The sequence below is a fragment of the Aythya fuligula genome, chromosome 21 (assembly GCF_009819795.1).
Source record: "Aythya fuligula isolate bAytFul2 chromosome 21, bAytFul2.pri, whole genome shotgun sequence".
In the NCBI taxonomy this organism is placed as follows: Eukaryota; Metazoa; Chordata; class Aves; order Anseriformes; family Anatidae; genus Aythya; species Aythya fuligula.
The window spans coordinates 7995381-8123700 of NC_045579.1; the positions used below are offsets into that span (position 1 = coordinate 7995381).

The 128320-nt window shown below is 46.4% G+C and overlaps 1 protein-coding gene across 2 annotated transcripts; it reads right to left on the reverse strand.

Annotated features, from left to right (window-relative positions):
* Positions 1-3817: 3817 nt before the first annotated feature.
* On the reverse strand, positions 3818-105898 carry SKI (SKI proto-oncogene). Of its 2 annotated transcripts, XM_032201380.1 has the most exons (8): positions 105643-105898; positions 104601-105522; positions 14663-14788; positions 14057-14172; positions 12064-12326; positions 10776-11077; positions 8133-8363; positions 3818-4442 (listed from the first exon to the last, which is right to left on the reverse strand). In XM_032201380.1, exons 2-8 carry the CDS (start codon positions 105510-105512, stop codon positions 4254-4256), a joined length of 2139 nt encoding a protein of 712 aa, XP_032057271.1. In that variant the 5' UTR covers positions 105513-105522; positions 105643-105898; the 3' UTR covers positions 3818-4253. The 2 variants fall into 2 exon arrangements, with proteins under 2 accessions (XP_032057271.1, XP_032057272.1); XM_032201381.1 differs by lacking the exon at positions 105643-105898 and having other exon boundaries at positions 104601-105636.
* Positions 105899-128320: the final 22422 nt, after the last annotated feature.

Below are 128320 nucleotides of genomic sequence, written 5' to 3' on the forward strand. Positions count from 1 at the left end.
GATGAGAGGGCAGAATGGAAAGAAAAATCAGCCTTTTGGTAATAAAATACTTTACAGTGAAAATATGGACAAATAAAATGCAAATGATGGAGAAAGGTTAACCCACATTTAAAACTTGCAAAAAGATTTTTTTGTTTTGTTTTTCCTAACAGACAGCAAAGATTCGTCTTAGTTAAAAACACAACTCATAAAACAAGACAACTACCAGGTAAGAAAGAGTTTTGAAAAAGTAAACACCATATACACTTATAATACAACAGTGTAAAATGAAAAAAAGTATTTACATGTTGAATTTACTGTTAACTTTTTTTTTTTTTTACATTGGCTAGTTCTGTTTGAAAAGCAGAATATTATGTTATACTAGTTAGCTGCTCCATAGATATGAATGTTATTGCTGTTGTTTTTTTTTTTTTCCCTTCGTTAAGTCTTCTTTCAGTAATAGAAACAATGAGTAATTAAACTGAATATACAAGTAATATATTTTTTAAGTACAGGGAGAGTCAACAGCCTGTATGAAACACCTCTTCTCCCTTTTAACTTCTTAAAGGAAACTAAAGAGCAAATGAAATGAGAAGATATGACTTTACAATTCCTACACTCACAGGTTGGAGTGCAACTGGAATGCAGCAGGGACTCAACAGTAAGTCGAAAGAAGAGCAATTCCATCTGAAAGGGCTAACAAGTGTTTTACTGAAGTGTAGCAGACACAGAAATTACACACAGAACTCCCTCACCTCAAGCACCTTCACAGAATTTTTCCTCTAAAGATTCCCACCTTTTCGACAGATATTTTCTAGAATTAGTGTCTCTATGGCTTTATGCTGGGAAAATTATTTTAAAATAAATTACGTGCACAGAAATTCTGAATTAAAAATAAATTATATATTCTGCAGAAATAATAAAGATTTTGTTGTTAACATATACTTAGGAAAGTCACAAAATCATTTAAGATGGATTCCTATCCTGTGAAACTCTCCTGTCAATTCACTGCTGGTGTAGAAGGTTTTAACCAGTTTTCTTGCACCTTTTTTAATCACATTGATTATTAAGCCTTAATTTACAGAGACATGTTTTACTAGGATGTTTCCACTCATCTGTTGTACTTAGTAGAATTATCACAATGCATGGCAAAAGAAGAAAAAACATTTTTATAACAACGGTAAGTAACTTCATTTTGGAAAAATCTTTCCTTAAATGTCTCACCCCATTTAAGTGTGACACAGAGGTGGTGGTTGTTTGACAGTTAAAGAACAGTAAATAGTCTTAGCAGTTCTATTTTCTTATTGAAAAAAAAATGCAGAATTCATTTTGGAGGATAAAAGCATCATATGCACAGAAGAAACTGAGACGTTGAGTAAGTACGCTCCCTCAGCCACATGAAAGAACAACTACGTTGTGCCACAGGTAAGGGGGCTGCATCTGTTAAAAATCAACAACAAATGGAGCTGGACGTGCTGCCATTGTTTGTTGAGTTGTAAGGGGAGAGACGGAATCAAAGGTCAGGGGAAAAATGAACACTATTAAAAAAGACAGGTTTCAAGGAAGCTGACAGTGCGTGTGGGAATAGATTTGTTCTGTGTGTAATTTCTTAACATGGCAGTAAAACGTAGCAAATAGGAGACTTGAAATGCACAATGATCAACTAAAGCTAAAATTGTTTAGTTTCCCTTGAAGAAATAAGTGAATAATACAAATCTGGAAATCATAAGGCTGAGAACATTTTTTATGCATACTGCATAACAAAATAAACCCTTTACATAAGACAGTAATAATGCCCATTAATGAATATACGTATGGCAGAGATTTTAATTCCATGCATATGATTTAATAATCGCAGAAAAAAAAAAAAACATACAAAGAACCAAAAAAGAAAAAAAATCCCACATTTAAAAAAAACAACACTGCCTAAGCATAATCAAAAATCCTTTTGCATTGCACTTTAGAGGAGGAGATCTGCATCTAGCCTCAGTCTCCAGCATCGCAAACACACAGGGCAAGCCCTGTATAAACGGACAGGTTCACGTAATTTACTTGGTGTAACTGTTTCTTGCTCCCGACAGTTCTACATTGTCCCAGTAATCCTACGCCTTTCGTATTTTGTCTTTTTGTACCTAAAACATATATATGAACTTCTTTGTTAATGCTCACAGTTATTATAATGGTTATTATAATGGTTTCAAGCAAACAGCTCTTGTTTAAAAAAAAAAAAAAAAAACACCTCTAATGTACTGTAAGTAAATACTGTAATTTTAGGATTGGAAGCCGCTTTCTGTCTACTGGGAAATAATTTTTAAGCTTACATAGTTTGTATTAATGTCCAAAAGCAAATAAAGATTACTGGAAATACATTTATTTGTTTAGAATAACTTCTGGGTATGATGATGCATAGGGTTTTATATTTTTTTTGTTTTTCTTTTTATTCCTTAAGGTTAAAAAAAAAAAAAAGTGTCAGCATTGCCTATATAAGATGCTGAGAGGAAAAATGAACTGGAAGGCACATCTGCAGCCCCAGATCAAATTTTCACTTTATGCTGATAAGCTCGAGTATGTAAGAGGTGAGTGTTTATGGGTGAAAATAACTTGTCTCTTGTTCGGTAAAGCACCAGCTTTATTTGATAAGCACTTCTGGGAGCATCTCTGCTGCTTCCCAACTCCTGTAACACGGCCATGCAAAACAGGTTTAAAATGCAACCAGTAGTGCACTGGTCTGGTGGTTTTGTATTTGGTGGCATTCCGGACCTGCTGAGCACGTGCTTTGCATAAATGTAAATGATGATGCGAGGTGTCACGTGCTGGAAAATCGTGTGGATGATGTTAACATCTGCAGGGTAGAATCTAGAATGCTTAACTTGTAAACTTTCAAAATATGGAATAAAATGCAGAGTAAGATTCTGACAAAGTGCAGTTTAAAAAAAATATTAACAACAACGACAATAATAACAATAATAATAAGACAAAGTGATGGCATGCTGCATTTTTATTCCGGGGCTGCGGCTTGGATCCCAAAATTAAAGTAATTTCTTTTTTTAAAAACAAAAGTTTTTCTTTTAAAAAAGATGTAGGCTTATTCACAGCAGCAAAAATGTTGTTTCTCTTTTCTGTAGTATCCAATAATGCAATGTTGCACTCTCCTTGGGCACAGAAATCCTGACAAACAGTTCAGAATAAAAGCAGGTAAATACTGAATTTTATGGTAAGATGGTGCAACAAAGATGAGTTTTCCAGAAAACTGAAAGCTGAAGTAAAGATTTCAGAATGACTTCAAAACACGTGTCTTCTGCTTTATTTCTTAACCGACTAAACAGATCATCCATTTCCTTCCTTTATTTCCTTCTTTCTTTTCCTAAAGCTGAAGTGGCTCTTGGATGAAGTGAGTCTTTGAACACATCAATTAATGAAGATGTCTTTAGAAAATATGGCATGATTTGCAAACACTGAAGTCTGTAAGGCTGGGTTTGTAATTCTAAAGCATACATCTTCTCTTCCCACCCTCCCCCCCCCACCCTTACAATCCTGCATCTTCCTTTCTTCTTGTGTTCAGGACAGGAAATGAAGGTAATTGTTTCTAAGGAAAAATATCAACTCGGAAAAGCACTCTGAAGTTCTCATACAAGCACAGGACAGGATTAAAACTGTGATGGCTTCCTAGATGGCTGGAAAACTGCTAATGAAATGGCATCATCACCAGAGGGCTTCTACATGAAGAATCCCAAAGCCTTTAACAAGTCATTAAAAATTGTGCATCGAAGGTTTTTTGTTTTGCTTTCAAAGGTTCATTATAAAAAATCTTGTTAATTTTTTAATACCAAGTCTGTGTAATGAATTATTTTAAATAGCTTATAACAAAAGTTTGTTTTTAAATTCCAAAATGTTCCAACAGGCAGAAGGGCAACATAAAAACACTGCCATGCTTGCCTTTCACTCTGATTTTAGTTGGACGATGCTGCTTGCTTGGAGTTTGCCAGTAGAAAATTTGCTGTGGACTTAAAAGTATTTTGTTTATAAACACTTTGTGTTTTATAGGCACAGTAAGATGTTGTGCTATATGGATTGGAAAAAAAAAAAAAGAGGTGTAATTCAGTGCTTCTGTTATAAAGAGTAACGTTTGCCTTCCAACTAATAAGAATCCATATTCATAGCTCCGTGTGCTAAGACACAACTACTCACACATGCACTTACACACGTACCCACACATCCTCCCTTACTGTGCATATATGTCATTCTGTAGAGGAAATAGACGATGCTCTGTCTAGTTAGTTCTCAATGTTGCTCGTTGTGTTTTCACTGGTGGGTTGACTGCTTGATTTAGGCCACAGCTGTTCCTGAAGTTCCTTGACTACTTTTTCCAAGTGTTCTCGAGCCTCCCTCTCATGCATCAGGTCAGCTCGGAGCTGCTCCCTGTCCGCCTCTGCATGCTGAAGCTTAACCTGTAGGTCCTCAATCTAGGGAAAAGCATATGAAGAAACATAATGAATGACTCCAGCATTTCAGTTCAATTGTGATTTTGTAGACTTAAACAGAGACTAGTAGCTTAAACAAGGCCAAAAGAATAATAAAGCCCTGTAGTGCCTGCCAGACAGAAGACTATCAGCACTGAAGTGAGAAGGGGATTCTCTTTTCCCCATGTTATTTCCATGCAGGACTGTACCATTAGCCATGTGCATTACATGAACCATTTACCTTAGAAACGCTGAAATATTTCTGGTGGCTAACTCCAGAAAGGAAGGAGAGGGGTTTAAGATGCAAACATATTTAAGAGTACCTTAGTTTCCTAGAAGTCTAATCGATACATGTCTTCAACCATTACTCTTATTTCTTTATCAGACACCAATTCAGCAAAGTAAAGTAGAAGCTAAATTTGCCCAGGCAGTGACTTACTTTCAGTTATTTTATAATGCTTAATACAAGTGACCAAAACATTCTTGGCTGCCTATGTAAAAGACCCTTGCATCAGCCCTGTAATGTCCAACAAAAACAAGTGTTATGTCCTCCCGCGACCAGGACCCCTCCCGTCTCCCACAGTAAATGTGAGGGACTGCAACGAGGCAAGATGGCCCCATGCATAGCACCTTACTAATTTTGACTAAAATTTGCACTGTTTCAGTTCAGCCATACAAAGCTGGACTTTTAGGGTAGGCATGGGGTAGAACGCGTCCTAACGTGCAGTAACTTCACACAGACAAGGCCTCGAAGAACTCCCTGTTCCCAAGACCCTTAGACGGGGTCGTTGGTGAGCTCTTACAGCCCTGTTCCAGCTCACAACAGGACATGCAGACACCCTCAGCCTCCCCACAGGCCTCAGAAGGAAAGCTTCTCGGTTGTTGCTTATTGATAACAAAAGCAGAGAAAAGCCCCAGTACTGAGGGATGAATAAACACAAAGAAAAAAAGGCACCTTTTTGAAATACACAATTTTAGGCCGCCAACAGGTAAGATGGGCAGTTACCAGGAGCTGCCATTTAACAAAAGAAAGGAAAACTCTTGTGTTTTGGGCTAAAATGAAGGCTTCCCTACCCCCTCCATCCCTATTTGGATCTTAGTGTCAAGACAAAATGAGCACGAGGCCTAACCCACAGCGCTGCTCAATTACAGGTCACCAGCTAACAGGTTCAGCTTGCACAAAGTCTGAATTTAATGCCTTATTTCCTCGCCTGCCTGATGCTGTGTGTCCCAGACTAAGCCTGTGTGAAGAATTGTGGTTTCCTCAAAAGTACCAACAAGTGACAAGCACAATACAACTAAGTGACAAACTTCCTGTATGCATTTGCCAAAGTAGAGTTAAGAGAAACTGATGTACAAAGTCTTATTTTAAAATTTCTAACACAACTTTGGAAGTCATACTGACTTCTGGTAAAATTCAGTTGTTGCAGTTGGTTACTTTTCTATGAAGAGCCATGCAGAACTCTCTGAGGAAGCTGCTCAGTAATGTGTTTATTCCAGACCCTGAACCATTAGGTGCCCTCTAATATTTTGCTCAAGCACAGCACTGCTTTATCTTGCCTGCCTGCACTGTACTCTGGTGCTAGGACAGGCAGTGACAGACATCCAACAGGACCCTGCAGGCAATATTGCAAATATGCCTGGTCCTTAGGAAAGACAAAACTGCTGCACAGTCAGCTCCTTGAATTCTGGTTTTAGCCTTTTACTTTACTTTTAGCATTTACTCCCACCCAAGGAAGGTAATGTAGTAGGGGATTGAACAGCCCCACTGTCACAGCTTCCATGCCTATTTCATGCCTCTTTCATTCAGCAAGGGGGGACACACCTGCAGGGTTGTGACGCTCTATTCAGAGTGTATGGAGTTGGAGTTCACTTTTATCTGCACTTGTTGTTGCCTTTTTTTTTTTTTTTTTTTTTTTTTTTTTTTTTTTTTTTTAAGCTAAAGTGGAAGTCAACTGCAGGTAACGCCCAGTACAGCAGCTCTCACTTTGGTTATGTTTAGTCTGGACACCTCTTATCAGTGAGACATCCTGTGATGCTAGAGAGGAAGCCCACATCATTTCCTGCTTCTGGTCTCCTGGTTAGCCATGTCTCATAGTGGTAACAAGCAGACCACTCCCCTTCCCGTTATTGAGAGCCTGGGGTTAGAAGGATTTCTGATTTCTATTGCTTTTCCTTTTTCCTCCTTCCTTAAAGTAACCACATCAAGTGTTTGCAGCTTATGCTCTAGGTGTAGCAGCTCCTAACACATGTGTACGTAGCAGCACACGTGGCAGAGCAGCTGCTGTAGTGAGTGCAGGCTACAAGAATTCCCTTTAACATTAATTCAGGTGGTTACACCAGGCAGGTTAGTTCCCTTGCAAATGCACGATACCTCTGTGGCATTTGCATCTCTGCCTGCAGGAGTTTAAATTTAAGCAAGCAAGCCCCATTTTTCAGAGACCTGTTGCTAACTCTGGCCCATGCCTTATATTACGCATTTCTCAGCCAAGCTTTCAGTTCGGGAACCACTGATGGGGAACCAGTGGTCTGACAGAGGGCTATTTAGGTGGGAACAGGTCAGAGCAAGACTACTGGGGAGGCTGATACAGCAAGGAAAGGAGGCTTAGGAGGAGGAAAGCTTAGGAGGCTTAGGAAAGGAGGAAAGCAAGGAAGGCTGCTTAGGAGCCCCCCTCCACAGAGGAGGTCTGGTTTCAGGGGTTAACAATGGGTATGGGACTGTGCCCTTTTATAGGAAATGCATTACTGGGCAGCTGGGACTGTTTTATCGGAGGAAGGGGAAGGCAGGGCATGCGATGGATTGCTCCTCAGGGCTGTTTCTCATGGAAAGCCAGGAGGCTGCCATCCTGCTTTCAGCTCAGCCTGTTACGCTGGGTCATTTCAGAGGCTTGCAGCAGTGGATGCCTTGCACCCACGTGCCCTGCAACACCAGGGCAAAGCAAGGCAGCTTAAGGACACGCAGCCTGAGCCCTGGGGTCACTCGGCTTTGGTTAGTTTAAATAAGCTTAAAAATCTTACATGAGAACCTGATGCAGAGAGGGTGGGGACGGATTTTTTAGTTTGAAAGCCTAAAGTACCCATGTCGCATGTGATGACATGTTCCTGCATTCCTAGAACTTTGTCACTGGGCTCACACTGGAGGGTTTCCTAGACCTGACACTTGGTCTTCTTGGGCTGTACGGCCCTAACAGCACTCTGGCCTGGCTGCAGCTTGCTTACTGATGGGCCCTGCCACCTCCTCCTGTCTTGAATAGATCCTGCAGGTCTGGCTTGACCTTTACGAAAAACACTGTCAGGTAAAGTGACTCTGCCTATTATTTATAGTATTGAAATGGATCCCCATACACTGGCATGGCCAACAGAGTATTAGTGGAACAGAAATCACGTCTGGCACTTGTCTTAGTTCCCTGTAAATGGTGACTTTCAACTGACAGACGTGTGAAGTTCTGGGCAGAGCTGGGGGACTGCCACAGCTGCCGAAGTGCAGGCATGTTAGTAAACCCTTCAATTAGGACTAGGGCTGTAAACCGACACAATGGAGGCACAGAAATTCTATGGAGAGGAGTTGGACTTCATCAAATTAGACAAAATGAGACCACTGGCAACCAAGGCAAAACAGACACTGGAAGTACCCCTGAGAACTGCCGCAGCAGTAAGCTGACATGCCAATAGCTTTCCGCGTTCAGGTCTTACCTGGGCAGAGTACTTGGCCCGAAGCCTGCCTGCTTCACAGCCCTTGTCACAAACTCGGATCTGCCTGGCTTGTTCCAGTTCCCTCTTTAGCCGTATCCGAGACTCGTTGGCTTCCTTCATTTTCTTCTCGTTCTCAGCTCTCAGACGTTCAATCTCTTTCCTTAAGTTGCGCTTCGCCTCTGTTGCTTCTCTCAGTTTCTCCTTCTTAGCCACTCGTAGGAACTCCAGCTCCTAGAAGACACAAGCAGTAAACATGTGAGAACGGAGGCGCAGGGACCACATCGGTGCAAGGGCACAGAACCGCAAAAGGAAGCAATTCCAACTGAAGCCCTCCCTTCTGGTTAACACCATGGCTCACGTCTAAACCTCGTTCTAAACTTTCTGCAAGCTTTTCTCCTGTAAATCAACAGGAGATCCTACGCCCAAGATACATACCCTGAATTCTTGGATAATAAAAAGCTGTGCTGCATTCACATTTTGCTTTGTCAAGCAAAATAGCTGTGACCATCTGTGACTGAATAAAGATGAACTGGAGTTGGAGACAGCTACCAGCAACATGCTGCTGCACACTAGTTCGAGGTTTCAAACAACCCAACTGCAATGCCTGCGCTTCTGGAACTGGAGATGTACCATGTGAAGACAGATGCCATTGGTGGATGCCCTTTGTGCACAGCAAAGCTGAACAGGACAGGTTATTAGTTGCTGAAGAAATCAATAAGCAACTCCATCTTACGAAGCTCCCCAAAAGAACACTTAAGGCAAGTATGAGAAATCACCACCTGTATATGTTCTTTCTAAGGAAACTTGTTCTGCTGTAGGTAAGTGGTGCATAGTCCTAGGTCTCCTGGCAGCCAGCCAGCCAGCACGCTGCTCTGTGACATTTGGGAAACTGCAGGCTAAAACCTTAAGCTAAATCGAAACCATGCTTTGCTCTGGAAAGTGCCGCCTCTCACTGTCCAGGTTCTTAATAGGAACTGCTGCCGTGAAATCCCATCCCCGGGGGAGCCATTAGTGGGAGTGATAATGACAGGGAGACTAACGGGACAAAGGAAGAAACCCCTAAGTTGTTAAAAAGTTGATGTGAAAAGACAGGTTCAACACTATACTTTGAAAAATGTGGCTGACTAAAGGCCTGTCTCCTAAATGGTTAAACTAGAAACTAAAGTTCTTTCTCTTTCTTTTTTTTTTTTTTCTTTTTTTTTTTTTTCCAGAAGCAGCATTTCCTCTCTGTCAGACACAAACCCTCATGGCAGCATGTTTCTGTTAAGTAACACTGCAGTCGGGTCATGGGAAATTCACTCTTTTGACAATCTCACTTCCTAGCCAGGCCATTGTTAGCTCAGCCCTGCCTCTGGAAGCCTGCACACATGTACTTTCTCTGGCCGTGCAACTGGAAACCCACAGCTGCCCAACTGGAAACTGACAGCAATACCACATTCCCTCTCTTTGTGCCATGTTGCTGGATTTAATGCCCCAGTGCTCAGTTCTGCTGCTTCACCACCTACCTCCTATCATTCCTATTTTACTTTGAGTATGTGCTGTTGACTTAGTTAACAAGTTTGACAATTAGCTTTACGTATATACACTACATCTAAATGTTTAGCTGTACTTTTAAATACACGAAATTAAACAAATTTACTGAAATATGAGAGAGAAGCAATTTCCTCGAGATGACAAAAAGCGCAGCTCAGTTGAAGACAGCTCTCAGCTGCCATTCTCTGGGACTGGGGGCACACAAATCCCATCCCTGAGCCCCTGCCCTTTACTCTGTTCCCCAGGACCAGGCAGTCTGCACACCCCTGCCTCTGCCCAGCTGCACAAGTAGCAGTGTTCTGTCTCCAGGCTCGATGAAGCCGGGCCCTTCTTGTCCTGTGGGCACCCCAGGTCCATCTCAAGGCCCACACTTCTCCCTTGGTTACAGCTCCACGTACAGTGTTCAAAGGCAAATCTCCTGAACTGGCGCTGTCTGCCATTGCTGTGCAGTAATTTTGCCCTGTGTCAAGTGAAGCAGAAGTTCCCCTGCCATTCTGTTCAGCCACCATGACTTGCTAACAGCCAGCAGCAGCACGTATTTGCAGCTTTTTTGTCCAACTTCTCTTTCTTTGATGTGACATATCAAGGATTTAGAGAAATAAGGAGCTTCTCTACTCAATGGAACAGGAAACATTCAGTGAGGCAAGGTCACTGGAAAGCTTAGCAGGACTTGTAGACTCTTCACCAGAGCTTCTGCAAGCGTCTCTGTCCCAAGGATACCTTCCCTCCAGCAGCTGGGCAATACCAGGATTTTTAAAAATCTTTTAAACTACAAATAAAGCCTCCATAATGACAGGAATGTTTCTTGTTCAGTGAAATTAAAATAAAATAAACTGTACTGGAATAGAAGATTTTTTCTCAGTAATAGATGTTGATTTTGGTAACCATGGACTTAGACCCTAAAGTAAAAACAGGTGACAAGCTTAAAAAAAATGTAAGAATGATTCCTGCATACTTCAGTTTCCCAGATGAATTTACCAACAGTTCTCCAGTAAAGGCTGTTGCTATTTGGGAAAAATAAGGCATTTTTTTAACCGTGAGACTACCTAATGGTTTCTATCTGGAAGCGTATCTACAGACAGTGATAACAAAGCTATTCTGCGACTTTACCTGATGTAGGCTGCGTTTGGCTTGCAAGGCAGCATTTAGCTTCTCTTCCTGCTTCACTCTCATTTTAACAACTTCATGAAGGAATTTTTCTTTGGCTTCTTTTGTATCTAGGCCACTGTCCAGGGCCTGCCTTAGGTGCTCCAGCTCAGCTTCCAACCCACTGTTGTGAGAGTCAGAATGTGTTGCAACCTCATATGAACTGTTGACTGTGACTGGGGCTTGCATCCCAGGTGAGCTCATGTCCTTTGCAGAGCTGGATGAAGTAAAGGATGGGGAGGAGAGCGAGGATAAGGAGGAGGTGACTGAAAAATAGAAATATCTAAAATTAATCAAAAAATGTATAAAACAAATATAACTTAAAATATGCTGAGGCCCTTTTCTAAAGAAGAGACATTCAATAATTAATGAAAAAATGGAAGAAAGAAAACTCTAATTTTATATTTTGACACCTGGAATGTGATGACAATGCAAACCCGATTAACTTATGGGACCAACTTACAATTTGCCTGAGTTGTGCACTTTGGGATTTTTGTCACAAACAGTGTTTTCTCTGTGTGTATAAAGAAACCGGTTCCTTCATGGAAACCTGCGTGAGCCTGATGTTTTCAGTGGGTAAAATTTCTTCTTTTGCATAAACGGCACGTAGCAAGTGAGGAAGCCAGCAGCAGCAGTTTCTAAGTGACTTAATAATGAGGTGACGGCAATATCTTCATCTTTCGCTGAGGAGCCCAAGGTGTGAATGCTTTCTAAGAACAAACTGACTCTTGATCTCTGCTTTGTGTATACAGCTCCATGGATGCAGTACTGAAACCGAGCACGTCCTCTGCCTGACGGAAAACTGTGTGTGAGTATGTGCATTCTGGAATTGTTACGGGCTTCTCGTGCATATCCCACAAAGGCCTTTATAGAGAGCTCTTGATCAGATAGCAAAGCATCACTATTTTTCTATGAACAACAACCCATTATGTCCGCCTCTGCACAACACTTACCTGCTCTAACGAAAGGCTATCTGCTTTAGTGAAAGCCTCCAGGTTTGTAGACACTTGTGGTTCAGGTACTTCTTTTTGTTGAGGCACCTCTGTTCCTCTCCCAAGAAAACACCCCCTCAACATATGTCCCAATCTTATTTTTCATTATTACTACAGACCGTTTGTACATGCTGTGGAGGCACTAGGCTTCCTGCATTCTGTTTAAACACAACCTAAATTTAGTATATAACTCCGGTGGATTACTAAGGAAAATCCAGCACAAATAAAACAAAATAAAAGGAGGTGTAACTGTCACTTACATTCTTCCCTGGTTTCTACTTCAATTTCTGCTTCTGATTCCTTATCCTCTTCAGGGGCAGTAACAGTGGCCACTGGTTCTGGGATAGTCTGGTTCTCTGCAGCAAGTTTTCTTTTCCGCGGCTGGACGGTGCTGCTCAATGGCTCACTGCTCCGCGACACTACTGTGGCACAGGGGGGGTTGCTCACGATTTTCTGTTGGGCTGGAGGTGCAAGTGCCACATTGGGGGCCACAGCATTCTCAAAGCTTTTGTAGGAGTAAAAACTGTTGGAGAGGGGGAGGCAAAAGGAAGGAGAATAGAGTCATATTCTTGGCTTTAAAACACCTCCCAGTCCATGTGCTACACTGAAACTGCAAGACACAAGACACTTACAGGTGACAGTGAGGTTCCATCCATTTGCACCAGCTAAGAATCTGGCTATGTATTTCTTAAGTGTTATGCACTCACTTAACTGTAGAAATGATTTATACTGCTAATTTCCATCCAATTCAGGAGGGATCGTATTTGAAGTACCACGTATTCTAAGGGCACCAAACAGATTAGATCCCGAGTCTAAAAGTTATTATGCATTATTCAAGCATTATTGATTTTCCTAGTCAGACTTCTTTAGTTCTGTCTGTCCACAAATATTTTGTAAACTTGGAAACAGTACTTCCTTAAGAAAGGCCACAGGAGTGCAAAAAGCATGTTCTTGAGTATCTGTAATTTCTTGACACAGAATGCATCTGAGTGCACGTACGTAAAGTCGCACTTAAAAACAACTATGTTAAAGAAAAGCAATTTGTATTCTCAAATACACAGAATTTTACAAAGTACAGATCAAAGACTGCCTTTGCAACTTTAATTCAGCATCCACAGTATGATGTATCCTCAGTCATACATTAAAACTTCTCCGGATCTGTTGAAGGTGTTTTTATCCCAAGACTTAGGTTGGCCAAAGGCACACTCTTACACCAGTTTAACCCTTCTCACCCTTCTCTCCTGACCTACTTTAAAAAATCTGTTTAAAAGCAAGGATATGATAGGAAGCTTTTTTAAAAAAACAAAACTAAACTAAACAAAAAACAAACAAACAAACAAACAACAACAACAACAACTAAGAAAAGTCAGTCCCCGTAACTTCTAAGAAACTTGTTCATCGGGGCAGCAGAACATGTTCTCCCTAACACCCACTAAAACACCTGGCCACTTCAGTCAAACTTTCCAAAGAAACCACTACCCTCAGGCAGAAACCTGGCAGGAAGATTTTTCAGGCCGAACAGATTGCCCTGACACTTTCCGCTCTGTGACACCAGCAGCCCCACCTATGGGGGCAGTGACTCATTCCTGTACCGGTTTAATCATGTTGCTACTGAAGAGCAGAATCTGGCTAACAGCATCAGCTCTTTGATGGGTTCTGCAGCCCGAGGACTTTTCCACTGCTGTGCCGTGACCCCCAGGACCACTTCCCACCAGGAGGGCAGGGGTAGCCCGCTGTCCCTTCAGTCCCCTGCCCTCCTCTGCTATTGCAGACACAGTTGAGGGCCCAGCCGTGGCTCTGCTGGCGGCGTGCTGCCAGGCCCGTGCTGCAGAGCTGCTGCAGCTACCAGGCAGCAGTTGCCTGGAAATGGCTGCCTGGTCCCTGGCCACCTGCCCCAAGAGAATAACTCAATCTTCCTGTAAATAGCGAGGCCCGAGAAATTCTGATGACAACCCCATTATCAAAATTATCAAAAGTTCATAGAAGCAACCTTTGTTTCAGACCTTCATGGCACATTTCACCACAGAAAACGTATTTAATAAATGCACAGAATACCAATTCCTATTTTTGTTTCCTTCCCTTCTGCTAATTAGAACACTGCAGCTGCAAATGCTTTTTATTCTGATACCAGTGGACTGACTGAATTACGAAGCCAGTGGTAACAGTGCGAGGCACCAAACACAAAGCAACTTGCTCTCAAATAAACCTCCACAGTTGCTAGCCCCATCTCTCCTTCAGTTCACCTCTCCTTACCTGTCTCGGATCAATGCAGGAAGATGGCTCGAAAGCTCTTTCTCATTTGCTGATACAGCAGGGGACCAGGGCCGGAAAGCTGAGAGACGCTGACGGGGGTGGACACAGCCAATGCTCTGAGAGAAGGAGGGGAAAGAAAAATGAGTAAATACAAATATTCTTTTAAAAGTATTAATCACAAAGGGGCATTAGTTGTTATTATTAAGGCCACATTTCATTACCCCTAAAACTGCTCCCCCACTGGCTAGGACCTACTTGCTTAGCAGGCTCCACTGAAGAGGTGACTGTACCAATGTCAAACCCCACTTTTTTTTCTTTGCTTTCCAGAGACCACACAAGGCTCCTGAGTCTTTCAGGATTCTTGTACCTTACGGGCATGGAGGAATTGCTTACTTTGTCAACACAATCAAGGGCAGTGAACGCTGGAAGATGGCAAGGAAATTGGGAGGACCGCCTAACTCTATGCTTACCAGGAAAAGGACAGAAATGTTATTAATTTATAAAAGCTGGGCGAGGTCTTTCTCACATTTTCTCTTCTGGTTTTAGTAGAGGGATGTTATATGGGAATTTGATCTCTCTTTTGATTACAAAATACTCAGCAATCACCTTATTAGATGAACTGGATAAGGACCGTAACCAACTGGACTGTTTCTCCTTCTCAGTAGAAGCTGGAGTTTGGGAAGCAGAGTCATCTATTTTGTTTTTTTTGGAAGCAGGAGGATCTGAAGGGACCTGAAACAAAAAGAGTCAAATGTAATTACTCATTTTGCAATCAGCTTAGAACCAGGTTATAAAGCAAAAGCAAAATTTATATTTAAAAGTAAAAATCACTGCACTTTTTTCCGCATTTTTAAACCTAAGGAACAACAAAAGAGTGAAGACATGGGAGAGGCACAAACTACGACACAACGTGGTTTCATTCCTTCGTTTAGAACACCCAGATAAAGTGTAGGTGGTGCAGGAGTGACAGGGAGAAACATAAGTGAGACATTCACACCATGTTGCAGGGAAGTATCTGACTTTTATTATTTTTGTATGCAGAAAGGTAAGTTTTAATGTGGTTGCTGAACTGGAAAGATTATTTTAAACGAGAACAGAACAGACTTTGTTATTCTGTTTGCAGTGGTTGTTATGCCGATGACTTCACTACCCCACAGCTGCAGTGGATTCTGGGGGTGCTGCCAAGAGCTGCTTTGCCTTTTCCACAAGTGGCTCAGCTTGGCCCATAAATCATCCCCAAGCATAAGAAAGCCCTTTGGCAAGCAAAACGCCTTTCCTTCAACACTGTGAAGGAATAAAATTCCTATAGTCCCAGCGTGGCTTACAAAAAAATTGGTAACTACTGGTTTAACTGGTGTGCTGGGGATACCAGCTTGAAGCCCTGCCAGTACAAACACGTCTGTCGGCAGGGAGGGAGAAGGTTCTGGACCTTACTCTGCCAACAAGAGCAACATACCACCTCCGTTCCTCTTCCTTCTCCTGCCTTTTTTGCAGTTCTGAGCTCGCTCTGTTTCCATCAGCCTGGTTCTAAGGAAGGTGGCAGAACCACGCTGCGAGTACCAGGAACAGCTTGACTCCGCGCTCGATTGTACAACCCCACAGCTCACTGTGGTTTGGTGGTCAAGTATTTATGCCTGTTTTGCAGACACACCTGAATGGCAACATTTTGAGAGCTGAAATGCTTCAAAAAGAGGTGTAATCTGTCAGTGAAAGAAAGGATCTTACTCGCCTGTAGCTTGTGTTCTGAAAATCAGCCCCCTTTAGGGCATCTGAACTGGGAACTCAGAGACTGTTTCTGCGAATGGTTTTTCACTTCTGAAAGTCGTGATCCCAGTGACTTTACCTGAAGCATATGCGAGGGACTGAAAGCAGCATTGCTAAATTGCGCTTGTCCAGACTCCCAGCTGACTTCCAGGCAAAGCCAACATCTAGGTAACTAGAGCAACACCATCCCTTCTGCACACCTTAATTAGCAGGAAATGATGACCTGTCCAAGAACAGCCTGCTGCTCACATGGAGGCAGGGTACGAGTACAAATACCCAGCCAACGCGAGCTCCTCTGGCAGCACGCGGTGCTTTTAGGGCTCCTCCAGCCCCATGTGCATAGTAACAGAATCAAACCAAGGCTGGAGGCTTTAGTAAAACATTCCCTGGCACTCTGGAGCTTGGGACAGCTTTCCATATGTAGCAGATGAAATAGTATGACATGGGTGTGTGTATGTGTAACTGCAAGTACAAAATTAGCCCGTAGCAGTGCCAAATGCCAGCCTCGGTGGATTTGCAGAGGATTCCTCCGGCACAGCCTCGGGCTTTCTTGGGGTTGACGGTGGTACTGGCTATGGCGTGGTACCTCCCGTCTGACCCAGCTAAGACGAGGCATTCCAAAACACTTTTTGTAGAAATCGCAGGACAATGCATTGGAAAAGGTTTGGTTTTGCTTTCAGAGATGCTGTCTGTGCAGAATTAGTGACAGCATGAGAGAAGTATTTGGCAAGTGACTCCTGATCCCAGCCCTATCCACTGGGGATGGTGAGCAGTGTGGGGAGGGGAGCCTGGGCGGAGGGTGGGGAGGAAGGGGCTTGGAATGAAAAAGGCAGCAGGTGGCAAGGCTCAGTGCGGAGACCCCTTCCTGCCCCGAGCACCACTGCCCACGGAGCAGCCGCCCCGACACTGCCCCTCCAGCGCCATGCGCCCAGCGTGAGCTGGACCCACACCCCGGGGCAAGTGCAAATCCGAGCAGCCCTGGGAGAGGAGAGCAAAGTGCCCGGTTCTGAAAGGGCTGGGGGAGAGGTTTAACGAGAAAGATCTCATTTGCACTTTAAAGAAATCAAGTCTCCTCTCCAGCTTCCTCCACTGTCCCCCTTCTTTTCCCTGAAGTCGAGGCCGACATCCCAGGCGCAGGAGGGCTCTGAGCACAAAACCCATCAGCAGACAAGGGAAAGATGCTCGACCTTTCGTTGCCAGGAGCCAGGATTGACCTGAAAACATGAAATGCTGCAAGAAAACACGCAGTAAACAAGGTGTGTGCATGGGGGGAAAATGGTTTTTCCTTCCCCACAAAGAGATGGGAAGAAGGTGAAAAAAAGGGGAGAGGGAACAGGTGCTGACTGCGGATGCAGGTTTTGTACCTTCAAGTCATCTCCCACCACAGCACTCCAGCATTCCTAATGGGTCGGTGCTGTCTACAGGGGTAAGGCACTTCAGCTGGACTTAAAGGACTTCTACCAGCATAATTCATGAACTGCTGGGATGACCTTGGCCAGCTTTCTTTCCATCCCTCTCCCATTTTGTTTATACAGATCTCTGCTGCTTACAGCACGGATTGCCTCTTCCTACGTGCTCAGCAACACCCCTACATAAGAAACAACTTTTGGGTCCCGTTTTAACAATGCAGACATGCAGCACTTCCACCAGTTTTCCCACCTGGTGGAAAACATTCAGAGAATACATGTCATTATATGTCAAAAAGGGGAGGATATCCCAGAAACTCCTGAATTGGAAGGGGTCTGGCTACAGCCCGTAGTCATCTGGCGAGTCATCACTCTGGTGTGTTCCTGTCCGCTTGGATATCCCCCTCCCGCTGAAAACGCTTCTGTCCCTCTCCCCCAAAATGTTGTGGCTGTGTCATGAACTCATCAAAAACTCCACCTACGAACACCAAAAGCAGGTCAGAGCTGTACTGTACTGCACTCCTGGAAAAGACAGAATTAAGTTGGCTGTAGGAGATACTGAGGGGAGGCACAAGACCACGTCTCTTGCGACTCACCAATTATATCCCATCCGGGTTAGATCCCAGGCAGCAACAAACAGCAAACCCTGCTCTGACACTTCCATCCCAGCCCCAGCCCCAGGAAACCTCGGTACTGGCTCCAGTGTGGATGATTTTCTTTCATTTTCTCTCTTTGACAAATATTGGAATATATGAAGTCACAAAAGAAATACAGAAAATCTGATGCAACATTTTTTGCCATCTCTTCATGCATGACTTACCAAAAACTTCAACCCAAACCCTACAAGACTGGAATAAATATTTCCTCATTTCTTCCTCAGTTTTTCTTCCACTGCAGCAACTTAATGACTTGTTATCAAATAGGCTTTGCACTTGGCAAAGCGGTTTGTTAATACACATTTTCTCAAATCCACAGATGTAAGAAACTTCATGACACAAAGTGGGCCCAGAAATATTATGCAAAGCATTTACTTAAGCTTTTGGACCGTTGTTTTCTAAAGCAATTGATATTTGAGGGAAAAAACATACATAGAAAGATTTACAACGTTCCTTGAAAAGGAATCTCAAAGTACGTTCCAAAGGGAAATTTTGGCACGTGAACTTTCATGTCAGCCCTTTTAAGACAAACTGAGACTAAGCAGCCTAATTTGGCCTCTAGCCAAGCAGGGCCACATTTGACATGTCAGATCAAATTTCCCGGCTCAGTTCAGCAGTGGAGTAACAGAGCACGAGACCAGTGGAAAGGATTTTTGGCCCTCTACTTCTCACACAGCCCGGCCCCACAGCACCAGGCCAGCATGGGGAAGGGGGGTGAGAGTTGCTTCTCATGGCAGAGGACAGAAGATGAGCCCAGAAGAAATCCTTTAATTTTGTGATTTGGGACTGATCATGGAGAATATCCTTGAAGCCTGAGGATCTACCAAACTATGCTTCCTGAAACAATTTGCCTCTTTTCCCTACCTTATTTCCACTGCTACGCTGGGCTGATGAGGTGGCTTGAGCCCTTCGCTCCTTCCTCTCCGCTCCGCTGCACCCACCCAGCGCCTGCCGCACCTCTGGGGCACTCTGTGATGTGAGCAGGTATCCACCAGGGGATAAGCTAAGACCACTACAAGCAGGACAGTGCTCCTCTGGGAAGGAGGCCAAGCACAGGCCCAGTCCTGCAAAATGGTGAAGCCAATGGGACCGCTCACAGAACACCATGGGCACTGCGGTGGGGAAGCTTCTGCCTTGTTAAAGGGGGGAAAATAGGAGGTGAAGACTTGCCTAGGGAACTTAGCTTAGAAATGTAACTTCAGACAAGAAGTCTGTGCTCCACCTTCTGATCTGTCCTCTGGGGATAAAACCTCACCAGAGCTGGGAATAAATTTGGCATCAAATTCCAGAACCTAATTGAAAACACAGAGCTGTGAGGACAGGGAGGAACGGCGCATGTTTATCTGTGTGTGTAACCTTTCCCAGGCTAGGTGTGAACGCATTTCTGCTGCGTGTGGTGATGGGAACGAGTTGGGAGAAGAAGGAGGCCAGGCTTCTGCTCTCTGAATTCAGCGCTGCTGTGCCCTGGGGACCAGGAGCAGGTGCTGAGCCCTGCACAGCGCCGCCGCAATTCCTCCCTGCAGACACCGAGTGTGCTCCGTGACAGTGCGGGGTGAAGGCTGGGACCTGTGCCCTGGCCCAGTCCCCTCTGTTTACAGAGGGGCTGGAAAGGTGGTTCCCACACCAGCACAAGTCACAGCGTCCTAAGTGGCATCCTTAGAAAGTTTTGTTTCTCCTCCCAATTGGTTTAATGTCCTCCAAGCTACCCCGATACCTATTTCTGTCTCCACAAACACATTTTGGAAGTAGTGGGAAGCTGAAGAACTCAATTTCATCCTCTGGTGTAAATCAGATGTGTCTCCATTGAAAACTGCAGCTAAAAAAGCATGTAAAACCAGAACAGGCAAAATAAAAAATGGGCTCTGAATCTACAGACAGCATAGCAGCGTTTTGCTCAAGCTATCTTTTTGCTGCTAGCTCATGCAAACAGCTGAGTTCAGTTATACCATGAGAAAGGGTGGGGCTTCCTGTCTCAGCTAATACTCCGTCTGGGTGTGAAAATTAAGCAGCTTTCTCATTAGGGGCACAAACCACAAGACCAGACGCCCGTCTGATACGAGCATGGAGAAACCCCAGAGATAGACTGCTCGGGTTCAAAACGTGTCAGACATCCCAAGATAAAAATACACGAGAAATGAAAGAGAGGAGCTGGTGGTGAGCACATTTCACCACCAGCATCTAATGCCCACGCTGGCACTCGGTGCTGAAGCAGCAACCCAGCTGGTGCTGCAGTGGCTCAGCACCCCACTGACCTGATCTGCATTTGAGGTTCATTTCAGGTTCGCTGGGTGGGCCAGGTCTCCCCACTGATTTTGTGAGCCTTTGGTTAAGAATTATTTAATGTGTTTTTCCTGTTACAAACTAGCCCTGGACCACCTCAGCTCACATTTTTCCCCACAGGAGCTTGGTGTTTGGCAAATGCCTGGCACAGCACCTGTCCTACAGCCGGTGGTAAGGCAGATGCAAGACCGTGGCTTTCCTCACCCAGCAACGGAAGTGAACCCAAGCGCTTATCCCGATCTCTCCAGTTCATGCTTCTGGTAATGCCTGCAGAGCCCTAGCAAAGTCTCCGGATAACACTTGCTTAGATCACTGCTGAGAAATCAGAGTATCTGAGCTCTGTTCCTGCTCCATGAAGAGTGCACTGGGTAACAAAAGGGGAACTGAAAGGCAGGACTTTCAGGTGCTATTCTAAGTGGCTTTACTTGGTCACTGATGTGACCATGGACCAGTTGCTTACACTCAGCTGACCCCCAGGAATAACACGGGTGCTGTTACTCAGCCATCTTACAGGGGGCCTGGAGGTTTTTCTTCTGCTCTGACTTGGAAGAAAAGGCTGCAAAGTCTGCTCGTAAGCACAGGGCGATGATTGTAAGTTGCACAGCCTTGTGACATGCCATTTCAGAAGAAACCTTTACCAGTGATGAGTATTCAAAGGTGCTTCTACAGGCTGCTGAGATGACAAATCCTGAGCTTGGGAACTGCCGCTGGAATTCTCCACGTGCAGCTTCTGTGAACTGCAGGCCTGGGTCTACCTAGGAAGAGGCTGAATCACGCAGAGCTACAAGAGCTCTGTGCTTATCTCGTTTGTCCTGAGACTTCTTTCAGATTTCTAGTCAAAATCAAACTAAAAAACAAAACCAGAGGTATCTGAAATATGGAGAAGAGCCCTTGATCTGCATCCTTTAAGCCTCCATGGGCACACCACCATGTGGTGAGAACACCTGCCTCCCAAAGCCTCTTTGTGACTTGGCCCAGAAATGATTCCTAACGTATCAGACGCCTTTAGCAGGACTGCATTTTCACATGGATTAAAGGAAAATCAGCTACAGACTGATAGCTGTCTCAATAATACAAGCTAAAAATAATGCTGTTCTGTGGAGCCGTAAGATTTACTGCTTGTCTACTGCATGTTTTTAAGACAGAAAAAGCCTACCCTGCTGCAGTGTCAGTCCTAGAAGTGTATGTAGCGTTTGTTTTATTCTCCTTTTTTTTTCCCCAGCTGTGGTTTTGCTGGGCAGCAGCCCAGGCAGCAAGACCAGGGAGCTTTCCATCTTCCCATGTTTAACTGCTCTGGTGGAAGCACAAGCACCCATTTTACCCCATCATCGGCGAGCGCACACCCACGGGAAGCATTTGCTTTTGTTCCTGCCTTCGGAGCAGACGCTGCCTTCAGACCAGCTCTGTGCGGGGGACCCTGCTGGGAACCCCCCGGCTGCAACCAACCTGCTCCCACTCCCATCACCGAGCCCTTGGGGCCTCGCCGTGTCTCTCCTGGAGGGAGATGTCCTGCTCGTGCAAAGTGCAGCTTTTACTGCACGACAGCCAGGTGAAGGCGACTGCTGCGCCATCTGATACAAAGAGTGCTATGGCAGGAGGTGGCCTTATAGACATATGGTGGTATAGGAGGTTAGTGTTCTCTACAATGCTTCTACATAGCTCCTGGCTTAAGTCACCAGCCATTTTCAGGGCTTCTTGTCTTCTCTTTTATTTCAAGATTTCTCCCCTTGTATTTATCTTACTATAAAAGTTGGTTCAGGTGCCATTCGATGACTGCACTTACCCTAAGAAGGAGCAAACATTAATGCATTTCTATAATTCATGGTATTAAAAAAACCAACAGAAACAATGCCCCAAGAAAACACCAAATCCAGAAACTCAAACTTGAAATGGAGGGAGAGAATGCAAATAACGTCACCACTTCTCTACCTCAGAAGGATCAGTGAGCCTTCTGGGATTCTTTCAGGCCACTGTGCACTTTTCTGCACCTCGCCAACTTTTCCCTGTCTGCAGTGTCAGGGAGGCAGGAAGGGGAGCGGGAGGACACAGCTAGTGCTACTGGAAACTTGTGCTGAGAAAATGCTGAGCCACTTTGATTAGCTGCTTAATTCCCGATTGCAACAATTACTCTCTGATTTCACTGCTCCCCCTGTAAATCTATCAGATAAAATTATTCTTAGATACAGATCCACCTAACCTAAACCTGGCTGCCAACCCCAGCCTCCCAGCACCCCAAACCCCACAGCCGCAGCGCCGCAGCTCACGGTGCACTCGGAGCCAGCTCTGCACCACCCCCTCGTCCCAGCAACGCAGCCACGATGACAACACCGCTGCGCACAGTCCACAAACAATATGCTCCATTGGAGGCTCCAACAATGAGCTCTGTTGTGTTCTAGGCTCTGTGGCCTGCATCATTTGTGTCCCTGTAAATTAAGCTGAGTACCCTTGGACTGTTACTCAGAAGCCACAGGACAGGCACCCCACGAAATTGGCAGTTTCTCTTCATTTTCTGCTTTTTACGGTTTGATGGGAAAACATCAAGTATCTCAGGCCTGACAGTCAAACAAAGTAGGAGGCAAATTCTGTGTAACTGACCGACAGGTGGAAAGGGAGTTTTGGGTGGTAGGAAGGCAGAGAAGAAAAAAACAGAGGACATCCTCTGTGCCACAGAACCATGGTCAGAAAGCACAGCTCCCTGCACCATGGCTGTAAGGACCGCATGGGTTGTTCAACCTTAGAAGTTGCCAACTCTCCAAATACCACGTTTTTAACACCTATTCCTTTAGTCTCAAAACTCTAGGAACTTTCGGGAGTTGCTCAACAACAGCAGGATCTCCCACCCCAAGTGATCCTGCATCTCCGGCTGCTCTCGCTGGGACCCCTCCGCAAGGGGCGAGGACGGGGAGCCGACGCGTGACACGGGGCCATCAGCAACATCAACGCCAGGTGTGGCTGCAGCTGCCTCCTATCTGCACGGCAGCAGTTAGCCCCTGAATAAAGCTCTCCTCTGATTTTCCTTCCTTCTTTCTTTCTTTCTTTTTTTTTTTTTTTTAAGAGACATCTGAAAAGATAGCTGCTTATTTTCTAAGCGATGTACTTGGGATTTGGCTCCTCGTGAAGCAACTGGGAGCCTCTTTTCCACTGGCTACAAGTTTGTTTTGCCCTTCCTGTGGAAACTAAAAGTTATGGCTTGAAACGAATTCCCTGCCCTGTGGTTTCAAACAAAACAAAACAAAACAAAACAAAACAAAAAAAACAGCTCCCGCTTCCCGCTGGTTGAGTCGAGCCAGTGGTGGAGCCCAGCGCAAAGCAGGTCAGGGGACGGCGAAGGAAAAGGGCCCCTCTTCCCCTGGCCGTTTGTGTTGGCAGCGGCTGGCTGGGAACTCTGCGATGCTGTGGCAGGCCGAAGGAAGGGGGGTGCGACTGACTGAGAAAAACAAATTAAGCAGGCATGTGTGCCTGCGCACACACAGGCACGGGGGCGCGAGGCAAACAAGGCAGGTTTGGCAGCTGGAGGGAACCGAGGGCTCGGCCCCCGCTGCAAGGGAAGCGGAGGGAAGTTCTGCCATCAGATTCATCAAGGAAAATCAAAATTTCCTCTGCGAACAGATCTGCTTTGCCTGATCCTCGCTGAATTGTTTGTGGGGTCATGGTTCTGGACGTTAAAAAGCCCTCTGTGGATATTTTCTCCTCACATTTTCTGTGAAACGAACCCAGGAGCTCTTGCCGTAACTGCACGTAAGTTCCAGCTGCACACTCTCTCCAAGGCTTCGGTTCCTGTACTGTGGAGACATGTCCACTCTGCCAGCCAAGAATCTCATTTTAATTTCAAACGTTACATAAAAGGGCAAATATTCCCCTTGCGGTTTCCACTAGTATCGGCTCTACCAGGCGCGGTGTTCTTCCTCCAACACCAACTGATGCACCAAGGCTCTCAGCGATGGGGTGGTTTGGGAACCCCACAGAGGGGTGGGAGGGCTCTGCATGGGGCCGAGCTCTCCCCAGGTACGAGACCAGCAGCTGCAGCTCCAGGGTGCCCTGGTTTGGGTTCCTCCCCAGCTCCCGTGGGGCCTGCAGAGCTCCCTGCGGCACACAACTGGCCTCTGACTCAACGTGGTGACACCCCCACAAAGCTCCCAGCACCCCACAGTTCGCATTCCTCCTTTTAGTTAATTACAAGGACGGTATTTGTCTGCAGAGACCTCCTTGCTCTTCAGCACTCCTTCCTCTTGGGTTCATCTGCCCTTCACTCACCTCTCCCCCTTCACCACCCTTCCTGAGCACAGGCCGTGCTCACGGGGTGCACGGCCAGGCCCATGGCACAGCGTTTCACTGCTCTGTTATGCTCCAGCTGGGTCCCCCATAGCCTTCTGTGCCAGAACTTCACCAGGCGCTTGGGCGTGAGCTGAAACCCCCTCGTATAGCACTGAGCATCAGGCAGAAATAAGGCAGGATTGTAAGGATCAACTTTATGGAGAGCTGCCAGAACTACAGCTCCTTAATCATTTTGTATTTTTAACTGCCTGTGTGCGTTCTGAGGCAAAGCTCTAAGGTCTGTGTTTAGTCTTAAATCAGAATAATTACGGGAGGGAAAGAAAAATAATCATAATGGCAGAGTCAGTAGGAAGCGCGTATTTTACAGCACGCTCTCACAATCCAGGGGCAGGATCAGGCCCTCGCATCCCACCACCTCAGCAGGGACTCGCGGCAGGCTGCTCCTCCTCCTGGCCCGTGGCAAAGCCTGGCACATGTGCGCCGGCACGTGACGCCCAGGGGAGAGGGCAGCGGAGCCGGGCCATTCGCCAGCCTGCGCCAGGGCCGGCAGTCTGACACGTCACGATGAATTACTTCAAAGGCAGAAGAGCCAGCAGAGCGTGGCAAATACAACCCCACTTGTCTGCACAGCGACCCACGCTTCCTCGGGGTTATTTATAGGGCCCCTCCGACAACCTGCTCCGCATCCCCACCCTTCTGCGACCTCAGGAAGACACCGTTTGTCAGCAGATGTACTCGGGTTCTGGGGCCATCTTGGTAACCAGCACAGCAAGGCCAAGGGTAACAAGTGCAAGGGGATCAAACGCTCCCAGATCAGGGACTGATGTTTCCAGATCTGATGCAGGTTAAGGCAAAGTGCAATGGAAGCCCCTGGTGCTGATGAACAAGTGGTGCGAGGCCCCCTTAGCTCGCTGGTTCCCGTAGGGACTGCTACCTGCAGTCTTCACCAGAAGAAGATGTACAGACTTGGCTGAAGGAGCTCAGCAGTGACCATACAACTAGAGATGTTTTGGGTGCAGATGGGTTTAGGTGTGTTAGACACTGAGTGCATTCAGTATCATCAACGAGAGGTTCTTCTCCTCGTATCTTTGCTGTCAAGACAGGCCATTGCTATAAAAACGCCGTTTCTGAGGAGTATCCTCTTACCAGCCATATATAGAAGATAGGAAAAAACGTAATTCTTTACTTACAAAATGTTTTGAAAGCTCCAGACAGGCAGATGCTTCCTTAAGTCCCCGACAATAACATGTTCTACAATTCTAGGAAAGCCACAAGAAGCTCATCCACTTTAAGTAACTGTTATTACTTCTGAAACCTCCCCAGAGCGCCGCGGATGAAGGCAGAGAACCAATTACAGCGTTAGGCTTCCAAAGCTGCTTTGGCTGCCTCGAGAAATGAGCATCACGCGCTCTTTGCTCCAGATGCAGAGTCGGGGGGCAAGTTAGGAGGGGAGAGACAGGACAGGAGGGCTGGGGCGACGAGACCTGTCCTCGTTCGGCAAATCCCTGCCGCATGTGGCTCCTCCCCGGCCAGGAGGGCTTGGTTCAGGAGAACCTGCCCTGTTCCAGTGGATGCCAGACCTCAACAGGCCTTGTTTCAGCTGGGATGTTCACCATGCATATGCGTTGGAAAAGACTTCTGTCCTTTACCAGGGCTGGTACCAACCACCACCAAGTGGAGTAACTGAGCAAAATGCTCCGGACACCTGACACGCTCACCGGTGAGGCAGGGGAAGCCGTGAGCAAATTGTCTCCTTCAGGACGCAACAGAGAGACAAAAAACCCACCCATTTTCGGTCTATCCCAAGATAAACTCACCTTTTGACTTCAGATAAAAGATCTAACAGGAAACACCCCCAGCCCATATGCAAATATATAGAGCTGGATACACCTCATCTCAAAACACTAATTTTGTATAACCAAATGAGGCAGTAGAAGATAATTAGACGGGAAAAATGGAAGGGGAACGGGATGGACAGGAGGGGAGAATCTGGGGCAGCACAAGAAGGCTTTCAGCTCTTGTGTAACGTGACAGATTTTAAGCCTTTAGGGGGAGAACTGGCTAAGCAATATTGCAGTGCAGCGTGACTGCGCAGCCACATGGGTTGTGTCTGCTGCAACTCTATTAATAGGACGGGAGATTAGAGAGGTCTGACTCCGGATGGGCTGCATCCACCAGGGCGATTCCTGCTTTCTGTCCCTGCTGTCTCACCGCAGAGGCTCGCAGGGGCGTTCCAACAGGACGTGCACCCCGACGGGGCCGCTGGCCACGCTGCCGCTGGCTTGGGCTTCCCGTAGCGGAGCGAAGGGGTTGCCGGCCTGACTCATCCCCCAGATCCCACAACACATCCAGGCTTCTGTTTATATCTACTTCAGTTTAACGGACTGTAAACACAAATTTAATTTTAAGTGTTTAAGTGAATTGTAGAATTTAGGGCTCAGTTGGTACGCCTATAATGAGCTGGGCTTGTTGCACCGAAATACTAAACGTGAACACCCACCGGGCACAACAAGCACGTTTTTTCCCTCTTACTTCTCACTTCGGTGTTACAATGTGAGTTCTATTCCACATCCCTCTTCTGCGTGCGTAATGGGCCCGACCCCTATAAAGACGGTCAAATAAATATCTGGTGACCTCACGAGTATGAAAATAAGCTTATTTGAAACAAAAAGTATATCTTCAGGGGCTTTGGCACTAACTTTCAATTATTTTTAATTGCCTGGAAAATTAAAGTAAGAAAATAGTGTGGTATAAATGTTAGGGAACATTATTAAGCAGTTTTCATAATATCTTAGCCGTAGCTTAATGGACAAAAAGGGTTTTTAAACCTCGGTCATCTGTTCAATATGAATGGACTGTCTGTTCCCATACTTCCTCAAGGGGCAACTGAACCAAAATATTCCGTGATAGAAACCAGACTCAGTTTGACCTGGTAGGCATCGAGGACTCCACAGAACCTCCAAAATTTGGGTTTAATTACAAACCACCACAGAGCCTGGACTGCAGCCTGAGACCAGAAACACAAAAAAAGGAGTTGAGAGAAGGTTTGGAGCTACAAACACCAACCTCCCTTCCCCCATTTTCCTTTTCTTAGCCATGGGATGGAGTTTTCTCTCCTATCACCAACAGAACTGACTTACAAACTGCGAAGTAAGCAAGATTTCCAAGGTAACTGTCTAAGTCTGCCCTTCTTGGGGAATAATGCTATCACAAGTCTCTGACATGTCATCAAACACATCATGGGAATCAACACAGAATTGAAATTCAGCCCTGGTACCGTGACAGCTTCAAAGTCTCAGGCTTTATTTTTTTCTTTTGTCTGAAACTTGGAAGCCTCAATCCAGCCTTGCAGCCTAGCCAAAGAGAAGCAAAACCTTACGTAAGCTCCCATTTGTGGCCTGCTACATTCTGGGCTGAGTAGAAGCGTGCTACATTTGTGTCAAAGTCATGGTATAAATTAGCAATAAATACCTGACCCAGAAGTCTTGGGTCGTGGGGAAGACTGAATCTGGCCCTCGCTCTGTGAAAGCAGGCAGAGTACCGCCAGTAGGAGCACAAGGATGATCAGACTCCCGTGTGCTGGGAGTGAAACTGCTCAGTTACACACTTGCTGCAGTCAAACACCAAAAGAAAAAAAGCACAACCTGAACATGAAAGACAATGACGATGAAGCTAGATTGGCCACCCTTTCACTTGGGCAGCCCAGCATAAAAAAAGGAGTTCGAGTAGACCAAGTCATAGAGTAGACCAAGTAGACCAGTAGACAAAGTTCAGATGCAAGCAAAGGCTTTGTATCGATTTTATTCCCTAGTTAACCAAGAAACTACACCACTAGTTCCAATGCCAAATCTTTACCCTGTATTAAGGACCCCTCTGCTCCCCATTCACAAGAAGGAACCTAACACCAGAGCAGGTTCCCCTGGAGGTTCACGAGGATGCCCCTGTGTTAGAGCCTACAGCCCGCCCTGGAGCAGAGCAATGCACCCTTACACCACTCGCTTGCATGGGGCAAGGTGTGTGGCTGGCTGGCTGAGATTTGTCACCTGGTGCTAGGCACCAACATGGCAGGATCAGGCCTGAGGAGGTAAAATGCCACCCAGAGACTGAGCACAAGCAGACGAGATGGCTCTGGGGGAGGGCTGGCTGCAGACAGGGCAGGTTTTTGTCTCCACAAGGAACAAAGTAACAGCCTGCTGGGATAAATGCACAGTGCTGCCCACGGTGTAAATTCAGCTTAGAGAGTGTGAATCAGAGGGAAGTTGACATTTCACCTACAGAAACGCTACCGATGCTGAGAAATATAGAAGTTCATCTCCAGGAGAACCTTCCTGGCCAACAATGGGAACAAAAATTATCGCCTGCAAGTAGACATAAAACTAAACTTACCACTGCAACAGCCAAAAGCTTCAAAGGCCTCAATCACATCAGGGCAACAATAATTCCTAGACATCTAAACTCTCCCGTGCATGGGGCTTGGGGGTTGCTTTCCAAGGAATTTTGCTCAGGTTCTCCCAACCACCATGGTGAGACTTCTGCTTAAGGGGGAACAGAACTGAACGAGGCTGCGAATTCACCACCTCCGCAAAGCTCTCTGCAGCGACCTGCTAACCCTGTTCTCTGCAAGGCCAAGTTCAGCTAACTTCCCCAGGCTGAGCCGTTACTGTACAGAAGCAAAATCCTGCAAATGGAACAAAACCTGAGCATAACAGAGAGAAAGCAGCAAATTTCAGGAAGTGGGAAGGAAAATTATTTAAAATACAGAACAGAACCCACAACTTTTATCAAGGAATACGGATTAATTTTGTGGGAGAGAAGTTTATCATTTCCACTGCTGCTGCTGAAGTGGGAGGAAGGAACTGCGGGAAGCCAGGCAAATAATGTCTGGCTCAGCTGTTCAGGGTAGCAGCTGTCCTGAAATCCTCATTGGAGGGAACAAGCCAGGAGGTCAGGGAAGTCATGATTATTTGGAATGAAGAAGGAAAACAATAGGTTGGGGCCCTCTGTCTGCTTGCCTTTCTCATGTCTTTTGTTAGCTGTTGTCTTCCCAGAATAACTGGCAAGCTGCGTTCTAGGCAGGTCTGGACTTTGGCTTTGTCCGTGCCTTTTCTCCCTGCAACTTCATAACTAAAAAAGTGAGACCCCCTTGAAATTTGGCTTTCTCAGCCCCCGGCTTTGTTGAGTTTCTCTCCTACGCACGAGCAAATGCTGAGCTGCAGGTGACAGTCAGCGAAGCCATCCAAATCACTGCTGTGGCACCAGTTACCTCAGAGAAACTTCAGAGGGGAGGGAAAGGCAAGTGCAGCCGGTCACCTGGCTGTACACCGCGAAATTCCGCTGGACAGATCCTGGGGGCTGATGGCGTTCCTCGTTCATAGCAGTCAGTGAACAAAAATGGCCCAAACCCAGTTCGTTTGGGGTGCTGTGGCAAAACGTGGTCCTCATCCTGTCTCTCACAGGAGAGACTCAAAAGATCGTGTGAAACATAATAATAATAATAATAATAATAATAATAATAATAATAATAATAATAATAATAATAAACCACTTTAATTTAGGATTAGCAGTCAGTGGTAGAAGCTCTTTGCCTATGGATGTAAGGATGAACACCAACCCTGCTGAATGTTACACTGCAAGCAGTACTAGGGTAAAACTATGATCAGAGAAAAAAGATTTCTGGTTTTGAAGTGCTTCCCCTCCCCCCCCCCCCTTTTTCCTCCTCCTCCATACAGCTTTAATGTTGAACCACAGATTAAGGGTTTTTGTTGGGTGCCATCAGAATTGTTTAATGGGATGCTTCTTGTGTTCAAATGTTGGTAAAGAGACTCACGCATGGATTTGAATAACATCTTGGAAGAAGATTGAGAGTTTAATAAGAGGGCAGATGGATTGAAAGATTAAAAATTCATTTGATCCCCAACTCCCAGGCAAGTAACTCCTCCCCTACACGTACCTGATTCCTGACACGATATTAAGAGGCAGAAGGCACGAGAATAAAAGCCCAACAAAACCCAGAAGTTTTCATTTTATCCTTGGGACAGGCTTGATCTGGTTGCGCAGGAGATGAAACCACATTACAGTTAGGTGATTTCCATCCTGGATATTCACCATCAATAAACTTGAAATATCCTGTTGCAGAGCAGTGCTATGTGATTTACAACATCACCATACTATTTGTGAGAGCTAAACCTTTTTTCTTTTTTTTTCTAATGGTATTTGGCTTGGCTTGTTTTTTTTTGAACTGCTGCTGTTCAACAGAAGACATGTTTCTCTAAGCTGATTTCTCCATGGCTGAGGATTTAATCAGGTCAAAGTAGCGATTAAAGCCTGGACTATAACCACAACCCTTAAAGGGATCGCTGTAACATTAAGCTTTCCCCCACTCCCCTTTAAAATCCAAAGTGATGTAGTATCTATCTGTCAGAAATGTAAAAAATATCTCCGATTTGCTACCTTCTGTGTTGCCCTGGATAAGCTGTAAAACTATGGGTAAGTACCAAGAGACTAAAATATGCAAATGAATTAAGGGCTGTACTTAATGTGAATGCATTAGCACCATCAAGACGTCCCTGAAGGTGGGTTTTCTGACACTCACTTTACTCCAACACATCCACTGTGAGCTCCCAGCACAGCTACCTCAGCCCGTCAGGGCTCCTGACATTCTTTCCTACGGTTTTCCACTTGCTACATTGTAGGTCTGTGGTTCTTTCCATCCATCCAAAGACAGCACGACAGCATGTTCAGAGTGGTGAGAAACAGAATAAAACATGTAAATGGAGCAGCGTTTCCACAGCCCTGCACAGAGCAAACATTAAGGCCAAAAATGTTTTTTTTTTAGTGGCAACTAATGTCACAAATTACACCTGACTTGACAGCAGCTTCAGGCATGACCTGCACGGAGAGCCAACAAGCTTTGCCACCTTGCACACCAGCCCTGCTCCCAGCCTCACTCTGCACAACAAAAGCAGGCCAAGTGACTCACTCCGGTGAACGCCAGAGCTCGGGATGAAGGCTGCTGCATTCTGGCTCCTGAGGCTGTGCTCCAACCACCAGAAATGACTGCAGGCTCGATGGGTGTATTATAAAAGAGGCAGAGCACCACCAGCTTCTCCTGGGCTTGGTGGAAGACCCGCATCGGGCGTACAAGGGACGTTTCCAAAAGCATCGATGGGGAGCGCGCGCCCCGCTGGCAGTCAGTGTTTGTCTGGTGAGCCTGCTTGGCGGCTCAGTCCTCTCCTCACTTCCATCACTGTGACACCTTTGAGATACCAACTCCTGCTTGGTATGTGGGATAACATCTTCTTCCAAGCTATTCCTGACACTCTACTCCCACTCCCCTTCTATGTGGTTAACCATTTTAGAGCTGATTTGGGTCATGACTAATAGGATCCGATACTAAAATCATGTGCTGTTGGCAGTATCCTAAGAGCTATCGGTACCCAGGTAGGATGCAAGTGGGGGCAGCCTTAAGATGGGTGGGAAGGCATTCGCATGGGTGTTTTCTTTCTTCCCCTTTTAAATTATATTTAGCATTAAAGCTGGAAAAAAAAATAGAAACCTCACCTTTACTCTTTTTATAGTCTACTTCTTTACTTTTTACATCAGTCTAAGCCCAAACTTCCTAACAAGGGCTGACAGAGTGGTCTCCAAGCATGGCTAGGATGGAGTAGGGACACTGAATATGGAAGTGCACACTGCTTAATTTAAAGATTCAATGAATTAAAGCAGTCATGCTTGTTGTTTAAATCTGGGATCACACACCTGGGTTTTGTACAAAATTCTCTGGTTCTAACTATTTCCATCTCATCCCAGTTAATGCAAACAACACGTACCCTTCCCGTGGAGAGCTCCAATTACCATTTCTTGTTTTCACAGAGAAACTCATGAATTTGAAGGAAGAGACACCCCTTCCCACTTCTGATGTTGGGAGGACGGCAAGAAGAGCACCCTAATGGTTACAAAGGGCAGAACTGCTGGCTGAACCTCTGCAGAACGGCTGCGAACTGGGGATGCTCAGCCTGGAGAAGAGAAGGCTCCGGGAGACCTCGTTGTGGCCTTGCAGTACTTGAAAGAGGCTTTTAAAAAAAGATAGAAAGTGACTTTTTGTATGGGCAGATAGTGATAGGACAAGGGAGGAATAGTATTAAACTGGAGAGCAGAGATTTGATAACATCTTACTGAGGCAACACCTCACATCTGGTATATTTTTTGCAGTACTTTCTGTTCCATATGAAACACTGAAGCTACAAGAAGGACTTGAATGACTGGCTCTCTTCTTGCCATTTCTTTTTTAACTCTGACACAACTAACCTTCTGGCTCAGAACAGCAAAGAAAACGATGCACACTTTTCCCCAGATACAGGAAGCCCTTGGGGCAGCAACCACACGGTGAGTGGCAACCCCTTCCTGGGGCAGAAAGGTGTTACCTGTGAATGCCTGGAACTGCCCCCAACATGCAGACCACAACTAGAGCAAGTTATCCACATGCAGATGCGGTTTAGCAGTCACAGGCAAGGTACCCGGCTCTGAAGGCTTTTACCACTCCAGCTACACGCCTGCCTCATTTTCCCTGCTCGAGCTGTGCTTTTGGCCAGCCTGCAGCATGTTTACACAGGAGGCTGCAGCTCAGCAGCCCGCCTCACGTCACCTCTGCACAGACAACCCCAGCAGGGCTGTCTGGCACGAGGACACCGCGCAGCCGTACACACACACACACTGCCTTGTTCCCCGTCTCCCCAGAAAGGATTCTGCAGATCACTCTCCGGGAGAGAAAGGAGCACCACCGTGCTCTGTAGAGTCAGAGCACTTCCAGTGCAGTGCTGAGGCTGCAGTTTTGCTCTGTCCTCTATTTCCACTTTCCCTTATGTCAGATCACATTAAAGTAACAATCAATTTCTCTGTCTGTCTCTCTCTCGCGCCGTGCAAGCACCACCTCTCTTCCCCCCAGGTCTTTCAGAGGCAAGGGAAACTTGGCTTGCAGCCCAACATTCATCAATAAGCCAGCGACATGGCTGGTGGAATAACCTGGCAGCAGTGTGTCTTCCTTCTTCTTTTTATTGGCTTATATTCAAGCCTCACACCTGCTAAGTATGATTACTACAAAGATTAAAATTTGCAGAGGTGCAAAATAAAAATAGCAGACACGCAGCCTGGGCAAGGACATGGCTGTCCGACCAGGCAAGGTTTAACCCGAGAGACTAAACAAAATTAACCCCTTCTTACCGCTCCAGCATCATACTTGGCTTTAAATAAAGATGTTTCAAATGCTCAGGCAGGCACTATGCAGGGCTGTCAGCTGAGTATTGACAACACCAGCAGTATCCTAATGACTTCTAATGTTCACTAGAAGCTGGGGGCAAAATCCGGTTTTCTCATCTCCAGGCACGCAGGGATGGATCTGTGCAAGGAACGCACGGGAGCGATGGCTTCATCCCGCAGGAATGATGCTTTCATTGCACGTTTTCCTTCACCACAGCTATGCCATGTTCACAGGCAGAAATATTTGATCAGTATTTAAGGGTCCACCGCTCTGAGCCCTGCGTGAACCACAAGTTCCAATTCCACCCTGAACTGACCCGAGGGTCCAGCAGGGACGTGCCGTGCTGCCCACACCACAGCAAAGCCAGGCTGAGATTGAGCTCCCACGTCCTGGGCTCGCCCAGCACCCTGCTCGCCTGGACTGGGCACCATGGCTGGCAGAAGAGCCAGTTCAACCTGAGAAGGCTGCATGAAGGAAGACTAGCTCTCCACAATCTGCTACCTGTGCTGTGAACTCTCGATGGACATGGATAAAAAGCAGGACGCAAAGCCTCTGGGTGTGCACACCTTCCTGTTGTGTCCATGTTAAACTAGGGAGGGAAGGTGAGCAGACCCAGGTAGAGCAGAGAGGCACAGACACTCCTGACTTGCATCAAGCAGTGCAGCAGGACAGGTTAAATGGCTGCACACAGAGCACAGAACAACCCCCAGCACCTCCCCGGGGCAGGGCATCCCGCCCTGCACACCTCTGTTTCCCCTGCAGATGGCAAACAAGCTGCCCTGCACCGTTCGTGCAGTTTGTGCACATCAATACAAACTCGCAGAAACACACACTCTTTCAAAATATGTTGAAAATCTGTAATTTTAAACAGCAGTTATTCCGTTTCTTGATTGGCTGGGAATTTTTGTAAAGAAAAATGAAATATAGCAAATTGCATTTTTCACTGTTATTGACAAAAATCCATCTGTTACTTAAGGAGAAGAAGCGATCTCATTTTCAGCTCGGGCTCTTCACTCTGGGTAACGATCGCATTTCCCCTGGCCACACGCTGTCCCCCCCCTTGCTCGCGGCTCTGCTCTGCCCGAATCCCTGCAGCTGTGCCGACAGCCTTGAGCCTCCGTGCAGCTCACAGCCAATTCGGAAAGGATTGCTGGGCCCAACAGCATTACTTCTCGCTACCAAACGGGGATGAGATCAGAGCAGGGGTTCCTGGCTCCCTGCTCCACGACCTGGAAGCCACTCTGCCCCTAAAGCAAATGCTCCTGCAGCAGCACCAGTGCCACCAAGGCAGCCGCCGGGGCTCTGCTCCAGGAGCAAAGACATCAGCTCCCAGGCTCATCGGGTCCTGCTCTCCCCTAAGCCCTCCGTATAAACCCAGCAGAAAGGGGAAGCCGGCGTCTCCGAGCCTTGCTGATAGACCAAAGCTGATTATTTTAGCTCCTGCCAGAGGCTCGCAGGATTTTAGGGGGAAAATAAAAAAAAAACATGCAGCAGTGCAGGTGTCTGTGAAAATAAAGAGAAACCACCAAGTCTCCTGGGAGGAGGGACTGCGAGGAGGAGGGGAATTATTGTGGTTTAGAAAAGGGAAGGGGCTGGTAGAGAGAAATGCTATAAAAGCACCATGACGACAGCGAAGGGTGATGGAAAGGTCAGTCCCTTTCAATAATGCTCCTTTTTTCTTTCCAAATGAAACACTTGGCCACGTCCATCGGCAGAGTTCAGCTGGAGGTAAATGACCAGACACGGGGCCATAAACCGTCTCGGGATGCAGCACTGCTCTGCCATGGGTGGGGCTCGCCCTTCAGCCCTTTTCCCCTTTCTCCTACAAAGCCAATTTCTACAGCAAAAGACCCCAAAATTGCACCAAACAAAAGGTGCTCTTCTGCGCGTCACAGGCAGAGCGGGGCTGTAACTCCTATTTACCTCTAGCAAACACCTCTGGATGCCTAGCGCCCGTCAGGAAGGATTGCAGGAGTGAAAAATAAGGTATTTTCAATAATGAACTAGTGATTAATCCTGATAGGCATGCAGCCCTTAGAATTACTTTTCAGCTGCTAGTGGTAGGTGGTCAAATTATACCTTTCCATCACATTTCCCGCCATTGCACATCTCCTTGGTACATTCTCTCATGAAACGCTGTAAGGATTCAGAACAATTAAACCTAACCACTGAGTAATTCCCACTCCTTTTTTTCCCCCTGATATGAAATCACTCTTTCTAGTGTGGTACTGAAGTGCTTTAGGAGAATAAATGTGAGCTCGGAGTTGCAGCTCAGTATTAATGCACAGAAATGGAGCGCTGTAACAAGAGGTGCAATGCAAAGGTTGATTGTTCCATGCACGAGGCGCTGTGGCCAGCTGAACGGTTATTTAGGGTTTTCTTCTGTGTGTGACATGGGGAAAAGCTTTCAGGAGGGAAAAAATGATTACTGGGTAGCTAATGTTTTTAATATTACACAAATGAGGCATTTCATACCTACCCTAATATTCCTTAAGACCACGGACCACGAGTTTTTGTTGTTTATGCACTGACAATGGAGCCTTCTAATTTATTTGTTAGGAGCAGCGGGGTGCTGGCACATACGCAAGGATGGCAGGGAGCAACAGATCCAATATTCCTGTAAAGCCACAGGAAACTTTGAGTAGCTCTCCCTTCAGGGCTGCAGCTTTCCCTTCACCACCGGAGCGAAGCCTTTTACATGTATGGCAAGTTCAAACGCCCTTCATCTGCTTTAATGTATTTGTGCCTGCTGCTCCTCGGTAGATCTGGCAACTGTCCAGGTCTGCTGCCAGCTTCTACACACCGCTCGCTCTTCCTCGCAAGATCCTTCCACCTGAACAGGGTGGGTTTGGTGCTTTTAAACAAGGGGAGGGGGTGGAACAGTGTGGTCATTTCTCGCTTCTACCGAGCAAGTTGGTTTGTATTTTATTTATCGTTTGTTGATTAATGCTGTCCCCTTCTCACACTGCTTTGGAATAATAAAACGGAGTAGTTCCTTCCTTCCCAACTAAAATTGGAAATATGAAAAGAATACACAGAAAACAAAAAGCCCATTTTTTTTCCCTCAGATCCTAAACCTTCAGCTTCTCTTCGGCAAATTCTCTATCACTCTTTTCCCCTGTGATATCAGTTCTCTTCCCATGGTCACTACCAAGCATCTGGCATTTCAGCTAGATGGCTGGGCTGGGCCTGGGGGGGAAGAAGGGGATGCCGGGTTCTCTGCTGCCATCAGGGATCAATAATACAAGAAGACTTCTCTTTTCCATCAACAATTAGAGGAAACACTGAACGTAGAAATACAACATGGGCTGTGGTGTTATTCTGCTTGGGAAGTTTATTCATTAGGATCCTGAGTACGTGAAAAAGGAATGATTTGTAGGAATATTAAGGTAGCATGGCTATGCCTACAGTCTCTTTGTTTACAACCTGTTCTTGGGCTCTTTTGAGTTTTGCTGTTAAAAAGGCTTTACAATGTGGCTGACAGCTTTTCCTCCCTTTATTTTTCATATGCTAACAGTGAGTGCATTTTCATGCATATTTTTCAGCAACACAAATCTTAGGATTTCACAGCGCACGACCTCTGCAGGAGGAGCAGGCTCTGAAAGTCCTTAAAGAATGGGGTTGGGGTGGGGGGTGTTGGATGTGCCACCCCCCAAAAAAAGGGAAAATCAAAAAGTAGGGAATGAGCAGAGCTCTGTGGGCAGTAATTACAACAACACCTCACTGCCTTTCTGAGCACTCCAGTGTGACTCAGCCCCTAACAATGCCTCGGAGATAGGAAGTGTCGCTGCCGCTGTGTAATAAGTGGGGAAACCAAGGTAGAGAAATGGGGATGTATTTGTCCAAGGCCGCACACTGAGGTCGTACTGCAACAACAGAATGGCATCTGCCAACCCCCAGCCATGTACTTTCTTCTGAATTGAAGTTCCCTTTAGCCGGCAAATTGCTCATGCAAACCGAACAGGTTGCTGATATCCTTTCGGTAGCATCCACGCTGGTATGCCTTTGTGAAGAGCTCACCAGAATGGAAAAGAATTTGAGCTGTTAAATTACATAAGTGTGTAGTCACCACCTAGCAATGGAGAAAAAAGGGCTGGATATTTTCAGTTACAACTAGATTTTCTAACCAGATGGCCAGGAGAACTGACGTCACTCACATTCCAAATTACAGAGCTGCTTGAAAGCTGCTCCAGCGCTAAGGATGCAACCAGGCCTGCATTCTAAGTTGTTTTCCAACCCCACTCTGCAAAGATACCGGCACTGCTTCTGCTGTGATTTTTGTTACCGCTGGTGAAAATCTGCTTCTTCTGGGACACACCTGCCCCAGGCTCCCTCAGCCTCAGGGATGTTCACATCTCCTTCCACCAGAATGAGGAAAAATTCAGTTAAAAATAAAGCACGGGCTTAGTATTCAACACAAGCTTTGGAATATGGCTTGACAGGGTCATCAGAAATCCTTAGCCTGGGAAGTTTTCTAACTTTCACTGAAAACTTCACAGAAGAGACTGTCCACTGATGTCTGCCCAAACTGAAATCACCTGAGCGGTTCGTGCTGCGCTGCAGAGGAAAAGCTCAGGGAACATACAAGGATCCAGGCAGTGCCACAAGACAGTGGGACAAACAAAAAAGGGCATTTGGAAAGCCACCTGAAGTTTTAAATGTCAATTTCAACCCGGAATCAACCGAAATATTTCACGTCTGCTGTGCTTTTTGCTGCTTTTTGTTGGTTCTGTTTGTTTGTTTTGATTTTAAATTTAAGAGTGAAAAGTCAGTAAGAAGCCAGCAGGAGCTTTGCAGCACAGGGAATGCTGGATCCGATCCAAATGCAAGACTCCCCCATCCCAGCGAAGTCAAATGTCTGAACAAGTTCCAAACCCGCATCACTCACTGCCTGGACATTTTCCCACCTTCAGTGAAAGGCAATACAAAAGGGGCCTGCAAAGCACTTTTAAACCAACCCATTTCAGAGTTACAGGGGAGCGGGGGAGAAAAGCAGAAAGATCTGAAACCACAACGCATTGCACTCTTATCCTACAGCGCCTGATGAAGCAGGAAAGCAACATTACGAATTTTAAGATGCTGTTCCTCCTGAGATTCGCTGTTGTTATAGCTCAGGACAGCTGCCCACACTCGCACAGAGCGCTAAGGCTGACAGGCAGTGGAGAGCCTCCAGATGTAGCACATCCAGCTGCGGCAGGGCTAACAGCCCCGGCTCACAAAGCTATTCAGCAGGGGAAGAGGACAGCTTCTGAGCAGTATATCACAGACGACGCTGAAGCATGAAGAGGGCTTAAAAGTGAGAGGAGAGTCAGGCACAGGATGGCGTTACCCATTAATCGCTATTTTTCAGCTCGTTGCAGTAACATTTTAAGGCCACCCACCAGGAGTCCGTAATTAACACGTATCTGCAAAGTGTTCTGGGCTCCTCCGGCAGAACTGCGGAGCACTATCGCTATTTGCACCAACATAAAAAAGAGCAACAGGAATGATCTCTTTCCACTGGCTACTGTCCTTAAAGACATACAAGAATGTGAGTAAAAGTGATCTAACTCTTGCAAAATACCCAACTATAAAGGTGGTAACAGAAAGAGCCAGAAGGAGTACTGAGAAGAGAAGTTCTAGCATTTCTAGCAAGAGTTGTAATTCTTTAAATCATCCCTCTGTGCAAAATAAGCCCAGTATTAGTTGTGTCTGGAAGCTGGCACGTGAAAGCCTGCCAAGTTTCCATGCAAAATAAAACCTTTTATTTGTTCAAATTTCTCCAACTCTATCTCTCTTTCCACACAAAAAAATTGTGGTTGAATTATACATTACAGTTCAATCAATGCGCAAAGGAGGGATCAAAATCCGAGGGGGGAAGGAAGGAAGGAAAGAAGGAAGGAAGAGGACGCTGGGCAAAGTAAAAAGAAAAAAAGAGAGGAACTCGAGCAGCTTTTGGAAAGCTGAGAAAGGGTAGGACGTGCTGCTGCTCACAGTTTTAGAACAAAAGCCAAACAAAACAGAATAGGGAATGAAGGAATTTGGAGATGTACAATACTAGCCTGAAGTTACACACTGAAACGCCCCCTGAGCGCTGCTCACCCTGCAGGTTACCCAGCATTTGGCAGGGAGAAATCCCACCTGGCTCACTCGGGAGCAGCGCCTGTTTTGGAGCTGTATGTCCTGGGGAAGGAGCTGCGGTAACGCCGTGACCAAACTGCTAGCTGCAAACCTAAGTTATCTGCGATGGGAGAAGAAAATCCCAGTTACAGCACTGAACTCTTTCCTTCTCCATAATCACTATTTGCTGTACAAGGCAGTTGGAATAAAAGGCGTGTGTCTCGGCTCTAGGGGCCTCGTGCACGAGGAGAGCGAGAGGTACAGCGCAGCCCCTGGCACGCTTATGGCTCTCCCTCCCACTCACCTCCCCTCTGAAGCTTCCCCTCACCTTTTCACTGTTTGGCAGCCCAATTTTAACCATTTTATTTGCCAGAACCACAAGCCTCAGGCAACAGTGAGCACAAGGAAGGCAGTGACTCAGGGTGTAGGATACCCTAGCACAGTGTTGCCTCGTCTCCTTCGCCCTCGGAGCGGAGCAAGGCAGAAAGCAGTGATCTCATTTTTACAGGCCTCCTTCAAAACAGCTTCTTAGTGCTTTTGTTCAAATGGGATTTTACCTCAGAAACAGGTCTATTCACAGAAGTTGATGTAGTGAGAAGAGCTAATAGCAGCTGTCATTTCACAAGACCTACAACTGACAATTACAGGGAGAGGGTGTGCCACCAAGCACTGGAAAAGCGCCGCCTGTGCTCGCACTACAGGCTGCTGCTCTCACACAGGAACACAGACATGCTTTGGTTTCTCACTGCCCACATTCCTGTGCTGCAGGACACCAAGTTTGGGTGCTAGCAGTGCCTCACGGCTGCCCTGTTCCTGAGAGGGCCGAGTCTCGCTGCTGGTCTCTCGTACTCCTGCCGCGGGGCCTACCCGCGGCCTGCAGGCCTGCCTGGCAGTGCCATGAGCTCACCAAGAACAGCTCCTCATAGTAGTGGTCTGAAGGCACACACAAACCCATGTGACACATTTACACTGGAAATAGGTAGGGAAATGTCTGCATGTGACCAGCTTGGTGATGGAAGGTGCGGGGAGCAGCACACAGGCCATCCTGCGACCTGCCAGCCGCTCCCTGAGTCCCACAGATCACAGTGGAAAAATTCCCTGTGTGACAACCACCCTGCCACCCCAAATACTTCAAATCTAACTTCACAAACGGCCCACAGCACGAGCTTTGCAGTCTCTGATCATTTTTCTTGTTAATAAGGAAAACTAACACTTGCTGAATAAAGTCATAGTGTCTAGAGGAGAATTTTAAGACTGCACCCCTAAAAAAAGAAAGTACATTTTGCTCACTTCTGTCCCAACCCCACGAGTGCAGCTGTACGTACACCACAGACACTAATAACTCCATGGCAAAAACCACTGCCCTTATTTATAAACTCCAGATGCCACACACACCCTAACTAAACTTACTTGTCTTCAAAAGTAAGTCTTGAGATGCTTTAAAAATACTTTTAATCAGTGAAAAACAGCTGTTAATTACAAACCTAATATATTGGGGACTGAGAGGGTTCTGTAAACTCAGGAACTCTCCAAGGAACACACTGGGCTCAAACAGAGGTCCTACAGCCATTAAAGGTTCTTTGCTTCTCCACTTGTTGAGCTTCCCTGTGCTGACTGGGGTGCTATTATGCATCGATTGTCCTGTAAAATCTATTTTTTACCATGATCAAGGAAGGTGAAAAAGGCTTGTTTGACTAGAGCCATTAAAGATCCATTGGATTTATTATAAAGTCAATAATTACTCCATTGCTTCTTGAGTTTCTCTTCAATTTTCCTTCCTCGATGAGAAGAGAAGCCCATTTTTATCCGGAATAACAGGCGCAAGACAGGATCACCTGCAGCTGACTTCACTGACTGCAGCGTGCCAGGCTGAATTTCCATGAACACTGCCCCCCTTTTTCAAACCAACAAACAAACCAAAACAAAACCCCAACAAAACCTACCTCTTATTACCAGACAATACAAATTCAACTAAGAAACAGCAGCTAATGCACTTGAACGGAGCTCCCCGAAATGCAACAGGCACGAAGTCAAGGTTAAAATGGGAACAGGGGCTGCTTGTACTGGACAGCCTGGTATATAACATCTGCAAGTGCTGTTCCAAAGAGACATACAGATTCTAGACTCTACAATGATTTCCCACTTGTAAAGAGATTCAGGAACAACACAGAAGTCAAATACATTAAGGACAGCAACTTCCTGGTATTTGCATTGTATACAGGATGTATTTATTAGCATGGAAACTAATTAATGTGAAAAATAAATGCAATACGGGTAGACAAAATGTTCTAAGAATTGTGCTCTTAGAGAGTTAACGTACTATAAACTCATCAGGCAATGGGAAAACCATCCCATGACAGCCCTTAAGGAAGGACTTCAGAGCGTTCCTATGCAAGAGTGTTCCTATGCAAGATCTGCCACCAAATAAACTTCGAACTCTGCGACTCGTGGTTTAAGTGCTGGGCTGGGCCAATAAAATGCCTGAATTCCTCCATTATTTATTCAATGACAAAGATGATCATAGCTTGGCAAAGCATGCTCAGTTCTTTTTTTTTGGCCAAATTTGGGCTTTAAGAAAACCAGACCCAGAAGACAGTCATGTAGGAACTGACTACACTCGTCTTAGTCTCCAGAAAAAGGAAATTATTCTCTATGAGCAGAATAATAGCACTTTATTATCCATAGATCTCAAGCCATTATCCTAACAGGTAATTATTATCATCACTAGCACTTTACACAGGCAGCATGTAGATGAGTGAAGCAACCTGCCACGTGGCACAGTCAGGAATAGAAGAATGCTGCTTGAAACCAAGCTTGGTAACATCATCCTCAAGGTTTTAACAAACACACAACCCATTCCTCCCTCAGTCATGTGCGGTCTGTGGAGACGAGTCAAGTCCTTGAAAGAGTGAATATTCCAGACATACAGACAAAATAAACAGCCTTACAACCCAAACATCCAGCACAATTAGACTAAATTGTTGATCATTCCAACAGCCTGAAAAGAATAGATGATGAAGAAACATCTGTGTAAATTAAAAGGATACTTACAGCCAGAGGAGCCTTATTTGAGATCTCAGGATGCACTATAAACACTCAAAGCAGTATTCCTGGAGCCTGTGCTAACTGTGAGACAGCTGTTACACGTTTATACTCTGTCAATATAGTTTACCATTGCTGTTCAGACTTACAGTAAGGTAGCAAATGCTTTTATTATAAACAATCTTTTGGAGAAACAAATGTTTTTTCCCCAGTTCAATGCGAACAGCTGGAATGATCGAATGCACAGATTACATGGGAAGCGAAAGAGAGCAAAGTAGGTGTTATTATTTTTACTACATAACTGATGTGCTTTGGAATTCATCTTTAAAACAAACAGCAGCAGCAGCAAAAAAAATCCAACCCAAACTCCAAATACTTTGACTTTCCCATCACTGCTGTTCTTCCCTAGACACAAATTTATTCCATGAACTCTTATAGAAAAAGTTTGGGGCATCATCTCCCAACCTGTGGAAGAACCTTTGCGGAAGACGACAGGATCGGTATGTGCATACTGATGTATGGACATGCCATCTCTGCATACAAGAAAAGCTTTCATTAGATGGAATTTTCCTGCTCGAGTTTACTCATGAAAGCTCTATATAGAATGCGCTTCTGCTCTCACACCTACATGACTGTACAGGGTGCAGGGAGTTGGTATGGTTTACATTTATATACTTACATTTAGTACAGTGAGAAACAATCAGCTATCTTGACTACTGCTACACCTACTTCGCTTCATTTTCTGTTAAATTAAATTTCAGGAACATTTTGCCTCAATGCATTTAAAGAGCACTAAGCACAGAAGGCTATGATTGTGCCTTCCAGCCTCTCCTACATCCCAATAAGAACGAAGTTGGTCTTGGTATTGCTGTGAAATGCAACCTATAATTGCAACAGAAGATCAGAAAGGGACATACTACTATTAGCACAGAAAGAAACAAATGTCAACAAACGAATGCCAAGATGATGTCAATGGAGACGTTCCAGATTTGCAGACCTATCATAGAGAATAACATCTGAAACTTGGGGAAGAAAATCAGACCGTTCACTTGCACAGATTATCCTCCTGATCCACAAATACCCAGAAGTGGGAAAGGATTCAAATTAAGTTCAATTCTTTCAACTGTCTCACCACCGTCCTAGTTTGACATAAACCTGGAGTAATTCCAAACTCTTGTTGGGAAGAAAAAAAAAATAATTAAAATGACTAGCTGAAACTTAAAAGTGACAAATTAAGTAATGCAATTGGATGAATGCTGGTCCACACTTCTCTCAGGTCTTTGCAGAATGAGGCTTAATCTGTATGAGAAACAAATTCAGGATCATTTTTTTTCCCTTTTGAGGTCAAAACTGTCTGTTTAACAAGGTCTCTTTGTTAATTATATACGCATATGCAGTTTACAAACTGAGTCAAGGGAGACATTTTGTGCCGTTTTTGATAACAGTTCAGCAAAGACTTAAACACCTATTTAGCACTCAATCTATGAGTCAACACTTCAGCACACTGACTCTCCGAGCTGCTGTTTTTCTCCTATGGCAACCACCATAATCATTTAAATGAAAACATTCTTAAAAAAAAAAAAAAAAAAAAAAGAAAAGGGGGGAATGGGATTAAATCTTTGCCAGCTCAGTTTCTTCTACGATCAAATTAAAAATAACAAATCCTGGTAACTAGATGGGGCACAGTTGTCTGCACATTCTTCTGCAGGTCATACAGAAACGCCTGGGAGAGCAAGAAGAGACACAAGTCTGGGAAAGGACAAAATCGAGCTCAATTTACGTTCTCTATAATCTCTTCGTTCTTCATAGCAGCTGTGGCTCAGAATGCTGATGCATGTGCCTTTTGAAAGTTAACATTTAACAGAGATTTCAGGTCTACCGAATTCCAAGAAATAAAAATAAACTCTTGTCCTGCTTTAGCTGCCAGCTGAGGCCAATGTTTACCGAGGGGAGCGCAAGGAAGCGAGGAGATTTTAGGGTGGCCAAGTCTCAGCAGGCTGCCTGGTGCCCCCCCACGTACCCAAGCAAGGAGCTTGGACCCCGCACCTCTTTTCTCTCCATCAGACTTTTCCAGCCACCCGTTATTAGTGGAATAGTTACAAATAATCATGTTTACTGCGCTAATATCCGAGGATAAGCCTCCTGGCTGTGCCAGGCACTACTCAGATGGCAGAGCTCAGCCCTGAGCACCCCATCGCTGCCGCTCACCCACCAGCGTGTAACGGCACAAGGTCACTACGCCTTCCTCGGCCAGGGCTGGGCTGTTGAAATGAGGAGGATTACAACAGAAATGTCTCACCCTCCAGACCATGTTGTAATTAAGATATTTGAAACTGCCCTTGGTGCAGCCAGTGTCTGAACTGTCAAAATGCAAGGGCAAATGTGGTTCCGTTTACTAGTGAGTATTCTAGGCTTTGTTCTGAAACCAACTACTGCTGGGAGAAAATCCTCGTTTCCTAGGTTCTTTTTCATGCTGAGCTGTAGTCTGGCTAAAAAACTATTCAGATTGACGGTGTTCAGAAATGTCATGCCCCATCAGGGCATCCTACAGCTCTTAGGGCAGGAGCAGATTCTAAATAAGCTATCTGTGGGCAATTAAAACCAACACCAACAAAATCCCCTGTGAGCCAGTCCATCTTTTTCCTACCCCAAAATTACCTTCCACTGCTGGTGAGCCAGATGCTGATCTGCTGGGTCCATGCACTGTCCCGTACTTTCACCTCGCCTATCCCCGGGTAAGGCTACCAGCACACAACACACGGACGTAGCATTGTTTGTGAAGAAAAACCCAACTATTTGGTTAAAAAGGAAAATATCCACTGGACTGCCTGAAGCAAGCACACTTATGTCTTGAGATTGTCTTTGACATCTTTCTGGTAGGCTTTTCTTTTTTGTTAAGCAACTCTTTCTCTGCAAAAACAATATATAAAATGGAGCATGTTTTGTGACTATTTCTGAGAATACATTATGCAAATATGTATGCTTACAGCATAAAAAATTTGTTCCTTGAATTCTCTTGATTTCTGACACAAAATGTGGAAGCAATAAGAGCCCAAAACATGATAAATCAGCACAGGGAAGTTTGTACCCAGAAGCACCCATTTCTTTTAAAGGCAAAGCTTCCAAACTTTTGTGACTCAGCATTTCTGAGAGACGTATACCTTTAGGTCTTCAAAGGAGGGAAATTCCTTATAGTGAGGAACACCAGTACTCTGCTGCAAGGAATTCTGAAGTTCTGGGTTTTCACTTCAGCTATGTATGCTCGTATACGCCCTCTGACTATTTCTGAAGGCAACAAAACCAAAACTTGGTAAAAAACAAAAAACAAAACAAAACAAACAAACAAAAAAAAACCCAAACAAACAAAAAAAACAAACAAACAATACAGTACAAAATAAAACATAAATTCTGTCTGGTTTCTACACAAAACCATAAATTGCTCCCAGGCTTCCCTGAAACCTAGCTCCAGGTCTGCTCAGAAAACAAGTTCCCAAACCACAGTGACCTCGGCCCAAGTTCAGATTTTATCGTGGCACCCGAGGCCCCCCCAGGCTGCTTCTGCTCTGGGGCTGGGGCATGGAGAGGGGGAACAGCAGCTCTTAGCTGGGACTGCTCCAGGTTCTGTCACCGGTGTCTGTCTGTCTGTCCATCTCACCTCTAGCCACAGAGTAGCCCAAAGCTAAATCGTGAAGGATGCCCCTGAATTAAGAAGACAAGGGTTTGCAGGACAGGTATCGATGGATGGCTGCGGTTGTTCTGCCTTAGGAAGACCAGAAATGCAGTTTCAGAAACCATCCCAACACACAGCCGCGAAATCATGTATTTAAAAGGTGACAACTCTCCAGGGGACAGAGGCCAGAGCATTACTCTGAGGGCAGAGAATTTCTTCTTGATTCGTTTTGCTTCCTCCTGCATCCTGAGCAGAGCACGTAATGCTCCAGCACATTACAGGAAGCTACAACAACTCCTCAGAGCCGGGGTCTCAAGAGACATCTTCTGAACCAGGCAGATGGGGAGCAGTGCTCTAAAGACCATTCGCTGCCATTAGCAGAGAACTTGCAGGGGCTTTTATCTGATGCCAGAGGATGCTACTGAAACACTTGAAACGTATCTGCTGAGATGGAACTGGGGACGCTGATGGGAACAAGTGTAGGTGAGGGAGGGGGACAGTAGCCCGAAACTGCTCCTGCAGGAGGGGAACACAGGGCTGGCTGAGATGGACTCAGAGCCTAAGAAAAGTAAGGGATGGTTCGGAAGCCACGTGGGTGGAACACGAGCTCCACTAACCTCTAATTGGGCAGCCCATCCGCAGCTTTGGCAGGAGCAGGCACCGAGCTTCCCTGTGATCTGTAGGGCCGGGCCCTGCTCCTTCCCACATCGCTGCGTGCACCAGCAGGGTTCGGCTGGCCCTGCAGTGGCTGCGGGGTCAGAAATGAGCTGTGCCGAGCACACCTCCGGTACAGACATGCCTTTTGGTTCGACTTCGCCAGCCTGAGAAGACAAAAGCCAGCAGGTACAATCCCCTGCCGGGAGGAGAGGGAAGGATCAAGCCTTCACCTTCCCGGCACGCCAGGATCACATTTCTTCTCCACCCCGTCCTCCCCCCACTCTCTCCTTCTCCTTTTTTAATACTCGCTCAGGTCTGGCAACCCGTGTGTTTTTTTTCCTCCATAGAAACCGCCATAACAGCGAGCCCAAGCCAGCCTCCAGCTCCACAAACACAGCCTGGCCTGAGGCAGACTCAAGAGAAACACGAAGACATGGAAAGAAATGTCCAGGAGAGCCAGGGGCTGCCAAGCACATGGGCTCCGTCAAGGTATTGTTCTGGGCTGCTCGGGACGAAGGCAGCAGGCCTGCGAGCAGCAGCATGCGGTGCCCTCCATGCCACGCCATTTTTCAGCCCAAATGGTCTAACTTGTTGCTTTTTACTTGCCTTTTTGGTTTTCTCCAGCAGAATGAGCTCTTCCAAAAGGAGAGGGGGATCAGGGATCCACACGTGGCCTGCAGCAGGCTTGGAGGGTCTTCCAAACAAGCAGACCACAGCATCATAAACCCCCCCCATGAAAAGCAAACAGCCCATTCACTTTCCTTTGCAAATAGGATTTGCACAAAAAATGGACGTAAATACATTCTGTTCCCTATTAAAAAGGCATCTGTGGCATGGGATAAATACAAAAACAACTCTCAAAAAGGCTATGCTGGTTTCCAAAGAGAACAAAAAGTAGAGGCCATGGTAGACGGGCACAGATTTCCAGCATGAAGTTGGCCCAGAAGAAGCCCCGCTCCTCCCTTCCCCCACGGGACAGCCTCTGGGAGCACACAGTGTGTGGGTGCTGCCTGCCCACTGGTAAGGGAAACAAACCCCACAGCCTGGGGTACCTGCACAGGGGCATCCACGAGCCCAGACTTAAGTCCTGTAGGCTTCTGGCAGCGCTGCCCCAATGGGATCGCTCTGGGACACCCTGGTAATGTCCGTAGGTAGGACAAGGTGACTCCCTCTGCCCTGTAGGGAAACTTAGGGTTCATCTAGTTGTGTTCATGTAACGCTCTTGATGTGCTTGTTCTTGTACATGGGACATTTCTTCGGGGTTTTTTGTACTCATAAGCAATGGAAGATGCTTGCTGGCCCTGCCCATGCCCTGGAAGGTGCTCACACATTTCTGCATGTTCTTTCTGGACTCCAGCACCACCACGAGCCACCCCAGACACAGTAAATGTTTGTCCCAACAGTCAGTGGTCTCTGTTCCTTTCCCTTCCCACTTTCCCTTACGGTACCGAGGTAGAGGTGAGTGGAGTGAGAGGTCAAAGGTTTTTATGTGCATTGTGCTCCACCACTATGTGCAGACTACCTGATTCTGCAGCTTTTTCTACCTCAAGCCATCCTTAGACTGAGATCACTTTTGCACACAGAAGAAAAATTCCTCCAGCACCTCTTCACATGATTCCTGCACTCCTGCTTCTAGAGCCACATGTGCCAATAAAAATAAAAGCTCGCTCCAAAACACAGACAATGTGGAAGAAAACTGAAGGCGCAGTAAACCGAAGGCTTCTTGGAGTCTCCATTTTAGCTCTTCAGCGCTCACTGGCCCACGGTGAACCTCACAGCATCTCCCACCGACGCCGGCACTCGGTTGCCTTTGAAGCATTTCTGCAGCTCTGCTGGCAGCTCCGCGCCCCGTGTGCCACACGCTGTCCTGCTGCAACAAATCTCTTTACACTAAGTATCCAAAAGGACACTGTAAATCACCAACTGACCTTAAATTGCTGTTTTATTTGGGTCACAGCCTTCTAATACAGCTTAGAGTGAGTCACTGGCTGCAGCTAGCAAATAATGGAAGGGGGGGATGGGACATGGGAGGCTTCCCCCTTCAAACAGTGCCTTATGGGCAGAACCCAGGGGTGCCCAGGGCAGCAGGTGGCACATCCTGCTGCCTCCAACCCCACAAAACTGGGAACCAGACCTCTGAGCTTGTTTCCACCCTGCTGTTGGACAGTCCTGAACCTGCCTAGCATGTTTTTTTTCCATATATAAAATGAGCGTAGTAATATCATGAAACTACCTAGCATAGGTAATTAAAAACAAATCCAAACACGACAGAAAAAATGAAGTGCACAGAAGTGCACCGCTGTACAGCACCGCAGTCAATGATCTGCATCCAACAGGGTGAGGCAAGAGGGGAGGACAAAGAAGCAGTAAGTGGAGAAGTGTTCTGTCGCAGTTTAAGGCTCCTGTAGTATTTTTGGTTTGCCTTTCAACACAAGAAGCCTCAAAGCTTTGAAGTGGAAGATTTCGGAGAGGTCACAGTGAGCGAGCTCCCAGCCTCGCAGCGTTACAGCGATTCCTTTGCAACGACAGGTAAGAAAACCAAGAGGGCCAGGCAGTATGGAAACGCCAAGCGCAATCCATTCCTGCACTCAGAGGCAGGCTCACAGCTCCCTCCGTGCTGCTTCCCCCCCAGGCCACAGGAAGCAGAACAGGGAGGACAGAAGAGGCCACAGGAGGCTCGCAGGCACAAAGCTCGAGGAATCCAGCTCTTGGGAGAGCACAGAAAGGGGCTGGGACTGCTCACAGCCAACCACGGTATCCTGCAGGCTGTGAAAACAGCGTGTTTCAGACAAGTTTGGTGGCTGCTGCTTTTGTGGGCTCCTCCAGGGCAGATGGGAAGGAGGGAGCTCCAGCCCCATCCTTGCTGCAAGGGGAGGCTGCAGAGCCCCGCCGGGGAAGCTGGCGTCCCACTGGACCCCATCTGCTCGTCCATGCTGCTTGAGAAATACACAGGTAAGAGGTAAATGCAGCAAGTGCAGATCTGGGGGATTTCAAAGCCCTGGGACTACCAGCTGAACCCTGCGAGCTGCTGCGCACCGTGCCCGGCAGTTGGGCAACCCAGCTGCAGCTGCATGCAGCAGGAACACGAAGCGGGCTCCTGGTGGCATGAGCACCAAATCAAGGACACCGTTGTGACAATGTGGTGACGCCGGTGACCAATTCAGCACCGCACAGGATCAAGCCAAGGGAACTCCCTGAAGAGTGAAACAGCCCAGAGTGGGCTCTGACCGCATCCTGGTACAAGTCCCAGATTTGGTTATTTTGTTTTCTGCTGCTGATTTTCCCGTGTTGGTGGCCATCTGCGACTTTATGCCACGATGCGCTGGGCGAAGCAGAGGTGCAGACTCACTTGAATCAAAGACTCCCCGTGCCCCCCGTGCCTCTCAAGACACCGCCACCTCTGCGCTCCTTTAACCCAGCAGCTGCGAGGAGCAGAAGCACCAAACAACTCCGGTGTCTCGCTCGGGTCACAGCGGAGATTCCCATCAGCGCTCTGCCATGTGACTTCCAGCAAGCTGCCTTTATTTACCCTAGCTCGAGAGAGCTCAGGATCAATCCAGCCGAGTGAAGAGTGGCCCTCCCTCGGTAACACCACTGATATTTCACCCCAACACCAAGAGAGGTCCCCTCCTGTGCCATCTCCATTCTGCTCCCATTTTCCCTCTTGCCCGCTGCTGCCATGACCCTTGCACAGTCACACATTTGGTTGGAGTCCAGCATGCAATCGCACCAGCAATAAACAACTCGTCTCAGGATTTTATTCCACACCCCCCCCTTCCCTGTCCTGTGTATTTTGTCTGAGACTGCGGTTCCAACACCCAGACAGAGTTATTGCAACCCGTCTTTTTTACACACTGCGCAGACTGTCTCCTCAGCATGATGCATTTTTAATAGGTTTTCTAAACGCAGACAACCAGGCTGCTAATGACAAGCTTTTTTTTTTTTTTTTCCCCTTTCCTCCTCCTTTTTAAATCTTTTTTTTTCTTTTTTTTTTTTTTTTCACAAGGTAAAGCTGCTGCAGAGCTTTGATGCCTTGCTGCACCTTACCCAAAGGAGCACAGTTCAGGTGGCAAACAACTGCAAAATTTACAGCACTCGAGCGGTGAAGGCTGTAATGTTCACTCCACAAAGATTGTACTCCTCGCTTGCCACTTCGATGAGGTCCACCACACGTTTCCCTCTCGCAAGCCTGTTCTGTTGGAACATCAAGCAAACAAAAGCTCTCAGGATGCTGGGCACTGAACCAACACCAGCTAAAGTCCAAATTTAGCATCCTACAGGCAAAGCCCATCTCCTCCTGAAACACTTGGCCAATTTGGGGAGAGCTCCTCCTCCTCCTGGGGCTGAGACGGAGACGAGAAATGAGGCAGTCTGCTCAGGACACCTTTCATCTCCTTTCCTATCTCCATCTCTCCCACTTCTCTGCTTCTCCACTAATCCCCCTGCGCTCTCGGCACCTCGTAAATCGTGAGGCTGTCCTTGCACCCATCAGTCCCCAGACCTCCTTGGCACAGGGCTGATCCCACGTTACAAGGTGTTGCTTCAGCGTGCACCAGGTGCCACGGGCAGGTCGTTAAATAACAGCAGCAGGGGAAGGAGGCTGTGGCAGGGCGTGGAGGTGGCTGCAGATAAGCAGAGGCCGGTGTGGCTGGCAGGCACTCCTTGCTATAAACCACCCTCCTTAGCCTCCCCAGCCCGACTTCAATCCCAACTTTTAGAAGTCGAGCTCCAATCTAGCCCAGCAAAGAAATCTGCATGTAAATAAAACCTAGGAGTACTGATGTCACTAACTTCTTTTCCCCCTGCTTTTCCAAAAACGGAACTTTCAAAATGGGCCAAAATTCAGGAGAAAAGGCTCTACTGTCTCCAGAGCGAAAATGTACCAGTTTGACTTGGCAGCTGCACAACTTTCCACTGATTTGATGCTTTCCCCCTCCTCGAATTCTCCCATCCAAATGCAGCTGGAAATGTCATTAGAGAAAAGAAGAGGCATTTCCTGTGCGGTTCCCCCTCCCCCTGCCACATTCTTGGCACAAAAGGGAAGGGAAAAGCTAAAGAGACAGTGTGCATACGCGGGAGAAAGAGAGGCAGTGTGGAGGGATTTCTGGCTGCTCCCCAAGAAATGTACAACAGCAATCGCACGAATCAAAAGAGCCAATTTACCCCCTTTCTCCGCGGCTCTGAACGCCAGTCGATGAGGCACTGGTTCGGTATGGGGTGGTGGTGAGGGACACGAGTGGCACCGCACCCTGGAAAGGAGGCTTAACAGATACTGCAGTCCCTAGAGGAGAGATCAAGGATACGGCCCGTGACCAGCCACATGCAGCTCAGTGACCTACACCTGAAATCCAGCTGCATTAAAACCCTTCAGCGGTCCAAATGGATAACAAATAATGCAGGAAAAAAAAAAAAAAAAAAGAGGGAGAAAAAGGCATGTTTTAATGCTACAGAGACCATATCTGAGTGCCTTTTTTTATATCATCGCTACAGCATTTGAGAAACCAACCAAAGAGCAAACATTTTCAAAAGGCAACAACTGAGGTTTTTCATATGACAAGTTTCATGCGTCCCATTTTTCAGAATGTGTGCGTTCAGCACTTTACGAAAATCAAATCCCTCTAAGTTATCCACATCCGAGCACTCGGAGGGGCTGGCACTTCTCGAAACGGCCTGAGGAGCCCCACATGTGCTGGGACACTGGCTGCTGCCCAGTCATTTTGCACTTTTGTGCGCTGCAAAAAGCAGCCATTGTCCCGGCTCCAGAATTCACGATGCCACTCCCAAGCTGCCTCTAACACTCAGTGTGCTTTGTGAAACCGATCCTACAGCAAGGGCCCTAAGCTGGGGCATTGCGAGCTGACTTCCCCTGGTTTCACTTAGTCACTCTTCTCCAGAATGGATCAAAGCCTTCACAAAGGTTGAGTCAATTTAAACATTCAGTTTGCTTCTTGAGCTGTGAATTAAATGCATTCTTTGGTGGCTGGGTAGGGATGGGTGACTCAGGCTGTATAAACATTAACTGCCTCTAAAGCTAATGGGAAAAAGAAATATGGGAAGGAGAAAAACAGAATCGTACATGACTTCTGGTTTCACATGGCAGGAAAAGCAGACTGGGTTGGTGCACACTGTCCATGTGCTTGGTACCTCTGTTATTTCTAGAGGACACCCCTACCTTTGAGATTCTTTAAGTTTCGGCCTGAAATCCACAGCCACGCAGGGCAAGGGAACGTATAAAGGGTGTGGCCTAATTACTTCCTTCTTTGTTCAGCAATCATCGCTTAGCAGTCCGAGGATATCTATACCCTTTCTTCCTCCTTGGCAGAGAGGAAGAATTCTCGGTTCACTGACAAGACCTTGCTCTCTCAAAAAACTTTGAATTTATCCTCTTCTTCCTGTAGTAACACTGCAAAAGTTTCCACGTATCTTAAACAAGGGCACAGTGTTACAAATACACGCATACACAAGCAACTTCTGTCCCAAAGAGTTTACAATCCAAAGAAGAAAAGACAGACCCCTCTCTACAGATCTGGATTACGCTCAGAGGGGATTTATGTGGCAGAGGAGCAAAATGGATATATCCTGAGTCCCAGCTTCTGCTGGAGTGCCTGTGACTCTCCTCTGTGCTCCAGTACCACGCGCAGATGGCATCTGGATACAGCAAGAGCCAGGAGATACCAGCACCACGTGCAGGCCACCTGTGGATGCTGCCGGCCTCTGCTCAGCGCAAGAAGTGCCCTACCTGGAGCCGGGCTGGAAAAGAGGCAAAGAAATAGCTCCTGTAACGACTCACTAAATTGGTACCAACAGCTTTGTAACCAGCAAGGGCACTAACCTCTCCTTATCTGTGGAGACACAATGCAGTACGGGCTTGGCAGGCGGCGCCGGGAGCTGTTTAACACTGTTGGACTTGGAGATGACTCCGAGGGTCAGCCCCTACCTGTCTGCTCTGCTGGGGCATTTCACCATCTTCTCTGCCTTCCATTAGGGAGGGAGGGAGGTGGTCCTCAGGAAGTCAGCCACACTTGAACAGCTGTTAATTCCCTCATTTGTGTGCTTGGGAGCTGGTGACGGACTGCGCAGTGCATTCTGAATTGCATTAAAATTGCATTAAACCTCTTTACAGTAGCATAAAGGAGCCTCAAAGTAAACATGAAGGGCCCCATAAGAATAGATCTTAAACAAATGGTTTCTATAATGGGGCGAGCTCTGCTTCAGTCCCGCCACAGGTATAGCAGTGCACTGTGCTGGTGGCTTGCACACTCCCAGGGTATGCCTATGCTGAGAGACGAGGCTGCTCAGGCTGCTCTCAAGTTCTGGCTGACCAAGAAAAACAGCTCACATTGGCAAGACTGCTGGTGGATGTCCACTTCTCTATGTATGCAGGCATCTGAAGCCCCACATCCATCATTTTCTGAATGCTTATAATGCTTAAAGATCAATTCAGGGGAGGTTGAGAGGCCAAAGCTACAAGCTAGATCATTGAGGGAGAGCAACTGACAAGGGGCATCTTGGCCTCTTCTTCCTCCACTACATCCAACAGCATCCCACACACTGGGACCTGTACCTGAAGGACAGTGTGCATATTCCCTAATATAAATAGCACAGGCTATATGAAAGCTCAGTAAAGCCAGCTTTCTATGTATTTTTCTGACATCTTCTGTAGGCATGCATTAAGGACAATTCAAAGCCTCCTCGCATATAAAAGGAAACCCACCATGAATAAAAGGCAATTTCATAGGGTCCTCCATATATCAAGGCAACCACTAGAGCTTTATGCATAGGAAAAGAACATTTTGGAATGAAAGCAAAAGTAATTCACTCCCATTAAACAGAGGTGGTTTACTTCTCTCCCCCTCGCACCGACTCTCCCCGTGCTGCAGCACAGCCCTGGCTCTAAAAGCACGCATGCGGGGCATACCGGCAGCAAGAACAGCATTTATCTACGCTTTGCTGTTTTTCTAGAAAAGGAAGTGAAAATGCAGGAACATGGAAAGAAGCTTAAATTAATGCTGCAGATCAACAAGAGCTGCACCACACTGGCTGGCTGGCTCTCTTGGCTCCAGCTCACTGTATTTTCAAGCAAACTCTTTGCAGACAGTCGCAGTCACGCCAAGAACATGTAAGTAACTTTCTTCCTGTGGATGTCCTTCTCCTCCCCTTCCCTGCATGTTTAGAGGGAGAAGGTGTCCAGCCACAAAGCACCAACCAGGTGGAAATGCAGAGCTCCCTTACGCAGCAAAAGACAACTAACCCCAAAGTCAGAGGCTGCTCCTGAGGCGTACAGGTGAAATTTTGGCATTCAGGAACCCAGAACAGTTCAGACCTGTGCATTTTCAGGGACAGAAATGGATGGAGGACACCACAAAGCTGCTACGGACAGTGAGAAACTGGAGGCCTCACTCGAAACTGGGACACTTGCTCACTACAGCACAAGGCTGATGCTGCCTTGCCTTCACTAAGAATTAATTTGAGCCGCTCCACCTAGGAGTTGAAGCATCCTGAGTCTTCAACTCCAGTTCCTTATAACTGGTCACGTACACACCAGGGCCAGCATCCATGGGCAGAAGAGAGGGAGAAGTGGTGTGAGGACAAAGCTGCTGGAGGTTCCCCACCACATCAATTCATTAAGGGCCTCGGGCTGCTCCCCTCTGCCTCAGTTTTCCCAGAGCAAAAATAGGGTAACAGAGACCTGCCACTGCAAAACTGACATGCAACAGGCAAGGCTTAAAAATCATTAACTGACTTTTTGAACTCGCTTCAGAGCCTGACATTCTGATACCTCTAAACTCACTTTGGAGCAACGAAGCCGAAGGCACTGCTCACGACCGACCCCGAGGTCACGCGGCAAGTTTCGAACTAAGCAGGTCCCCGCAGGTTCATTACGCTGCTGCAGCTTTTCCTTCCAAAGTTGCTAGTCTTTACCACGATTACCAGTGTGGTTAGATTAAGTTAAGAAACTGTGGTTAAAAATTTGTGGTCATAGCAAGTAAGTGGAACAAAAGTGGTTAAACTCGGGAGAGGTGAGGTGAGAGGAGAAGAGGAGGAATAGTCTGGTACCTTCTCAAACCTTCCTTATATGCAGCCACGCTCACTTTGTTCTGTGAAAAACGAGGCAAAATACCCTCCTTTTTACTGGCAAATCTCAGTGGTGATAACCAGATGTGTTGGAATTTACCAAGCAGCAACATTCACATGGAAATAAACACTTCAGCTTTGTCAGGATGTTTATCCCTGGTGCGTGAACATCACTGCCAACTGCACTTGGATACTCCCAGCTGTTATCACCGTTATTTTGCACTACGAAACTGGAAGGATGGAAACTTCCGAGCTGCCAGGCTGTTATCAAACAGCAAGGGATCTTTCTTCGGATATGAACTGCCAGGCAACGTTACACCAGTCACCATGATTGCCACGTGCAGGTAGCAGAGCAGCCCCGCCGTGCCCTCACCCCGAGGGACACCCGGTGCCACTTAGGCCAGTCAGCACCCCTGGGTGACTGACCCGCCTGACACGGAGCAGCCTGGCTCCTGGCCGCTCTCTCGGAGCCCTTGTTGCCTCCCTGGGACACTTTGCATTCCCGCTGTCTGCCGCCGCTTCCTCCCGAGGCCAGCGAGGCGTGGGCCCAGGGCCAGCTTGGCGCAGAGCAGGTGGCAGCCAGGTGGAACCAGGGGAAGGAGAGATGAGATTTCCTCTCGTCTTGAGGAGCTGCGCTCCCTGCACCGAGATCATGCTCAGAAAACAGGTGCTGGCATGCCATATGTCTCAGGGAAAGTCACGCTAAGCAAATTCTGCCCTGTGACACAAGAATCCCTTTTTCTTTAGGTATCAAACCCCTGAGACGCTGGGTTTCTTAGGGAAAAGGTGCCAGGAATGTAACATGTATTGACAAACCTTATAGCTGAGTGTACGTGTGGCGATATTTAGTCCATTACTCTCTTTCTGTATACAAGATAAAAACCTAGAGCCTGCCGTAGCACGGTACCAACGCAGCTTCCTTTTCACTGCTTCCCTTTCAGACCCTTTAAGCCAATGAGTAGAAAAGTGATCCAAAAAAACTCTCAGACATAATTATGTTAAACTTTATTAGGAAGCCATTAAAGAATCCTTGGGGTTGTCAGAAAGGCCTAGCAGAAACCCTTAAGTTATCTGCCTCCTGTCCTCTCTTTCACCCCTCTTCTTGGCCCTTCCTTTGCAGATGAGTATCTTGCACAAACAGAATTACCTTTGATTGCAACAGCTGAACTTTTGAGAGCAGTGTAAAGAAGCTTGCTGACTACAGGGAGTGGGTTGCCACAGACATAAACACAGGAGAGCGGACAAGAAAAACAAGTTTTAATTAAAGCCACTTCTACATAATCAATTTTCCTTTTTGTATCATGAAGTCCTAATATGCATCCGAAGAGCCTGATACAACTGACACACTGCACAAGCTGCTTCAGTGACTGAGAGCAAGGTGGCAAAGTGTGAAAAGCCTGATCCTGCAAAGTGCTGAACACCTTCAAAGCAGAGAGGCTGCTCAGTGCAGCTGGGGGAGGAATTCAGCCAGTGACACCAGTGACAGGACTCCAGGAGCATTTCAGCCTTGCCTTCAAAGCCCGAGATGGAAATGCAAGAGCGGTGACCCCACTGCAGCAGCACTTCAGGGGCCCACCAGCAGCTCAGGGACCACCTGTGCTTACCCTGGTTGCTCTGTGCAAGGCTCATTCTCCCAAAAATCTTGTAATTTGATGTAATCTTGTGGATAGAAGGTGGAGGAGTTGAGGCAGCTCAGTTCAACACCCCACAGGTGGCCAGCTACAAAACTACGCATGGCTCCAGTGTCCCTAAGCCAGCGCCCGCTACAGCCTGGATCCCAAGGAGCCATAATTAATTCTTACACAGAATTGAAGGGTCCACATTTTTACATCAAATGTTCTAAGTTTAATTGATGTAATCCGAGAGAAGAATTTGGGGTTATTTTTAACCAATGGCTGCTGCTGTTTTTTATGTATATCTACACTGAGTAGCCAGCTACTGCCAGGATCATTTTACACTGTGCCCGTGCATAACTGGATATATGGCCTTATATAAATACACACGGATAGACACATACGCACGCTCCCTCCCTATTTTATCTATGCATTTTAACATATATGCTGGAGAATAATCACACGTGCAAGGAGCCCAAGCATATGGTATATCATCCTCCCCGTCGTTTAAACGATTCCCCTTAAACCAATCAGCTCTCGCAATCCTTAGAGACTTGTAAGTTGTCGTGACATCAGAAGAGAGAAATTAGTCTACAGCGTTATAAAAAAAAAAAAAAAAAGAGCAAGCACAAAGAAATGAAATTTGCAATTCACGGGCTGGGTGGTTTTTGGTGTGGGGGCGGAGGACGAGGGAAGCCGCTGAGCCTTTAAACCCAGAGGACGGGCTTGCCCCCGGCCCAGCTCCCCACCGCCGCCCCCAGCCCTTTTTCCAAGTGCACAGCGCCTGTAAAAATTCCTGCGCGCTATTTGCAGGCAAGGTCACTGCGAAAGGGCATGGCTGGGAGCCAGGGTGTTTTTCAGCCGAGCTGCAGGGAGGGGAGGGGAGGGGAGGCTCAGGAACTCAATTAGAAGTTTCTCCAGTCTAGCCAGGAGGCTGGGAGCCCAGACTGCGGCTGTTCCGTCCTGCGAGCGGCCGCCCCGTCTGCCCGGCTCGCCGCCGCGCCAGGCCTGACGCATTTCGCAGGCATCCTCCCAGCCACAGGAGGGAGGCCTGGGAACGAGAGGCAGCTCGGCCTTGGTGGCCTGGTAAATCCCTGGGTGGTTTTACGGCAGGACACACCGGTACGCACGGCGCACGTCACAGGGCCTTCACCGGGCGTTCGCGGGCATCGGCATCGCTCTGAGTGCGGGTACCTGGTTAAGGAACAGCAATCTTTGGGGGCAAGCCTGCCTCGAGATCTGCTGAGCTGCTCGTGCAGTGCTGCCCTGCCACAGCCTGCAGACCTGAGCCTTTGTCATTCAGCAACAAGCCATCCCCAGAGCACATCGATTCTCCAAAGCCTCATCTGTCTCAGGGCAGAGGAGGAACGCAGGCGGGTGCAGGAACGCGCTCCGTGCCTGTGAAATACAGTAAAATGTCACCCAAGGGGAACCTTTGCCCTAAAATTGTCGCACGATTTCCCTGGCTGGGACGAGGTCCAAGGCAAACCCATTCAGCAGCCCCGCATGACTTCCTCCTGTGCCTTCAGGACAGGCAACCCCCTGCCAGCCGCTTAAAGGCGCATTTACATGGAAGAGGCTTTCTGCATTTCTCTGCATGCAAGCACACAGCTGCTCCACCCCAAACTTTACCTTGAGCTTCTTTTCGGTTTCTGACCTGAATTCCCAGCCTACAGCCCAGCAGCAGAGGCTGCTACGCTGGTAGCACGGTTCTAGCCCTGAAAACTGCCAGCCTCGTGCCTGGGAACGGAATGCATCAAAAGAGCTTTTGGATTCTGTAAATGTAGGGCCTGCTGCTTAAAAACAAACAAACATGGGCATATCCACTTCACACGGAAGGTTACTCACCTTCAATAGTTTTGAAACCAAGCTACTTTTCTAGTTACACTTTCAAATTGGAATCAATTTGGCACATCATCTGGGAAACGAAATGGCATGTTTAATCACCCACAGAGCGTTTCAGAGAGACATCTTGAATACGCATCCACATACATCCATCCACATCCTCCTAAGCATTCATTCTGCTTGCTGAAATACCATGAATTTAAACCTCAAAACAATAGGTTAAATGAAACCCTAGGGTTTTTCTCCCATGCCTGAAAAGAGCAAGTCCAGAATTATGCACACCGAATCCTCCGCTAGCAGATGCACACAACAGTCCAGAAAATCCAGAAGCCCAAATTTGCTCTACACTGTAAGTTTTTTTTTGCAGGCAGATTCTATCTCAGTGAGGCTTGTATTGCTCCCCCGGAGCCAGTGCATGCCAGTGTATCTGAAATTAGAATCCATTTTCTGAAGTTTTTAAGGTCATGTCACCTTAGATTTTTTGATAAAGAAGGCTGAGTAGTGCTTGCCTGAGAATAAATTCAGCCCGTCCTCAGAGGCGTTGTTGCATGCCAACTGGAGGAAGTGATTAAAAATTAATGCAAGCTAGGAGATACAGAAACCTGAAAGGGTGTGCCCGTAAAACACACTTTCAATCTGTCTCATCAGCAAAAGAAAAAAAAAAGCAATCAGATTCTTATAATACCAGCCTCTTGGGAAGCGGTTGGGGCATGAACTCGGTGTTCTCCTGCAGATTCACCTCGAAGAGTTAATCACAAGAAACGCCACGTTACCACTCGGAGGCTTGTCTCACTCTGCGGGTGGGGTGCTGCTGTGGGTGGCCCCTGCCCTGCTGGCTGGTGTCACCGAGTCCCTGCCAGGAGGGGGGAGCTGTCCTTGCACTATTCCCTTCTGGCTGGTTTAGTTTGTTGTTGCTGCTGCTTAAAATACATCACACAACCTCGAAAGAATACAGAATCTGTTTCTCAAGGCTTCTCATGTTGGGCTGCTAGGGCACAGAAACTGTAATACGTGCAGAGCAGGAACCGGGCCCACCAACTACTGCTTTTTGGGAAGTTAGGTTGGGGGCAGATATGTTGTCTTACCTACACACAGGGACCTATATTTAGGGCTCTCAATTTGGCTGGTAACCACACCTGATGTACCAGCAGAAAAGCAGAACCTCGCACTGCCCGGTAAAGCAATGCTCATCCTCAAACCAAGAGGTAACTTTCCCCAGAGCAAGCAGCCCTGGGTGGAAGTTCTGTGGCTATTTGGATTTCAGTAATTTAATTAGCAGATATGGTTTCTTGTTTGGTTTCCTGGAAACAGCAGGATTCAATCTTAGTCTCCTAAACAGACTGAACAGTTTATCCAGAAAAAACGTTAGGTTTTGGCTTGGTCAAAAAAAAACAAAAAGGCAGAAAGAGGTCTCCGGTTGATTGGATTAGCAGGAATATTCACAACTAAGCTTCATGAGCCTTCCCTGGAAGCTTGGGCTGCTCTCCTTCCCCAGCCTCCTCACTTTCTCTCCCCACCACTACGAATCCCAGTCATTTCATTAACAAGTCCAGACTGCTTCTGTTCTCTCCACTACAGGGCCTTAACCTGTGACCTTTGCCATTTTCAAGCCCTCTCAACTCCCTCCCGCACTATCACCTGCCCCTGGGACTTCCATTTTTTACCGCTCCCTCTGCGCGGCTGGCAGCACAACAAGAGCTGGGGACACGGCCCGGGAAGCGGCGATGCCACACGCGTGGCCTTGGCATCAGGGCAGAGGTTCTGCTACGGCACAAACACCTCACTGCCGAGACCCGCACGGCCGGCAATGCCTTGGAAGAAGGCGAGCATTGGGCCCTTGGGTCAAGCCCTTATTGCCTCGCAGAGCTGCATCCCCACACCAAAGGTATTAAAAAAGAAAGAAATTGATTCTGCAGCAGGGTCGGCAGGACCACTCAGGGCCAACACGACACGGGCTCCAACAAACCTCCCGGTGACCACGGAGGGAGCGCCACCAGCACACACAACAAACCCCGAACAGCAGAGGTATCACTTAGAGGAGGGAAAGGAGAAAAATTAGCGAAACGTCCCCTTATCGACAGAGAAACGGTCCCCCTCACCACTTCTCTCTAGCATAGAGCACACTCCACTTTTCTTAATTATTCCTGATGTTCATTGTAGGTTGCATCATTTTGGAACACCGACGGTATCATTTTTAAAACTCTGGTTGCCATGGCAGCACAGAATGTGGCTCTTAAATGTACTCCGCTTGCACATTCCTCTGACAAGAGGCTGCTTTAAAAAAAAAAAAAAAAAAAGGCAACTCCTCTGAGAAACATGATATAATGACAAAAAATCCTTGAGAACAAGCATAGGAAGAAAATGGTGGCTTCAGAAAAAAATGGAGGGGGTGGGCAGAAGAACCAGGGCTGAGAACCCAGCTGAGGGGACGCTCTTCTTTCGAAGGCAGGCTCTAAGCGGCACGGTTGGCATGGTCTCAGGAAGGCTGTAAACTCAGGCAGGCCCGGCCACTTCCTTAGTGGCAGCGTTTATGGCACTGCATTCAGCCTTTGTTTCCTTTTGTCACGTCTTACGCCAGACTGGTTGCTCAAACCCAGAACTTTAAACCTTTAGCAACTTGCCAAGCTGCGGTGGCAGGCGATAAGGGCAGGTCTGTACGGCAGCCAGCGGGCACTCCCTCTGGAGCTGCCACCTCTCCTGACCCCAGCTCCTCCCTTCTTCACACATCCCCCAGCACTACGGGCATCGCTTCCAGTGGGGCAGTGATTTGGACCTGCTTTGGGACTCCCGAGAGCTCACTCCCGATGGAAACGCCCTCCATCAATCTGCTGTTGGACACCAACGACCTCTGCCATCACCACCGGGAAGGTGCTGCAGAGCTCAGGGTCCTGAGTATATTTTTCTGGTCCTGCCTTCGCTCCCAACCCCTTTCATTAGGAATCTCCTAAACAAGAGCTTTAGCTCAGATTAGCAGGGTGCTGAGCAGCCCCTGGCTGAAAAGGAACAGGGTATTTTTAGCACCTCATAGGACTGTCCTTAAATATCAGTGCTGGGGCCTAAAGCTTCGTTTAAATAAGAATGCAGTCTTGTTGGTGATTCTCCAGCCTTATTCATTAAAAACAAGGGTTGCACCTCTTTCATGAGAGCTGCTACTGCTTTCCACGAGCCCTACAAGAAAAAAAAAAACGCGAGCGAGACTTGCTTTTTGAAGTACTGCTTCCCTTCTGGCTTTCACTAGCAACAAGAGTGAAAATTTAAATTAAAATCAATTTCTCCAAATGTTCAGTGCAGTCTAGTTTTGGCACAAGCACTCAAGTCATTTTATCCTTCTCTAACAAGCAGCCTATCAAAAAAGATAACCCTCTAAGTGCTTCGTATAAGTCTATAAGCAGCATTATCTCCATTTTTGCAGATAGGTTAACAGAGGCAAGGATTCTGAGTCCATCACTCAGCAACAGACAGAAATAGAAACCAATTGTTCTGACCTTCATGCCTGTGCCCAGTTCTTAAGATCATCATATACTCTGACCATAAGAAAATAAGTGATGTCCTAGGTCAGAAAATCAGCTGGAATGATGTAAAAAAGGCAGATAGCAAGTGAACGGGAATTGCAGTGACATAGCTGCCTCCCGATGTTCATAAGGTCGTTGAGATGTTGCTCCAAGTAGACTGACCACGTAACAGTCAGGGCTGCTGGTAGGGCTGGTTCAAAACGTTAAGAACAAAGGATGATTTCAACGTGCCTTCATTTCTGGGGGGCAACGGTGAAGTTAACCTAAAATCAACTCCTAGAAGTCAAGGCTGAGAAATCTGATTTCCAACAGTTGCCCGGTCCTTACTTTCTTGAAAATCAATGTTCTCAGGCTTCATGTAGTCAGCCCAAATTCAAAAGGCATTTTCAGAAAATAATGAAAGCTCCTGGATTGAAAGTTACTGTAATTTCATTTTTTTTTCTTGCAGATTTTCATATAGCAATTCCACATTTCAAATGCCCTGGGGTTCACTCAGTGACCACTATTTTCACGATATAATTACAATCCAAGACGACGTCTCATCCTACTGCTGTATTATAATCAAGAATCATCTTTTCTACGTTCTGAAGTCTCCTTGAAGAGGTATTTCTCACATAAAAGACCTAAAACCAGCAGTCTTGTTCATATGTTCAAAGGATCCAAGTTTTGTGTTCAAGAAAATTGCACAAGACTTACACAACCCTGCCCCTTCCCCTGTTTTTCTACACAGACAACTTCTTGGGAAGAACACTCAGAAAGAGCTAACAACAACAACCATGAAAAGGAAAGCAAGTCAAGACACAAACGCAGGAACAGGCCTCTGCTGATACAATATCAGACCCGCAGTCACGACTGAGTCAGAATTTTCCATGTTGACATTAAAATATTTCCGACTGAACCAGGCTTTCATTCAATGCCGCTCTTCCCCTTCTTTGTGGCTTGCACCGAAGCAGGCAGGTCCTCATCAGCTGCTGCCACAGCTGCCAGAGAGTCCCCAGGCCTGACCCCAATGGCACCAAAAGATGCGATTCTGCAGCAGGAAAGTGGAGCTCACCTTCCATCCAGCAGCCGTGGCACGAGTCTCTTTGGCTGCCTTTGAGAAAATGAATTCCCTCGTGACATTCGGCACAAGCATCAAGTTAAAAAAAATGTTTTTGATTCCCTTCATACAATTTTTAACACAACTCCTGATCCAACAGCAGTACCTAAATAAAGAGCAATGGGGGGAGGAGTCAGGTGTCAGAGAAGGGGTCTAATGAAAAAGTTACACCAACAAATCTTCCCTGCCAAAGATCCAAGTTTTGTATGCCTGAACTGACTACACAGCCTTCATACGAGCACTTCCTCAATTTATTTTTATTTTTTAACACTGCTGCTCTACGTGCCTCACAGCACAGGACTAACCCGCTGCCCCTTCTTGGCCCTCCTCTCAGGTGCAGCGGCCTCCTTGCTTTGTCTGAGCAGCTCTACCAGGAGGAGCAGTGCCCTGGCTCCGTCAGACAGCTGATGCTGCTTTTATTGGTGGAGATTAAGGTATAAACTGGATTGTGCCCCGGGTTCAGAGTTCAGCCTTATCTATGGAATCCTTCCCCTCTTTACACATTCCAAGGGTTCTTACGGCCTCAGCTCCCTCCAGCCTGTACCATTAACCCCTAAACACACGCTCCCAGAACTGTTTGTCGGAAGAGTGGCTTTGGAAAAAAAATTGATGACGTTTAAAAATGCTCCAGCTTGTAGAAACAAACCAATTCTCACTTCCTTCAAAACAATGTGCCCTCCTTTTTGTGTGTCTGTGCTATCTAATGCAAATCTCTCCGCTTTCATGTCGTGTACAGACCCAGACCAGGCACTTGTCACTGGGTGCACCACAATAAAGCAAGCAAATAATCTGGTAACTAGTTAGGCAGCCAACAGGGACATCTCCCTGTGACCCTTCATTTTTCAAATTTCCTCTGCAAGTGCAGCTGGGGATGAGATCTGTTCCGTATTCAAGCAGTGACAGGCAGATCTGATGTGATCTGAATGCTGCGCTGTTATTATTCTGCTGGACACAATGGCAGCATGCTCCCAACGCTCTGGTAAAGCTGCTCTAGTCTGGCAGTCCAGCCAAAGGAACCTGGAGAGCATTCGGGTTGTTTTTACAACACACACACCACTACACGTTGGGGAATTGCTTTTTCTTCCTCCACCCATCCCACACATCCATCAGCTCGCTCTGGTCACATACACTGAACTTCTCCAGAGAGGCAATGTCTACCCTTCACGCTAACACCATGGCCAGGGGACTTCCAGTTTCTACAGTAATAACCTGTGAATAAAACCATGTGCAATGCTCAAATAACGTTTTGTGGAAATACCTAAATACACAAAGTGCTCACTGCTTCCCAGAAATGGAACCCTTCTGAGGTGGTTTTGGTTTGGACAGCCACAGACAGATATAGTCTGTGAGCCTTCTGAAAAGCCGCTTCCAAAGACCTTCGGCTTGCTCGGAAGGAAAGACATCTGTGGGGCTTCACTGAGGAGGTCGGCCTGGTCCCAGCACAGCCTGAGCAATTCCACATTTGGTGACACAAAGGGGACAATTCAATAGCAGCCAAGATGCTCAACACTGACCGCTGAGCTTGGAGCCCTGCGGCCACCACCTGCAGGAGGACAGGAGGTGGCAAGAGGCAAGGCTGGGTCCGACGAGCTTGGAGCTGGCCCCGCTCTCGCTGGGCAGAAATAACCAGTATGTTCTAAGGCCTTCCAAAGAAGTCTCTCTACAAATACGAAATTCATGCATGCAGAAAACAAAGCTCCATCTGGCAGTGGTAAACCCCAGAAAAGCCCATATTACAAGCCCTGTGGCCTAAAGTCGACCGTCTCAAAGCCGTGTTCCTCAAGAAGATGGGTTACTACGAAAACCCAAAATACCACAACAGGAGCGCTACAGGGACTAACTCGGCACGTCTTTCTCCTCTCCAGGACACCGCTGCTCTGACAGCACCTCAGCAAAGCCTTTTCTTGCACTGCCACCTGCAAAGCACAATGTTACTGAACAAGAAAGGCAACATATCTCATAAACAAGACAGAGGTTTTCCTGGAAGTATCAGAAGACAAAGCAAAAACCCAAACTGCACCAGCAGCGGACACCCGCTGCTTTCCCTCAGGAGATCTATGCTGTAATTAAACCCACCTTCATCCTCTGCCTGTTCACAGCTGTAATACTTTCCCACTCTGATAAGCGACTGTTTCTCTTTGGGTCTTGTGGTTTTTAGCTTTTGAGGTAAAAATGCTCTTACTCAACATTAACCTGTTTCTGAAGTAGCAGGTGAAACACTAAGGCCTGTGCCAACATTTAGGATATTTTTCGTTATGTACTTACTTAGTCTGGCTACCTCGGCGAAAGACCAGATTCTCTTTCTGCTGCCTTTTCAGGGTGTTTCTTGGAAGGTGACTGATGGATTTGAAAAGATCCTAGTGAATTACAAAAGCTAGTAAGCAATTCAGTAGCAGGCACTTCTCAAACACCTGGGTAGAGTTATCAGTGCCCTTAGCTATTTCTCCAGTGAAACAAATTCTGTCTATAGAGCCCAGCAGCTTTGCTGTACCTCTGCAGAAAAACAACCCGTTACTGCCTCTTATCAACACAAGAGTCCATTTGGAAAATATTTTCCTATACTATTTACAAGAAAATTAAAATAATTTGATTACAATGCATAGGAATGGCAAGACGGATGTCTTTAACAAGCGGGAATATGTAGCCCTGGTGTTCAAGTGCTTCAGTGGTTATTTGTTTCCTTTCTGTTTAAATACACTGGGGAAAAAAAAAAAAAACAAAAACCGAACCTTTTTCTGGTACAAAATAAGGGTCTGAAACCCACAAGGAGTGCCCCATGCAACAACCCACCACTGATACTTAAACAGAGCAGACCGGCTCCTCCTTTGAAAGGTCACAGTAAGGACAAAACGTGTTTTCTTTCTCAGTAAACATCTTGCTTTCTGGCTAGGAGCTTTCAAAGCCAACATCACAACGTAAAGGTGACACAAAACACGCTTTACTTACATATTGTATGATCCAGTAGAGGCAGAGCAACAAAAGGAGGCAAGACCAAACAGTGTTATAGTGCACCACCAAGAAATCACAGCTTCAGCATTCAACAAAATGAAGGGGCAAGTTCAGCCCCCTGTCCTTCCAGCAGTAATTTCACTTAAATGGGTAACACCACTCCCACAAGAAAGGTTTGCAAGGTTTTGCCTTAAATTACATGCTTGAAAATGCACTGCACGAATGGCAACGCATTGCAATTTCAGAATGTACTTTCCTAAACTGCGACGTGATCCCATTTTCACCATTGGTACTGAAATCAACAGGAATCTGCTGGTTTCTCAGCTTATATATATATGTATATATATAGATGTATAATTTATTTATTTTTTTGGAATCAGGTCACCGATTTAACTTTCTATGTTATTTTTTTCACACAGTTCTTGCTCCTTCCCCCCAAGACTGTTCACTTCTCACCAGAATTTAGGTGTATTTTCTTTGTGTTCCATTCTCAGAATTAACTTTCCAATTTCCAAGAAGAAAAAAAAAAACAAACTCCTGAGAGCTCTTCAAATGCTTTATGAATTTACTGGACATCTGTAAGCAGAACCTTTCACTGGGAGGACGAAGGATTCCTATTGTTAGGAAAGGCAAAAATGATGCATAGCTGTTTCTCCCCTGTTTTCAGCCCCGCTATTTCCCCTACACTTAGGCTGTTATTCTAGGCAGCTGTGAAGTCTCTCAATTGCTTTGGGTTTTAAAGTTTTTTGTCTTGTTTTAAAGTTAAGGTAAATACTCGGCTTTCCTTAAAGAATAAAAATGTTTAAGAAGTCGATAGCCAGGGTTATTTATAGAACTTTCAAATGAGCTTGTAAGAAAGAGAAAGAATGACTACCACTCCTAAAAAAAAACATCCAAGAGTCATAAAGAAAGAGATAACACCCCTGACCTGTCTGATGCCCTGGCCAGGACTGATGGTGGTCATGAAATGGGACTCCTGAGAACTGAACCGAAGGCAATAAACGCGTGCACACAAAGGAGCTGTGACCTTTTGAGCTCGGGGGCTACACAAAGGTACCAGACACCACAGCTCTGCTGGGAGAGGCTACCTGCGAGCTCGCTGCCCTCGCTCCTGCTGCTTGTGAGTCCTGGAGGAGATGGTGGGTTTGAAACCTGGGAGCAAGGCAGGCAGGAAGGCTGTCCTGATGCCAAGACAGCCAGGGGTGCAGACGCACAGCATAACCAACAGCCCACAAATGGGTCCATTAACAGGGACCATTCACAGTGGAGTGGATTATCCATAAATAACCTCATGGGTTATTCTAGCTACGTGATGCCAAGTGTCACCTGCGTCCCTCTCCTGCCCTGTGCCATCCTCCCCTCAGTTACAAGGACGCCGGCAGAGCTCGTGAGCAAGCAGATGGTACCTGATGGTCCCCGCAGCAATCGAGGAGGCACGGCTCCTTCCTGACCACTTTCACACTCCCTCCCCAGCGACAGGCACAAAATCCTGACATAAATCACTCACGCCTGCTTCATCTACCCACCTGCATAGCAGCTCCTAGCTGCAAAATGGGGATGTGTCAGCCTATTTCCCACAGAGCCATCATTCCAGGCTCGTCTTTTACAAGAAATCATACGTCCCGTACTTTTTAACGTGCTTTAATAAACATTCCGACCAGCCTTTCATGCTCAGCAGTTGATTGATAGCAATTAGTTGGCACTGACAAGGATATTGCTTGATGTGACAGACCAAGAAAACACACCAATTTATGCCAGGAAAATGTGTTCAAAAAAAAAGTGGTGTATCTGAAGCTCTACCAGTGCTCCAGAAGCAACAAAAAAAATTTAAATATAATGAGCAGGTTCAGTGCAGAAGAAGAGAAAGTAGCACCTCGCTGCATTGATGTAATTGGATTTAGTAAGCTATACAAACTAGGCTTACAAGAGAGGGGTAATTTTTTTTCTTTAAATAATCACTGTAGGAGGAGTATCAGGGCAAAATGCAGTTTTACGCTAACAAGGCAACTTCAGAGAGCTGTATTTTCATCTCTGCACTTAACATCACTTTCAGCTAGGCCAAGTCATTCAAATTAAGTGATTTTGTATGCCAATAGTGTTGTTAAATAGCCAGCAGAAAAAGACAGTTCAATTGTCATGCATGTCAGGAGGCTGGCATCCACTCAGCTGGAGATATAAACTTCCTTTTTAAAGGAGAGCAATTAAATCATGCATGAGGAGAGGACACTGACGTCACTACTGCACTGAAGAGCTGCACTACTTTCAAACTAAACTGGTGTCAGCTCCAGTGGACTCAGTTTGTGTTGCTTATATTTGATTTTAAGATGTTCCTAACAGACAAACCTAAACAAAAAGGCCATTCTTATCAGGCCTGGTTGCGCACATACCAAGTACAGCTGCGCTGACTTAGCAGTAGGAGATTAAATTCACCCACTAGGTTCAAAATTACGCCAATTTTCCATATGGACACAGCACGCTGTGGATCCCAGATGTGTAGGATCTTAGGGCCTGACTCCACACGCTGCTGAACGCTTTATGGATATCCGGAGCCCACTCTGAGCTTCGGTGTCAGCTGGGATGCTAACCAATGCTGTTTGCTCCTCTTAGCTAAAAAATAAAAATAAAAAAAATCTGAAACTTTATTTAAGGCAGGCTTCACAGGAGTTCTTGTTATCCCAAGCTGTTGTGCTTAATGGCACACAATACGCTCTCTTTCTTTTCTTTGCTCTCACTTCTTATACCCCATACAAGCATTAAAATTAGTAAGATGAAATATTTCATCTGCCACTCTGAAACACAGGCTGCAGCACAGCTTTTACAAGCACAGTAAGCACCAGCTTCTAAAGGCTACTTCTTACAGAAAATACAGTAAAAATGAGGGGGGTGGCTTGTTTTTTGTTTTGTTTTAAGGCAAAGGTACCAGAAATTCCCTTACTGCTAAGTTCTCTGACATCTGGGAAAAAGGGGAAGGAACAAAGGGAGGTGTTTTTCAGACACCACATACAGCTGGGGAACTCACTGCCACGAGGTACAGCGGATGCCGAAAGCTTCTAAAAGCTACAAAAGTAATCAGAGAAATTTGTGGAAGAAAAAATCCACTGAGATGTAATAAAAAGGGTCAGGACTTTCTGGATCTGCAGGCAGTACCTCGGAAGGATATGCGAGGAAGGTTCTGGATGTTTGCCTTTGTGTTATTCTATAGCTGGTGCTCCTTCCTCAGTGCTCTTAGAAACAGACTACACCAAATCAACCTGGGAGCTAGTCCAGCAAACTAGTTTTGGGTACCCACTGTTGAAACAAGAAGAACACAGCCATTTTCCACTGGCTTTGGTGTCAAAGCACGTGTTTCACATGCAGAGCGGGACTGTGACCTACCAGGCTGCCACTAAGAGGCAGGGGGGTATTTCCCCTATGGCACAACTGAGTAACAGTGGGACAAGTTCATTTCTCTGCATACGTGTGTGCGGTACTCACGTGCTGCCCTCCAGATCGAACTGATTCCCGGCATCAGGCAGCCCATTATGTACTAAAGCTGCAGGAAATACTCCCGCAAGGAAAGCCATGAAGGACGGTCACTGGGAACTGAAAAAAACATTGGGTTTCTTCTGGCTAGGACAGACAGGAACTGCGTCAGTTTTCCTTCATCTGCATGCAAATGTGTCTCTGCTGTGAAACAAAGGAAAAGGTCCTGGAGATGAACTACCTGCATGTAGCCTCTCTGCCTCTCCGAGTCCCTGCTTCTCTGTGCGACAGCATTTTAAAACAAACTAAAAGGAGGCAGTTTGTGCCAGAGCAGGATATAAACCCGTGCACATTCCGCAATAGCTCCTGATTTCCCCCATTAACACTGGGTAAGTAGGGAGAGCACTTTGCATGAGGACATGCAGAACTGCCGGACAGGAAAAAACCACTTGGCCAACAAAGTATGTTGTGACTGTACGTCTGCATAGATTAAGGAAGGTTTCTGCGGTTTTCCGGCAGACAGTTGTGACTGACACAACGCTAAGAAATCAGCCCTCCTTCTTCCCCTTCCTGTCTTATGACCTTTAGTGCCACTTCTTAGGGTTTACTGTACCTAAGCAGCTAGGAAGCATGCTTTAATTGGAAGCTCAACACACTTACTTCAAGCACTGCTTCTTGAAAAATGCTGCAGAAGTTTTCCTAATCCACCAAAACAACTCATTTAATTCTTGCAAGAGGTTAATAGAAGTACAGTTTCGCTAGCAGTTACTTCTAACTTTCTGCTAGACATCTCCCCAGTACGTCTACATGAAGAGGCATCTTCATGTAGAGAAGTTGCACTTTTATTTTTTAATCCATGTTTCGCTGAGCCAGATTTCTGTCTATATCAGACCCAAGTTCCCACTTTTAGACCCAAATGGGGGAAAGCATCGCTCGCCAGGCCAGACCAGTGTTCTAGCATGAAGCACCTTTAAAGCATGTTGTAAATCTCACTGCCTTTAAGGCTCTGAGAGAGTTATCCTGGGCAACTTCTACAGCCATGTCCTGCAAATTGGGATTTCCAAGTCTGCATTTCCAATCTTCCACATATCGTTAAGAAACCATTCAACCCTCAAAAGTGACCCCTGCCATGCTCCCCTTGACTATCTATTGGTTTAAGTCCCCACCACTGATTTCAGAGCCCAGCTCCACCCTGACTACTAGCTTAGTCTGGGTAGGGATATTTTAAGTTCCATGTTGCTCAGATCTGCTGCAGCATTCAGGCCAACTGGTGGTTATGGTTCCAGCTCCCAGCCCCCTGGCAAAAGCTCTCAAGATGGCAGCAACGAGTGGCTATCCCAACAAGAAGAGGGTGGACAAAAGCCCAGACAGCCCCAACCCATCCCCTAGCACACTGCTCACGCTCAGCCCGTGGAGCTTTAACAATGGGAGGGAAGCTGTGCGTAGATTTTATGGTATTTTGAGCTCCTCAGCAGGACACTAGATTGAGCATAAACTGGCCGTTTTAATAAAAATTGCTTGGCAACGGGGGTTTTGTATAATACAAACATTTCTACATAAAACCCAAGGTAGCTTTCTCCATGTGATCACAGGCGGGCCTGCAGTAACGCAGACCAGATGTGCGCTCTGCATTCCAGAGCGTGTGTTAACCGGGAGGTTCTGCGGCAAGAGGGGGCAGAAAGCTTATGGGATGATTCACATTAACCGGGTCCGACTGCTTCAGAATGGCCCTCATTGCTCGGAAAAAGAAACTAAAGGGGTTCTCCTCCATCACCGAGGAACCTTCCCCATCCCCGGCTGAAGCTCAGCTCACGGCAACCTCCCTTGTGTCCTGTACTTGCTCCTGGTTCAGCCGTTTCTGAGCTGCTGCTGTCAGAACAATACCTCGCACCTCATCCGCCTGCCCACTGGCTCGGCAGTGGGCGTAGCTGTGCACATTCCTGTCCTCACTCATCTGCTCGGAACAAAAACAAGGCGTGAGGGTGAGGATTGGGCCCGCTGCTCACGGCGTGCTCTGGGTGTGCAAAGTCTCTGCCAGATGCGTGCTGCCACATCTGGGACGTGTCGGCCTCCAAGCGAGGGCACCCACACCGCTGCCGAGTGGCTGCGAGGAGGAGGTGGGATCGTATCCTACGCGCAAGTCAGCACTATAGACTTACTGCAACTTTTACTTTCCAATGGTATAACTCAAAGAAGCAGCAGACCTGCTGAATCACCGACCTGCCTTCCCCTTAATGCCACCTGCTTTTGCCATCGCGCTCCCCACAAAGGCTGTGCTGACAATGCCTCGGCCCCTTCCCAAACCAGCAGCCTTGGAGATCTTCAGCTGGTTGTTCCCCTCCGAGGTCTGCTACAGCCACGTAACAATCTTTTATAAGCTACTAATTGTGTTCAGGGGGGAAAAAAAATGTAACTGCAAAGCAGAACTTGCCAGTTCATTGTTTGGGAGGCAGCCTGGCCGCTCCATCGAAGTACAGCGTTTCACAAAGTTCAGGCCGTGCCCAACTCCTCTGCTCCCCATTGCTGCAGCCACCCGAGGCCGTGCTCGTAAGGCAGGCAGCGATGGACAGAGGGGGAGAAAGGGGAAAGGGGCTGCCCAGGACCAGCCCCCACACGGCCCCTCGGTGTCTCAGTCCCTGCCTAAATCCCATCTTTTGGAGGAAAAAATAAGTGGGGGGGGGGGGGCACGGCCTGAACTTTTGACCCGTGGTGCAGACACCCAACCAGAACAGAGAGCGGCCATAAAGGTGTCTGTGTAGGGCCCTGAGCTCATGACAATCGTCTGCAGCTTGTTTCCTCACCATCCTCCTCCAAAAAATGTTGATGACTTGTTTTATGATTGCCAGATGGTGGGCTCTCTGACTGCGAAGCTCCCTCCATCCCCGGTGACTGCCTGACCCCACATAAAACCGAGACGGGCTGAACCCTGCAGTGCCCACCCCGCCGCAGGATGCGGAGGCCCACGAACCCCTGAGCCGACCCCGTTTGTATCTCCACGCTTGCAATTGCTTGACGAATTCAGGCCTGGATTTAGCAGCAGGTTCATAAAAACCTGCTTGTACCAAACATGTCATGGGTTTTAAGAGGAGGACACCGAGGCAGAGGAGGCAGTGAGCCCTCTGACCCCCACGGACTGGCTCCGATCCGAGGGCACTGCTCCTGCACACAGCTGGGTTTGCTGTAACATTGTGCTGTCTTTTCCCCAAATCCTTTTCTCCTCTTGCTCTACCCCACTGCTGTAACCAGCTGGCAAATGCAGCACAACGCTGCTGCCGGAGCCACGAGCCCAGCCCAGCTGCACGCTCAGCCCCCATTCTGCCTTTGTGTGGTGAGCCGAGGTGCCTGACCTCCTCCTGCCACCCCATTCCCTCCGTCCATTCCCCCCTCTGCCATTTTAACTGAGAAAACTCCAAAGTTCACAACCTCGCTGTCCGAGGATTCCCCTCAGATATGGTGTCCTCCCCCACATCGGTGCTAAATAAGATTTACAGGGATGCTGACTGCATAAGCCTCTAATTTCCCCCCCAACATACCAACACGCCATAAAGTTTAGTGCGCCCCCCTTTCTGTTGTTGTTTACAGCACAATCCTGCCTCAGCTTCTGTCTTGAATAGCCATCACGAAGGTCAGTTAGATCTAATTGCTCTGGGTGCCTCCTAATGACCACAAATAGCACCTTTTTAAAGAGAAGGGAAGGGAGAGAAAGGAAGAAAATGAAAAGAATTCGGCCTTTCAAAACCAGAGAAAGCCACAGCTCCTTGCTCCTCTCAATTACCCACTTCTTTAACTTCTCGGGAACTTTACGAGGAAATACACGTGCAGGAACTCCAAAGGTATCTTAATTTTGCCTACCTAGGTTTAATTAGGGGACAGATTCCCCTCTCGTGTACCTTCAGTTGGATTTTAGTGCTTGTAGGGACTCTCTTGTCCCTTAGTTCTCTGTTCAGTGCAGTAGGTACGTGTCCTGGCACAGCAGCACAGCCTCACCAGAGCCAGAAGTTAGCCTCACAGTCACAGAGGAACAAGCGCCCAAGCTTGCTGTAGGTAGAGTCTCTTATTCACAGGCAGACTTGCTCAGGTCCAATCATCGCTTCAATGTTAGCTCCCTTGCACGCCTTCATCCTGGTCTGATACAATTTTCTACCCACAGCACTGTCCCAGAAGATTGCAGTGCTCACTGCTCCTGCTTCCCTTGTGCTCCTCGTCTTAACCCTGCTAAGTAACAAGCCCAAATGTCAGAGGCGTCCTCAAGATAACACATAATAATGCATCGGAGTCCTTTGCGAACAACACCCACCAACACCAAAGAAAACAAACATACAAACACAGTCCGCTAAAGACAGCTTCTACAGATTTCTGTAGATGTTGTACAACTGAATTAAACTGTGAGTAACTCCTGAATGAGTCCCAAAATGAGATCTGTTGAACAAATGACCGCAACCAAAGAACATGAGACAGTTTTCCCAACTGTTCCGTTTGGGAACTTCGCTAATCGCTTCACCTGGGGAGTGTGTTGCTGTGGAAGAGAACATTTGTTGGCCTTAAGGATTTGTCTTCACTTCTTTGGGAAATTCGGCTTTATCTGGGTGTTTTTACCCTTTCCGCACTCCCAGAGACCTGAAGCTCTAATTCTGTTCCCCTGTTTTCTCCATTACCCTCTGTACCAAAGGATCCGTTATTTTGACCATTCTGAGCTCTCTTGCTATTTTTTGTAAAACCTAGACAGAGCTGGAAAGTAAATTCTTAGCACACCGATTTTCTGAATTATTTGTCTTTTTCCATATAGGATTTTGTATTTTCTCTTTTAATCTGACATCTGGTTAGCAGAAGGGCTGATACATCCCCCTTATTTACTGCATGCCTGTAACTTACATCCTAACGCTAAACAAAGACCACATGAGTCCTCCCAAGAGTGCCAAAAAGTCTGATACTTTTCAAATACTTATAAAAACGTAGAAGTTATTTACTGAATTTAACATGTACTCTGCCTATAAATAAGTTAACACCATGGAAAAATAAAAAAAGCCTTTTATTAATTAACAATGTGCTGGGAAACATTTGGAGAGAGGGGCATGTGGAATGCGGCCACCTTTTATAGCGGCGCCTGAGCACCAGCGGCCTCTCCATCTTTAACAAGTTAGGCACTTACACACCCACCCCTCATTTTTCTTCAGCAAAGTGACAGATCATCAGGATCCGGTCCAAATTCGAAAGAACACTGCTCAGCCATAGTATGTGCAGCTGAACGAGAGGAAAGGGACGTGAATCCAAGGCTTCCTACAGGTAAGACAGGTTAAGTTTCAGTGTATTTACTGTCAATTCTTGCTAAAATTAAGAGGCCCACTTAGGTATTTCCTTCAGTGTCTTCTCTATGGAAGTACCATCCTGTAAGCATCTTTCACCACAATAAATTCCAGTTTGCAAAGCATGTTTCCATGGAAAGCTCTCACAACATGTAATGCCACATAGATATTTTTCTCACACCAACTTGAAATGAAATCTGGGGAGAAACCAGAGCTCCAACGCTAAGCACAGCCTCCATTTTACAAATAAACACTGTATATGGGAGCGAGTATTGTGACCTGTCAGTCTAGAGCTATTTAATTACCCCCTGTAATTTACATTTCTAAGCAACTCTGCTTTGAATGCAGCTCAGGGCATTTTGATAGCCATCCAAACTTTTATCTGTCTCCTACACTGAGGGCTGGTTTCTGGGCTTTTTACTTCTCTAAAGAGACGCCATGTTACCAAACAGGATCCTGCTCAATCTTTTTGTGGGTACAGAGGGCAACAATAAGTCTTTCCAAGACCTCACCAGGCCAAAGGTGTCATATGGATTTTCTTTAAGGTCTATCTTTCTTGTGCTCCTGACTAACAGCTCCGTTCAAGCCAGCCCTTGATCCGGCTGCCTGTCGCGGCGCTGGGGGCAGGAGGAATTCGGAGCACTGCATTTGCTCTCTCACCTGTCACGACAGTGCAGCATTTCCCAAGTCCATCTGCAGCTGTTCAAATGGGTAAAAGAAAAACAAACCACCCCCGAGAGCGGCACGCAAATCGGGCGCTCACTGGAATAACGAAGGCAGGCTTGGGGACAAGAGAGCAAACGCGACACAGAAGGGAGAGAAACTTCATTGGAGAGATTTCTTAACACAAAGCCAGAGCTGTGCATTGCTCAAAACTAACCAGACACACGGTAAGCTTTCATAATTTCATGGTGTTCATGAAATCCTGGAATTTCTGGAGAATTTTGCTATCTGCTTAGCAGTTTACAGTTTGTCAGCCACGGCAAAAGCACTGTGAAGGAGCATGTGGAACAGCACTGCTCTTAGGGTGAGACTTTCTGATCCTGCCCTAGGTGCTCCTAGAATTTCATTAATACTGTCAGCCATTAAAAAATAAATAAAATTACACAGAACTCCAGGTGTCATCAGGAGGACTTCCACGTGTCAGCCTATCTGGCCCAGAACCACAGCAGGGCTCGCTGGGCAGCGCACAGACGTCGCTCCCACAACCTGAGCTGCTGCACGCATCCAGCTTCAGAGCAGCCCCAGCAGCCTCCTGAGGAAGGGCAATAACAAAGTTTGGAGCCCATTAAGAGGAAAGCCTACATCCCACCAGATGAGATCTCCGATATAAAGCTTCCTTTATATGCCAGTTAATTGGGATCTCCAAAGTGAAATGGCGTAACATCTATTTTTACCCCTGGGAAATGACTGAGAGGAAGAAGCAACGATGAAAAAGAAACTGCATCTACTTGTGCACTACAAAACCACCTCTTAAACACATCTGGTTTTGCTTCTCTGGTCTCATAATTTTCAATAGAGTGTATATTTATCTAAACAACGTAAATATTATACACCATCTCAGGTTCTCTTATCTTTGGGAACCTCTGAAGTGTTTGTGTATTTCATTTGCTACCAAAAATGTAATTTCCTAAGAACCCATACAAACCTAGCACACGGAAATCAAGATCTAATTTTAAATTATTTAGATACACTTATCAAAAAAGCCATACAGAGACGAGCTGAGAGCTAGACTGTATGCAGCACAGAACCGCTCAAAAGCATCAAAATTATGGTTAAAGAGAAAAGCTTTTTGACAGAAGCCGGGTACTGGTGTTTCTTGCCCCCTCTTTAGGTTTCTTATCCTCTTCCTCACCCCAGATGACTGCTTTACCACTGATTGCCATATCCATACAGGGGTCAGACCCTCAACGCTATTCCCCCTGTAATGTACTCTGTCTGAAATGGCCAGCCCATTCGTCAAGGCTCCTCTGGAACACCCGATACAGGTGACACGTCCATGCAACACATCAATGTACCTGTTCTGACGATACTTGGTAGCTTTCCAGCTATGCAAGGAGCACATGATTGCCTGATAGGAATGTCAGAAGTGTCCAGGAAACACTTCTTAAAATGCTAAGTGATCTTAGAAGGCTTTTAGGTTTGGATATTCTCCCTGGAACGTTTCAGTAGGACTTTACTTTGAGGGTGCAGGGCAGCCACCTTCTGAAAATCAGACCCTAAGGAGTATCCCTAAGCTGAAAACCCCAAAAGGGAAAGGGAAGGGTGGGAGGTGGGGGGCAGGAAGAGAGAACGCCTGTCCTTACTGGAGCAGTACTGATCAGAGCAGCCAAAAAGGCTCGAGCAGCACCTAGGGAGGCAGACGAGCCACGGGTCAGCCACCAGTGCTGCGGCGGTTTGGCGGAAGGTGGCATGTCAGCGTCCTCATCCACCACCCCGTTCCCTCTGGGCACCCGAACTGCAGCCTGCTGCTTAGCCACGACACCCAGGCTTGTTTGCAGGGCTGGAGGCACAATGGGGAGGTCACAACACAAGGCTGGAGGTGAAGACTCCCCGGTCTGAGGCTGCATGCCTGGGGAAGAGCTGACCAAGCCCCCAGACTCTGGGGTTCTCACTGCAGGTCCCCCAAATAACGCCTTGTGTGGCCACAGCCAAGCCCCCGGTCACTCTCTCTCTCAGTTTACTATTCCTTGGAGGAAATAATAAAATTCTTTGTCGCAGGGTCACACAATGGCTGTTTAACGTATGTAAATGATCCCAATAGTCTCGGGCAAACTACCCGGGGAAGGCAGAGCTGCTGGTGGTGCTGCTGGAGCTGTGGCACTGACAGCCCGTGATGTCAGAGCGACCTGGATGCTGAGCAAAAACGCATCTCACAAATCCTTCCCGACAGCACTGGAGAGGAGAGGAGCCACGGCTGGATCACAACAGCCGCCTCGAGTGACCCCTGCTCTGCCTCACAGAGGGTTGTATAAGCTTTGTGCGGAGCCAGGAGGAACGCAGCACACCCCAAGCAGGGGCTGGCTTGCCAGTGGGTTCCTTGCGGTCGCTTGCGGGCACCCCTGCACAAAACTCTCCTCTAAACCACCCTAACTTGGGGCTGGCCACCCGCACGGCACGGGTGGCACCAAGGAGGGGAGTACAGCCCCTTCTGTGTCAGAGAGGTGAGATGCAGGTCACAAAATCCAGCCCTCTGAGCATGCAGGCATATCGGGATTCTTCAGTTGTGTTTATCAGGAAGCCCCCAGACAGAAAAATTACCTCCAGCAGGTTGACTCCTGCTTGGCCCTGCCCCTTTGCCCACGCACAGTTGTTTAAGATCCATCATTTGATGGACATGCTCAAGTTTTGGGGCTAATTAACCACATGCTCCTGACTCAGGGGTGAAAGAGCCAAAAAGCTGTAGGTCAGCTCACAACAAACCCCGCAGAAACGTGCAGTAACACCTCCTGATCCCGGCTGGGCTGAGATGGACCAAGAGCTCAGTGCCTTCGTTTTGTTTCCCAGGTACCTCCACAGCCAAACCGGAAAGTGGCAAAGGGCAGCCTGAAGATCTCAAACACGCCTTATCCTGCAGCTGCCCAAAATAGCATCTTGTGATGTACTTGTGAAATTCTGGAGAAGCCGCACAAAAGCCTGGAAGCCACAGGCTGCGGAAAATGGAGCAGAGCAACGCAACTTCTGATCACACAGACCACGGGAACACATGCAGGAGGAGAAAAGAGACATTCATTCTGTAGATGAGCAGTGAATGAGAGCCTGGGAACCTCGTGGCTGGGAGAACTTGAACAGAGGGACTTTTAAAGGAGGGGCACGGGCTTTCCCAGCGCCTGCCGCCACCAGTAAATCACCGTGCGCTGGTTTTTCACCACCGCTGATATCACGCTGGCTGAGAACCTCATCTGTTTCCACCAGTATCTGACCCGAACTGTGAGCTGCTCCCAGGAGATGCTAGGGCACAGATGAAAGAGTGCTGAATGCTTCTGAAGGCTTGGGTCAGGGCTCTATGCTGTGGGTAACTTCAGTAATAGCACCCAGCACGTGACCACTGCCAGCTCTGGGACTCTTCAGGCCCTTGGAGAATCACCCACAAACATCCCAGGAGAGAGAGACACTTCCCCTTGCTTCTCAATCCTAGGTCACTACACAGAGCAAAATATGCCAATAAATTACGAGAGAATCCTTCTTGCTAAATCCTTTTTTTTTTTTTTTTGGCAAAAGCAGAACTGGCTTTTAGAATGCACATTCAGGTAGTTCTGCTTTTGCTCATTCAAATGGAAAACCAGTAGAAAAAGAGAGGCACAAATAATACGGACAGCCTCGGTAGTGCCATGAAAAAATCTGCCTACCAAGCTCTGTAAAGCATCCTTAGATGAACATCGCATTGTCTGGCTCTTTTAAAGGAAGATGTGAAAGAGCACAGGCTGCTGAATATTTTCCTTTATCTCAGGAGAGCTGCAGAAGGCTGTGTGTCTGAGAAAGATGGCACAGAAGAAAGTTACCTTGTCTTCTCAAACTGTCTTTTTTTCCTTTATTTTATTATTATTTTCCTTTCAACTCTCCTGGGCAGGACCACCCCTGTCTGATCATTCCCCGTTTCTCCATGCTCACAAGACTACAGAGGCTCAGTGGCATGGGCGAGTTTCCAGTTTCCAGTGCTGTATAGCAAGCAAGAGATGAAGAAGTGGAACAGATTTTTCTTCAAAGGTACTACAAATGTCAAATTACATTTCTCATACCAAATTTTGCTTGGCAAAAAGCTCTCTAAAATTTCAGCTGCATCAACGCGCACAAATAGGGTTGGAAGCTTCATTTCACTATCCTCTTATTTAAACTGATGATGATGCATTACACTACAGCCATTATACAAAACAAAACAATCCCATAAAAAGAGGCTGAAAAGCCTGCCAGACCTTGCTCTGCACTCAGCTATCCACAAGCAAGCCCGTTCCCATCAGCAGAAATAAAATACGGGGGCTGTCACTGCTTGCCAGCCTCACGTTCCATCTAGGAACGAGCCTGAGGACTTCAAAAAGTTATTTCTATCAGCAACAGTCAGAGATTTGGGATGCATCCGTTTGTTTCCTGAAAACCAGGCCGACACAAAGCACGTCCAGATGTACACCCAAACTCACCAGGGTCATTTGAAAATCAGAGGCAAGGCACAAACGATGCTCCAGTTCTGTCAGCGCACATCCCAGATCTCACTGAGCAGCCTCTGCCCTAGTTACTGCACCAAGCACAGGCGGGCAGCTGCTGTCCCACTGGCACCGGGCTGAGTGGGAGCAGCCCTGCCATAGGAGCGTTTAACGCTATGCACATGACCATGAGCATTTCGGAGTCACCGTTTTTTTCTTTTCCCTTTAAAGAGGAGGAATTCCCCACCCCCACCACCCCTCTGCACCTCGTTTCCATCTGGCTGACGCTTTGTTACTGCTGCACCTCCAGCTGGATCCCCCAGCGTTGTCTCGAACATTTTGTTCCAGCAGAGCTGAGCTCCCCGAACACAAATCCCAAGGCTCTCTGTGCGCACAAGAGCAGCCTCTCAGTGACAGCCCCGTGCCCCTGGTACCGTGGAGGCCAGGCTGGAAACCGGGCTCGGTCGTAGAAGGTGGCCAGTTGTTGTGCTCTGGGGTTTGTTGTTTGGGTTTGCAGACACCGACTCTTTTCACGGGGAGAAGACGAACAGGGGCGACTACTCCTTTCCCAGCAGAGCTGGGGGTTGCTCAGCACCTCCTCGAGCCTCCCGAGGCTGTGTTGGGAGGGTGAGAGCCCCCTTCTCCACGCCGCCACTGCAACAACCCCTTTTAAAGCAGGGCTCACTGAAATCAGGGAGTGAATTATGAGCACTGAAGCTGCAACTCCAGATATTTGCATTTCTCCTCTCCTCCAGCGATGCCTGAATCCTTGGCCAGGCACTGGGTGCCCAGGACTGGCAGCTTGCCCTGCTCACCCTGCCTCAGGGGGACACAGAGAGCCTCGCAGCCAGGGTTAGCGGGACCGGACTGCTCCCACGCCTCAGCTCTTCACACGTGGCAGGGACCTCCCGTGCTGGAAACTCGTGTGACCCACTTAAAAAAGACAGTGACCCAATTTTGTTATGCCAGGAGTGAAGCCTTTCTCATTCTCCAGCAAGAGCTGTCTCCACCAAACAATTCGACTACATTCGAAGTAGCCCTCTCGCAGCGTAAGAATTTGCAAGATGCCTTTTTTATTGCCACAAACCTACCCTGGTACAGCACCATTTGGGCCAGTGTGTCTTCAAGTGCTTTACAAATTAAGAAAGCCCATTTCATACAGAATAACTGCCCGTACTCAAATTCCCCACTCACTTCCAAAGGTAAGGATCCAACATCCAGCTATGAGATCCTTCCAGTAACCGAGCGGTGATTTCAAGGCAGCAGTGCCCCTGTTAAACAAAGCTCAGATTATTGCTCATCTTCATTTTTATTTCTCATCCCTTTGTCACTAGCAGAGAGGTAATGGAAACGTGCCATGAGATGGCGAGGGGCGTGCTGGAGCGTACCCACTTCACAGGAAGCCACCTCGGACGAGAGCTGTGTGATGAGCCTTCTGCACGGAAGGATCAGGTTCCAAGTGACACGCGGGTCTCGCTGTAAGGATGAGTGTGACAACGTGAAAAGGCAGCCACAGATGCAGAGAGGAAGTGCTAATCAGTGCACTCGGGCTCAAAACAAGGAAATGCAGCAGTTGTTTTATGTGAAACTTTTAGACTCTTGTGGAAAGCTCTGATTTACACCAATCTCCAACCTGGAGCCCTGCTGCTGGTGCAACCTTAACGTGAATTAGTTGCACTACGGCTTCTCAAACCTCTCCTTGCAGCACAAAGCAGAGAGCGAGGTAGCCAAAGGGGTAGGTAGGCAAAGGAAGGGGTCAAGTAACAAAACCCTCTCGAGCAGCAAAACAAAGTGAATTCAGCCAGCAACCTCTGTCTCTAGCGAAAGGCAGCCAGCCTTTCCTCTTCGGTAGGCAGCACGTGCATGGGAGCGGTTTGCTTTGCGCCCAGGAAGCAGAGATGCATTTTGTGCAGAGCAGCCATTAGCAAGAAGAGCACAGCCCAAATTGCTTCCCATCTTCCTGCAGTGAAAGCGTCAGAATAACACCAGTTGTTACAAAGCACCTCGTACTCACACACCTCTTTCAATGACTGCAACCCAAACAGGAAGTCCAACCCAAACAGCTCAGTGGTTGGGGTTTTTGGGGTCAGGTAGACAGGACACCTAAAAGAGTGAAATGCTGGCAGGGATGAGTAACCTAAGACCTTAAGAAAACTTAAACTCATTCTTCACGAGGCATCCTGGAGCATATATGTGTTAAAGAAGCCCTGGCTGTCTATGGCAGCACCAGTGCCCCTCCAGGTGCTCAGCCCCAGGTGCCGGCCACACCAGGTCTCTCCAAGCCTCCTCCCATCCCGGGAGCCCCACAGTTTGTGAGAAGAGCACCTCCGGCAGGCTCGTGGACACGACTTTCAGCTTTCGTCCAAGGAAGTGCTCCCTCAGCACCACGGGGCTTTTGCGGTCACCTTGGCGGCGGCCCCGCCCCTTCTCCCCTCTGGAAGGACACGAAAGGAGCCGGGGCTCACCCCTTGTTCCCCTTGCAGGCTAGCCGCCTCCCAGGCACGGCGCTGAGCACAGCTGCACGGCAGCGCGGGCTGGAAGAGGAAGTTTTCCTTGACACCGCTGCAGCGACACCCTGGAGACGGCGCTTGTGCAACCTGCTTGCGGGTTCCTGCGCGGTTGTTCCCCTGCTGTGGTGGTCTGTCGGGACTCAGAAATACAACTTGAGCACCACGTTTCATCATTTCTTCCCTGCTCCCTCAGCAAGAGCTGCAGTTAGGGTCTCACAAGAAGTCTGTGGGGAAGTAACACGCACTCAGTTTGATGGGAGCCCTCCCAGTCCCCATCCCCCAAACACTGCGTAATCAGAAAAAATACATTCTTCTTTTAATGCAGTGCTAATTAGGGAGGGAGAAATGGGGTTTGCCACTTTCTCTTCTGAGAGTGTCAACAGTTTCTGGGGATAGCGCTCCTAATCTCTTCCATCTCCTCCATTACATAAATTCACAGCAACCACAGCCTGTAATGAGTTGCGTGTGAGGCCCAAGGTGAGGCAATGTCTTAGCACCTTTCATACATATTCATAAAAAAACAACACTCAGCAATAATAATATAATCCTGCATGCATGTAAAACGCTTCACAGAAATCCTCTCGACAGCCCTGTCGGGCAGGGAGGAAAACATTGCCGGGCCAGTCTCACGGAGGAGTGAAGGAACTCGCCCAAGGTCACCCAGTGACATGGTGCCAGGAGCGGGGGCCACAAAAGCTCTCTTGCCTCAGCCTCCTTGCACCCTGGGTAACAAGGGGAGGACAGTTCCTTCCCCACCACCCATGAGCAAATTTTCCCTAGCAAACGCCAAGTAATTTGAGAGGAGGAATGAATGAACTCCTATGGAGGTAATTCCACCAGCGGATCCAGCCTGGGCCTGCCCGCGAACAGGAGGAAATTCTTTCACATACGCATGCATGGGGGGGAAAAAAGAAAGGAGACGGAGAGACAACATTTAGGTGCTAAAATTAGAGCAAAGCTTAATAATCTCTGAATGGGAGATGAAACAGATCGGCAGCCCTACCAAGTGAGTTGTCTGAACAGGGACGTGATTTTTCAGGTACCCAAATTTCTTGCTAACCCGACTTACCCTGCAAAGCCTCTGAGGTGTGCTTGTGGCTTTAAATATTTTCTTGTTGCTGCTTTGAAGGCAAGAACAGACACGATATCCAAAGCATCCGCTGATATGCAGCTGAAGGGAGGGGGCCGGAGGAGGAGGAGGGGGAGGAAGAGGAGGAGGAGGAGAGCGGTGCAGCTAGCTGAGAACTGTCAGATCGTGTTTGCCATCAAGGAATGCCATTTCCCAATGCCTGAGTTTAACTCTGGAATGAGACGCACGCTGCTGCTGACCCCTCTGCTGACATTCTATAGATTCCCTTATCTCATCAGCCCCTGAGCATCCCGTCCTCACTCCTCCGCGCTCGTGTTCCCAAACTGTCAATCTCGCGGCAGTGACTCACGAGGTTCTGAACCCACCACTCGCCTCTGTGAGTCGCACTATTTTTTCATACACGTCCTTCTGGTTGAGATGGAGAGGCGTCTTATTCTTCTGAAAAGTTAAAAACAAAATTAAAAAGAAGCACTGAAAGCAACGTGCCCTCAGCACAACAGCCTCCCTGCGAGCGCTGCGTACTTCAAAGAAAAACACACGGATCTCCTTTGGCTCTCCGGTTATGGTGCTGTGAATTAGGGATAACTCCACTCAAGTCAATCAAGCCACAATCATTATGAAAACCACCGTGAGCAAAAGCAAAGCTGGGCCTGCATCTGTGGGCAGATTTCGGGAGCAACAAGGCATTGCAAAATAGATTGCAAGGGTGTATTCGAGTTCAGGTCAGCTCTGCAGGTTCTCTCCGTACTCCCTGTCCAAGCCAGGTGAAGTTGGGATTGTCTTTATGCTGCAATCCTCGTTACAGACGGCAGCAGAGTTGTTTGTGCCTCTGCTGGAACTGTTCGGAGGCAGTGGTGCACCCACCTCCTGCATGGCACTGCCACACTTCTGAGGAGGGCAGAGCGGTGCAAGGTGGCTGCCAACAAAGGCTTCCTCTGTCACACCGCCATGGCATGGGTGCACCTCGGGGATGGCCTCAGCTCCTCACCTTCTGTCACCTCGCAGTTCTGGCTGTCCCACGTGAAGGCTGCATTTCTTAAACTGGAAGAGCTGAGAAACTGGCAAGGGAGCCGCTTTAATGCCCTCCCATCTGACACCACTGTACAGAGCAGGACGATGAGAAGAATAAAATAAATCTGATCCCCCCAAGGCATTTATCTAAACGCTCTGATATTCTGTAAGCTACTGAGGGGCTCAAGCGAAAGAGTTAAAACCCAGCATGCTTAATTTTCATAGAGCACAGACCCAACCATGAACATGCACATCCATATGTTATTGGATTTGCTGGTTTAATCAGCAAGTACCAGTGACTCAATTAGCCTCTTAGCAGTGCCTAAATGCCACTAATTCAGCCCGCTGGCTGCTGCAGCACACATACACAAGCTTGTCCCCTTGGATTTAGCGGTAACAGCACCGCTATTCTTCTCGTGACAGCACCGGGGGCCCGGATGGTCTCCCTGGCTCTCCCTCTCTCTGTTCTGCCAACCACACAGAAAAAAAAGACCCCAGGGCTGGCTCTGTGCGAGCCTCGAGTAGGACGAAAAAGGAAGAGGGAGACACTATTTCTATTCATGTTAGAGCTTCAGAGCTTCAGCCACCAGAAAGCCTTCTTAAAAAAAAAAAAAAAAAAAAAAAAGAGAGAGAGAGAGAGAAAAAATGTATTCAAAGAAGCCCCTGGTTTAGAGCAACAGCCTAATAAGGTGTAAAAAAATAATATCCTGAGCTAATCTTTACCATCTACTATACAGGGCTTTAACAAATTAGAGGAGCTAGGGCTGAAGAAGCACTGTTTGGTTCCACCCAAGCTATCCTCCCACCACTGCTCTGCTCCTTGTGTTGTTTGGCTGCATGATACAGCACCAGCCCATAGGCCAGCACTTAACGTTTGTTGCTTTGGCAATCTCAACTAGGAACACATAATGCCAGGGAGCAAAGCAACCAACCCTCCCCGACCTGCCCACTCCGTTGGTTAACCAGAACATTTGTTGGGTTAATTTTTGCGACTCTCCTTTATAGAATGACTAATTTTCAGGCAGATCGATTCCCTAGTGAGCTGTTGCACATTGTGCAGCCATAAAAGCAGGGCTGACAGTCAGAGGAAGTGACAGGAGCAGTAGACTGGTGTTAGGGCAGAAGCCAAAAGGAGTTTTGGCAGCAGCGAGGTACATGTCAAATTAAAGTGACCAAGCAACGACGGCTTCAGAAGTATTGACTCAGTATGAACAAAATGTGCTGTCAAAACACAACGTGTCAGAACTGAGCCCTTCACATCCATTTTACTTGATGACTATATAGAGAATTACAGGTCAGAAGACACACAGGAGATCCCAGAGGAGGAAAAAAGAAAAAAAAAAAACACTGTACTAATTAACTTCCAACGTGGAAAACAGAGTATTCTTCCCAGAAAACAGAGCCAAAAGACACACAAGCTCTTCCCTCGCTTTTTTGTAACCCTTCTCGTCACTTAAAAATGAAGGTTTATTAATAAATGGTCAAAGCTGAAGTCCCTCTAGGTTTTGGAGCCCCAGCACTTGCAGAAGAAGCATTACTGCTTTCAATCCCTCCCAGCAGCTCCCCAGCTGAAACCCACTTGGCATCCAAAGGCTCGGCAGGGCCCTGCTAATCCTACAGGAGGACCTCCACAACAACACTGCAAACACAAAATGTAACAGCCAAGGTACCAGACAGTGAGCAGACCTTGCACTCCTACTCCCCTTTCCTTGTTAATATTCATTAGTTTAAAAGAAAGATGCCCAGGAAGGCAGGGGATGCACAGCCTCTGTTCAGCCTTGGGCACTTCGGCTCAGCAGCCCCAATCCGAGCAGAGTGCTGCCAGACCTGAGCCTGGGGACGAATGCAGGGTGGTTTGGGAGTTAGAAAGGAGTAAAGGGAACACAGGGTCTTAATTACTGCAAACCAACCAACCTGTCCCAGTGAAGACAGGTACACGCACAGCTAACACATCTCAGCATTTCTCAGAACCATTAGGTCCCCAGAATATGAAAACTGCTGACAGTATGGCAAAAAAAATGGCAAAGTTTCCTGCTTTGCCCTCTGTCCCCTTCCTGATAAACCCCATTACTCGCTGCTCCCAGAGCACCCCATCGAGCAGAAACCACCGCTTCTCTTACAACTTTGGCTTTACAGAAACAACAGAACGAGACAGGCAGATCTTTGCAGGATTTTTTATGTTTAAATGGTTGGAGCCCAGCCACCCAGGGCGGAGCATGAGTGAATGTGAGGGAAGCCTCCTCTTCTGAAGGTGCGACAGCAATTACAACCGCTGCCTGGTTCCTAGGGAATGCTGCATTTCCCTAAATGCTGTGGCGAGCAGGCCAGGCAGAAGTTCTGCCCAAATGAAGATCCCAAGCAGCCAGAGCAGAAACGCAGAATGTTCACAACCCTTCCCGGGTAGGTGATGTTACTGCAGCTCGTGGACATTTTGTCTTCCCTTGTCAGAAAAGCTGGCTTGCTAATTTATGGGCAGAGTGGGAAAAGCAGAGGGAAACAGACAGACACAGAATACTTAAAACAGGCCTCAGAATGGAGACAAAGCTCCCCTTTCACCTCCTGCTGCTATTTACCATCTGGGATCCTGAAAAGGGGGTGATGGGTAGCTTTGTGATAGGTTTGGCAAGGGGCAGGTCATTTAGGATTTTCTCTGTGTAACGAGGTCATGTGTCAGCGCCTTCACAGCACATGGGAACACAGTCCCAAAGAAGGTTCAACAAAAGGGTTGCCCTGGCCAAACTGGAAAGAGATTCTATTAAAAATAGAATGGCACTAATACAGCTCCTTAATGAGATTAATAATAATAAACTGGACGAAAACGTCCCTGGAATCTAGCTTAGAAAACCACAGAAAAAAATATGGAGTTAACACTCCCCATTACAAGTTGGATGTTATTTGTTAGCACATTTTTAGAAACGGGATGATGATTAAAGGTAAAATGAAGCTTTTAAATCACTGCATCTACACTTCTGTTTGGAAACCCAGCAAGCCAGTAGAGTCCATGTTTGTTAACTTTTGCTTTCTTGACCAGCCCACACTGCAATCAGCAAGCAAGATGGGACTGTACAAAACGTCCTGCAGCTCTCTGCGGAAAGGGAGCAGCACCCAGTGCCACAGTAAGCCCTGATATTCCCATTTGTACTACTGGGGGACAGACACAGCAGGGCTGAAATACTACACGTCAGAAGTGTACCTTTATTTATTTATTTGTTTGTTCATTTATTTCTCACGTGGCTTTGTTTCACAAAGGCATTTCATAAAAGCAGATGCATGAAACGAAGAGCACTGGTTTAGAAATGTTTTCCCCATTTTTATAAAAAGAATTATTAATAGGGTGAGCTTCTCATCATACAGTACCACCGTAAGTCTCTAAACGGGGTCCTTTAATCAAACCTCCTAGCCTGTTGCCCAGGCTGGATGTCTGCTGACTGCAGTGATTTCACCAACACTGCTACTGCTGGCACTATCCGGGCACTTGGTAAATTATTTAAGATCTATGCGAGCAGCACGGGTGCTGAACTGCTCCCTACAACTAGTGCAGGAGTTGCTTATCTATGAGTCTAAAGAAATTCTTTAGAAGAGTTGCTGGCAAATACCTGCAAGGCTGCGGTGCAGAGGGCTCTAAGTGAAAATGTTGCTCTTGTTCCTCCCTAGCCTCTCCTCTAGGCACAAACATGCACACACACGCGGTGAGCCACGGCTGTAGGCTGCAGGCAGGAGAAGGAGTCGCCATCAGCACGTCGCTGTGATACTGTCCAGCTGCACTAGGGCACTCCTGCCATAAAAGCCCTACACCTACCATCCTAAGAAGCTGTTGGTGAAGCCACCCAGCTCCAGACGTGCTCCCAAGTGTCTGCTCCTTCAGGCAGGGTGCAAATGCAAGACCCCAAGCCAACAGCGCCCTGGTACTGAGATCGGGATGGCAGGGACAGCCTGAAGTGTCGCAGAACGAAATGGTGCCGCTCACACATCCCCAGTGAAAAGCTGGGATACAAAATCCAGCCGCAGTTCTGCACCAGTATGGCCATATTTTGGGTTTTCGTGCCGGGTTCCCCCAGCTCTGCAGCTGACACAGCACCACGCTGCCTTTCTGCAGCGGGGCAGAGAAACGACCTGCCCAGACAGAACTGGCAACAAAGGCAACGAGTTAGCGTAAGGCAGGGCAGCTCGAGGAGGCAGCCACCCCGATACCACAACTCTGGTGTCACCCAGCTCCCAAAGCAGAACAAACAGACGGCCTTTCACTCCACATTTTAAGTAGAAAAATCCTTTTTTTTTTTTTTTTAAAAAAAAAAAAAAGGTATTGTTCTACTCCGAGACAATAAACAGTCTGCCTTCTCGCCACAGCTCTGAAAAGAGCTTTGCAAACAAAGGGGCACACACACAGCGGCAGTGCAGAGGTCAGGCCCGCGGGGCAATACCCAGCGTTCAACGTTACCCCTCCCCACCCCCCCCCAAAAATCACAGTTTTGATAGTTCGGTGGAAAAAAAAAACTTCGCAAATTTGCAACAAAACTGTTAAGTAATTAAGGCAAGACACTTCACACATGAACTTAAACTGCTAATTAAATCCCCCCTGCTTAATTGACTAGATTTGCATATCATTCAGCGAGGAACGGGAATGGCTCGGGCGTTACACAAGCCCTTTCTTGTGCTGCAGAAGGCTAAGGAATAAACCAAGGGTAATAAGAAGCAATGACAGTTTCTGAATGAAGGGGAAGTTTTCAACAGATTTTCAACATTTTTTCTAAAACATCAGCACACGATAGCTGACTCCAACCGTAACATCCAGAAGTGCAGGAAATGTTTTACAGCCACGCCAACTCCTGCCCTACTTCAACCTGCCGTCGCTGTCTGCTCATGTGCACAGCTCTCAGTTACTCTCAGCACTGGTTTTATGCCCAAGAAAATCAATTCCTACATTAAAAAAAAAATATTGATTTTGTTAACAACGGAAGAAGTAGTAACAATGTTGGCCCCTCTCTGCCACTAAACTTAGTGAGAACTTCAAGAGGCAAAAACTTTCAGGCCTATAGTAGGGGGAGAAAAAAAGCACCCTTGGACTGTGAGATCAACTAGAGTCAAGGAAAACAGGCACATAGCTGCCAGCTGCAGTGCTTATACACGACCGACAGCATGCAGGATGGAACTTCCCTGCTCCAAGGATGCCAGCTGATGCTTTTGTAATTGTGTTTAAGTGGACCAGGATTTGGAGTTGAAACACAACCTCCTCGCAGCACAAACGGACTCCTTGTTTTGGGCTGGGAGCACAGGAAAGTTAGTACCTGCTCCCACCTGGAAGGTTACTACTGTAGAAATGATGCTAACACACTTCCCTTCTTAAATGAAGGGACTCTGTAGAATACAAACCCACTGTGCACGCCAGCAAATTCAGATATCTGAAACCCAGATGTATCTGCTGTCTGCACGACAGCACTTCCTTCCAGCTCTGGATGTTGTACTTGCACAACAGAGATACTTCCACGGCTACAAAGTGGTGTTGTACACTATCAACTTCTCTCAGTTCTGATCTGCTGGATTAGAAAAAATAGAAGCAGAACAAAACCCAGTTGTCTCATTTATCTCAGGGCAAAACGATTTGCTATGTAGCCCCTGATAACAACATCAGGACACTTGTGATGCCTAGCGAGTTGCACCGTGACTGTAACAGGATTCTGCAGGACCACCACCAAATTTACTACTTGTAAAACATCCCAAAAAAAGGTTGGTGATCTGAGCTATCTCTGAGTAGCCCACTTTTTCAAGTGAGGCTTCTTAACCCAATAAACTAAGAACTAACTTGTTATCCTACCAGCAGCCCCTACCAGAAATGGAAACAATCGCATCCTGGAACACGTACATGAACCCACAACAAGTAGTGGGCTCGCTGCCACAACTGAGTATTCAAACAGCAAAAGCTGGGAGCTGCACCTCCCCTGCATGGAGCTTTTATATGACGAGATGGACATTGAGGTGGATTTATCAAAAGTCCTTATGATGATCTCTTTAGCGTGACGCACATAAGCGGTTTGGTTGGGTGGTTTTTAAACCCTGAAATTGTTTTTGAATTGATCTCCTGCTGCCTTGCTGAGGGAGGGGAACGAGGACTGCGGACAGAGCTAAACACAGCTGCCCACTGTAATTTCTGAATGGTCCTGCAACTTGCCCATCTGATCCTTGTCAAACAATCAGCAATGTAAAAAAAAAAACATTTTCAACACTCATCATTTGTGCAGACTTTGCTGCTCCCAGCTGAAGCAGCCCCACATTAAGCCTGGAAGAGCTACTCTCTTCTGCTAGGGCACTTGTTGCACTACCTAGGAGAAACTGAACTGCAATGAAGCTGCACAGAGCTCACGTTGCTGGGAGCGACACAAGAACCGTGGCCACTTCTGAACTCCAGTCTGAGAGGAGAGCCCATCACAACGCAGCTCGCTGAGCTCAGGGGGGCCGTGGAAGTCGGGCTGGCAGCCACCAGCAGCGCCTTCCTGTCACATACCCAGAAGGACAATTTTTATTTTCTTTTTTTTAAAAAAAACCTTCATCTGATATATATATATATATCCATCTTTACTTCACTTGTAATGTTATTTAAGCCTACTCTAACATTCTCCCCAACGAAGGGGGCAGCTGCCATGCTGGCTGAAGGCACGGCCGGTTTGGTGCAGCGGTTCCGAGCATTCCCCCCACCCGTGTGCCCTGCATGCGAAGCAGGCGGCTGCCCCGCCGCATCCAGGGGGACCTCACTTCCTCCCTGGCGAACAAGCAGCCCATTCAGCAAAAGGGAAATCCCAAGATGCACCCGGGCAAAGGGCCTGCTGAAGGAGCTGGGAAGAAAACCAACCCCCACCCCACAACCAGTCACCAAGGCGGCAGGAAGAGCAGCCCCGGAGCTGCAATCGCGAATCTACTTCTGCAAATAGCTACTTTAGGACGCGGATCTGCCGTACCCCTCATTTAAGAAGTTTTCCAGCATAGCATTTCAGCTCAGTCCTACAGAAACGTAATCCCCAGAAAGGAGCATCAGCCCCAGCAATGGCACCACAGGAACGCCAGCATGCCAGCTCAGGGGAGCGTCTGCACGGCTACTGAGGTCGACTGCAGAGTGAATTTGGAGCAACTCGATTGTTGCTTTGCAATTATAATCTAAAGCAAATTTTGTTGCAATTTTTAAAAGGAAAGCAAAAAACGGGCATTTTTTTCCCCTAGTTAAGAAATTTGGTGGAAACAGGATCCATGTGTCTCCATGTTTCTCTCCCCTGAGCCCCAATGCTCGCATGGTGACACCCAAACTGTCCACCCAGAGATCGATCCCAACGTGACTGCACATTATGGGTTTAACCAAGGGAATCACAAGTTTGAGGAGGGGGCTGATAAATAAAAGAGCTCATTTCAAGAAAAAAATCCCCCCTAAATAAGGGAGCAACATAAATGTAAGGGTTTTCACATCTGCCAAGATGGGATCCAGCTGCTCTGCCAGGAGATGAATGAACATCCCTCTTAGAATTTCTTTTCTTAGAAAGAAACAGATGAAGTTTGATTACTGTGAATCCACGTAAATCAAATCGAGATGCCTTAGTCCAGCTAACAAGAGCAAAGTTGATGCATTCTTAGAAAACCTAAATGTTAAATTTGCATGTACGTTTGTAAAAGCAGAATGTGAATGCAGAATAGAATTCTGGAAAGAAATCCCACTGAACTCCCGTGAATTGATCGGGACTTCCCCTTGCAAAATCTCAGCAGAATTTGACCACCACTTTATAACCACAGAGGAAACACTAGCCACAGGCAGAAGCTAAGACAAGTGATTTCCACACAAAGATGCAATTGGAAGCACTTGGGCCAAGCCCACTGACTTCACTGGAGTCAAACCCCCAAACACAGCATTGCCAGAATGACCTTCCCCGACATGAAGCACGGCACCACCGCACGCCAGTTACGTTTGTACTTCGGGGTCTCTTTTGAAGCATCTCCTATTTCTTCCCCTTACTTGATTCAGTTCCTGGCATGGTTTGCGTGGCAGCATGACGACGCTGATGCCGCGACTAATCTTCATGGACAGCAGACAAAATAAACCAATTAAAGACCCCCAAGGTCTCAACCACTGCATCATTTAACTATCTTTTATATACCAGCAAAAGTTAAAACTCGTCCACACACTTCTAAACTTGGCAGTTGAGTGGTGTAAGGCAGGGGCTGCTGCCCCCAGGAACTCCATATTTACTGTCCCTGCAGTTGGCATTGGTGTAGCTTCCCCAATAGCTACACCCAAACTGATGAAGCTTTACCAACTCCACCAAAATCAATTTCTTCCCAACCTAGGTCTAATTGACTGGGGTTTTTTGTTTGTTTTTAAAGACCAGGCTGTTCCTCAGTTCACAGAATTAGAAGCTGTTGTCAGAAAAACCTCAGCCGCGCACCACAGCTTGGGAACACAGGTGGGGCAATAACCCACTGCTGGGGTGACCAGCAATCTGGGCAGAATAGGAAACCACAGCTCATGCTCCAGCTCCTTCCAACTCTTCCAGTGCAGTGGCCGCGTGTCGCACCACTGGGAAAAAGATACAGAACATTTTTTCTCCTGAGCACTGAACTGCTGTATCCCAAATAAAGGGAAGCGTGACAATCTGTACAAATGCAAATGTCCCAAATGCCAAGACTAACATTTCTAAAACCTAATTCAACTCTTTCATTTCTTAGCTGCGGGCCGTTTACTGCCACTCCTTTTTTCCACCCAAACAAAAGACGAAAGGGATGACTCAAAGCAACTTGAATTTCAAGCTAAAGCCACAAAGCACTGAATGCTTGAACTTTAATATTAAACAGGTGTGCAGATGAGATTCATTCAAGCCTCATCATGGCTAGGTTAATTGTTAAAAAAACTGCAAAAAGACCTAATTTACTTGAAAGACACATGGGTAAGATAAACAGAGCTATAAGGAACGACCAAGGCATGTGGTAAATACAAGCAGAGCACTGCCAACTCCCTCCACCCCCTTGTCCCACCAAATCCCTTTTTCCTTTGTATTCCAGTAATTTTATTTATTTTGTTTGTCAGAATTTAATAATACCACACATGATCTTTGGTCTAGAATCAAAAGGGCTAAAGACAGATCAGAAAGTCCATTACAAAGTAGATGTTCACCTAAATATGAATCTAGAAATCAAGGGTTTAGCAAAGGAACTCCTGATTTTCTATGCTGCATGCACCAAGTCCTCTGAGCAGTAGCTCTGCATACCCCCAGAATGGGATAATCGAGCACATTACACCACTCATACCACTATCTGCTGCTGAATACAAAGATTTCCTCACTTGCATCTTCAGTCCTCTGTTTATTGGCCTCCACCTTTTTTTGCAAAAAAAAAAAATAAAAAAAAAATACACCGTGTAGCAAAAAAGAAAAAGGCAAAAAGCCAAACAAAGCTACATCTCTGGATGTATTAGTGCAGGAACCCATTGCACAGCATGTTTCTTATTAGGGAATGAATGGGAACAAAGAAATATCTATAATGGACCTAATGCTGCAGTCTGGGCTCTTTTGAGTCTGATTTACTTCTCACAGCAGCTCTGCACCACTCTAAATCCATTTATTTCAAAAGCATATTTCTAAATCATAGCAGCATGGGTGAGATAATTCACACCCACCAAATAAACTGAAACTGCTAGGGGGGAGTTAAGAATGGTGAAATTTTTTATTTTTTTCCCCTCCAACTTACACGAGACTCCATTATCTTTGAACTCAGGCGAGTTTGTCAACTCTAGAGCAAAGGGATTTTAGAAAAGTGTGCTTAACATACAACAATGAGAAATTCTTAATAACAGAAGCGTAAATCTGAAATGCATAATATCAATGAAGGCTACTGAAATCAGACCACAATACTGTCTATTTTCTGCTTTTCTGGTCAATTATTCTGTATAAAAGCTCCAAAATTTATTCTACTGCTATAAAGATGAAAACCTCTGGAATAACCCAGAGGATTTTTCCATTTTGTTTTTTAAAGATACTTGTCAAATAAAATACTGGACCCAGCAAAAGTTAATATGTAAAGGAGTGTGGTTTTTAATTATTTGAAGTAATTCACTGTTTCTAATTGGCACTACTACAATATCTGTTTTAGTAAGCAGCCGGCTCCACACATAACCTATACATTTTAATACAGTGGAATTAATTTTGTTAGCTAGATCCTGGAAAAATCATCTACAAGCATTATGTATGCGGTCCAAGATACTCAGCACTTCTGCATTACATAATAATAGAAAGAAAACGACTATCAGGATCTCCTTTCTGCAATCCGATCTGCATGGGCAGCTCTTTCAATCTGTGCAGCTCCCCCAGTGAAACTGATCAGGGCTGCAGGCACAGGTCAGGTGCCAGATTTCGCACAGCTCCCATTTAACCAAGGTTAAAGTAACGAGGTTACTTTGGCCTCTTCAAATTCAGTAAACGCACGTGGGTGCAGTAGCTTTCTTCTCCTGCATTAGGTGTCACAGAACAGCTTAACTGTGCTGAAAACCAGAAGGAAAGTTTTTACTCAATGGTCACAGCTCACTAAGAGCAGCATTACAGAAATATTTTAGACCCTTGTCTTCGCTGACGGAGCTGGCCAGCTTCACCACCCATGTTTTCTGTTTAATGGCAATAAAGGCAACATCTTACAAAAGGAGAAAATCTAAAGATAGAAAACAGGTGTTACTATTCCTGATTTTATCAGTGCCACTGGCACATACCGCTTTTTTTTTTTTGTCTCCAGATATGAATTACAAATTCTGCAGATTCCTCCCCAGAAGTGTCCAACTTCAGCTCCTGGCTGATTCCACCTGGGCATGAAGAGTCAGAGCCATGAGCATGTAGTAAGCGGAGGGAGCTTGATGAAAACATGGGTTATGACAGTGGAAAGATAGGAAATGTTTCTTCTCCCAACCCCAGCAGATGTTGTCCAATTAAGGATGCAAATAAATCACCCTCTGCATTGCAAGTCAGAAAACACATCCATAAAAGCTCTCTAAATACATTTCAGTTTAAACTTGCATAATTCTCCCAGTGGAGAAATCATCTTAAACTTATGTAATCCTTAGAAAGAGACATTACAGACAATTCAGTGCCACAAAGAAACAAGGAAGACATCTCTGGAAAAGAGGTGCACCCACACACAATTAATTATATAGGTGTAGGGGGGAAGCGCTGGGAGAGCGACGCAGAGCCCCGAGCCTGCTGTTTCCACAGAGACCGATCTGTAACCGAGCTCAAGGGGCTGCTCCCCTTCCAGCAGCCAGCACTGTCTGTTATACTTAACCCAGACTTCCTAACACTTGATATCCTGTCTGCTCTTTCAATGCCCTTACTCAACATTTCAGACAGACATTACACAAACTGGCTGGTGAAAAGGGTTGAGAAACCAATGAGCAATCCAAGTCAATGACCTTATTCTATAAAATGATACCATTGACGGAACAGAGGGCGAGGAACAAAGCTCAGGGGTGCAGGTCTTCTGCACATATCCCTGAAATCTTCCCCAGGAGAACTAAGCCAAGTGCTTTGCTCCACCTGAAGATTTTGTTTTGTGGCGCTGCTGCTCTGTAAAACCTCAGCAGTTCTCGTGCTTCCAGTCCAAATGATGGTCGCACCAAAACAGAAAGGGTTTCAATTAAAAAATAAATAAATGTCACATTTTCTACAAAGCATGTGCAAAGGTAACTGTACATCAATCAATGAACAACAAAGCCAGAACCCGGGCTATCGATTCGCTCCTTTGCTGCTTATCTCCAGCATGCAGAGCGAGGCTGCAGTTTCTGCACAACCTCTGGCCTCGTGGACGTCTCTCCTGACTTTAAGTATAACTGCTTAAGCAACTCAAAGACTACTTAATATAAGTAAGGGTGGCAGGACACCTGCATTTAACAGAAAATGCCATTATGTTGCTTAGCAGGTTGTTTTAATACACACCCAGCCTGGAGAAACCCAAACAAAAGTGACAGCGACCAAGCCAGAGATGGAGGCAGCGATAAGAGACCCACACGGGGGAATTCCCATTGGCTTCTCCCAGAGCCCTGGCCATGAAACGCTGGCAGGATCAGGGCTTCAATTTGTATCTGTTTTCGTTACCTCATCCAAGCAAAGGTCAGAGCAGCACAATGAGCCGGGCACACAGCGGCCGGCAGCTGCCTGCCAGCAGGTTTGCCCAACGCGGGCACACGAGGCATGTTCAAAGAGCTGCACCTGATGCAATTCTGAGGCTAAGTTTATGGCCCTTCAGCTTGCACTGGGGAAAAGCAAGGCTGGCCCTGGTCCCAGCTGCAGAGATTTCCCCATCAGGAGAAAAAAATAAGCTAAAATGCTGAAACATAGAGATTGACAAATCCTACATAAAAGAACAAAATCACCATTAGGTACCTACAGCAACCTGAAACCCCAATGGTGCATGGAGCAACCAGCAGGCAAAGGCCTCCCTGTCCAGAGGCAGCTCCAGCTGCAGGAGCCAATGCCCTGCTCAGTAAGACCTGCCCAGGTCACAGCACCCCCAAACACCTACGGGACCAAAACCTAGTTATTGAGCAAAACAAAAACACTGCAGTGCCAAAACAGGCCCACTCCCGGCTTTGGCACAGTCCTGTAAAGGTGGGGGCACGGCCACAAGCTCACTGCAGCCACTCCGTGTTAACCCTGGCGCATGTCGGTTCAGGATCTGCCCCTCTTCCCCACGGCTGCAAGCACCGCCAGCACGCACGGGAGGAAGTCTGATACAGAGACAAGTCTGCTGTGGTTTGTGGGCAAACTGGTTCCAATTAGTGCGCCTGCTGATTGCCTGAGTGAGAACTGCTGAACGAGCCCCAAGCCCCAAACTTTCAAATTAACCTCGGATGCTCCAGAAAATATCTCAACAGGTGATTTTGGTAACAGTCTGAGGCTGAATCTGCAGTGGCAATGAAGACAAGAACCATACAAGACATACCTGCCTACCCAAGGTGGGCACGAAGATAATAATGCCATGAATTCTGTCCACCCCCAGAGTGACACACACTAACTATAGCAGAAACTGAGTGGAACAGCACTAAAAGTAAAAATGGAGATACACGCTTATTAATCTGTACTTCCAAAATGCAGAAAACAGATGCAAATTAGCAATTCTCTAATAAAATGTATTATTAACATTATAATTGGTAAGTTTAAAATAAAGGCATGTTATATTACTACGCATTAAAGTAATGCTTCCTTTACATGAAAATCAATTTGATTTAAGTGTTCTATGGCCACTCAAATGAAACAGGTTAGCTTAGCAACTGACAGTACTCTACTGATAGATTTCCTACAGCCCAGCTGGAGTTCCTTCTGTCCATGCTTTAATTTCTTTCCAAGAACCCCGTCAGATTTAGTGCAACTCTTCCATGAGAGCTCCCTCTAAATAAGAATTACAGCATGAAGTTCGGGAACTCAGTCTGCCTTTAAAAAAAACACAAGAGTGTAATGAGGTTTTTTGTGTCTGATACTTTGCATGGAGATGCAACTCGGTGCAGTGGCAAAGCAGTTGGGCCGGCTAAGCCAGCAGTGTGAGTTCCAGTCCTTCGTTATCACCAGCAGCAGGGAGCCAGCCCACTCCTTGCTGTACTCGGTGCCACCGAAACCCTGAACTTCAGCACAATATCCTCGCTAGGAGGCAAAAACGACACGGATTTTCAGTAAGAATGGACAATGGACCTTGTCGAGTCCCCAAATTGTGCTCGGCTCAGCCCCCTCGATGCAGCCGCAGCGCTGCTAGCGAGGTGCAGATAAGGTACTGGCGGCTGCCAGGAGTTTCACCGCTGCGTTGTCTAGACATGCTCTGAGCAACCTCACGCAGACACCGCCAGATGCTTTTACAACGCCGACGTGAACACTCATCCCAGCAAAGGAAAACACACCCTCGCCAGGCAGCCCAATAACCGTGCCCGGCTGCCAGTGGCCAGGCCAGGTGCTGCAGGCTCCCCGACCGACACACTGTGTTCACACCACCTTCAAAGCGCGCTGCTCTTTGGGGCAGAACACACGGCCGAGCCCCAAACCACTGAGATGGAGAGGCGAGGGAGACTGCCCAGACAACGAAGGCAGTGGCATATATTTTAATATTTTGGGCTGTGATTGTCTGAAGTATAGATTTTGTGTAATTCCCTCCCTAACTCACAAGGGCTGAGTTCAGGAAGTACAGAACAATTCTGGGGTAACAGAGAGCCACAGGTGACTCAACATCATTAGCTCATTATTTGCAGCATACTCTGTGTCTCGCACACATGCACGTACCTGCTTCTTTGTTCTCGACCTACAACATCTGTAAAACTGTTTGCACTCCTGGCAAAAAAATGCTGATGTCTGCTTAAACACTGACATCTCCTCAGGTACACAGGATTTCACTTAAGCTTGGCATGGTTTTTCAGGTCCTATTCCTAAGGTGTGAAGTGTTTGTGAACTTAGGGTACTCCTTCAAGGCTTCAACACTTGTGTTTTAGGGACTTCAACATTTTTACTGGGTATTTTCTAATGAATTCTTAAGCAGCAAGCAAGAGAGCAAATGACTTCTGTGCTCCATGGGGAAACACCTGAACCCATAGCTCTCAAAGTTTTTCAAGAGCATTCATCAAGCCAGTTGGTACAGAGAAGAATAAATCCATCCAGCAGCCTGAACACCAATGCCTGTGAAATCAAAAATGAGAATCTCCCTGCTATACCCCATTAACAGATCAAGAAACTCGCTACTGCCAGGAGGCAGGACTTGGGGATACGGGAACAGAAAGATCCGCATCGTAGCTCCATCACGTTTCACGTGGCCACAAAACACAGCGCAGCCACCGCTGCACGGCACCTGAAAGGCCCAAGCCACCCCAGTGCTCGGCAGCCCCACACTCTTCCACTTTCGGCAGCGTCTGTTCTTCGAGTTGGCCGCACACTTGACCTGGCTAAACCTCTCTCCAGCTGAGAAAGCCGTGTGTTGTGGCAGCCCGGGCTTGGGAGGCATTGAGAAATGAAGTGCTCATTTGTGTGTCAGTACCCAGAAGGCTGCTTCCAGCTCCCAGCTGCTTCACCCGAGTGCTGCTGGGCCCCGAGCTCTGGGAACACGGCCCCGCTGGCATTGGGGGTGCTCGCACGTGTGCAAGGAGAGTTCTCATCCCCCCTCGCTGCCCGATCAGACAGTTTTACTGAACATACAGATGTCTGGCACACAGCTAGGAAACGTGGAAGCACCAAACTCTGCTCAGTTCAACGTTAAAAAGAAAAAAAAGTTGAAAAGAGGCAGAGGCGAAGCCACCCTCCTCTCCTGGAAACAGCAAACAGAAAGCCTCGGGGCGTGTTTGTTTGAACTAGCTCCATCAGAGACATGCCTGTGTACAGAGCACGGTGCTGCTCCATGTGGGGTGGAGAGAAGATCTCAAAGACAAACCAAGGCCGCAACTACACCAGCAAGAGGACACAACGTGCACCAGCTGCTGAGCTCAAGAAAAAGGCTTTGGCACTGATGGTGGATTCCTAGGACCCCGTTTTGAAATGCTGTCAGGTTCTTCACATTTTGAATCTCTGGAAATAGCCCAGAATAACATCGGTTGGGCTCCATGCTGGTAACCATGGATCAAATGCAAGACAGGTAGGGAAACGGGCCTCCCCCTCATGTAACAGCAGTGCTGGTACTCTGAGACCGGACAGAAATCACAGCAGAAAACCTGTGTGAGCTCGTGAGAAGGTGGAAAACCCAGCAAAGGATATAAAGGATGATGGAGAGGTTATAAAATGGCTCAGGAAAAGAAAGGATCTTCCGCTCATCCAAGGATTAACGAGGAGGATACAAAAATCAAAATGTTGAAAGGGGGTAAGGAATGGGGCTGAGACACCTCTGGTTCCTGCTGTGGTGGGGCTCCAGCTGTTAGGACCCATGCCAGCTTTTGGTGAGGACCCTTTGCTGACTTCAGAGCTCCAGAGGCAGATGGAAGCTGCTTCTGCCAGTGGCAAGACCGGGCAACACACATCTCGTTCAAGCAACCCTGCTGAGCCAACCTATCTGGCTGAGTACAGCGATGGACAGATAGGCACGGCAGATGCTGCACAGGAGCACACGGTGAGACTTCAGTATCTAGGCAAAGCTTTGCCTTGCAGCACCGCTTTCGGACCAACCCAACAGGAGGGAGGAGGAAAAGGCAGTTTTGCCAGTATGTCCAATCTGCAGCGGGGGCTCGTGCCAGCCCAGCTCCTCCATTTAGAAGTCAGAGCCTTAAAAGGCAGAACTGTGCTGGCAGAAGCCTCCAGACCTCCCCACACAACCCTCACAAAGACGCACGGAAAGGTCAGAAACCTTGCTGCTTCTTCTACAGCCCAGCAGTCCCATCCATCCCAAGCTACCAGCATCCCAGCAGAGCCCCGAGCCGATGTGTACACAAACACACAAATAATTGGGAAGCTGATAAAAAAAAAAAAAAAACAAAAAAAAACCTCTTGCAAGTAGAAGACAGAACATCTGACACAGCAGATTACGGCACACACCACACCACCACCTCTGTATGGAGCAGAACAAAGCAAGGCAGAGATCTACATCAGAGAGGAAGCCCACCACAAAGGCACACGCTTCACACTTTCATCCCCCGAGACAGACAGACAGACACAGACAGACACGGGGCCCAGCAGACACACGAACCCCCCACAGGCTGGCGGTGACTAACGTAACACCCAGACACGGGATCATCCTTGCGTTTCCTTACGAGGAATCTAAACGGCACCCCGCTGTTCCTTGCCCATGGCCACAGTCTGCCAGCCTGTGAGCCAGATTAAATCTTGCCGTAATTATCTGCGCACACGGCTCCAGCACAAATGACCTTAGCATATGATATCCGCTGGCTAAGGCCAATGGACAAAGACCACAGAAAAAGGCAGGATAAGCATCCAAAGCCCCAGCAGCGACGTCAGGGTTTCTTCAAGACTGCGCCATGTGAATAAGAGCTGCGGGGACAACCCCGCAGCCTGGCAACTGGGAGCCCATTCTGCACGGATGCGGGATTTGTGCCCTGACCCCTGAGCACGTACCAGCCGGATCTTCCCCATCAAACTCCTCCCAAATGAAACTATCCAGAGACTTTTAATGTTTTATTATGACAAACTTTTGCATTTTTTTTTTTTGGAAAAATGTACGGTTGTGATTTTCTTATGTCATTTTTGGTGTCCACTGTGAGGTGCCTTGAGGCCACCCTCCAAGGGGCTGCGTGCACATTGTGGTGGGTGGGTTAGGAGCGCTTGACATGCTCTGAGCTAGGACCTGTTAAAAGGTCACCAAGAGCAAGGCAGTGCCCAAACTTGGCAGTCTTTTCCTCTTCTCCACCTGCACCCTCACCTGGGGCACAGATCAGATCACACAACTGAGCAGTGCCATGGAAGCCTTGCAAGGAAAGGCACTCAGCCCTCTAAAAACATCCATTTTAATCAAACTGGGGAAATGACCAAGCCAGGGCTATGCGACCCTACCGGAAGGAAAATAAAAAAGCAGAGATCGTTTTATTTTGCCCCCCAAACAAAGCATGCCCTAGAAAATTCATTTCCCAACCTGGGAAACGTCTCCAGGTCCTGAGCCCTCTCCTCCCCTCGCAGACACCTGCAGGCAGCCGCCCTGCCAGCCCTTTTAGCACGACTGCCAGCAAGCAGCCAGGCCATAAAAACACATTTACCTCCAGCCACGGGGAGAAGGGGGCTCCGCACAGCCTCTGGCTGCTGCCACCTGGGAGGGAGGAGAAGGAGGGAAAAAGGCTGAAATGGGGCTAAGAGACAGGCCTGGGGAGCACCTGCATGCAGCTGGGGGGGCTGGTCCTTTTTGGGGGGCCCAAGCTGCTGCCCTGGGTGCCTGGCAAGCCTCCTGTGTGTTTGGTTTTCAACTCCAAGCTGTGTCGGAGCCCAAGCGGGTGTGCACGTTTAACATTATATTCATGAAGTTAATTGAGGGATTTCACCGAGCGTTCTCCGTGGGCTCTAAACACTGCTTCTTGTGTTAGGGGTTGTGTCACTGCCCTTCCACTCCTGACACACGCCGAGGACAACTCCTGCAGCCTGCGATGTTGGAGCCGGGATGCAGCCCCAGAGCCACAGGATCCTGGCCCCCCACCTCTGGGATCCAGCTCGGAGCGAAAGGCAAACAAAGGCCGCCTAAAAAAGCCGATCCGCAGGGGCTGGCTGGCCTGGGGCCGGCACGGTGTGCCCTCAGGTGCTGCAGCTGGCCCTGCGCAGCTCCGCTTACCCAGCCTGCCACAACCCAACCTGCAAAAAAAGCCCGGCTGATGGGAGCTGGGGCTCCCTGGGCTCCCCTAAAAGCACATGCTTCTCCATCCCCGTCCTGCGCTGCATCGCACACCAGCAGCCTGTGTGACGGCCAGTATCTCTCGCAGCAGCCCCGTTTGTGTTCCAGCAGCAGCATTCAGGCAGCCCAGCCCCTGCCTCCCTCCCTGGAGGCACGCAGCAGACAGCTCGCCGTTGGGGCTGGAGGACCCAGCGGGATTTTTCTCCGGCTCCTTCCTTGTCCTGACCCCTCCCGAAGCTCCTCCGAGCTGAAATCACACGCTTCCTGCTTGAGCAAGGGGTTGCAGGGATCAGGCTCCACATCCAAACCCCCCCAAAAAAACACACATCACCCTGCAGCCCCTGCCAGAGGCGCAGGGCAGGGGCCCCCCAGCACACGTGGCGAGATCGAGGAAGGCGATGAGACCGCTCCCCGACCCTACAAGGAAAGCCAGTGGTAACACATCACCCATCGACGTCAGCGACATTACAGAAGATTGCTTTTCTCTTTCTCTCCCCCCCTGCCCCTATTTAAAACAAGAATTAAAGGCGTGACTTACCCTGGGGGCTTTCCTCTTGTATTTGTTGTTATAGTCAAATTTTTCTTTCATTTCGTCTAAGAGCTGGCCCAGCCTAGCCTTCTCCTCTTTCCCAGTGTAATCCTGGCTGAGGAGGATGTAGGACCTCCAGTTTGCAGAGTCAAAGCCCCAGTGGCAAGTCCTGTTTTCCAGGGATTTGTGCGAGTGGACCACGAATTTGTGAGGTGGGTACATCAGCCTGCAGTCCAAGCACTGGATGCAGGCTGCGCTGGGGTTACTGTAAAGCTCTGGTACCAGGAGTCCCTTACACTTCCCAAAGCACTCATGATACACCTTGAAGCTCTTCTCCGTAAGCTCCAGCTCGATCGTGCTAGAGAATTCCTTCTTGCAGTGGGGAGGATAGGTGCCACCATAAAGCAAGGCGTTACAAAGCCTCTCGGCATCAGTTTTAGTGATGAGCCCGCAGGAGGGAGCGGAGAAGGGCAGGATGCCCATGACTTTGAGGATCTCCAGCTGGTCAGCAGTGCACCTGGAGCAGTAAATATGCAGCTCGTCACACACCGAATTGATCTGCTGCAGGGAGAAGTCCCTGAGCACCGAGTTCAGGATCTGGGGCAAGCAAAGCCGCTTTTCTCCACCCACCACGAAGCAGGAGATGGTTTCCCCTTCCAGGATGGTCTCGCACCTCTCCGTGGACCTGTCCGAGGGCATGAAGAAGGGACCAGGCATCACCGGAGGCGGCTGGATGGGAGGCAGATGCAGCACGGGTTCCGCTGGGTCTTTGCCATTGTCTTTCTTGTACATCTCCTGTGCCCATCGTGCTGAGAAAGCAGCAGGGCCACCCAGGGAGCTCATAGAGCTCAGATGAAACTGTTCCAAGGTCTTCTGCAGTCCTGGATGAGGCTGGAAGCTGCTTCTACTTACAGTCTCCATTTTTTAGTTTCTATTCCCAAAACAAACAACAAAAATCCCTGGTTATCTTCCACGCCGGTACAAATCCACTCGAGGGATTTCCCCCCCCCCCCCCAAATATTTTTTTTTTAAACAAAACAAACCAACCCACCCTCGCCTTTTCTCCTTCCCACGCGGCTTTAGCAATCCACTGTCGCTCCTCGGCGGACTCGTGCCTCTTTTCTTCTCTCTCTTTCCCCGCCGGGTTCGTCACGATCTCGGCCCCCCCGAGGCTGCGGCGCTGGCGGGCCGGAGCAGGGCGACCCGGCCCGGCCCGGCCTGCATCCGAGCGGCCCCCGGCGCCCCCCCGGCCCCCTCCCCGGCTCGGGGCCGCGCTCAGATGCGCGCTGGCGGCTGCTGCTCTGCGGCGCTCCCCCGCCTGTCCATAGCCGCCCGGAGGAAGGAAGGAAAGGAGCGGGGGAGGAAAGGAGAATTAAAAAAAAAAAAAAAAAAAAAGAAGAAGAAAAGTGGAGGGAAGCTGGGTCCAGCCGGGGGGGGGGGGGGGGGGGGGGGGGGGGGCGGCGGGATTCAGGGAAGCGGGGCGGCCCCGAGTGCGCGGCGGCTGGGTGGGCAGGAGGGCGCCTGGCCCCTCAGGGCTGCCGGCCTGCCCGGCACATCCCCGCCGCTCCTCCTCCTCCTCCTCCTCCTCCGGCACGGCGCGGACTGCGAGTGCCTGCGAGCTGAGCTCATGCGGCTGGCCCAGCCTCCTCCTCCTCCTCCTCCTCCTCTCCTCCTCCTCCTCCTCCCCCCGCTGCCTCCGCCGCCGAGCCCGGCCAGGAATGCGCCCAGCTCCCCGCGCTCTGCCGGGAACGCCGCCCCCCCACACAGCCCCGGCGGCTGCACGGGGCACGGAGCCGGGGGGGGGGAGCACCGGGGGGGCACCGGGGACGGCTTCTCGCCCCCCTCAGACGGGTTCCCCCTCCCCCTCCGGGCGGCACCGGGGGCGCTGCGGGGCCGGGGGGGGCCCCGGCGGGGAAAGGAGCGGGGAGCGGCGCCCCCTGGCGGGGCCCCGGGGCCTGGCCCCAGCCCCTCCTGCTGCCCCCCCGAAAAACCACGGGGTTTGGGGGTCCGCTCGGGGTTGCTGGTGGTCCTGGTTGCTGGAGACCCCTTCTGGTGAGGGGAAGAGGCGGCGCGCCCCACGTCCCGGCCAGAGAAGGGGAGCCAGGCGGGGTTGAGCCATGGCTTGTGGCCTCCCGGCCTGACTCTCAGAGCAGCCCCGGGCTGTGCTCACAGCGTGCGGCCCGTGGGGTTACAGAGAAAAGTTTGAGAAGCCCCACAGCCAAACTGCACACACCTAACGCTGCAGGCCAGGCGGTCCCTGCTGCTGCAGGGTGACCAGAGCAGGGCCAGGAGCATCTCTCCCAGGGTACCAAAGAGCTCCTGGTTAAAAACCCCTGCCAGCAACATCCTCTACAACTCTGCCTATCACCTGGAATAATATGGAGCACATCCACGACATTCCACCCATTCCATCGCTCATCAACCAAGCGGTGTGCTTTATTATGAAGAAACCCTTCCCACCATCCAGCCTCACCTTAAAAAAGCCCCAGCTCTGTCAAGCAGCAGACACCCCTCAGTCCATTAGGGGTAAGGCACACGCTGACCATCATCAGATAGCAGCAGAATAATTCCCTAGATGGATTTAATTGTTTGTCTTTTTTTTTTTTTTTTTAACTCGCTGAAATACAAATGCCCAGATAGACTCGGCCGTCATGCATGGAGCCCCTGATTTTGTTAGAGCAAAATTAACATTTGCAGGAAGTCTGCTCGGTAATGGGAAAGCCTCTTACTTCTGGCTGCTGGAGTTTTGGTTGCGTGTTGTGTTTTGTTTTGTTTTTCCCCTCCAACTCCTTCTCCTTTGCCTTTTGTAAAGAAAGGACAGTGATAACTGCAGGTCAGTTTAAGAGAGGTATTTTTTTCCCTTCCGACTGCCTCTTATGCCAGTAAATCACTGGGTCGTGCAATAGACCGCTCACGGGTGCAATTCAGAAATGGAATTCCTGCAGCAGAGGGGACTACCAAAACGACAGGAAGGATGGTCTTGTGGTTAAGGCAGAGAACTCAGGACATCTGGGGTCTATTCCCAGATCTCCCACAGACTTCCTGTTGCCTTGGGCAAGTTGTTCAGTTCCTGCGTGCCTCAGTTTCTGTATCTGCAGTGCTCAGATGGCAACCAATTAGAGGGGCAGCTTCTGAACCTAAACTCACGGCGTGACAGAAACCAGTCTTCAGCTCGGGCAGTAACGATACAGCAGAGCCTGCGTTTGTCTCTATCCCACAGACTTTGTGGGACTAGGCAGCAGAAAGGCAGGAGAAGGGGGAGCGAGGAGCACTGTCGCTGGGGATTAAGGTGGCAGTGGTTTCTGGAGGCTCTGCCTCCCCTGATGACGGATTGTGAGCGCCGTGCATCTTAAAATCCTATTAATCTTTCCCCCAGTAACTGTTTGTCTTGCTCCCGTTCCAAAGCCCTCTAGCTGGAGAAACAAGAAGGGAAAAAATATCTCGGAGGAAGGGCCCCAACACCACAGTGTTTTTCTCACTCTCTCCCTTTTCTCCTCCCCCTCTCCATTGGCTTCAAGGCCAATAGCTCCTGGAACACAAACACTCTTGTAAACTTCTGAACCACACAGCCCTGTGGTGGGTGGGTGTTTGCTCCCTGCCTGCCAGTTCCAATCCACCCACAGATTCCAAAGGCCCAGAACAAAAAGCAGACTCCATTTTCCATATTTAACAGGCGATTCATTTCCCCCCACACCTCCACATCGCCTTCATTTTGCGGATCTCGGTGCCTCTCGCAAGTATCTAGTCCCACCCTTTACGTGTTCCCCAAGCAGAAGGTAGCATGTTTATGTATATTTTTCCATACACTTATGAAAAGTATATTCTAAACAAATTCACTGCAGTCCCCCTCTGGTTTCAGATGCCTGCTTGGCCAGGAAGCCCTGGGGACTCAGGGACTGTGCCGCGTATTGAAGCTATTTGACAAAACGTTTGGGAAGGGCCGATAGCAAAGAAGGAAAATAAGTGAAAAAAGAAAGCACAGTGCAGATGTGACCCATCCAAATTCCTACCGTAGCTTCCATTAGATGGTAAATTCCTTACGGCAGCGAGCATCTAATTTCTCCATGTCTGCCTTGTATATATTAATTCCTAGTTGTGACACTCAGGTACTGAAGTAGAACCATTTCTGCATGGCTAGGATATTTCCTTCCCTCTCCTCCTTTAGAGATCTTCTGCGAAAGGTCAGTGTTTTCCCTGATACTTCCCTTACAGTGAAACTTGGGAGTGCCAAACTATCCAGAACCTACAGAATAAGGGTTCATACTCTCCACTGAAAAGGACTGATCTGAGAGTTGGGCAGTCTTTTTCAACCGAGTATTTCTTTTTTTTTTTTTTTTAATCAACATACAAATTCAGCTCACAAAAAAATTATTTATGTGTATCGACTTCTTACCTTTTTGGCTGTAAAAAATGTTTAAACATTTCTTTTTAAAAATAAACCACTTTTTAAGCATATTTCTCTTAGAATTGCACTGAAATAAGTGAACGTAAAAACATCTAGAAAGTCACAAGAAAAAAGAAATTTCATAAATCAGTGATATTCAAGATGAAACAAACAAAATATTCACTGAAGATGTCAAAAATGAACCCACATCAACAAAAATATTCTTTTTTAAAGTTATTGGAAAAAGCAACTATTAGATTTTTTTTTATCAAAAAAAAAGATGCAGCTTGAGATATGTGATATGTAGAAGTGCTATGGGATAGTAACAAAGCCATCTAGGCTCTGCTATTCGTATCTTTAAGCCAAATTTTGAAGGCAACCATTTTTAAAAGGATAATCCAATGCATATTGGAAGGCTGCAATCATAAAGCATCTCTACTTCAGTTGCTCAGCAGCTCGAAAATCTAGTTGGGTGCAAATGAAGGGAGGACAGAAAAGCAGACCTCCTCTGTCACAGGTTATTCCCATTCCAGCCTTGCTCTGTGGTGTCAGTGAAAATATCCACGTTGGAAGCAGATCTCTGAGGTTATATATTTTGAACCACAAAGGCTAGGGAGCTGCAAGACTGACCTCCTCAGTCCTGGAAGGCAGGACCAGCTTGACTATGCCACATACAGTCTTGTACAGTTTGAGAGAAACTCAAGATCAAGGAATAAAGTGAAGAAAAAAAAACACAGTGGCAGAATTTGGGAATGGTAGAAACATACTCTGAAGTAGGTGTACAGAAAACAGAAGAGCTCTTACCTTCCTCCCTTTTAGTATCTGCGACCTGGGCATAGACAATAAAGCAGCCTCCCTCCAGAATACTGCCCCACTCCTGGGTCTTGCTTCTCCTCTCTCTGCAAAACAGGTTGGTTTAATATCTGATCTTTTCAGTGATGGCAGCTAGTCATGCTGTACTTTATGGTCTTAGTTCAGCTAACTGATGATGTTTCATTGTGCTCATAGCAGGTTCTGACACCACTAAGCAGAGAATCCCATGGATTCAGAAGACATTTTTGTTATTGTCCTAACTCCATTCACAATTCTCAGTCCCAGCTCAGCTCTCCGTCCTGTCTCCTTCTGTATCTTTTACATCTTTGCAAAGCACAGAACCTCCTAACCCACATATGGCTCATATTCCTCTCTAGTTCGCATCCTTAGAGGACAAATTATCTAGTGTAAGATTCAGCCTTTTAGCTCATGTTAAGACAACTGACGGTTTGTTTGTTCTTTTTTTCTTCAGAAGTCCCTCGTGCTGGCCAGGAGAGCAGCTAGCACGCTAACATGATTCAGAAGGCTATTCAGAACAAAAGCTGTCTGACTCCACTGAACCTAAGAACTGGCTTGAGTCTTCATGAAGTTTGACTGAAGGGCATACATCCATGGCTAATACACGTAATGAATGGATGACCTGGTTAAAATAAGACTTGCTCACAACCTGTAATTCCCATTTACATGGCAAGAAACCATCAGATATCCTAGGAAATACAGGAGAGGTAAGGTGTTGTTAAAAACACATGAAAGAGCTCTCCATCTCTCAGATTTTTTTCGCGCCAAGTTGCCTGGTATGTTGCCCAGGGCTGCCCCTCCTACCCACACACTGTACCTACATGCCCCAGTGGATGCTGCCAAACACCTCATTTTAAAAGAGTCATGCTTTCTACTGCCAATAAAAGGAATAATTTACTGGAAACAGTCAGAGGGACACACAAACTGGAATTCTTGGGATTTCCACAGGAGCTCACAAGATAGCCCTGGTAGATCACCCAGAGGCTTTGTCATTTCTATTAACACAGATCTTTAGCTGCTCAGCATGCCCAGGAACAGGCAAACAAGGCGTAGCATAGAGCCAGCAGAGGAAAGGAGAAGGATAGCAAGACAGAACCTTATTCCTGTGAAAAGGTAATGGAGCTGTTAGTATTCACCCTCAGTATTTCTCCCCAGTACAGTTCTCAGGCAGGATATCACCAAACAGTCACTAGCACCACTCTGGGAAAGAAAAATCAACACATTTCAGACAAAGTTAAATCTAAGACTTGGGCAAAGTATCTCATTTAGGCTATCCCAAAGCAATCAGTATCAAAGGAAATGAGTGTGCCAACCTTGCACTACAGGAGCTGCTGTTTAGCAAAGCCTCAGCTTTGAGCTTCACCAAAACAAACTGGGTTAACACCCCTCTCCTGCCCTCCCACACACACTCGATCATGCAGAGAAGCTGTGGGAATACCGATCTGATCTGCTGCAGCTGCTGTGGTGAGTAAAAGGGCAACAGAGCTGGGCTCTACAACTAGCATGTATCAACTTGCACCACAGCACAATTAATACTGCTTCATTTCCATTTCACCTGAAGCCCACATGCAACTTTAAGGCCAAACGTTTCCTTCCCCAGTAGCCTGTCACAGACTTTGGGGCATTCGCGTATCTTTTTCTCTAATCTCTTCCATCTTTAAGATAATTTCTCATCGTCACAGTATCCGCATTCTGAAAATAACATTGGTATCACTAAGTGCACCTTTCCTAGAAAGGCCCTGTAACACCTTATTATCTGCAAGTAGGGCTTTCATGAAGGCTGCTGGTTTTAGCATCTCTTCTCAGGGGCTTTGGTACATACCTTACAACAGTTTAAGATCCAAAACCATCATGGGAACGAGCCCCACGGTCTGCTTGAAAGTTATGTTATCTACTGTCTGCTGAAAAGCGATCTTCTATCTGCTGGTCTGACATATGAACCTGCGATTTATTTTAAAGGCCTATGTCTCCTATAAATATCACACAGCACTAGACACTCTATGGGCATAAGTGCTTGCATCATCACTTCAGTGATTCAGAACACGCTGTCCTAAAATCTGGAATTTCTACACCTCTTTCCCAAGTTCTCAAGGGTTCATCTCATATTTGTTTTATTTATGGGCTTTCTGAATGAACCTGTGATTAAAGGATATGCACACCTCATTAGCATAATGAGATTTTCCTTACAAGCACATATTGAAAAAGAAACATTCATACAGTCATTTTACAGATGTGGCACTGAGGTACAGAGATGGTATCCAACTGGCTTAAGGTCACCCTACAGACCTTTATCAGAACCCAAATCTTTTATCACATTCAAATCGACTGCTTTCATCTAATAAGTGTTTTTTTTCCTAACAAAATTCCATTTATATTCCTAGAACTATTCCTAAATGAAATTTATGCGAGAAGAGAATTCGGTGCTAAATGGTCTGAGTTTTGTGTGTGTGTGTTTTTGGTTTGTTTTTTTTGGTCCACAAGACCTCTTTCATGCTCTAGTGAGCAAGACAGGCTGTTTGTTTTTTTCAATTAGACACCTCAGACACCTCCACTGTGGTAAACTCAGGTAACGAAAGTCCTCCGTAACACCAGCATTCGCTGAAGCGTCTGTGACTTAACATGGCCCCATTCTCTGTTACAGGAAAAGTTGTTTACATTTTAGGTTCCAGGCATTTTAGGCTTAAATTGTCAGGCTAGTTCTTATGTAAAGCATTTTCATTTCACATTTTTTCCTTTTTCAATTAGCTATCTCAGAGAAGAGGAGTGCAGAGGCTAGCAACAAGAGATGTTCAGGCAGCAGCTCTCAGTATCCCAGCAGAAGGACGTTTCAGCAACCTGCCCCTTTGTAGCTACACCCAGCAGAAAGGCAATTGCAATGTCTGAGGCTGACTTGCGAGGGTACTGCCCAAAAGGGCTGGCACAGCAGCCTTTCAGTGAATTTCACTTCTGTCTTCAACAGCCCTCCCCTTTCAATATTCCCTGTGTCTACAGGCAGAGTGCCTCCATAGATCCGACCCAATTATCTTGTCTTACGTTGCCTTTGACAAACAAACTAACTAAAAAATCATCTCTGGAATAATTAGGGTTTAAGATTATTTTAAGCAAGGAATGAACTCATATTGCTAAACTTGCATGTATAGCTTTTGTATTCAAAACCAGCGACTGTGAGAGAAGGGGTAGCAGGAAGGGCTGGCCTCGCTTACATTTCCCTTTTTCATATTCAGTTTTTCCAGAATTTCTGCTAGATTCCTTTTCTGCATGCAGCAGGCCTGAGAATGGCACCCTCTCCTTCCTGCTTCCATTGTATAATCCAAAACCCATGCTGAAGCAATGATCATGTCTGTACCGTGCATACTGCAGCATTACCACGAGGACCCCAAATCCATCAGCTAACATGCCAGCTGGCACCTTTCCTTCCCCTCTGCTTTCTTTCCCTGAGCAGGAGAAACCATTCATTGCCTTCTGGGGCTAGCACTGGACCCACACTGTTCCTAGTAATGAATGCAACCTGTTCTAACGAATGTGAAGCTTATTTGTGAGTGTGGAGCTGCACTCAATTGCCTGACATTTCACATTTCTCACCATAAATCTGGGTAACACTTTATTTTAATTACTGGGACATTTTCTAACTTTTATTGTTTCTGGCAAACACAGGCAAAATGAGCTCATTCATTATATAAGGTATGCAAGCTATTTCTTCAGGGGAAATTGTGTTCTATATTATTCTTGCCATCCAACAAGATGGTCCATTCACCTCCCTTCTAGATGTCAGTAACTATCACAAAGGCTGAGAATAATTAACTAATCTGACAGGGACCTTGTAAGATGAGATATCCATCCATCCATCCATCCATCCATCCATCCATCATTCTGCATTTCTAACACCCTCATGGATGTGCGTAACTCAGGGGCAGCATATATCAGCCTTTTTCTAGATCCCCACTCCCAAATGGGTGTAGATGCCACAAAGGAAATTCCAAGCTGCAAGTTTCAGACGCTGATTTGATTTTGCTCTACATGTGTTACAAACACCAAGAGGAGAAACAGCAGGGTGATACCACTGATGAGCGCTGCAGTCCTCAGGAAGATGCTGCATATTAACGCCTAGGCAGCAGAGACTGCTGTCAGGGCCCTGGAGAGACCAAAGGATTTTACAAATATCTTGAAGCCTCTATGTAAAAATCCCTTTATATCCTCCCAGCAACGTTCCATAATTTCATTAAGATGAGCACTGTTACATACTGGAGAGGCTGAACTCCTCTAGCTCCCCAAGGTCAAATCAGTAAACCTGCAGAAAATAACACACAGCACCTCTGGACCTTATTTATCCCACAGCAATCAGTGCCAAATTTCAAGTGGCATCCCAACAAGGATTACGTTCAGTCCATCCCTACACCAATAATTTAGGGACAGTAGGTGCTGAACACTCTGCAGGCAATGCAACCTCTCATTTGCTAAACCAGGCCCAAAGCTTCTTTAACCAGGCCATCACTTATGTTAGTGAATTCAGACAGGACTGGAGAAATCATAACTCAGGCAACTTCTTCTGACAATTGTCTGAGCTTTGGAAATCGACTCCTGCTCTTGGACTCTCCCATTGTCTGTGCATTACAACCCTTCCTCAGTCTGTACCTTCCTTGTTCCTACTGCTGAGCCCGAGATGATGGAATTGGCCGTTTGCCCAGGTGGAGAAGAAAAAAAACCTCAGTTGCTGTAATGGAACGGCTTTCTGACTTTTCTGAATGCAGTAAGTGAAAATCCCATGCAGACAGAACATAGCATGCTTAATGACTCACACTCCACATTTTCACCAGGGAAAAATTTAAGGCCTGCACTCAAAGTTAAAAGATGGAAATTTTTATAAAACTTCCATTGTGATATGTTACCATCTGTTCTGAAATCAACAACAACAACCAAAAAATCCAAGTCAATTGCTTGATTTTCTCCTTTCTTGTTTTTGTTGTAAGAGCTTTCTGGTTTATAGATAAGATATGAATCTCAGTGGGAGGGACACAAGCATATACAATTCAGCATTAAAAAAAAAAAAAAAAAAAAAAAAAAGAGAGAGACCTCAACCTTTTTGTTTGCTGGCTTTGGACACATTTAAATCCTGCAGAGTAAACTGTTCTATATGTTATGGCCATTTTCTCAAACAACCACCAGTCGTGTTTTGTATCAGTCAGGGAGTGGATTTTATATCTGTATGCCTAAGTGTGCATGCATGTGCTCAGCCCAGAAACTCTGAATCGCCTCCAAGGTCTTCTGATGAGATGGTTTTACTGAAAAAGTGTTCTCTCTCTCTTGGGAACCAAGCCACTGAGAATTTGGATGAAATGCGTATAACAACACAAAGTTTTGAGCTTGCTTGGAGAAAAAATAAGAGATTGCAGTCCGCAAATTTCACCCCTTTCTTTCCTCCTTCGTTCCTTCTAATGGTTCGTAAAAACACGTAACTTCTTCTGCCTGTTTTTAAGCAAGAACATATATTTCTTTCTTTTCAGAGAGTTCATTTCTTGGAACTCATACCATTTTCATTTAGCTATTTTTACCCACCCTGCTCCTTCCTGTATCCATGGAGTTTCATCAAAACATTGAATTCCAGTCTCTAATGACATAACCTTCCCCTTTCCTTCCTGTTCTCATGTCACCTCTCATTTTCTCACTAGCTCCATAGACTTCTCTGATTTTTTAGACTTTTTCTGCTCTACGTTTCTTATTTTTGTTATGTCCTTTGCAACAGCACTGCCCTCTTCTCTACAGAATACTAACTTGGGTATACTTGGAGGCTGTTCAGATTTTTTGGGGAATACTAACAAGCCATGAACTTCTGTATAAACAAGAAAACAAACAAAAAAATCAAACAACAACAACAAAAAACTTTGCCAACTGCCTTAGCTAAGGAGAACAGTTTCTCTTCCCTACTCTAGGGTAAAAATCTGACTTTAAAGGCCAGTTCCGTCTTACATCAGCATCAAACTGGAATGGTTCAACTGTAATCACTATTGGAGAGCCTCATCTGCCACATTTCGGGATAAATCAGCTCTCGAACAGCCACAGGAAAACAATCAGAATGGCTGTGATTCCAAGTGGAGACAAAAGGACTGTGAAATACAGCTCACAGCTCCGCTGATGTATTAGCAGTTGAACATGACATACGGGGCACATGCTAGTGATGCAGGCCTGAAGTTACTTCATGGAGTAACACGAGCATGGTATGTCAGAGCCTGGCCCTACCAGATCTTTCAACGTGCACACTACACTTTGCTACAGCTGCATATTTCTGTGAGACATAGTTCCTGTAGCATGTGATTCTTAAGGGTAAAGGTAGGAGCAGCAATCTGGCATAAATATTCCTCGTCTCAGAAAAAACCTGAACTGCAAATGGAATTCATTTGCTGATTTGCAGGAACAATGAAGTCAAGCAACAAAACTTAGCAAACCATATTAAAAAGTATCCTCGCAAGTGTTTTTGCAGGAGACAGAGGTGTTTATGAACCAAAAAAAGAGGTGTAGAAGTTACAATTGCTCTAGGGCAAATTTTAACTGTTTTCCATTCCTTATTAGATTTCTCATTCATAAAAAAAAATTGTTAGCTGACTTAGCAGTCACCATACCACAATGGGATTTTAGGTGCTCCTACCCATCTGTACATATTTTTCCATTTGTCCATTTCCATTTTTTCCCAATTAATTTGTCTAATTTTATCTCTGTCTAAATAATTATCTGGAACGTCGAGACAAATCTTTATCTCAGCACCACTATGGAGAGCCTATTTGCTTAGAAGCAGGGAATACAAGCTCCAGGCTCTCACAAAGTCCATTGCCACTCTCAGCTGGCAGTACTAATGGAAATCCTTGCTTGATCCTGACACTTTTTCCTAGGCTCAATCCCAAAGGTTTAATCCTTCCAAAAGGTGTCAGCAAAGTTTCCAGGCAGATTTGCTCTCTGAACACAACATATGCACATTCAAAGCAATAGCACTATGTTAATCAATATGAGCTCTACACTGACAATCTGCCAAGAATCTAAAGCCCATATATAAAGACTGTCCCCTGTAAGGCATCAAGTGCCCCAAATTTCCATAAATTCAATAGCTGTAGGATTAGAACGTGAACTTGTACAGAGTTGCACCTACCCATAACTTCAAGGAATTCACAGGAATGCAGTACTGGAAGGCTACATGACTAGGTCCGCAATTTCTCCATCCTACAGTCTTATCTCTTGGTGCCCAGCTAAGTCCTTTATCAATAGAAAACAGTTGTGAAGCTTCACACAGAAGTTATGATTCTGCAAGATTTAGAATATTATTTGCACGATAAACTGAGAAATTAGGTTTGAAGTCTCCTCTGTATTTAAGCTGAAAATGGAAAGCTCAGTAAGGTACAGAAATGGTAAGTTTGGTCTCTTTACACAACGTTAACAGTCCAGCTGGATCAATGCAGACTACTTCGCGCTGGCCTACAGAAGCTCTGTGGGTTCATCCCACAAAAAGCATGCAAAATGGAGGAATATGATATGGATTTATACCACCTTTCATTTTCAGTTCATATCCGAAAAAGCTTGATGACCAACAATGTCATTAATAATGTTTTATTTGAAACGTTCAGTCTAATCTACATGCATGTTCAGGAGTCACCTGCAATTTCCCCATATGAAATCTTTGTCATGCCTCCCTTCCCTACTTACTGTGCTAAGATCATTGACACTTCTGTTAGTTGAAAACAAAAATAAGTGGCATGGCTGACTGAAGAAACCTGAGAATCAAACACCTAATTCTTCCTCAGATTTGCAAGGCCATTTGCAGCAAGTCAATTCTCCCTTTCTCCTTCCCTAAAGTGGAAATGCACAATAGGACTTCTTTTGTTGGAGCTGTACATGGGGCCACATAAAGAGCTGTGTACTACAGGAGGAAACAGTCTACTGGATTATGTTTAGCACCAGAATCAGAAGGGCAGCTTTGTGGTGACCTACTGCGTGACCTACCTTAAGCACGTTTTTGCTCCATGTCTTTATTCCTTCTCATACCCACTATCAAAAGGAGCTGCCCATTTAAATTGCCTCTGTAAAGAGGATCTCTCCTCACTTGGCAGCAAAAGCAATGAGGTCCCTAGCAGGTCTGGCTCGAAAAAATTCAACAGAACTCTACTGTGCTGGAGCAGACAATTTCCACTGAAATTTACTTTACTTAATTTAGAAAGGAGTATAAATGCAGAGAGTGCCACCATTGTCAAAATAATTTTAAAATATATTTTCAAAGTGAAACAAGACCATCTAATTCAAAATGTCCTAGTTTTAATCATGTCCTATTGTACACAATACAAAAGTCAAAGAACTCCAAAAGTTTTGAACAATTTTTTTAGTAGCTTTCTTTCACTTCAAGTTGGAATAAACTTGTGTTTCAAAATCCTTAAGCCAATTCAGCCTGTGAGCTACAGTTCTGACTAGTACCACCAGACAAATGTAAAATTATGTGTGGGGACAGAGTGCTTAGCTGGACTGGGTTCTTCAATAATTCTTTGTTTCGTATGAAGCCCACAAAGGGACTCTGCTTCAGCACACACATTCCTATGTTGAAATGCTACTTCACCTAGCTGAGCACACAGCTATGTAAGCAAAATGTGCCTTTGCATGTGTTTTTTCCTCTTCCAGCCTGACAGACATGCTACATATGAGACACACTCAAAATAGATGAAATTCATTTCCTACACCGAACAGATACAAATCTACTGACGTCTATTCAAGCTGCACCTGATTACACAAGAAGCCAGTTTTGTCCACAGTAGCCTAAGAAATGCAAGTACAAATAGGTAGAGCCTATCCTCTGTTTGTCTTACAGTTTAAGCCTGCCATCACAGAATGGTTTGGGTTGGAAGGGACCTTAAAGATCATCTAACTCCAACCCCAAATCACTCCTTGAAATCAACCCACCGGCTCTGCTGTAACAAAGGAGGCCCAGTGAGCGCCTGCTGCCTTCTCTTCCTAGTCCAGCAAATTCTTTCAGCTAACCTGATAATCTGTCAGGTTGGCTCAACAACTTCGTGCAGATGCTTTGCCATTTTTGCCCATTGCTTTTCCTTACATCATTTATTAACAGGGCCCCTGAAATTCCTCTGGAGGTATGTCAGGCCACATGTCCTTTTCTCATTTCATTTTAGTTCTAGGAAAAGCAGGCAAGTAAAATTGCTTCTAAAAAAGATTCAGCTACTATTCCTGACTGTGTTTGCACAGCCATCTATCAATAACTGAGTAACTAGGTCTGCCTGCCTTGATCTCAGCGACGGGCTGAGATTGTTTGCTCTGGCCTCAGTCACCTGATCGAACAACTGTCCTGATCCTTACTAATGGATTCCATTGCTACATAGTTTAAGCAAACAGGAACACCACCAGTTTTTGCAACTTCAGAATGCTACTTGAAAGTACTTCACGTGCACTACACACACTTCCCCATACCTCCATGTTGCCCTCGTTTTCCAGTGCTATACATTGCAGCGTTGGCTTCCATGTGAAGTGCCCATGAAGCTGTCTAAACAAATACACGGGCAGAAAATCTGAAGCAGAGCATTTCCACCTGTTGAATCTCTGCAAAACTGACACTGGTAATGATCATCACCTCCTAACACGTGGAAGACAGTGCCAAGCAAACACTACAAGTGGAAATTAGAACACAACTCGGAAAGGCTCAGTGACAACTGCAGAGAAAAAGTTAAAGGCCAGTTAGGATCACTATTAGCATGCTAGGAGGAGAGGACAGGGAGGGAACTAAGACCAAATAAGCTGTGGTTTACTAGCAAGGGAGGTCATTTCTGAAAAAAGAACACGATCCCAGTGGGAAAAACAATACAGGAGATAAATCAGTAATAGGGCCAATCATTCACAGGGCCTGCAAATATTTCTTAGAAGAATGTAGTAGAAGGAGAGCTAAGGGGCAAAATTGCACTGGCATACTCAGAGTGCACGGTCTCTAGAAATGTAACAGTGGCTCAGGGCTGGTGGTGGTCAACTGATTCCAAGGGATTGCTGAACAGAATGCAAGGCAAACAATGGCACGCAGTTCACACGAAGTTATGCTTTGTGTTTATGTTCTCAGCAGCTGAGCACAGGAGGTTGTGGAGCTGATGCTCTCTAGCAAGTTGACGGTTGCCTGCGCTACCTTGTGAAAATCCCCCCAGATAACTGCACAGAGATCTGTGTTACTAAGCCTAAGATTGTCCTGTGGGATTGTTTCATAGCCTGTGGCCACAATACACGTCCACATCTTCAAGTTACCCACCTCTACAACAGAAAGGATGCATGCAAAATGCCTTGCAGGAAAGGGCTTTGCTCACAACAGCTCTTGAACTGTTTGGGAAAGCGTTAGTTGGCCCAGCTAAAAATGTGCAAGAGCTCTTTCAACAATATATAAATATACAGTGAAGTTCCAGAGCCCAGAAACCTTTCCTTAATCTATTAACTTGCCAACATACCTGCAGCCTGTGATTAGGAGTTGAACTCGATGACCCTTATGGGTCCCTTCCAACTTGGGATGTTCTACAATTCTGATTTCTTTCTTTACTGCTTGACGAAGTTTTAAGTTTGGAAGCCATTATGCATACTGACAGTTTCCTGTTGACACAAGTAGTCAGAAGAGGGGAAACATCTGTAGATGTTGCTGTAGCTTAAGGGCTATCACTACACAGCCTGGACAGGCAGAACTATTCCTCTAAGGGAAACCTTTGGTGCCAACCTGCTTGACGTGGCTTGGCTCGAAGCAGAGGACTGGGTCTTAAACCGTCACAGACATCTTACAGCATTCCACAAAACCTTTAAAGAAGTACTGGAAACAGGAAAAGTACCAATGTACCGGGAGAACAATGAAGTGGGTTCTGAGCATGGAAGGCAAGCTAGTGTATTTCCACTTCCAAGCACTGAGGTGATTTACCAGCTCAGCAAGGAAGCTCCTGGTAGAATACAATCTATAACCTCCATCTAAGAACTTCAGCAAATCCTCCAACAGGGTTTCACAGCACCTATAAAAGTTAAACTGTCCTGACAAACTGAGGCAAAAGAAAGAAACTAAGTAGTTCTACCAAAAGTATAGAAGGTCTGGATGGAAGCACAGATTTTCTGTGCTTTTAACCTGTCGAGAGCGCACTGCCTCATCAAGCCCACACATGAGATGGAAACCCATCAAGGAGTGTTGTGCAAGAAGGAAGATATGAGAATGGCAAGAAACATTCACCCGGCAACTCGCTTAAGCCACAACTCAGAACAGGAAGTTTCAGTCAAATTTTCAATTCCCACACCAGGTTAAATCAATCTAAATCAAATACACTTAAAAGAAAAAAGCCTTGAATGGAAAAAACAGTCTCTTTATGCCACCCACTACCAGCAAGTTTATTGTTCTTGCTCGAAAACTATTTCCCATTTAAAAGTTACGTGAATTTAGAAATCCAAGCAGTGGATTGTTTTCTCTTTTTGAATTTCAACACAGGAAAACAGAGTATTTTGTACAGTTAACTAAGCTAAGAAAGGATTGAGATACCCAGTACTGGATTAAAATCAATTCATGGTGGTAGCATAATGCTCAAGAATCCCACACTTTTAAGCATTTTTAACATTTTCAAATGTCTTACATCAGGCTTTATATTCCTTTTTCTTTCTCTCTCAGAAATTCAGTTCTCTCTTCCACAATAACTTTGGGACCAGGCCTATGTGTCTTGACATCAAAGGTTTTTGCAGGTTTTTTCAGCACAGAAATGGATGGAGCGTACCACATATAGCATCCACTGTCCTGTTTCTGACGTTGGCCATGACTAGCTGCTTCATACAAAGGTTGAAGACACTTCTGGAGGTACTGATCCAACCTGCAAGTCCCTCCGTCACCAGCAAGAGTTAAAAAGGTTCCCTTGTTGCCTCTCAGATGTTGCTGCATTTTATTTTAAAGTGTTACTATAACCAAGCTGGGTGTTCTTGCTAGCCATACAAACATCCCAGCCTTTTCTGAATCCTTCCACACTCTCAACTGTATACTCAGCAGTACAGAGTTTCATACATACATAAAAATAAAACTTTTAGATAGAGAGAGCACAAATATAGATTGATCTGAAAAAAAAAATAATTCATGACATATGTATTTGTGCTTTATATATTATCTATATAAAAAATGGTGGTTCGTGTTATAAGCTCAAGTCTGTGATTCCACACAGAAAGGGAGCTGGTATGGGATGGGTCCATTTCTCCATTCTCCTTTTCTGTGCACTTATTACCAATGAAGGATATCAGACATGACAGCCCTGGAGGTGGAAGCCCTTTGTCTACACAGCTGGTCCAGTTCTGTCAGTAAGAAGGCAGGACTTCACTTCAGCACTGTTTCAATCTACAATGCCTCACGAAACTACCAAGAACCACCAGTAAAAATCAAGGGAATAAGAAATTAAGACTGACCAGTCAAAGTCCTTTATGAGAACACTTTCTGAGAGCTACCAAGGAAAACAATTAGGACCAATTGCATTCATTATTTAGGTGGAACACATCTGAGATTGTGGAACTGCTTATTTATGGGTTGCTTAAAAATAACCCTACAGAAAGCAACCATTAAATTGCCACTAATACACACTAGATTCAGAACAGCAATTAAAGTTTCTCATTTCATTTGCAAGGCACTGAGCACACCAGTCCTCACCAAAAGCAAGCTTACAAAAGCTCGGACAAGAAAAGAATTACTAACATATATATTAAAATGTCAACAAAGTATGTTGTGCACGCTGCACCCTAGAGTGATTTGATTTTAGTTTTTCCACTAGCAGGAATTCCACAAGCGTGTACGAGTCAGAAAAAGAAGTCAAATGGAAGTAGTTGTGAAACTGCTCCATCTACTTTTATCATCCACATGGAAAAATGCACAAAAAGAATAGTAGGCATACACTGTAAATATTAAGTCCTAAACTTGTCTGTTTTTCATAGTTTTTAAGGATGTGCACATTCAGAAGGTACTCCATTCTATGGAAGTACTGTCTCTTTTAAAGTTGGAATGTGTTTTTTTTTTTTTTTTTTTTTTTTTTTTTTTTTTTTTTTTAACCACAAGAAAAAGTACAGTTTCCCAGGTTTTTACTGGAAAAGTTTTCTTGGGAAAATATTCATTTCCAAAGCGTTGTTTTTACACTTTCGGTTCACTGGTCATATGACTCTTAAAATGCTTTAATAGTGTTTTTACTCCATGAATGTTTCCAATAATTTAATCCATTCTATTTCCTACAGTATCTCCTTTTAAGGACAAGTATATCAATAATGCTTCTGACTTTCTGTAATCCAAATAATTTCTTTTTTAGATTTTCTTCTCAGTTGGGACATTCAACACAAGACTAATTGTTTATTCCTTCATCTCAGAGTTTTCTGAAAATGGTGCTGCACAATAAAACCCAATCAATAACCCAGTAAACATTAGAGACACGGAGAATTTTGCACAACATTTTAAGTTCCTACAACTTTCTTTTCTAATGAGGTTAGTAATCATCTGCTACATTTTCCAAGACAAAAACTTTATACATATGTTTTGTGTACAACACCTGCCCTACAGAGATTTTTTTTGTATTTATTTTACTAAAATGGGAGTTCTGTGTTCTGTGACAGGCTGTAAAAGCATACCCATAATCAAATGTTATTACGTATGGCTCTCAATAAAGACCCTAAAAGTATCTATTTATAACAGTAAACTATTGAAAAACCTTAGCATTTTTAATAAGGTTGCAGAAATCTTTATCAAAAACTGCATGTGGTCTTCAATGCAGAGTAGATAAATTGTTCAGCTCAATTGTTCCAAAACTTCTGTGCTTTTTTGCTACAATCAGCCCTCTGTATTTTTCAACTACTATTGGAATTCAGGAGCTAATACACTTTATGGTTTTGCAGACTGCTTTGGGAACTACTAGTTCATCACTTCAAAATTTAATTCCTCCTATCTACACAAAGACAAAAATCAGGCCTCCTTTGCTGTCTTTTCTGATGCTCCATTTATAGTATAAGCTACCAAAATAGCTTTAACATGTCTGTTGTACTTGGTCCTTATTTAGAACGTTCTGACTGTAAATTGTTGTCAATTGTTAAATTTAATAAGAGTGATATCTAGTCATGTCAAATAAGATCTGGTCTTTTTTGTGCAAGGTACAAGAGTGCCATTAAGCAGTCTTTCTGCTGATGAGTTCGCAAAGTGTGGGAGTGATGTAGAGATGCAGTGACTCATGTGATATCAGTCAAAAGGCCAGCTTCAGAACCAGCGACAAAAGCAAGTTTCTCGAAGCCAAGACCAGGCTCATTGTACTTTTCTGCTTCCACATCACATTGAAACACAACTGTAGTCTAACTAGAAACATCTGGCTTTAAAGCAGCATTTGCAATTATTGATACTTAAACTAAAGATACATTCTAAGATGGTCAAAGAAAATTTTGGTAGGCCTATCACCTATTGTCCTCACAAAGGTCCTTTGCTTAATACCGAGTGAGGGAAGTGGTGAAGCTGCTTCTTAGCTGTTTATAAAGGAAACCAGAAGATACTTTGATAAGATGCTATCTTCTTTCCTTCCTCTCACTGTATTCACTGTTCAACGGGGGAATTTTAGCTTTTGTTCCCTGTCCTATACAGTAGTCAAAGGCTCTAAAGGGGGGACCTCTCTAGCCCACAAGATGAGACCAACACTCCTTAATTCTCTTGTTCTTTGTAAGATTAGAGATACTTTAGTGACATATCCAATATCTATCTGATGAAAATTGTTACCAGAACGTTTCAATATCAATCTCCCTCTCTTTCTCTGTAAATAAGTTACAGATAGAAGCCAACTGACAGCACTTGACAACATGGAGCACTGTGCCAGAACACAAACCAATAAAGTTTCCTCTTGAATGTGACAAAACGCTTATTTTAAGCATACTGAGACAATGAAGTGCTGATTAATAAGTAGCATGTTCTTGTATGACACTTATGAGTGTGTAGTGTTCTGCTAAACATAGAAGATGCTGAAGGTATGCAATCACAAGTACAAAACCTGCTCCACACAGCTGTACTGAAAGTTAGCTCTGAACACACATTAATTCCAGTAACAGTGTATCTTCAGCTATGTGCAGGATTGACCCACTGTCACTGACATATTCTTAAGAACTTATTAAGAATAAATGCATGTGTAAGGTTTCTCAGACATACCTACATGGTCTGCAGTCATGTCTTTGACTGCTGCCTTATCTGGGTACAAATGAGTGTATTGATTATTCAGGGACTGCTGCTGAGTGATTACTTCAGATTTAGCTAGAAATTATGAGGCTCTATTAGCATCATATCACACGTAATTGCACGTTAATACAATGTTCTGTAGAAATTAACATGGAGAGAGCTGAAAATAATACTCACCCACAGAGTCTAAAAATAAGCAGCAAAACTTCCCCTCCTCGCTTCTTTCTGATGCTTGTTTCCCCTCAGGTGATAGCAAAATTCTCCTTTCCGGCTCTCCTGAAATGCATCATGTGCTCTGGGTCACAGACAGTTCTGAGAAACCTTGTTTATGCAGGCTTACACTTTTGGGATGTACTGTGTGATGCAAATTAAGGGTCTTTTTATTAGACCAAAATAACCAACAGAACACACCGCTGTAACATGACCTCCAAGAAACACATTTAAGTACACATAAATAAGAAGCATAGGCACAAGAGTGGTATGCACTAATTACAGTAAACGTGGTGTTTTCAGCTGCACTACCATGAAGAAATATACTACTTTAGAGTATTTTTGGTGTGACAGAGTCTGTTTAGTTCAGACCTACACCTCAGCCCATTTCAGACTTCTAAAAAAAAAAACCAAAAACAATTAACGTACCAGAAGCTTATTGAATATTGATTGTTTCAGGCAATCCAATGTAATGATTTGTTTTATACAAACATAGTAATTTTGAGAACAAAGGATTTTTAAAATCAGCAAAAAGGATACTCATTTTGGAGGAGCAGAAACTATTTGCAGTCCCTACTGAGTGGACAAGCTTTCCCACAGGATGACAAACGGAGAAGAGTCCAGATGAAAGTGTATGATGATGAGTAGTAAAAATCCTACAGAGTTTGGGGGTAATTGATACCTTTGTAGTATTGATATGTCCTCAGGCATATACTTTATGAACTACATTCTTCAAAAACACCTTATGAGGCAAATATAATGAGCTTCCATCCCACAAAAATAAAAAGTAGCGTCATAGGTGTAAGCACAGATGGAGCTGGTTCTAGAAGGGGGATGAAAAAGCTGAAGATCTGGGATCATGCTCCAGACTCGCTACTTCTGTGGTATTTAATTTAGAGCTTTTGCTGGAGGGAGGGGAGAAGAATCAATTTTTCATTACACATTATGCATATATGCATGCAGTCCCTGACATAAAGCTTTCCCAACCTGGTCTAAGACCTACCTCAGTGCACGCAGTAAAACTCCTCATGCCTACAGGACTGAAGCAGAACTCCATGGTGATGATTTTCTGCATGGAGGGCACACCGCACCCCATAGGAAGAATGTCACGCTGCCAGATGCATGCTCCATTACATTCTTCTAGTCCTGAAGGAAAAACACTTTACGTTCAGCATATATAATATTCCTGTTAATGTGAGACAGGAGACTGGCAATACGCCACTAACAGAGCCAAGAGATGGAAAAAACAGTGAGCTAGTAGAGCCTCCCAATCTGAAGCAGACAGACCTATTGTAAGTTGTCTCCATCCTAGGGGCTGGATGGTCCAGGCTGATTTATGAGCACAATATTTACAACTAACACACATGAAATACATTATGGGTAGAAATAAATCTCCTAACATGCAGAGAGAACAGTTAAGATAAAAGAATGCATATGGTAAACTAGGTGAATGTTTGTCATTAGAAGTGTGGTACTAAAGCCAGAGCACGTCTTTGGGGCAAAGGATACTGTACGTTTGCACTAATGTTTATCAATACTTGGGAAGACATGAGATGTTAGGCAGACTTCTCCTTTTTATTTTTTTTTTTCCTGGTGAATTCAAAGCTGATGAAAGGCACTGTGTTGAAAGCCTCTAGGAGTAAAACGCTGCATTAAAGGAAGGTTAGCCTTCTGCCTAATCAAAGACCCAGAGAAAAACAGGCCAGAGTTCAGGTCCCAGGTCTTGTGTTATCTCAGGCAATATCCTTAATTTCTGTGCACCTGTTTTCCACCTCATAAACAGGTATAAGTACGAAAGAGGATAAGAATGGACTACTTTGAGACCGAAAGGGATCCCCGTAATTAAGTACTCTGGCTTACTGCATCACACTTGAGGCAGTAGAAGTTCCTTGACTTAATTTCTAAATGAAATCATTATTGATGTGTAAGCTCGTCAGAAAAATGACCATCCCTTACTATATAATGCAACTATAAAATTGGGATGTCAATCCTAGTTTCATTATAACTATAAAAAAAAAAAACAAAAAAAACAACAACTCCCAAAAGAACTGATGACAATTTCCTGCTGATCTCTGCTGTCTTTTGAACCTTGTACAGCAGACTTCTTCAAGCAGGCTCCCTAAATCTTTCTTGGTTTTAGGAGGAATGTGAGACAGTTCTGTCACTTGAAGTCACCTATGTTTGGCATTTCTGCCTACAAAGCTCCATTTATGATAGATCTTACATCATCATGTCCAGCCAATCCAATTGGGCCCAAAGAGTTGCCTGTAATGCCCTGGATTCAGCTCTTTTTTTAACACTATGGCTTAACAGAGCCAAATTTTTTGCACCGCTTCATGATGTTGATTCTTGCCCAGTAGGGTTTCAGAGAAGCTAACCAGCTCACTTTATGCATGTTAGAGAACAGCCACAGAGAGCTGTGAAGCTGCTACTCTTCCTCACAATCAACCTTCAATGTTACCTTCTAATACAATAGCTAATTACAATACGGCAGGACTTATTAATGAAGAACAGGATAATAATGGAAGCACTTGTACAAAACAGTAGTTATTCTGCTAACTAAACACACCTCCTGTCCTAAAGCAGCATTGTGACCTGTTGTTGCACCTACTCCACATCCTCTTGCACAGAACTTTCCACTGATTAAAAAGAAGCTGTCAAATTTACACCAGATCAGCACAGATTAATTGAAGGAATGGCAAAGCAGATTTGGGGAGCAGGAGATGTCAGCTGGGGAAAATTCTCCAAAAGCAGCCTAACTCTAAGCTTACTCATGAAAGGAACAGTAGCATGAAGCTCCAGTTTGACAGCAACATTGCTTGGATGTGACAGGAATGCATCATCTTCTGCTGTTTTCTTTTTTCTTTTTTTACTGGAAGTAGTCTAAATGGTTTTGATTTACAGATGCTAGGAGCTGCAATGTGACAGCAAAGGCAAAAACCTACTTTAACATCTTTAACTAGGTGTCACAGTCCTGTTAGTACAAGATATAATCCAAGCAGAATGACCTTTCACATTGACAATGGCACAAGATAGTTTCAGTTCACTGGGCATAAAACAATGTAAATAACCCAAGCTCAGGTCAGCCTGAGTCTGATACAATTA

Excerpts from the sequence above, each read along its gene's own strand:
- SKI (XM_032201380.1), bottom strand. The coding sequence starts at position 105,512 with ATGGAGACTGTAAGTAGAAGCAGCTTCCAGCCTCATCCAGGACTGCAG. Across the intron at positions 8,364-10,775 it reads CCAAACGCAGCCTACATCAG|GAGCTGGAGTTCCTACGAGT; the intron begins GTAAAGTCGCAG and ends TGTGTCTTCTAG. Across the intron at positions 4,443-8,132 it reads GGGCCAAGTACTCTGCCCAG|ATTGAGGACCTACAGGTTAA; the intron begins GTAAGACCTGAA and ends GCTTTTCCCTAG.